The 144,179-nt window shown below is 39.3% G+C and overlaps 1 pseudogene; it reads left to right on the top strand.

The window, feature by feature from the left end:
• Positions 1 to 45,918: 45,918 nt before the first annotated feature.
• LOC101100403 lies at positions 45,919 to 48,520 on the top strand (annotated as a pseudogene).
• Positions 48,521 to 144,179: the final 95,659 nt, after the last annotated feature.

Here is a 144,179-nt window from a genome sequence, read left to right as displayed (position 1 = left end):
CACAATTTATTTATCCATTCACCTACTGAAGCCCATCTTGATTGCTTCCCAGTTTTGGCAATTATGAGGAAAGCTACTATAAACATCTGTGTATGAGTTTTTATGTGGACATAAGTTTCAAACTCCTTTGGGTAAATACCAAGAAGTGTGATTTCTGGACTATATGTTAAGAGTGTGTTTTGTTTTGTATAATACTGCCTAACTGTTTTCAAGGAGGTGGTGCAATTTTTCATTCCCACCAACAATTTATTATGGTAACTGTTGTTCACCATCCTCAGAACTGGTGCTGTTGGTATTTTGGATTTGGGCCATTCTAATAGTGTGCAGTGTTATCTAATTGTTTTAATTTGCATTTCCCTGATGACATACGATGTGGAGTGTCTTGTGATAATTTTAAAACTGTATATTACATATGTCATTTTCTACTATTGCAATCAAATTAACTTACACCTTAAGAAAAGCTTTTTTTTTTTTTAACTTTTGAAGTCAAAAATATCTGAAGACTACCGGCAACAAAACAATCCATCAGTATGCTCTGTACTCCTCCTTTCCCCCAGCGGCAACCTAGAGATCATCTGTGATTTAAAAAAAAATGTTTATTTTGAGAGAGAGAGAGAGAGAGAGAGAGAGAGAAAGGAAGAAGGAGGGGCTGAAAGACAGGGAGAGAGAATCCCAAACAGGTTCTGAGCTGTCAACATGGAGTTCTACACGGGGCTCAATCCCACAGACCATGAAATAACCTGAGCCAAAATCCAGTTGGACGCTTAATCAACTGAGCCACCCTGGTGCCCAGAGATCATCTGTGAGTTTTAATTAGTTTTTATATTTTATATTATATTTCAACAGGTATTTTGATTTATTAACTATTATTTAGTGATACTGTTTTCACAGTTCTTTCTGTATTTTACAACTTCCTCTTTCTTAAATATATTACATTATATATTATATTATATTATATTATATTATATTATATAATTATGTTTAGAAAGGGCAATGTTTCTGAATCTGTGTATGCCTTAAAATATATTTTTGTCCTTTTTAGCTGGTCATAATTTCAATAAATTAAAATACTCCTCTGAAATGAATGCTAAGTATTTAGTGCTAGTAATCAATAGATACCAATCTTATTCTAGTTTATCTTATTTACTGAGTTTTTTTTAAAGTTTATTGATTTATTTTTCAGAGAGAGAGAGAGAACATGAGTGAAAGGAGGAGGGGAAGAGAGAGAGAAAGAGAGAGAGAATCCCAAGCAGTCTCTGAGATGTCAGCATGGAGCCTGATGCAAGGCTCAAACTCATGAACTGCAAGATCATGACCTGAGCCAAAATGAAGAGTCAGACACTTAAACCACTGAGCCACCCAGGTGCCCCTCTAGTTTATTTTAAATAACGCTTTTACTATCCATCTTTTTTTCTCTAATTTTAAAATAATTTTTCTTTACTTTTTCAGTTGTAAAATTTTGTCACATTATATTGAGGTTTTTTTTTTCTTTTCATTGAATTTTGTTAGTATCACTATTCTGCTCTGAGAATTTTCTGTCATTATTTCTTTGAGTACTTCTCCTCCTTTATTCTCTCTTTTCTCTTGGTCTAGAAATGAGTCTACTTTAGAACTTTTGCGTTTATTCTTCATAGTTCTTGACCTCCAGGGACCATTTTCTAAGAAGAGAGAAGCTGTCTGCTCAATCAGTAACACACTAATTCAGTTGTGTTAATTCAGTGACACAGTATAAAGTAATTATTTCAAAAATTTAATTTCACAATTTAAATTTCTGAATTCTTTATTTTTTTTATGGTGTAAAAGTCAATTTTTGGTTGTTTTTAGTTTTGGATATCATGGTCATTGTACTCTTTCTGTGAATGTTCATTACAATTACTTTAGAATAAGTTTTTCTTCTTTTCTCTTTGAACCATGTTTTCCCCCCTCCACCCACTTTTAAAAGTAGTGTTTGTTCCCCTTGGGTAATTTATGAAGAAAACTAAATTCTGCGCTTTGATTTATTTATTTTACCTCTCCTTAGGGGCAGTTCTAATTATAAAAGATTGCTACAGATTACTAGAACCGATTTCAATACACATTTTTTAAAGCAGTGGGTTTTCTAGGGAGCCTGTTCTTCCTCTGAATAGTCAGTGTGTTTCTCATTCTGCAGTCTTTCTCTCTGGTATCTCCCATCAATTATTTTTCCTGATAGTTTCCCTTATCGATTAATTATCTTTCCTGAATCCCACAAATTATTTAATTGTGTGTGTGTGTGTGTGTGTGTGTGTGCATTTGCACTCCTGCCAAGGTTGTTATGGATTAAATATTTAAAATATCATAATATCTGGGGCACCTGGGTGGCTCAGTCAGTTAAGCGTCCAACTTCAGCTCAGGTCATGATCTCACAGTCTGTGAGTTCGAGCCCCGCATCAGGCTCTGTGATGACAGCTCAGAGCTTGGAGTCTGCTTTGGATTCTGTGTGTGTGTCGCTTTCTCACTCTGCCCACCCCCCACACTTGCACTCTGTCTCTCTCTCTCAAAAATAAATAAACATTAAAAAACTTTTAAAAAATTATATTTATTTTAGGGCTTTGTGGTGGGAGGTGATATATGCATATTTATTCTCCTATCTTTATTCACCTTTTCTTATCAAAGATAAGAAATATTTAAATAGAAAATAGGAAATATTGGCCTATCAATATCTGAGAAGGTGATACTTGCAGTGAGTCTTGAAAAACAGATATAATTTTATAGAGCAAAACGTTTATTGTCACAATAAACTGAAATCCTGAGGGAATCCAGCCTATCTGGACATTGGCAGAGGTGGGTTGCATCAGTCTAGAAATCCACCGAGGTATTTAAGACAGAGGAATCTTAATACAGAGACTTTGACACAAAGCATATAAAAGTTTATGCTGCTATCCAAAAATCAGTAGTTACACAAAGCTGCTATCATCTTTAGGGGTGGAGAAGAGGAAGGAAAAATGAAATGTACAGACCAAGAGTTTGGGATCAGAAGTGGCCCCTGAAAATCTTCTCCTACTGGGGCATGAGACTTTTTTTTCCCCTCAGAATAAGCAGATATGCAGTCAGTTATTGACAACTACACTAAAGCTAATGTACTTTTATCCTATACTTTGCTTATAACAATTTTCATTGCATTCTTCGTAGATCTAATTTCCACTTCCATTTATCTGCATATTTTATTAGAACTGTTGGAATTCCAAATGTTGAGCTAGATGAATATGTTCCATTGATTATACAATATAACTCAATATGCAGCCCCTTTGCACAGCAAGGAGTTTGATGGTGTTTATTTGGAGTCAACACGGAAGACAATATTAGGAAATCTCATTGCAAATAGTTCAGGCAATGTGTAAAAGGTGAATAAATGGATGAATCAATGTTGCTGGAAAACACATTGAACTCTTAGGTCTCCGCTACACATCGATTAAAGTACAGGAAACTAAAAAAGAACTAGTTGAAGCTAATATTGCCAATTTCTGTAAATTTTGTAGCTCTTCAGTCATTATTGCTATTTTAGGGTGAATGGGGAACACTGTGGCTTTCAAATTAAGCCCTCACTATATAAAAATAACTAACTACACAAGGAGTCAGAATTGAAAACATATTTTACACCTTAATATATAAAGAGAAAATTATATAGGGAAATGTGTTTTCCTTGAGAAAAACATCAGGCACAGCTGTATCCCGGCATGTGTGGGCAGCATAGAGATAAAAATTCTCTAGGAGAATAGGACTCTAGAAAACTTCCTGAATTTGCTTTTTGAGCCCTTCTTTTTTTTTTTTATGATTTTTTAAATGTTTATTTGTCTTCGAGAGAGAGAGAGAGAGAGAAACAGAGAGAGACAGAACAAGGCAGGGGAGGGGCAGAGAGAGAGGGAGACACAGAATCCAAAATCCAAAGCAGGATCCAGGTTCCCAGCCGTCAGCACAGAGCCCACCGTGGGTCTCCAACCCACTAACCATGAGATCATGACCTGAGCTGAAGTCGGATGAACTTACTGACCCATGCAGGCGCCCTTTTTGACGCCTTCTGTCAGGAGATCAACACTTAGCACGCGTGCATTTTTTGCCTGGGGCAGCTTTCATATAGTCTAACTTTCATCATAGGCTGCAGGATCATGTCAGAGCAGGGTCAAGCCTGGAAGGTCATGGGAGTGACTCCCAATAGGCTCCATCTGCTGTCCTACCTCAGTAATGCCACCTCCTGCAGCCCTGGGGATTAAGTCCAATCAAGAGAAGTACCTCTTGGAAAAGTGCATCCCTTCTGGTGAAGGTACTAGAAGATACCCTCAGGGGTGTGAATTACGGACAACACAATAATATAAAACGCACAAAATAAATGTCTTAAAAACTAAGGGAAGATGTCCACATTCATCATGAACACACTAACCAATGGTGCATACTGTATGAATTTGTCAGCTATTGCCTAATAATGCTATTACAATCAGATTCCTCACTCAGTGGCGAACAGACTCACTGGAACTGGCCCCTGGCCTTGGATGCCTTCAGGTCTCCTTTACATTTCTCCACATTCTATTTGGAACTGTAGCTTCCCTGGGCGTGGTGTTAAGAAGCATTGAAGTTCAAGGGACAATCCAAATGTGCGCCTACATATAACACTTTGATGTCACATCCACTAACATTCCACCGTGAAAGCAACTCAAGTGATGGGGAAGAAAAACCTGTTCACCATGAAGCCATGCCAAAGGCCTGAATATAATTCTTTTAAAGGAAAAAGTAAAGAACGGAGGGACTGATTCAATTTACCATTGTCTACCCACTTAATCAAAGTTATGTATTATCCTCACTCCTTCCATAAAGCACCCCAAAGTCTCACTTGTTCATGGATCAGGCCTGAAGCCCAAGAGTTTAGGATCTACCTCACATCTTGATATAGTTCCTCTAGATTTGGAGACCCAGGAAAGTAAAGACTAGTTCACCCCCTCTAACCTGGCCTCGCACTAAAACTACAGCACATAGAGTGTAATAGAAAGTGGGTAATTGTACCATTAGGTATGGAAATATGGAGGCTGAGATAATGAGTTCAGTGGGTAGATAGAAGAACCCTGTGGATAAATCCAAGGAGTGGTTAGTGAGCTTGAACACAACATTGTAGAACTCTCTTGAAGGGACCAGAAATGGATAAAAAGATGGGAAGAAAGGCAGGAACACTGAGGTACGGAGTACAGAATCGGAAGTGTTAACATCCATAAAATAGGATTTTCAAGTACTCAGAAAGAAAAATAAACGAGGAGAGGAAGTATTTTAAAAATAAAATCATGGAGAATTTTAAAATTGTTTAAAAATAGAGAACCTCATTTGACAGAGATTTTAAGAGACAAAGAGGTAAGTAAGAACTAATACTCATACCTGACACATTATATTTAAATTTTGAAAGATTAAATAGTAAGTAACAATTTTGATATGTCCTATGAATGGAAGCAGATTATTTATAAGAAATACAATTCAGACTGAGTTAACCTTAGAGTTCTCAAAAGAATTACTGAATGCAAAAAGACAATAAGTACTTTCAGAATCATGGGATGAGGACTTCAAGTGAAAGTTATTAAGGTTATAGACAGTTGAGAAAGTTTATTACAAAATAATTTACTTTGAAAGCTCTCATAGAAGAAGCAGTCCAGGAACAAGAGAGAAAAAGAAAAATCTAGGAGAAAATAAAATTGAGGTGGTAAATAATTTATTAAATTTATTGTATATATTTTAAAAATCAATTTTGTTTCAAGGGATATATCTATCTATCTATCTATATCTATCTATACATATAGATAGATATAGATAGATATAGATATAGATAGATATCTATAGATATCTATATATAGATATATCTCTATATCTCTCTCTATATATATCTATATATAGATATCTATAGATATCTATCTATATAGATATATATAGAGAGATAGAGATATATCTATATATAGATATATCTATATATAGATATATATATATATATAGAGAGATATATAGAGATATATCTATATCTCTATAGATATATAAATTTCTCTCTATATATATCTTGAAACAAGGGATTGTGTATATATATATATACACACACACATATATCTCCAATATCAAATGATACAATTTAAATATGTGCAGTTTGTAATATGCCATTTGCAACTTAGTAAAGCTATAAAAAGGAGCACAATAATGTAAGAGTAAATTGTGGCTGAAGATCACATGACAGTGACATTGGTGAAGAAGTCAAGAAAGAGGTAACATAGGGAAGACCTAAATAACATAGAAATTAATAAAATCATGAAGGGAAAAAATAAGGTATTGATTTAATTAATTTGTAACAGCAGCAGAAAAATTAAAATAAGACAAAATTTTCAAGACAGAAATAAATTTGATATGCATGCTAGGATATAGGAAGAGAGGGAATAAAAGAAAGATACTGGAGTAAAATAAAGAGTTAAGATACTGAAGTGGCAGATTTATTTATTTATTTTTAATTTTTTTAACGTTTATTTATGTTTGAGAGACAGAGGGAGACAGAGTGTGAGTCAGGGAGTAGATAGGAAAATACAGAATCTGAAGCAGGCTCCAGGCTCTGAGCTGTCAGCACAGAGCCCAACGTGGGGCTCGAGCTCACGGACCGTGAGATCGTGACCTGAGCTAATATCAGACCTGAGCTGATGTTGGACTCTTAACAATAAATACAAATCACAGAGATTAAACAGGATCCAGCAGAAGGGCTACAGATTGAGACTGGTCTCCTACAGAGCTCCATGAATATTGGAGCCACTGAGCATTTAAGGCAAGGGGTCCTGGTAGAGTGTTCCAGTGGGAGAGCTGGCCGTCTGTCTATCACACAGCTGTGTCCAGGAGGCGGGCTTCTCCATCTCTGATCACACTTGGGGAGATGTTGGTGCACACACAGAGCACAGGACAGGCCGAGGCTGGGTAGCTGGCATGTCACATTACGCTCCAGCAATCCTAGCCATCCCCTAGATCCTGGTGCTGTGTTCTGCTGGGTGTCTGCACCACCCCACAGGCAGGTCAAAAGGACGATCCACAAGGACTGCTGTTTCTGTCTGTGAAATTCCAAGGAATGGATTTCAAGATGTGGTCATTGCACATTACTGGTCTCAAAGGCGTTTCCAATAAAAAGGAGATTTACCCTTCAGAAATTTACCATTCAGGGATGCTGAATGGTCTTCTGTTCACTGAAAAACCTATATATGCTGGACAAATGCTGGAAGAACCTATATATGCTGGTCTTAAGTACGTTGTTAGCCTCTAGAGAAGGTATGAAGCATCTCTAAAGGTTAGAGGGAAAATAATGAGGAGTAAACTGATGTTTAACAGGTAGGTGCAGATGAATCAGAGGAAAATGCTGCGCTAGGGAACTACTCTGGCAGCTGAACCCGATTGTTTGTAAGAGGAATTAAGGCCATAAACACCTATAGGAAATAATCCAAGAACAAGAGAAAAAAATCTAGAAGAAAATAAAATTCAAGTGATAAGCAATTTAGCATTTTTATTATTATTATCCCACCCACACTGGACAGATACACTTACACTCTCTTTTCACCTCTGTCATCTGCATGCTGAGGACATGGCTCAGCTAGCACACATTCCAAAGAAGATGAGGGATACATGGAACAACCCGGATTTGACCTGCAATTTGGAGCGAAGCTCAGCAGACCCAGCCTAGATCAGCTTCTCTCTTGGCTCAATCTTGCCTCCTTTGGTCTTCCTAGGAGACAGGGAAATCATGGTCCCAATAAATTGTCTGTATCTAATTCTCTGACAGTCTAGATCAGCCAACTTGAAGACGCCCGATTGTCGTTTTAAGCCACTGAGTTTTGGAGTGGTTTGTTACATAGCATTATCGTAGCACTTGCTAACCAATACATGATTTTAACAGATCTTGTAGTTGCAGTTTCCTTGGTAGGAAACGAGGACCCAGGATTGGATTTAAGAATGATCACCATGGTTTCTCAAAATTCAGGGTTTAATTTCACCAAGACTGTGAGTTGTAGGGACACAGAGATGCTCTCGGTTTGGGCGGAAGAAAGAAAGAAACTGTCATCTGGTGTGAGAAAAGCAGGACATGCAGCAAGCAGGGTTGCTTTAAGAAGGAAGCTAAGCTTTTCAGTGTGCAGTGCAAATATGAGTCCTATGGGCTGAATGTTGTGTCCCTCGAAATTCACATGTTGGAGCCCTAACCCCCCAGTGTGGCTGCGTAGGGAGATGAGGCCTCTGAGGAAGAAATCAAGGTTGAGTGAGATCATAAGGGCGGGGTGCTGATCTGAGAGGATTAGGGTGCTTACAAGAGGAGATATCAGGGAGCTTGCTTTTTCTGTCATCTGGTCCGAGAACCAAGGAAAGACCATTTGAACATACAATGAGAAGAAGGCAAGGATGGGAGCTCTCACCAGAAACTGAATGGCTAGAATGTTGATCTTAAACTTCTTGTCTCCAGACCTTGGAGAAAATACATTCTATTGGTTTTTCCAGCTGGTGTGTGGTATTTTGTTAGAGCATCCCCAAAAGATTAATATAATGGGGCCCCACCCAGGTTTTCCCTTAAGCTCTAACACACCCATCCCCACAATCCCTGGAAATAGTACACAGACACTCACTGGATATGACCTTCTGCCACAGGCAATTGCCTCATGCAGGAATGTGCCTTCTCCTAGGGTGTGGCTCACAGCCAAAGACCAGCTGATGTGGAGAATCCAGGCCTCAGTACCTTACCTCAATTTGGGACAACTCTGAAAGATCCTCCCAGCTCTAGAGCTCACTGCAGGATCAGTAGAGCATTGGAAGTATGTCTCTAGTTCAGTTTTTTCTCTCTGCCCAATTTTGTCCTCCTCACTTTCTTAGAAGTTTATCTCACAAGAACATTTCTCCATTAATTTCTGCACCCAGTTCTCTGTCTGAGAGTTAGTCCACAGATAGCCCCATTAAAGGTGGTGTTTATAGGCTATTTTTCTGTATTGTATTTTCATTCTAATATTCCCGTTGTACCTTTTCATTAAGTATTATAGGATGCTGGCTACTGAGCTATCCAAAGGCGAGGGCTCCTCCCATGTTCAAGCTACACTTGTATAAAAGAAAATACTTGGGTTTGCAAGACTGGTGCCTCAGAAAAAAATGAGTGAGATACGTAAGACAGTGATAGCCGGGATGGTTTTGTGAGACATGGAATAATTTATCAGGGCAACCCAGTTGCCTGGGGGAAATTAACATGGTAAAATACAAGAACTCTTTCAGTGACAGTAGATGAGCATTTAGACAATTGTAATTTGGGTGAATTTGCTGTAAATGAAATCATGATCTGGAAGGCCAGTGAATTATGCCACATCTAGGATATCTTTACTTACATGCATACATTAAAAATTGGGATTATTCTATATACAAAATTTTATGTACCGTTTTACTTCAGTTTTAAAAATTTTTAGGTCATACAATAATTTTCAATGGCATAGCATTTGATGATTGCATAATTTTATATACTAGCTCCACACCGTAATTTATTTATCCACTTCTATATTTTTGGACATTTATATTATTTTCTCATTTTTTGCTATTATAAATAATATGAAATGACTATCATTGTACATAAATCTTAATGTGTATTTCTGATTATTTTCTGGGGATAAATCTGTGGAAGTGGGATTACGGAGTCAAAAGGAAGACTTTTTTTTGAAAGCTCTTGATATGTTGTAGACCTGTGACCCATAAGTGTAAAATATGCACTCCTTCCAGCCTTTCAGTCGGTGTATGTTTATTGAGTTGGATAATACAGTGGGAACTCTTTCTAGATTTGGGGGAAAAAAAGACAGGCGGGGTATTATTCTCAGGTTTCTTATATTCCAGTTGGAAAACAGTAATACCATGTAGCAAAAATAAGATGATGCTAGACACTAGCGAGTCAGTTATATGAGGAAAAAATAAAGCAGGGGGTGGAGGATAATGAAAACATTTGTGACATGCTCAGAGAGCTCTTGGAGGAAGGAAGCGACTTCGAAAGACCCGAATGACAGCTGGAAGCTACCCAGGGAAAGAAATAATTGTCCACTCATGGCAGTGTCAAAAAAGGACCCATTTTAAAAAAATCTGATGTTATAGGTGGTAGCGGGATCCCGTTATTATGTTTAATTTTTTCCTTTTTCTTTTGTAGAACTTTCCTTTTTAGTGCTTATTGAGCACTTGCATTGCTTTCCTTGTGACTGTGCCATCATGTTATTTGTCGATTTATGTGTCTACATGAGTGTTAGTGGCTTCCCTGCTAATCTTTAAGCATTCTTCATATATTAAACATAACAACTTCTCAAAAGCCAATGTTTGCTGAGGATATTTATTCCCAAATTTCATTTGCCCTCTACTTTCATTTGAAATATTTCTATGGAACTTTTCTTTCTCTTCAAATTTTTACATCGTCAGATCTGTTCATCTTTTCCTTTGTGATTTTCCATTTGCAACATGGCTTTCAAAATGACTTTCAAACGATCATTTTGTAATTCAGAAGCAAAAGCTCTCTTAGCCTGATAGAAGTTGAATTTGACCCTCTATCTCTGGTCCCCAAAGCCTCTTTTCTTTCCATTGTACCACACTAGTTTAAACATGAGCTGACATATATAAATAAAGTTTGTGAGTTTAGTTTTTTAACTCGTCCTTTATAGCCAGCCAGCTAGCTAAAGTATCGTTACTATCTAGAACAAATGAAATGCAAAGAAAAATAAACTCCAGTGTCTGGATTGTGAGATCTGAGGCAGGGTGCTGTTTAATTAGTATACCCCAAAAAGTCAGGAGAACTCCAGTAGAAGGACAAGAGATATGGGTAGTCCTCAGAGCTCCCAAAGGGTATCAAATTCCAAGTTCTAGGGTCAGGAGAGAAATAGAGTCAAAGACATATCAAGTGGAAGGGCTGGAGCTGAAAACACACACAAAAATATGGTTTGGTGTTTGAGTTCCATTGAACCATAAGCTTTTGATGTTGGCTAGGACCAGGGACTTGGTGATATCTGTCTGTGTCAGGGCAGAAACAGCCCCTAGAGTGTCCTGCTGAGTCATTTTATTCAGAGGAATTAAAGAATATGTAGGTGGCAATACAAAACAGCATAATATAAACACACACACATATCCACATACAATTTTATATATGAGTCCTCATTAGATTATCAATTGTCACGGACATTATTTCAACTGTCTTCATTTCCTCTCCTCTGGTATGCCCCACAGAAAGCAAGTGCATCAGAGAAAATGTATCCTTTCCTTGGACAGTAAGGACAGTTTGTTTGGTTTAAACTTTTGTCCTGCTCTGATGGGAACGTGGAAGGTGTGAGGCTATTGACCTTTCTTCCCTGTACTTTTTACTTTGTATTTCATATTCTGCAGCCACACTTCAGCATCAGTTTATATCCAACTACGTCTCAAACTTCCAATCCTTACGCTTCCTCCAGAATCTTCTCACAAATCCCTTTCCTGTGCTTGTAATTTATATGTACCCTCCAGGTTTTCACCTCGTGGAAGGTTAAAGAAAAGAGAGACGCTTTTGTTTCTTCGGTATAAGGAGTTGAGCTCCCGACCGTTCTTTTGCCAGCGTGACAGTTGATGAGCGCTGGGGAGCCTGTATAAAACAACTCCCATAGAATCAAGACTCTCCCTCGAATGTTGTATCTGATTCCTCTAATAATTTTTATCCAGGAAAAGGGACCATTGTCCCGGTCATTTGCACCAGCGACACTACCATTATCATCAACATTAGCATCCCCCCATCACTCCCTTTGTGAATAATGACCTATAGCATGATCTGTTTTTTCTATAAAGTCTGGAATAACATACCCGGAGCTTACACCTTAGGAGCAGTTTGAGTAACTGGGGGAAGTGAGTTTACCAGAAATATATTTCAAATATGTATAATTGAGAGGAAAAACTTTGGCTAGGTAATGTATATATTATTACTTTATATCAAAGAAGTTTATATGATTTGGTTCCATGAAGCCAGAGAAAACAATATTATATATGGAAAGGGGTCCAGCATTTGTGTGTGTCAGACCCAAGTTTGAATCTAAGTTATGCTCTACTTTGGATAAACTGCTCTCATCCTCGATTTCCTTATCTGAAAAATGGATCTAATAACGTCACTTCGTAGGGTTTTGGAAATATGTGAAACACCAGAACACGGAGTTTTTGCAACAAATACAGCCTAATGTATAAAGATTAGTATTATTATCTTCTCTATTCTCTGTTCTCAGCTTGCTGAGTAGAAGCACATTTTCCCATCTGAGGATAATATTATAAAATTCCATAACTTTCTATTTATGATTATTAAACTCAGTCCAGGTGGATAGTTTATAAATCCAACCTCATACTGAACTTAAAGCTTTTGTCGCCTTCATCATTGGCTACAACTGAGGGCGAAAAGGCTTTCCTTGGAGATGGGGTATGACTTGTTTTTTCACTTCTCCTTACTATCCCTCTTCTGGACTTCTAGTGAAGGGCTATAATAAGACAGCAATGGCCATAGGCAGCTGTGGGGGTGCTGACCTGATGCGGAAGTGCCCATGGCCCTCCCCTGAGGTGTGGGGCATCTGCAGATATGGTAGCACGTATATGGAGTATATGGTTTTCCTGGAGAAGTATGTAAGGTGTCCCTGACCTGTCTCTCACCGAAGACTGCTTTTTTTCCCCTGAGGTATAATTGACATAGAACATTATGTTGGTTTCAGGTTGGTTTCAGTCACAACATTGTGACTTCCTATTTATGTATTGCAAAATGATCACCACAATAAGTCTACTTACATCTTTTACCATATGTGATCATTGAATTTTCTCTCTGTGATGAGAACTTTACAGATTTACTCTCAGCAACTTTCAAATATGCAATACAGTTTTATCAGTTGTACTCCTCAATCTGTGGATTGCATCCTGTGATTTATTTTGTCACTGGAAGCTTGTATCTCTTGATTCCCTTCACGCATTTTGCCCACCCCACAACCCTGACTCTAACAACTACCAACCCATTCTCTATAAGTTCTTTTTGGTTTTTTTTTAGATTCCACATATAAGTGAGATCATATGACATTTGTCTTTCTCTGACTTATTTCACTTAGCATAATGCCTTCAAGGGTCATCCATGTTGTCACCAAAAGCAAGATTCCAATCTTCTTTATGACTGAATAGCATTCCATTGTGTGTGTGTGTGTGTGTGTGTGTGTGTGTGTGTGTATTCGTATACCACTTTTTCATTATCCATTCATGCATGAATGGACACTTAGATTGTTTCCCTATCTTGGCTACGGCTATTATAAATAATGCTACAGTGAACATAGGGGTTCAGACACCTTTTTAAGGTGGTGTTTTCCTTTTCTTTAGATAAATATCCAAAAGTAGAATTGCTGGATCATATGGTGATTCTATTTTTTAAGCTTATTTATTTATTTTGAGAGAGACAGAGACTGCATGAGTGGGGGAGAGGAAGAGAGAGAGGAAGAGAGAGAATCCCAAGCACGCTCCACCCTGTCAGTGCAGAGCTCGACGTGGGGCTCAAACTCATGAAACCATGAGATCATGACCTGAGCCAAAACCAAGAGTCAGATGCTTAACCCACTGAGCTACCCAGGCGCCCCTGGTAATTCTATTTTTAATTCCTGGAGGAATCTCCATACTATTTTCCAAAGTGACTGCGCCAATTTCCATGCCCACCAACAGTCCATGACGGCTTTCTTCATCCACGTCCTTGCCAACACTTTTAGTTCTCTTTTTGATAACATCCATTCTAACATCGATCAGGTGACCTCATCATAGTTTGCATTTGAATTTCCCTGGTATTAATGATGTCGAGCATATTTTCACATATCTGTTGACCATCTGTATGTCTTCTTTGGAAAAATGTCTACTCAGACCTTCTGCCAATTTTTAAGTGGATTTTTTTTTTTTTTTTGGCTATTGAGTTGTATGAGTTCTTTCTATATTTTGTAAGTTGTCCCCTTATCTTATATAGGATTTGCAAAATTTTCTCCCACTCAGTTGGGTTTCCATTTTACTGATGATGTCTTTTGTTATGCAGAAGCTTTTCAGTTTGACGTAGTCCCACTAGAAGACTCCATTTAGAGAGGCATGTGTGGCTTTTCATTGGCTGCCCTCACCAATAATCCACACGTTGGGGGCGCCTGGGTGGCGCAGTCGGTTAAGCAGCCAACTTCAGCCAGGTCATGATCTCGCGCTCCATGAGTTCGAGCCCCGCGTCGGGCTCTGGGCTGATGGCTCAGAGCCTGGAGCCTGTTTCCGATTCTGTGTCTCCCTCTCTCTCTGCCCCTCCCCCGTTCATGCTCTGTCTCTCTCTGTCCCAAAAATAAATAAACGTTGAAAAAAAAATTAAAAAAAAATAATCCACACGTTCAACATTTTCTCTTCAGAAGGAGCCACTGGGACTACTGAGGTCCTCTTCCTTCTATGTCTTGTGGGGGCCTTAGGGATCTGGGTCAGGAGCAGCAAACTTTTGCCTATTGGTTGGGGCCACTCTTGTAAATCTCTCATGTTGTTCAGATATCATCTTGCCTGGCAAAAATCAGATAGTCTTCTTTGTTTGCATTTCTGAGGGCATGCACTTCAAGTTTTTCGAGAACTCTCTCACAATGCAGTGTTCTCAAAAAGCCTTAGAACAGCCCTGCTGTGAACATTATGTGGTGAGTGAAATGCCAATCTCTCTTTCTTGAAGACACACAAAATCTCTGGGGATGATTTGCTTAGGGCTTCACTGCCCACCATCTCTTGGTTTTGGGGTGTGGTGGTGAGGGGGATCCCAGGGCAAGGAGAGAGTAATATCAGAGACATTACTTTATTTATTTATGAGTGCTTTATTCCTGAAGACTGAAAATGTTTTTGTTTTTGTTTTTTTAATGACTCTCTCTGTTTCTCCTCTGCCCCTCCTCAGTCATCCATTCCATATCCTGGGTTGACAAACTATCCAGTGGTGATCATTCCAGAAATATTTCCATCTTGTCTTTGTATCTGGCTCCATTTCTTGATAGCTGTTTTCTGAATGCAGAATTATGGAACAACTAGAAAGATTTCACTCTGCGTTCTATTACCGTAGCTATTATTATCAGCAGCCAGAACAGTAGCTCATTTGTTCACATCAAACTGGTAGCCCTCTGTTTTTCTCCTTTATGACCATCGTGTAATATATAGTTTCTGAATGGTGGCATATTGGAGCATAAATACTGTAACTTTCTCCTACATAGATTTCCAATAGGGACTCCTCTACAGTCATTTTATGGTTTTAAAAATAGCTCCATACTTACTTCAGGATCTTGTTTCCTGCTTCAGAGAGAATTGTTCGTCTTCCTCAGGCTGAGAAAAATAACATTCAGGAAACAGAACTACAACACATTCCCCAGGGCTTGCTTTCTATAGGGTGACCACTGGGGAGGCCAACTAAAGGCATTTCATGAGGGTTGTGTCATTTTTCTGCAAATCCTGGCCACATCTTCCTTTAGACTCCACCTTTCAGTATATGCTGTCCAATTCCCAGTTCAACTAATTATCTTACATTAAAACTAAGAACCAACAAAAACCTCTGGAAGCCAGAAGAATTCCATTCTCATGAGTTACAATATCATGCTGTACTGCCCTGGGGGTGCTGTTTTAATCATGGCCCATGCTATTTGGGCTTAAACACAACTGTAGGTATCTCTTAATTAGTACCTGGCAAGAGCTAGCAGTGAAATCTTTTGACTAGGCCTGTGGTAAGTAAACTAAATTGTATCTACCTGAGGCCAAACAGAACATGAGGCTGCCCTTGGCGGGGTCAGAATCACCCCTGTCCTTCAACTCAACATTCTATTAAACTGGGAACAAAAAAACTAGAGTTTCAAATTAATCTAAATTGAATGCCTCTTCACTTATATATAAGATGTCCTCTCTTCAACCTTCCCATGGCTAACTCCAAAGCAAAACCGGACTTGTCCAGAAGAATTAAGGAGAAATATAGAGCTTACTGAAGATTCTATAAGGGAGATACATATGATGAGCTCCTAGGGCCCAGCCCTGAGCTTGTAGCAAAATCAGTCTCCAAATCCCATTTTCTTAGTCTCCGTTTTTTCTCTCTCCTTTCTTGTGTTCAGATTTCTTGGCTCTTTACCACTTATCTGACGTCTCTTTCTCTTCACTTTGTCCCACAGGCTTCTCAGTTTCTCTGCTGGAGCCATTTCATCCTGCCCCAGCTTCTTTATTTTGTGTTCTGCATCTGTTTCTTAAAACTGTTTTCAAGGGCTTCAAATGCTTTGTTTTTTGATGATTTTTGTTTGTTCTCACTAAAGGAAAAGACGGTTTGGTTGCTAGGAGTCTCCTTTTTATGAAGGCAACAGGTTATGACAAATGACAGATAATGTCTTCCTTTTCCATGCTAATATTCAAAGGAAGGAATTTATTATGTCTCCGCAATGCAAGATAACACAATCTGTAATTTACCATTTATTTGAGTTATGTGGCAAAAACCAATATTAAATGGCACCCTATTTCCTATTAATTCCATTGATATTTTAGTCCTTTGTGGACTGATACCTCCAGCAGATGCCCAGATGCCCAGTCCACTCATATGTGGCTGGGTGACCCCGACCCTGAACTCTACCAAGCCTACTCATCCACACAAATAATACCAAGAGCGGATAAACTGATCTTTAAGCAATACAGAATTAAAAAATATTTTAATAAAATATACATAACAACATTTACAATTTTAAACATTTCTTAGTATAGTTCAATGGTGTTAGACACATCACAGTGTTGTGAAACTGTCACTGCCACCCATGTCTACAGATCTTTTCACCTTGCAAAACAGAAGCTCTATACACATGAAACAATAACCTCTCATCTCCCCCTCTTCCTGCCCTGACAAAGATCATTCCACTTTCTGTCTCCATGAGCCTGACTCGTCTTAAGTACCTCGGAAGTGTGGAATCATACAGGATTCGTTCTTTTGTGACTGACTTATTTCACTAAGCATAATGTGCTCGAGGTTCATGCATGTTATAGCATGCGACAGAATTTCCTTCCTTTCTAATCCTGGATACTCTTCCACTGCATGTACACACCATATTGTGCTTATCCATTCACCCACCCATGGGTCACTTGGGTTGCCTCCATGTTTTAACTCATGGATAAAGCTGCTATAAATGTGGGTGCATGAATAACTTTTCGAGGCCTTGCTGTCATTTCTTTGGGAGATATCCCGGAAGTGGAATTGCTGGGCAAGATGGTAAATCTAGTTTTAACTTTTTGAGGAACTACCATACCATTTTCTATAATGGATGGACCATTGTGCATTCCCACCAAGAATGAGCAAAGGTTCTAATTCTTCCAAATTCTCTTTTTTGTTTTCTTTTCTTCTATAGTAGCTATCCTAATGAGTATGAGGTGGCATCTTGTAGCTTTGATTTGCATTTTACTTAGGATTCGTGGTATTGAGCATTTTTTCATCTTCTTATTGGACATTTGTGTATGTTCTTTGGAGAAATATCTATTCAAGTCCTTTAACCATTTTTAAATCATATTGTATGTTTTCTGTTGTCTAGTTTTAGGACTTCTCTATATACTCTGGATATATATTAGATATATAATTTTATTTTATTTTATTTTTAATTTTTTTAACATCTATTTATTTTTGAGACAGAGAGAGACAGAGCATGAACAGGGGAGGAGCAGAGAGAGAGGGAGACACAGAATCTGAAACAGGCTCCAGGCTCTGAGCTGTCAGCACAGAGCCCGACGCAGGGCTTGAACTCATGGACCGTGAGATCATGGCCTGAGCCGAAGTCAGACACTTAACCGACCAAGCCACCCAGGCGCCCCATATAATTTTAAACTATTTTCTCCCATTCTGCAGGTTACCTTTTATTCTATTATTAATATTTGTGGTGCACAAAATTTTTAAATTTTTCATGAAGTCCACTTTGTCTATTTTTTTGTTGTTGTTGTTTTGTTTTGTTACCTGTGCTTTTGGTGTCAGATGTAAATATTCATTGCCAGATGTAAATACTCATTGCCAAATCCCAATGTCATGAAGTTTTTATCTATGCTTAAAAAAATGTTTTATGGTTTTAGATCTTACGTCCATTTTGAATTAAGTTTTTCTGGTATGGTGTTAGGTAAGAAAACAATTTCATGTATTTTTGTTTTGTTTTTGTTTGTTTGTTTGTTTGTTTTTTTTTTTTTCATGTGGATATCCAGTTTTCCTTGAACCATTTGTTGAAAACACTTCTCTTTCCTCATTGGCTCATGTTGGAATCCTTGTCAAAAGTCATTTGACCATACATGTGAAGGTTTATTTCTGGGCTCTCTATTCTATTCTTTAGTTTATATGTCCATCTTTTGTCAGTATTACATTGTTTTGATTACTGTAGCTTTATAGAAAATATTGAAATTAGAAAGTCCTACAGGTTTGTTATTTTGCAAGATTGTTCCAGCTATTTGGGGTCCCTTGAGATTCCAGATGAGTTTCAGAATGGGTTTTACTATTTATGCAAACAACGTCATTGACATTTTAATAGGGATTGCATTGAATCTGTAGACTGCTTTGGGTTGTATGAGCATCTCAACAATGTTAAATCTTCCGATTCATTAATCTGGGATGCTTTTCCCTTTACTTGTGTATTTTTTTCATTTCCTTCAGCAAAATTTTAAGTTTTCATTACACTATCCTTTTATCTAACTTGGGTAATTTAATTACTAAGCATTTTATTCTTTTTGATGCTATTCAAAAGGGTATATTTTTGTAATTTCCTTTTAATGTTGTTCAATTTTTGTATATACAAGTGCAACTGATTTTTGCGTGTTGAGTGTCTATCCTGCTACTTTGCTGAATTTGAGAAGGAATGTTATTAGTTCTTCTTTAAATATTTGGTTACATTCATCAGTGAAGTCATTGGGTTCAGAGCTTTTCTTTATTAGAATAATTTTGATTACTGATTGAGACTTACGAGTAACTATAGGACTACTCAGGTTTTCTATTTCTTCATGATTTAATCTTGGTAGGTTTTGTGTTTTATGACCTTATCCATTGTATATGTTATCCAGTTTGTTGGTGTATAATTACTATGGTACTATTTACAATTTTTTTTTATTTCTATAGAATTGGTAGTAAGGTCCCCATTGTCATTTTTGATTTTAGTAATTTAAGTCTTCTTTTTTTCCAAATCCATTTATCTAAAGGTTTATCATTAAAATTTTTTATTTTATGAAACAACTTTTGGTTTCATATGTTTTCTCTGTTGCTTTTCTAGTCTCTATTTTATTTATGTCTGCTCTGATTTTTATTACTTCCTTGCCACTTTTGGGTTTAGTTCGTTCTTCTTTCTTCCAGTTCCTTAAATTGTAAAGTTAGATTATAATCTGAAATCTTTTTTGTTTTTTAATGTCAGCCTTTATATCTGTAAGTATGTGCCTTAGCACCATTTTTGCTGGGTCTCATAAATTTTGGTATGCTGTATTTTCATTTTCATTTATCAATAAGTGTTTTCTAATTTCCCTTATGTTTTTTTTGATTCACTAGCTTTTTAAGAGTGTGTTGTTTAATTTCCATAAGTATGTGTATTTTCCAGTTTTCCCTGTTATTGATTTCTAACTTCATACCATTGTGATCAGAGAAAACACTTTGTATGGTATCTATCTTTTAAAATATACTGAGACTTAATTTATAGTCTTACATATGGTCTGTTCTGGTAAATGTCTCATTTGCCCTTCAGAAATATGTGTGTGTGTGTGCTTTTGGGTGTTCTATGTGTCTATTATATCTAGTTGGTTTATCATGTTGTTTAGTCCTCTGTTTACTTAGCAACCTTCTGTCTGGTTGTTCTATATCCATTATGGAGTATGGAGTAGGGGAGTCTCCAACTATTATCTCTCCTTGCTTCATATATTTGGATGTTATGTCATTAGGTGCATATTTATAATTGTTGTATCTTCTTGCTGTATTGAACTTTTGTTAATATATAATTCCTTTTTATCTCTTGTAACTTTTTTTGATTTAAAGTCTATTTTGTTTAATATTAACATAGCCATCCTTGCTTTCTATTGTTTATTGCTTGCATGGGATATGTTTTTCTGTCCTTTAAATTTCAAGCTATGTGTGTCATTCAATCTGAAATTATTCTCTTATAGATACTATATAGTTCAGTCATGTGGTTTTACCCATTCTGCCAGTCTCTGTCTTTTAACTGGAGATTTTAGTCTGTAAACTATTTACTGTAATACTGATGAGGAGTTATTTGCTTTTGTTGTTTTTTAAATTTTTTTCTATATGCTTTATAGCTTTTTGTATCTCATTTCTTGTCTTCTTTGTAGTTAGTTGATTATTTTGTAGTGAACTATTTGATTTCCTTTCTCATTTCCTTTTGTGTATATTCTATAGCCATTTTCTTTTTGGTAACCATGGGAATTACATTTAACATCCTAATGTTATAACACTGTAATTTGATTTTATTCAATAGTGTACAAAAATTCCGCCATTTGGAGTTTCATCCTCATTCATTTTGGTTGCTGATGTCACAAATGTATATCTCTATACATTCTATGCCCCCAAATGTAAGCTAATAATTCTTTTAAATGCATTAGTCCTTACATTATGCAGGGCACAAGACTTAGACTTAAAGCTAAAGTTATAATAATACTATCTTTCAGATTAATGATTTTTTAAAAAATATAGTCTTCTCTTATTTCATGTAGAAACCAAAAAGTGTGTGTTTATAAACTGTTACAGTAATACTAGCTTTTATAATTGTCCATATATATACCTTTACTTTTTTCTTCCATATGGCTTCAATTTAATATTTAGTAGTGTTTCATTTCAATTTTGAGGACTCACTTGACCATCTCTTGGAGGGAAGATCCAGTGGTAACTAATTCATTCAGCTTTTGTTTTTCTGGGAACATCCTGATTTCTCCCTCATTTTGAAGGACAGTTATGCTGGATATAGGATTTGTTGCTGAATGCTTTTTTTTTCCTTTTAGCTTTGAATACCTGTTTTTAATGTTCATTTTATTTCTGAGAGAGAGAGAGACAGACAGACAGACACGAGTGGGGAAGGGGCAGAGAGAGAGGGTGAGAGAGAATCCCAAGCAGGCTCTGAGCTGTCAGCCCAGGGACCCATGTGGGACCTGAACTCATGAACTGTGAGATCATGACCTGAACCAAAGTCAGATGCTTAGCCAACTAAGCCACGCAGGCGCCCCTAGCTTTGAATATCTTAATTCACTGCCTTATGGTCTCCAACATTTATGAGGAGAAACGTGAAGACAAAAATCTGCTTTTTTCTTTTTAAGAATCCCTTGTGTGTGATGATTCACTTCTCCTTTGTTGCTTTCCAGACCCTCTCTTTGTCTTTGTCTTTTGAAAGGTTAATTATAACGTGTCTTTGTATGGGTCTTTTAGAGTTTATCCTACTTGGAATTTGCTGGCCTTCTTGGATATTTATACGCATGTCTTTCATCACATTTAGGATGTTTCCAGCCATTATTTCTTAAAATATTCTTTCTTCCCCTTTCTCTCTCTCTTCTCCCTCTGGGACTCTCACAGTGCAAATGTGCCATTTGATTGTGTTCCATAGGTTCCTTAGGCTTTGTTCATTTTTCTCAATCTTTTTTTCCCCTTTCTGTTTCTACTTGAAAATTTCCATTGACCTGTCCTCAAGCTTGCTGATTCTTCTCCCTGCTCCAATCTGCCTTTGAATTCTTCTAGTAAATTTTTCATTTGTGTTGTTTCAGTTTTCAGTTCCAAAATTCCTTTATGGTTTCTTTTTAGGTTTCCACGTCTTTACCAACACTTCCATTTTATTCATATGTTATTTTCTCAACTTTATCAACTTTTTCCTTTAGTTCTTTGAGCATCTTTAACTTGCTTTTGTCTTTGTCTAGTATATCTCTCTTATGGTCTTTCTTGGGGAAAGTTTCTTTTGATTATACTTTTCTTCTTAGCATGGGTTGTACTTTCTTGTTTCTTCATATGCCTCATGTTTGTTGTTGTTGTTGAAAAGTAGATACTTAATTTAATAATGTGGTGACTCTGGAAGTCATATTTCCCCTCTTCCCCAGAGTTTGTTGCTCTTTGCTATTGTTTTGATTAATTAATTAATTAATTGTCTTAGGCTGTCTCTGTGCCAAGAGTCAGCCTGATGCGTAAACTTAAGGTCATCTCAGATCATTACTGGGCCTTTCTTGGGTATGCACAGCCGCTTTCTATTTCCCCCATCTATGTGGTTATTTTTTAATGCACATTTTTAAGTCTAAGTCTTTTTCCGCAAGAAGGGAAAAAAAGAGAATAATAAAAACAGGTAAAAAGTGTGCCAACCCATTAAATCCATGTCTGCACCTCTGTGATCAGAAGCAGCAATCAGCAATGAGAACATAGATGCCCAATATTTGGAGGACACAGTCGTTTTCACCCACGCTTACTTCTGTTTCAGGAAAACATGCATGGCTGCCTGCTGTATGGCTGGGGTGGGCAATGGGTGGTTGCTAATGTGCTAAGAGCTGAAATTGTTAACCAGAGTTTGTTGTCTCAGCCTTTCCCTTACAACTGCAAGCCTCCAAAACACCAGAGTTCCAAAATGGCTACATCAGAAAGATTGTGCCATTGCAGTTGTTATCTGGGTGGGGAGACAGATTCCTGATGTTTCCTACTCTGCTGTCTTTCCAGAACTCCGAACACTACAGAATTTTTAGAACAATTTGCAAAATGATCTTCATTTGGGCCTTGTTCTTTTCCACATTTATTTGATTCTTAGTCTTGGTTTTATACCATTTAAGTCTTAAAGTTCTACTCAGATTTTATGAAATAATTTGGACTTCTTGTTTGGCCCCCAACAATCCCTTAAGACATTCATTATAGAACAGTAGTGAAGTCCACAAGGCCAGGAATCCTGGATTGGAATCATAGGTCAGCCATTTGCTGGCTTTGAGATCTTGACAGATTAATCTGATATCTCAGAGTTTTATTCTTCTCATCAATGAAATTGGTTTGGCTTAGAGAGATTTGTTGTGAAGATTAAATTGTAAAATCAGTTAAATTGCCTTAGCACAGTGTAAGAAACATGGTAAACTTTAATGCCTGCTGGTCTTAATTATTATTTTATCAGTTCTATTATTTTAATTACAATATCTGACTATTTTCATTTTCAGCCAGCACCTTAACCTTTTCCCACACTGTCAGGCCCTTACATCAGCCCTGCTGGAAACCTGTGCAAGGGCTCACCTCCTTCCCTGGTGATGTGCACATTCAGCAGTTACCTCCTCACATATGATCAAATGGCAACTATCCGTTAGGGTCCCATGCTCAGAAAGTTCTCTTCAAGTGCCATTTTACATTAAATATTGAAGACCTTATCATTTTTAAACCACTTCTGCATGTGTACATATGTTTTATGGTTTCTCATTTAATATATGCAAACTATTTAAGGTAAGATTTTTAAAATTATATAGATGAACTAAATTTCAATAGCACTAAATAACCTATGTGGACTAAGCATTTGAACCAATTCTTGGTAGCTCTGTGGACTAGTGCTTTATAGTATGTCATAAAGTATAATGAGTGAGACCCGAGGCCCAGGGAGGGGAGGCAGAGGCTGTGATATGCTCCTTTGAAAAGCCCTGAGAAGGAGCTGTGGACAACTGAACACCTTGGCTGAAGGCCAGGTCTTCTTGTAGAAAATGGAGGATTTCTTAGGGAGATGGGCATTTCATAAAATCTCAGACAGTAACAATATATGCAAATAATACAAAGCAGTTCTTAAGGGTATAGGCTAAATGGAAGGGAGTTCTAGATTTATCTATTATGTATTATTTGGTTTGATCTTTAAACACCATTTAGACTCTCAAAAACTCAGTGCCATGCCTGTATAACTAGGTTATTAGTAGAACCTATCACATAAGAATATTTTGAGAGTCAAGTGAGTTAATGCATATAAATCATTTAGTACAGAATCTGATACACAGTAAACACCAAAGCTATTATCACTTAGCTCCTGTTAATTCAACAAATACTAAATGTATAATAATATGTTGAGAGTTCTGATATTTGACTGTCACTGTTATTTTGAAATTAACAGTTTTAAGAGTAAATATTTTATATTTTTATTTTATTAAATATTAATGATTTTGTCTTAAGGGTATTCTAGAAATCCTTTTTCTCTTTCTGATTGGAAAGTATTTGCTTATCTCATGATGTAAATCTATTAATTTGAGCCTTATTTCCAGAAAATGAGCATCTTTGGGTAATATTTCCAGAAAATGAGCATCTTTGGTAATTTGAAATTCCTGTTCCATCTATGTGTATACACGTGTAATTTCTAAATAAATAGCTTTTGCTTATTCTCATTGGTGTGTGTGAGGTTGCTAGGGCTGCTGTAACAAAGTGCTGTAAACTGAGTGGCTTAAACAATGGGAGTTGTTGCCTCATAGTTCTGGAGTCTACAAGTTGGAGATCAAGGTATTGACATTGCCATGTTCTTCTTTGTGGGCCTAAGGAAGGATCTGTTCTTGACTTCCTTCCATGCTCTCTGGTGGTTTGCTGGAAATCTTTGGTCTTCCTCAACTTGTAGGCATATCACTGTGATCTTTCTCTTCATGCTCACATGGCATTCTCTCATGTGCACGGCTATGTCTACAATTCTCCTTTTTATAGAGACACTGGTCATATTGAAGTAGGGATCCATCCTGCACTGGTATGATTTCATCTTAACTAATTATATCTAAAATAACCCTATTTCCAAATAACTCCATACTCTGTAGTAATTGGCATTTAGAACTTCAATATATGGATTTGGGAGATAAAATCCAACCCATACAGGTGGTTTTTCTTTATTTCATATATTGCCATGCGTGCATGCACACACATACACACACACACATTCATATCCTTACCATCACATTGCAGTCTACCAGACTAAATTCCCTAAAAGTGATGCTCTGCCTTATTCAGGAATGACTACAATTCCAGCCCACCGGTACCTAGTGGTTTATCTAGCAGATAGTTCCAATGCAGTGAATGTTATTGTGAATACACAAAAATCTAGAGAAGATAGGAGGTATGAAGAACAGATATGAATAGGTCCAAGCATGATAGCGAAATATGTGGAGAATAAATAATTGTACCTGTGTAGTTTGGGCAATTGTAGCTACGGGTGACAGTGTTGCTGCACTTATTTGTGACCAGTAGGGTGGGTCCTAAACACACACACATAGAACATAAGAAAGTTGTCAGGGAGGATCCCTATGCCCCACACCCCCTGTCTCTTCTGTTCTGTGTTAAGTCCATACTGGATGGAAGGATACAAAGCAGCCTTATGACTATTACCCAGTTAGATTTAATCCAGTTTGGAACCAACTGATGATCAGGTCAGCTACTTGGTGGTGTACCTGGAGAAGCCTGTCTCTCTGAACTGCTCATTCAACATATGGGTGTCATTTCATCCTCCCTGACAAACATAACTGCCGCTGTGGGCTTGGTCTAGGCTTTCACTCTCATTTTGTATTTGGGAACTGTGTTCTATCAGGAATTCTTAACCCTCTCTTTATAAAGTCAAAGATTTATTTACCAAAGATTTTCAAGGAACTCCTTTCTCAAGTATGTCATAGTTGCAATGTTGTAGCACACCTACTTGGGCCAGTTATATTTAACAGTTTGTGCCTTTGTTTTCTGAGATTTAAAATGTCAGGAGTTGGCTGTACAAACTTGGCATTATTCTGATTCAACACTTCCATGAGCTTAGGGCAATCACTACAACAAATGCACCTTGCAACTCAAGCCAAGAATTTACCACATTTTTCATTGACAAACTTTACACTTACATCACTATTTTAAATGATCAAGTATTTTCAATACTTACTGTTTTAAAGTTTTTAAATGTTTATTCATTTTTTTAATGTTTATTTATTTTTAAGAGAGAGAGAGAGAGAGAGAGAGCAGAAGAGGGGCAGATAGAGAGGGAGACACAGAATCCGAAGCAGGCTCCAGGCTCCAAGCTATCAGCACAGAGCCTGACACGGGGCTCGAACTCACGAACTGCGAGATCATGACCTGAGCTGAAGCCAGATGCTTAACCGACTGAGCCACCCAAGCGCCCCTCTTTATTCATTTTTTGAGAGAGAGAAAGCGAGAGAGAGGGAGAGAGAACATGAGTGGGGGAGGGGCAGAAAGAGAGAATCGGAAGGAGACTCTAGGCTCTAAGCTGTCAGCACAGAGCCTGACGTGGGGCTCAAACCCAAGAACTGTGAGATCATGACCTGAGCTGAAGTCGGATGCTTAACTGACAGAGCCACCCAAGCGCCCCGGTACTTAGTGTTTTAATCAACTCTCATGCAGGTCTATAAAGAACCATGAAAAGGAAGAGAAATGCAATAACAACTGAATATCCTCACTGTATTCTGGTCATTTGGTATGTCTTTTGGTATATATTATCTTATTTATCCATTAAACCAACCGGGCAAAATAAGTGTTGTTTGACCTCAGTTACTAGAGCAAGAAACTGAGTGTCAGGACAAACTAATGACCCATGGCAGATATGGGATTAAAATCTACAACTAAAAGCCGTTTAAGCTTCTTGTGTTATATTATGCTTGGGAGTCTTTTTGTTCTGAGTTTGGATCCAGCATATGGTGGATGTTGTTAAACCCAGGTCAAATGTAAGTGAACTGATATAATTTTAGAGTACATTTGAATAAAGTACCGCAGCCAAGATTTGTATTCTTCTCCTAATTAATATAAGAACAATTCAATGTCTTTTCCTAACAGCACTAAATGTAGCATAGCTTTTACTGTATCAAGGTAAAATGATGTTGGAAAGGATTGTCTTCAAAATCTTCAAATAAAGAAAATGATTTGTTTTCCTCCTCATGGCCAGTGCTGAAATCAGACCTATTAACAACAGGAACAAAAAAGCTAACAGCCTAGTTTTAGGAAACACTATACTCCTTAGACTGTGTTTATGAGAACAGACGTGTTTGGAGAGGATAAAGTAACCCAGTTTCATTTCTGACTTGACACAAATATGTCACTCTCAACTTGGGCGCTAGGACCCATTGTTTGAGAAGCAGTTAGTTCTTGTTGTTGTTGTTGTTGTTGGGTTGTATAAAAGCAAAGGGCCTTGATTTATGGCCTGGTGCAAACAAAGAGAAATGGAGGAGGCAGATTGTCAAGAGGGAAAGTTGTTGGAGAAGATGGCACCTGACAGCAAGAGGCTGGCCAGGACAGGCAGGTGCTATATCTACATGAGGCCACCATGGAGAGGTAACTGTAAACTCGGTTCTAAGTGGCTCATTTTCCATTTGTATATAAAAAAAAAAAAGGACAAAAACTTGTCATGTTGTCAGGGGCTGTCTAGACCCTGAACATGGGGAATAAGTGAGGCTCGGAAGGAACCCACTGAGTGCCCTGGAGGTCTTTGCTGACCAGGGTGCTTCCGGGACGCACTCTGCCTCCTGGCTGAGAGCACTGGTCTTTCAGCTGAGTCATCTGCCTCCTCCCCCACTGAGCTCTGACTCTTGTGATTTTGACCTTTCTCTGCGGTTGTCAAAATAATGAGGTCAGAACCATATGAAGCACAATCTTGGCTCCGCCCCTTCCAAGTTATACGAGCTTGGGTAAGTCACATAATGCCGCTAACTTTAGTTTCCATGTCAGTGAAACAGGTATAATAACGGCAACCAAGTCTTATTATTAATTGACTCAGTACATTAAAATACTTACAAGCTTCATTGATTGCAATCCTCGAACCCAAGGTATTTCTGATGACAACGTAATGCCTGCCAGAGTCCGAATGCAGAGTGAAACCCTCTGCTGGATGACGAGCTACTGGGGAAAATCACATACCCATCCTCAACAGCTTCACTTCAAACCTGTAGTAAAGTCAAAATGGGCATTCGATATATGGCATTGTCTGTGTTTTTCTGGAAAGATCGTCTTTTATTAGCAGGAAATAAATATTGTATAACATCCGTCTTTGTAAGAATGACATACCATATTCCTTCCACCCCCACTCTTAAGTATGACGCTGTTCACATGACACTGAGAGGGAAAAAATCTGACAAAAACAAACTACCCTGGGGCACCTGGGTGGCTCAGTCAGTCAGGTGTCTGAATCTTGATATTTGCTCAGGTTATGATCTCACCATCCTGGGATTAAGCCCTGGTTGGCCTCTTTACTGACAGCAAGGACCCTGCTTGGGATTCTCTTTCTCTTTCTCTCTCTGCCCTTCCTCCTCTCGTGTTTTCTCCCCCTCTCTCAAAATAAAGAAAGAAAGAAAGTTAAAAAAAATACCTCATTTTCCCATTACCAATCAGTAGTCTCACATCTACTGAGCTTTACCTTTTTAGCCCCTAGACAAAAAAGGAAGGATCTCTTTCCCTCTCAGAGGTCAGTGCCCGCAACACCTAGGGCTCGAGTCTCATCCCTTCTTGCTGTGCTTGTTTATCCTGTTTCTCCTGAAACATAAGCAACCGTCTTTATGCTGAATCATTTCCATTAGCACATAGATATGTTCTGGCACATTCTCAGTCTAAAATAAAACAAACAAACATACAAACAGTTCTCTTTTCCCCCTCTCTTTTTCATTTGTTATTCCTGCCTTTTCTGCTTCAGATCCACAGAAATAGTCTCAAGCATGGTTTATCTTCATACTTTCCACGTCCTGCCGAACCCTCTCTAGCACACTTCCTCCCCCGCTACCTCATCATTTCTCTAAGCAGTAAATATAGAGGCCAAATCCAGGCTGGGCTTTGGTGCTGCAGCAGTGAGTAAGAGACACGTCAATTTTCTTTTCGTGGTACTTACATTGTCTAGTTTTTAAAAAGACGAAAACCAGTGATCGCATAAATTACAGAAGATAACAAAAGAGAGAAACTGGTAATTGACATGAATAATAATTGAGGTTCATCTGGGCAAACCTGAAGGGCCTGTGGGAATAGCTCAGGATCCTCATGGCAAGGAACAGTAAGACTCGTGAGTTAGGTTCCAGGTCTTTGTGGAAGGTTAGGGCAGACCCTGTCGATAGTGTGGGTCTTTTGAAAAGCAGGACATATTAATTTCACAGTTTAACGATACACATTTCCGTTATGTTTTAAAATGATTTTTTGCATCCAATGTGCATGCAAATTTTGAGATGCTTCTGAGATATCTAAGAAGAAATGTGTCATAGAAGCACATATGATTCCAGAGCTCCATGTTATTTCATTATGATACAACAATGAAAGTCTTTCATTTGTGGATTATATTTCATGGAATGTTTTTGATTATCTAGGAAAAGTGTTTGGAGAGACTAGTAAAAGAAAAAGAAAACCGAACAGGATTGAATTCTGAGGAACACAGTCTGTAGATATCCTGCAAAGAAGGAGCTTCTAGGGAAGGAGAGCTGGTGAGGTAGGACAAAACACATACGTGTGTGGTTGTGAATACAAGACAGGAGAAAAGGCTTCACAAAGGGAGCACATGCTAACAGCCTTGACATCTGGCATGAGGTTACAACAGGTCTCAAAAAATAACCACTGGTTATCACCATCTGAGTCTTGGGGGCTCTATAAAGAATGGTTTGGGGTGGGGGAGGGACCCTCCCTTTTCCTGGGTTAAAGCCTAGAGCATTCTTTCTTTACTGCTTCAAACGTCTACTGATGAATTTTTGTGAACATAGCAATTCTTCCACAGTGAAATAAGATCCACACCACTGGCTTATGGTATCAGGGCCCCAACTTGAGTATAAATTGCAGGGAACTTGAAACCTGAGGTTCATCTGGATAAGCCTGAGGAGTCTGTGGGACTCCTTGCCCCCGTGGCAAGAAGACATCTGACCTCTGGGTTAGGTTCCAGATCTTTCTTGCAGATAAGGACAATTCTGAGTTTAGTAAAGAAAATCGAACAGACTGTCTAAAAAATGTAATCTTAGCACAGAAACTTGCACAGTGCCTGGCTCATAGTAGATGTGCAAGAAACAATAGATAGTAATTAATCCTCCCTTGTAATTATGCTCAGTCCTAGCCAGTTGGACACCCTAGGGAATCCTCACCCAAAAGGGCTATTTTGGTGACCGATATCCAACATTTTCTGATAGGAGAAACTAAAATCTAACTCTACTATACCATTATTATTGACTTTTGTAGAACTCAGGAGTGGTTGGCCCTATGAGACTGTGAGCTTTGGTATAATTTATTGAGTCCCAAAATACTTAATTATGGTACTAGGTATTCTTAGTTATAGTTTAACAATTGAAACAACTACAACTTTATCAAGCATTTATGTCTTGATTTTTGGACATGGAAATGGAGGCCCTGAAAATTTAATGACTTATCTATTACTGTATATTCACTAACAGATTCTGTATTCTAACTGAGTTCTTCCCACATTCCAGGTAGTAAGGAAGTGGCGAATTAGCCTTAAAATAATGATGTTACCTGAGTATCACATGATAAATGTAATAGTGTTTTTCTCATTCAAATTTGTTTTTCTATTCATCTTCAAATGTCTGCTTCTTTTGAATTCTGTTAAAGGACTCACCTGTGGAAACCCAAGGCATCTCACTGGCCTTTATATTTCTTATTCTACTGGAAGAAGAAAGAGAGGTAGAGTTAAAGAATAAGATAATTTAGTAACCTGGGGACAATGCTGGGAAATTGAAACATAGGGTCTGTGATGAGAACAAAATACAATATACGGACAATGATTAAAAATATATCATAACAATTCCATAGAAAGACATCTGAAAACTCAGATTGTACCAAACGATACCTTTCTTTCATAGTATTAAATGGTCTCACCTTAAATTTTTACTTGCAGTCCTTGCATTGCCTGAAATGGAGGAAATCATTCTAAGGAAAGTTCAAATGCTTTTAAATTAGTAAGCCTTTACATGTCTAGCAAGATCTTCCTCAGCGGCAGGAACAGGAATGCCTTCTCTGAGTGAGTCTGTGCAAACAGGTCCTGTCCATTTGACGTTTCTGAAAGGAGCGGTTGGAGGTTGTAATGTTATCAGCACATGTGCTGCTGTTATAAAGTGGGATCCGCAAGCAAAGAAATATGGCTGGCTGGCTGATAAACGTGGTGGTAGTTTTATGATGCCGTGAGAACAAGAATCATAAGACCAACTCATTGCATCATTCATCATAAAAGTGAAACTGTAGAAGGAGATGGGCTGGGAAGGTCTGACATAAACTGTTCCTAAAACTAAGAATACTTGTATTAGAATCAGCTTTATTTGGACTGCATCTTAAGCTCATCATTAATTGATGTCTACCCCATTCTCTGCATGTGCTGAAGGACCCCTGCTGTCCTTCTCCGATAACTTGGGAAGCTTTGCACAAGGTGTGGTGTCTGCCCTGGGAACTCAACCCCCCTTCACACACCAGCAGGGAAACTAAGTCTCAGAGAAGTGAACTGACAGGCTCAGAGCATCGTCATCCATTGTATTAGTTCCTAGGGTTGCCATAAAAATAATGCCACACACTTGGTGACTTAAAATAAGAGGAATTTATGGGGCACCAGGGGCCTCAGTTGGTTAGGTGTCTGACTTCAGCTCAGGTCACGATATCACGGTCTGTGAGTTCGAGCTCCATTGTAGGGCTCTGTGCTGACAGCTCAGAGCCTGGAGCCTGCTTTGGATTCTGTGTCTCCTTCTCTCTCTGCCCCTTCCCCACTCATACTCTGTCTCTCTCTGTCTCAAAAATAAATAAATTAAAAAATAATAAGAGGAATTTATTCTGTCATAGTTTTGGAGGATAGAAATCCAAAGTCAAGATGTGGGCACGGCCACACTCCTTCCAAAAGTTCTCATGGATAATCCTTCCTTGCCCCTTCTACCTTTTTGTGGATCCTGACATTCTGTGGTTTGTAGCAGTGTATGTCCAATCTCTGCCTTCATGTTCACGTGACCTTGTTTCCTGTATTTCTGTGTCCACCCTACTTCTTATAAGGTGCTATTCATCCAATACCATTCATCGGATTTAGGAATCTCTCTAAATCTAAGATGATTTCATATCAAGATACTTAAGTAATTACATCTGCAAAGACCCTATTTCGAGGGGTGCCTGGGTGGCTCAGTCAGTTGAACATCTGACTCTTGGTTTCTGCTCAGGTCATGATCTTGTGGTTTCTGGGTTCAAGCCCCGTGTCGGGCTCTGTGCAAACAAGGATTCTCTCTTGGGATTCTCTCCCTCCCTCCCTCCTTCACGCTCTCTCTCTTTCTCTCTCTCTCTCTATGCCCCTCTCCTGTTCGTGATCTTTCTCTTTCAAAATAAATATATATATTTTTTTAATTTTTGAAAAGACCCTATTTCAAAGTAAGGTCATGGTTTGAGATCCCGAGTGAACATGTATTTGGAGGAAACTATTCAGCCCACTATCTCCATAAATGAAGCTGGCAATTTCTAAATATGCAGGGTTTTCACCATGACTGAATAGCTTCCATGTAAAATGTTGGAAAAGTGATCACTAAATTCTTTGTTTTCAGTGATACCACTATAGTTCACTTCATTCATGACCAATATTGGTCATTTTCTTAAATATACGTTCAATGCCTACTCTATTGTAGGTACTGAGTATGTAAGGGAGTTGCAATATACAAATAGAAATGACGATTATCCTATCTAGAAGGCTGTTTGTGTGCATCCACTTATATGTGGATTTTTTTGATACGTAGCAGTATTAGAAACATATTTTCCCTATCATTTTCTTAATGCCATTTTCTCTAGCTTCCTTTGTTGTAAGAATACAGTATATAATACATATAACATACAAAATATATGTTAATCAGTGACTGTTTTATGTTATCAGTAAGTCTTCTGGTCAACGGTTGGCTATTAATAATTGACTTTGGGGAGTGAAAAATTATACACAGATATTTTTGGCTGTGTGGGGGTTTGGTGCCCCAACCCCTCCATTGTTCAAGAGTGACCTGTATATAGGTCAATGGACTATACATATTTAACAAAATGGTAAATGATACTATCCTCACACGGTGAGGATAATAGGGATTTTGCTTCTTTTTCCCCTTTTTCTGATTAACTTACAGATCATGTGTTTGTTTATGAAAAAAAAATATTAAAGCTGATGAGGAGAGGTGAAAATAATCCTTGAAGACTTGAAAACCATGAATCCTGATTCTGTAGCTGAGAAACAAAGTGGTGAGACTTTGTCAATTGCCAGGAGACAAAGACAGACAAGAGAAATATCAAGCTCTCTGGGTGCTGTGTTCTTTGAGGGCACCTGCCTTTATAAGCAAGATTGATTCTGGCTCACAGGCGGTCATTATCACACTGTCCAACATCGAAAAGCCTTTCCTCCCTGCTCTGCCCTCAGCACCACATCGATTCTGGGCATCCCCAGGTAGTCTTGGACTCTTCCCAGTCTCCACTCAGCCTCTGCGACCCTCCAAACCCTACTTTTCTTCCACAGGTCACATTAAGTCCAAATTAAGGAATTCCTTTAGGCAGAACTTTTTCAAAGCGTCGAAACCAAAATAAAAAAGTTAATGAATTCCAACAAAGGCAAAAGACCTCCGGATAGATGTTTTGCCCTTTTTATTCATTGAGCTCATGCAGTTTGTATTTTCCCTTTGTAAGACTCCCTGTTCCACCAATGTTTCCAAAATTAATTTTGACCTTCTGGCAACATTTTAATTTCACATGCCCCAGTAGATTCTCTTTGTTCAACAACTATTCTATAGATTCATTATTCTTTATAGAAAATGGCATTATCCTGCTCAACATAAGTATTCATTACATGCCTAATTACACTGAGAACTGTGCGTGGGGACAGGAGCCTGGTGCAGAGGAAGCAGGGCTGGTCCATGGAGGGCAGACCTGGGTTCAGGACTGACCCTGCTCTTCTCCGCTGTGTCACCCAAGCATAGGGCTGGCCCAAGCTGGAGTTCTGTTTTCACCAGAAGCTCAGCCAGTCACCCACCTGCCTGAACCATGTTTTCACCTATCCAGAAGATGAGGTGATAGTGACTTTTAGGGTTTTGTGAGGATTTCGGGGTGGTATCGCTAGAAGAGATGGAAAATGCTTACCCAGAATATATAATGAGTGGTTGCTATTATTAACGGTAACATCTCCTGATGCTTGCTAGGAATAAAGTACTCCTGGGCGTTTGGCATCATTCATATGCCCTGTCTTCGAGAAGTTTTGAGATTGGAAGAGGAGGTGGTTTTTCTCCACCTCGAGGAACAAAATCCAAACAAACGCCTTCCCATACTTAGGAAGCAATCTGGACCCATGCCAGCGTTCTGACCTCGTTCCTTGTCCTCATGGATTACACTCCTGCCTAACTGTCCTGCATGCTGTTGTGGACACATGGCAAACCTTCCCACAGGTCACAGATTCCGCATTTGCTTTTCACTCTGCTTGGACAGCGCCCGCATCTACATTACCCCAGCCTTGCATGACTGACACCTTCCCAACACTCCCGTCTCAGTTCCATTCTCACTTCCTTAAAAAGCCTTCTTCGGACTGTATTAGTCAGTTTCATTCCCAGGCCCTGTGTTTTGCAATGCCACACTCTCTTTACTCTTTGGTACTTCTCTCCACTGGAACTTTTCTTTTCAGTTATTTCTTGACTTTCTTCTCTTTCCTCCAGCTAGAATGAAAGTTCCACAAAAGTGGCGATCTTGATGTTCTTCTTTAAAAAGTGTGTGCAGCCAAGTGACATTCAATTGTTATTGAGTGGATGTGAATTGAGTTAGAATGAATGAATGAATGAATGAATCAATGAAAATTACTCTGGTTAAAAAAATATATATATATATATACACACATACTTTTTTTTTCTATAGAAAAAATCATGGGTATAAAAGATTGGCTCAAGAATTTTCTTTTTGAGCTGGGCTTTGATGGATAGATGATTAGGGAAACATAAATGCGGAAGACAAGGGATTCTAGTTGGAGAGGGGAGTGTGAGCGCCAGGGACAGGGGACCCCCTTACATGGATGTCTTCTGAACATCAAAATCGGAAGGTGTCCAAAACTTGTCCCTCCATCAGCCTCTCATGTCTCAGCAGCTGTGTGTTCTAATTCTCAGGCCAAAGACCTTAGTCTCACCCTTGGCTTTTCTTCTTTTTCTTACAGCTCATGTCCAATCAAAATACCTTCAGATACTGGCCATTCCGAACCACCTTCGTGCACTGCTATCACCCCAGTAACCAATGACTCTCAGATTACTGCAGTAGCCTTTTTACAGTCCCCCTGCTTCTACAGTCTATCCTCAACAAGGGAAACCAGACTGAGCCTTCATAGCCAGAGTCGTCTCGCCTGTACCACCCCTTCTCTGGCTCTCCATTCACTCAGTGTAGACGCGGAGTCCACCAGCCCGTTCTTGGTCTGGCTGGAATTACCTCTCGGGCTTCCTTTCCCATCCTCTCGCTTTGTCTCACTCTTCCCGTCCTCATTGGCCTCGCTGTACCTTGCACACATCAGGCACACATCAACCTTCAGCTTAGATCTTTCCTTGACCTAGAAATGTCTTCCCTCAAGATCTTGGTGACTGACCCCCTTACCTCTGTAGCCTTTACTCCCATCACACCTACTCAATGAAGTGACACTATGCTATTCTGTCACCTGCTCCCTGCCAGTCCTGAGACCCCTGGCTCTGCTCCTCTTTTTTCTTTTTCTTTTTGCCTAGCAGACGTAGAACTTTTTAGAGCACCATATATTTTATTTACTTACGAAGTTTATTGTTTATATTCCGTCAGTAGAACATCAGCTCCATGAGAGCAGAGAAGACTGTTACCTGACTCATAGCAGGTCCTCAATCATATTTTCAGGATGAATAAATGAGTAAGAGGTGACAGTTCTATTTGGCCCATGTACAAGAGGAACAGGTAGAGAAAGTGAGAGAGTCAGCCTTTGAACTGCAAATGAGTGGCTTTGCGCTTTATTCTATGCACACTGGGGAGTGATAGCAATTATTTATAAAGACGTTTGGATTACTGATAGCCTTTAAAAATATGGTAGAAATTTTGTCCTGGACTTTTAACTTCCTTCCTCACAGCTTTCATTGACTTAATACTTGGCTTCATCTAGAGAAGGATCTTTTTGATCAGGAGTCAATGGTGATTGTATTTGGAGATGGCAGCACAGGTGGTCCATGAAAGGCCTCGGCTTTGTTACTTCTTTTCCTCTCCATTTCCTTACCAGAGGCAAATATTCTAACAAGCCGACATATTCTCAAGTAAAATGAGTCATGCTGGATGCTTGTTAAGTTACAGTAAAACCTTGGTTTGTGAGCATCATTCTTTCCAGAAACATGATTATAATATAAAGCCCTTGTATATCAAAGCAAAGTTCAAGGACCATTGGCTCAGTGGTGATCATGTGACATTTAGCCTCACGTACTACCTGTATTGCAAGACATCACTCGTTTATCAAGTGAAAATTTATTAGAAACGTTTGCTCAGCTTGCGGAACACTCGCAGAACAAGCTAGTCATAATCCAAGGTCTTACTGTACATAAGTAGCATTGGATTATAAACCTTATTTGGCTGGTTTTGCACAGCTCCCTATTTATGTGTTTCCTTGGCGATGAACACCTAGGTTGATTCCCTATTGCCCCAGTAATGCTATAACAAACTCGAATGGAGAGACTCCCTGTCTCAGGCAATTCTAATATCCTTATGGAGGGGCCTTGCTTTCCTCACTACTTCTCCTGGAATTAGCCCAGTTCCAAACTTCAATCTCTTTTTATAAAATTTTCTTTTAACATTTGTTTCCTTTTGAGAGACAGAGTGAGACAGCATGAGGTGGGGGGCATGCAAAGAGAGGGGGTTACACAGAATTCAAAGCCGGCTGCAGGCTCTGAGCTGTCACCACAGAGCCGGATGCAGGGCTTGAACTCACAGACCGCGAGCTCATGCCCTGAGCTGAAGCTGGACACTTAACCGACTGAGCCACCCAGGTGCCCCTAAACTTCAATCTCTTGAGCATCACTGTTGCTTAAGGATGTTGTGTCCGCGTGCTTAGAAAAAGGCAAGCCCTACTTACCTTCATTCGCTAAAAAATAAAATAAAAATAACAACAAAAACAATAACAACAACAATTTGGTAGAAATTCCTTGTGGCTTTTAGGGACAAGAAAGAAAGAAAGAAAGAAAGAAAGAAAGAAAGAAAGAAAGAAAGAAAGAAAGGGAAAGGAAAGAAAAACAAAACCTCTCCTCATTTGAACCTGGCCTGAGATAAATAATTGCAAAGAGATCCATTTTCATTTATGCTCATTACCTAGCACTTGCGGACCCTGGGAAGAAAATGTGAATACTGAGAATTCAGTGACAGATATATTGCAAGTAATCAAGTAGTTACTTTTAATTCATTACATGAATAAATCAATCTCAGGGTTGTAATAATGTTCCAGCAATATAGCTGTATCTGCACATAATCAGATTTAAGTATGTATGGGGTGCATTTTGTGCTTCTATGCTAGGTGTGACGGGCCTACAGTGAACATGGCAAATATCTTCACTTTAGCTCTTGGTGACTTTAATCTTCACTTGAGCTCTTGGCGACTCCCCGGAAGTGGGAGGGCGTGGGTGTTGCTCTCCCTGTTCCAACGGAGGCTGGAAAGCTGTTTTAAGTAACAAAGTGGACTTTGATAAATGGTGATGGGCTCTTCTGGTCTCTATTTTGGAGCTTCCCCCACTCCTTGCCAACTCTTCCCTCCTGGAGGACCTGTGTCGCATTGTAACGGCTGAAATTGCCAGCCACCTGGCCCTGGAGCCTGGCCTGTAATCCATTTCTCTCCACTGAGTCCTAAAAACTAGTCTGCCTGTTGAACTTACAGGGAAAAGGGTTCCGTCTGTCAATGTTGAACTTCACTCGGCCCTGTGACCCTGGCAAGCAGTGATGGTTAAAGAAATTGCCCACCTGTATAATCCAAAAATCAGTTGGCTGAAAACTCCACCCTTCCCCATATGGCAGGTGACTTATCAGGCCAGACACAAGCTCTCCAAATTCCCAATCTTTGCCTCAAACACGATTAGCTGAACTGTTTGTACCCATGGACGAGTCTGGACAAGGTATTTAACCTCCTTGACTGTACTGAAGCTTCTCTCCCCCCGCAGGTCCTGGAACTTCGGCCCACCCTCACTCTGACCTGCACACAGCCCTTCTTTAGACCCACCCCCCCCACCCAGCCCCCCACCCCCCACAGCAGGGTGGGCACAGGTCATACATTGCCTGACCTACAGTCCTATCCCACCACCCTGGCACATCCCACCGGCCCACATCTAGTTCGTCAGTTCTGGCCACCTTGTTTACTGCTCCAAATGAAAGAAATGCCCTTTCCTGCCTGGTCTTTAGGACGCTTGCACATCTCACGGTGTTGAGTGTTTCCACTGTGACAATGGTGCCCCCCTCCTCAGTGCTATAATACTTTCAGACACAGTCTCCCCTTACCGAGGTCTGGATTTTTTTTTTTTTTTATCTTCTTAAGAAAAACAGATGAATTAAAGAAAATCCTTCTCTCCTTCGTAACTGGATGTGGTATTTCTATGGGGGAGGCCTGGAAACTGCTTCGGTCATCTTGACCCATGAATAAACCCTGCAACCCTATTTGCTCTGGGCTCCTTGTTACTGCTTAAGCCAATTGGAGCCTGGTGCTCTGTTCATAGCAGAGAAACTCATCCTCTCTGGTTCCCGTAACTGAGGGGCCGAATGGGGGTTTCAATACTCCAGCTGAGGGGAAATTTGAATGTCCGGGTTTGTTGCTGGCGTTGCCATAGAGACAAGATGGGGATGGGCGTAGATAATGGATGTTAATGATGTACTGAGTGTCTACGGTAAAAGACACAGAGAGAAGCAAAACCAGTTTCTGTGATTACCATTATCCTAATAATTTAGGAGGGAGGGTTCTCATTCCACCTCTTCTCTTCTCCAGGCTTGAGACCTTCACCAGGTAAGTGCACCACCTATCAGAGAGCATTTGCTAACAGCCCTCCAGGTCTTCTGGCTGGATTCTGGGTTCTGGGCTTGCAGAGGCAACAAACACATGGTCTTTATCTTCAAGGAGTTTGTGGTCTATTAAGGGAGTTAGGATTTAAGTGAGTAATTAGTATGAAGTGAGTAATAGTCAATTGATAGGAAAAGCGCATTAATACGTGTGCACAATTGATTGAGGGACACGTTAACTCTGCGGGGTTTCATAGCAGAGCCTTGCCACAGCCAGACGGCAGTTCGCCAGGTGGATGAGGATGAGACATCCATTCCAAAAACGAACAAAAAAGGAGATGACACCTACACATGCATGTATACATGGGTAGAAGAAGACTGATCTGGCCAGATCATATAGTCTCACTCATGGCCTGTACCTCAGCCTACAGATGGGTGGTTGTTAAACTCAATCCCTGAGAACTCCAGTGGTTCTGTGGATTTCTCAGGCGTCGCCCTGTGAGGCCTAGGATGTACCAGACCAGTGGAATGAGGTGACGAGCAGACAAAATCAAGTTCGCCCGTGTTATTAGCTGTGTGACATTGGATAAGTTTCCTAACCTCTCTGTGCTTTCGTTTCTGCATGTCTATAATGGGGAAAGAATAGTGACCCTATCATTGGTTTGTCTTGAAGATACACTGTGTAAATCTGTGCAAAGTTCTGAGAACAGAGCCTGGCATATAGTGCCATGCATACACCATCGGCTAATAAGATGGCTATCACACTTCAGCCACAAAAATCACACTTCTTCCCAGTTTCTTCCCTGTTTATACCTTCAGCTTTCATGAAAGAGATATTTTGAAGAAATGTTTGCACATGCTTTTTTTTTTTTTTTTTTAATTTGAAGATAACTCCTATAGGTCCATTCTTCCAACAAATACATAGCGAGTGTCTATTTTGTCCCAGGAATTGTGTTCGAGATTGACCAGCCACAAAATCAGCGAACCCCTCTGCCCTCAGGGACATTTCCTTTGAATAGAGAAACTCAAAAAATTAAAGCATATATGTAGTTATCTATCTATCTATCTATCTATCTAACTATACACACACACACACACACACACACACGAGAAATATGTTAATTTGTGTTAAATACTCCAATGAAAGTAATAAGGCGGAACCTTAGAAAAGGCATTCTTTGAATGAGTTTAGATTCAAAAAGTATTGATAGGAAGGGTGGGAGGAGTGGGTGATGTCCCACGGGGCGGGGGTGGTAGTTGGTAAGCAGGGGAGAAAGCAAGTCAACAGACTGCTGGGAGAGCAGACCCTGGGTGTGTGGGGAGCTGAGAGGGAATCAAGGAAGGAGGAGAGGAGTAAGCGGAGGGTCTTGTGGCCCAAGGGGCGAGGCTGGGCTGACCAGGTATTGTTGGCAGCTTGAAGGACTCAGGCTTCTGCACTGCATCACGAAATCATGGGGCATTTGGAGTAGCCTGACATGGTCTGACTTCCATTTATCTATCTACATGCCGGTCTAAGTGTGGACGGTTGGAGCCACAAAGGCCAGAACAAGAAGTACTCAGTAGGGGCGCCTGGGTGGCGCAGTCGGTTAAGCGTCCGACTTCAGTCAGGTCACGATCTCGCGGTCCGTGAGTTCGAGCCCCGCGTCAGGCTCTGGGCTGATGGCTCGGAGCCTGGAGCCTGTTTCCGATTCTGTGTCTCCCTCTCTCTCTGCCCCTCCCCCGTTCATGCTCTGTCTCTGTCCCAAAAATAAATAAACGTTGAAAAAAAAAATTAAAAAAAAAAAAAAGAAGTACTCAGCAGTCCAGGGTAGAGATTGTGGTGTGGCTTCCCTTGGGGTGGTAGCAGGAGAGGTCGTGAGAAAAGGTAGCATTCTAGACAAACATGCACAGAGCTATACAGACAGCAAGGTTGTAACAGAATGCATCCATTGAAATCATTTGAAGTTGATGTCTTTGGAGCTCCTGGCGCCGAGAAGTCGTTTGTGGGTTCCTGAGTATCTGCGCAAGAAAGGGTTACAGGGGCAGAGGCAGGACCTGGCGCTCGTTCCGGGCACAGGTGCAGCCAATGGTTTTTCTGTCTTCAGACAAAAATACTTGGTAATCCCCTGGCTTAAATTGTTCCCCTGTCTCTGTCATAGAATAGAATATGACCCTGAGTAATGTGACTTAATGAGGGCAGGTTAACAGAGCTTACAGAGAACCACTAAATATATATTTATTTTACGTTTGGTCTCAGCCATTCTGTGTAATTATGTTTGAAAGGGCACCGGATGGATAAGTCATAAGCCACAACAGGTGTGACTGGAGAAACACACAGAAGGCACATAAAACTCAGGCGACAGCGGAGATGATATAAACTTCCCAAGAGGGCAGGGAGATACGAGGCAAGTTTGAACTTTGAAGACAGTGTGCAACCAAATAATTACCAGCAGCCTCCACCAGGGTGGGAGCCACCGGGAGCATAAGCCAAGGGGGGGCCCATAACTCCCTCCTGTTCAAGGTGCCCTTGGCCACCTCATCTACCCAAAAAGAGGAAACTGTAGAGTAGCAGTCATGGGCACTCCACAAGTATATCAACAGCTGAGAGGCCATGGAAAGAATGAACCATATTCCCCATGATTAAAGCTGAGGGTTTAGCTCCTCTCCATTCAGCTCCTGTTAAAGCTGAGAGCTTCTATAGGTAGTATCTTACCCATAAACACACACCACTGATGGCAACCCATTTCATTAAGAGGTGATGGCAGAGGGTGGAAGGGACTAAAATTCCTACACGTTCAGCAGAACGTACCTCAACAATTCCTCATGGCAGCAATTTGTGCGCGGTATTTCATTCATTTCTCAAATCAACCCTGTTCTTTGTCCGTAAAGGACGAGAAACTGAAGAAGCCTCAGTGATTGCCTCGGAAGTGGTGGCATTTTTCTAGAATCCAAATGAACTCTGTACACGTCAGGCCCCAGGTTTCTACCATCTCCCTTGTCCTTCGAGGAGTGAGCTGTCTTGTCCGGCATCATGTAGTGTTCGGGTAGCAGACAAACTTGGGTGACAAGCAGACAACCTGGGCTTGTGTGTTGGTCACTGTAGCCTCACTCCTGCTCCTGTGTCACTGGCCCACGGAACTGGGCCTGAAGAGTTCCAGTGAGGGTCTAGATTACCAGATTTAAACATATGTCCATCGCTTGGGTGAATGGCGAGAGAGGGGTGGAGGCCACACAGCTGATTCCTCTGTTTCCGTTTTTTATTTATTGTTTCGTAGTACAAGCCTCAAACACTGGACGTGGCTGGGTATTTCTGAGTGTAAAGAAAGCTTGTCTTTTTTTCCAGGTCGTCTTGCGCTTTCCCGTTAAGTTACTACTTTGGTCTCTCCCATCAGATACGCTTTAGGGACGGCCTTAGGCGAAGGTGCGAAATCGATCCTCTGTTCCCAGAACTTCCCCCTGCTGGCCCTCTCCCCCACTCTGTGGAACGCTCATCCTCTTCTGGTGCTGGTGAAATTTCCCTTCTGCAAGCTCAAGAGGGGATACAAATTATTATATGCATGAAAACATGTCTCCACTCTGCAATTCAAAGGGCAGGCCAACTTTGCCTTTCCCTCTTATGTATTGGGAATCCGGATGAAAAGGGTCCAAACTGAGGCATAACCAGGTTCTAAGATCCATGAAGAATGCTCTGTGGGAAGTTAAAAGTGTACCACCCCCTGCCATTGCCTCCTGTAATGTTATCCAGTTAAGTCTCAATTCTCAAGCCGCCATATATATATTAAGACGTATTCCAAAAAGAAGCCCCAGAAGCTTTTAATCCCATGGCTGAAACAAGTTTAAAAGACATTTAGTTGAGTGTTGTTTAATGGACCCAATCGAAGGGGTGTTAATCAGCTGCTAATCTAGTGAGAATTCCCTCAGGAAGACCCATTGGGAGAGAGAAAGCAAACAAAACCCGAGATTCAGAGTCAAGGTATCTGCTAAATAACGGTCCCTCTAAAGATGTCTACGTCTGGATATTTGGAACCTGGGAATATAACACCTTATATGTCAAAAGAGACTTTGCGGACGGGATTGTTAGGAAGGTTGGGATGGAGAGAAAAACCCTGCCCCGCTGTAATCACAAGTGTTATTATAATAGGGAGGCAGAGAGTCTAGGTCCAAGACGTGGTGACAGAAGCAGATGAAAGAGTCAGACAGATCTGAGGGTGCCAGGCAGCTGGCTTTGAAGGAGAAGGGTCCAGAGCTAAGACCTTGTGGGCAACCCCTCGACGCTGGAAAAGATGGAAAACAGGTTGTCCTCACAATCTCCAGAGGCAATGCAGCACCTTGATGTTAGAATTGCCGACTTCCAGAAATATGAGAGAATAGATGTGTGTTGTGTTAAGCCACCAAACGTGCAGTCCTTGGCTGCAGCAGTGGTAAGAAAGTAATGCCCAGGGGCGCCTGGGTGGCGCAGTCAGTTAAGTGTCCGACTTCAACCAGGTCACGATCTCACGGTCCGTGAGTTCGAGCCCCGCGTCGGGCTCTGGGCTGATGGCTCAGAGCCTGGAGCCTATTTCCGATTCTGTGTCTCCCTCTCTCTCTCTGCCTCTCCCCCGTTCATGCTCTGTCTCTCTCTGTCCCAAAAATAAATAAACGTTGAAAAAAAATTAAAAAAAAAAAAAAAAGAAAGTAATGCCCAAACTGCATGATAGGGTAGCAGCTACTCTTTGATACGGTAGGTTTTTGTAGGGCTGCAGCTGTGGTAGTGGGATCTTGGATGATTGTGCTAGAAAATAGTACAGGAGAACGAGGTGAAAAAGGCCCGTGGCACGTACCAGGAGGCCCCCAAGCCTTTGCAAAGAGAAATGGTGGCAGGGCGCCAACCGGGTTTCTTGGAGTGAATATCGGTGTTCTCTGAAGTGCCCCAAGTTAAGAGTATAAATTGCTCTATGCCACCGTCGGTACGTTTCCCTCTCTCCTTTTGAAGGTTTGTCCAATAGAACATAAAACCGCGGAGCTTAAAGCCCAACATTATCTCGACCAGCCTTAAGGTGAGCCGTGATTTCTCTCAGGTGTCAATCCTCGCCAAGCCCCAGGGAATCACCAAGCTGGGGCAAATGAGCACTGATGCGGAAGAAGAGAAGCAGCATTTTCTGGAGAATCTAACAGTCTTTTTTTCCACATGTGGACTTCTATCAGGCTGTGATGAGCAAAAACTAGGATGGATATAGATTAGAAATAGCACAACCGTTGTTTACCGGAGTCCGACTTACGTCCTTGGTTGGCGTGTGCCCTGAATGTAACTCCTTTGTTTCCCTCCGACTGCCAACAAAAATTGAGACAGTCCATTGCAGCCCCTTCTCTCTGTAGACCGAGGTCCTTTTAGGATGTCTTTTTGTAGTACTGTGGATGCAACTCAGATTTAAATCCTGTGAGGACAAGGCTATCTGAAGACACAAAATCGTGTGTTCTGTAGAGCAACATAATGTGTTTTACAAGTCACGAGAGATATTCCTACTTCCAAGAGGGCCATGGCCACATAATTTCAGGACATAAATATATCCCTTCTCTTGGGTACGGTTGAACAGACACTGCCACCGGCTGCAGGTGCAGCGGTCCCAGCTTCCCCAGATCACACCCTTTGTATCCACTCCCCTGATTTGCCCCCCCATGCGCATGCTTCTTTGGAAGTCCCAGCCTCCCAGCCTCCAGATGCTATCCGGGAAGTGGCATGGGTGTCTGGACTCCTAGGACACATTTTGTTGTATGGTATGCTCCCTTTACTATCACCATCCCATTAAATGTGGCTACTCTATGGGACAACAGACGATATACGGTACAGTATAGCAGAATAAGGAGGGAAAGTAGGACTTTTATAACCACTACTATTAGGATCACTATCATGTATTTTATATATGTGTGTATATATATATGTATATATATATACACACATAACATATAAATATATATATATACATACACACAATTATATATAATTAAACATATAATTTATATTAATATATTATGATGCATATACATATATATGTATATATATACACACACATATATATGTGTATCATATATATGTATATGTATATATATACACAAATATGTGCGATTAGTTTTCTTTGGTTGTTCACTGGTTTGGAGAGGCACAGGAGGGCCTCCTATCTCTGTGGATTGATAGGCTTTTAAGAAAGGGTAACAGGTAGAGGAGGAGGAGGGGCCGTCAGCTTTCCATTCTTTCTTTCCTACGGCAGTGATAGCAAGATAGAAATTTACAGTTTCATAGAGAATTCAGCATGAATCCAAATATTTCCGTGCTTTCATCGTGTGCCTGTTGGGGTGCACACTTTGCAGGCTCCATAAATGCAGAAGAGCAGAGGGCATCCCGGCTGTGCTTATTACCTGAGCTGTGGGGGAGGGCAGGGTATGAGCACCATTGCCTGTGAGAAACTTGCCTTACTACCTTCTTCCTACTGTTTTGGCTTCGCATTATCTATTGGTTGCCAATTAGACAGGTCTCGTAAGGGTAAAAATCATCAGGTCAAGCATCGTTAGGGCAAGAACCCTTACCTGGGGGCACTGTAATCTTAAAGACACATATAATGATAGACATAGCTGTGTCCCACCACCTCAATTTACAGTTGGGGAAGAAAGTGAAAAGAGAAATTACTTGTCCCGGGCCACACAAGATAACGATATCTGTATTCCAGAGTGTCCTGGAGTCAAGCAGGATAAATGTCGGATCTGAAAGCTCTTTCTTTCTCTCTCTCTCTCTCTCTCTCTCTCTCTCTCTCTCTCTCTCTCTGCAGGGTCATTTTCTCCAACAATTCTACAAGGCCATAGGGAATACTCTTAGTGAAATATGAAGCGTAAAATACTCTCCTCTGTTATCTTCAAAATAAACTTTTTGAGATGCCTTCTGCTGGTCCCACTGAATAAAGGCTACCCCTCTTCCAACCTACTGCCAAGTTAGGGAGAATAAGGAGGGAAATCAGAAATTATTGTGTCACAGTCACTCCTATTATGACTACTATCCTTTCCACTGTTGTTAAGCAAGAAGGTCTCTTTATAAATGATATCATTCAATTCTCTCAACAACACCACGAGATAGGCATTATTATCTCCAATAACCCCAATAAGGAAACAAAGATAAAGGAAGGTGAAGTAATTGATTCAAGTTCCCACAGCTGGTAAGTGGGATGTTGGGTTTCATCTCCAAGGCAACTATTTCCTAAATTCATTGTTTTCCCATAGTGTGTAGCATGTTTGAGCATCTGAAATACTCTCACTCCTGATCTTTTACTTCTCCTCCAAGCTCTTTCTAATTTTGTAGAGTGTTAGTCTATCTCCGGAAACATAGAAAACTAGTTCTTGTTAACATTTTAAATGATTGCAGCTGATATAATGTATTTCCAATTTCAAATGATGAATTGAAGATAATCCCTGTGGAAAGACTGCCTTGAAAAGGGCATCGGGGTGGCAATCAAGGGACCTGCATTCCATTTCTGGCTCTGTTCCTAACTCCCATCACGGGGCAGTTCTTATTGTACCATATCAGGGTTTGGCAGGATCTGTGGCCTCCACAGGGTATGGAAGCAGAATTAGGCTCAGAGTAATCATAATTACCTGGGGATGATTTTTTTCGGTATATTAGAGCTGCATTCTCCCATACTCTAACCCTCAAGTTATGGCTGAATAGCAAGGGTGGCGCTGTGGAAACTGACGAGCGCATTTCAAAACCACTCCCGAGAAGTCCCATCAGCCCTCGCGCGCCGCCTTCCCCTCTCTTCCTGGGCTCGAGGCGGCAGCCGTCTGTTACTCGGCATCATGGCCGCCCTCAGACTTCTGGTGGAGGCCAAGATCCTTAAAAAGAGGACCAAGAAGTTCATCTGGCACCATTCAGACCGATATGTCAAAATGAAGTGCAATTGCCGAAAACCCAGAGGCGCTGACAATAGAGTGCAAAGAAGATTCCAGGGCCAGATCTTGATGGCCCACGTTGGTTACGGGAACAACAAGAAAATAAAACGCATGCTTCCCAGTGGCTTCCGGAGGTTCCTAGTCCACAAGGTCAAGGAGCTTGAAGTGCTGCTGATGTGCAGCAAATCGTCCTGTGCAGATTGCTCACAGTGTCTCCTCCAAGAACCCCAAAGCCAGTGTGGAAAGAGCAGCCCAGCTGGCCATCAGAGTCTGGAATCCCAGTGCCAGGCTGCGCAGTGAAGAAAACGAATGGACAGACAGCTTATGTGCACATAAATCTGTGTTAATAAAACCATAAAACTACAAAAAAATAAAAATAAGAATAAATAAAACCAGTCCCTGAGGGATTCTGATTTACGCCCTTACTCCCCGGAAAGAACTAAGGTTCTTAAGGTGTAGGTTAAGTAACTTGGTAGGCATTCAAGCTCTAAGGTAGAGAATAAAGACATATATAACAGGTGAGACTTTTACCAAGTTACTTTGCTGGTCCATTAGTATGATCCATCATACATTCGTATATTAACCCCTCTCTGACTAATTTGTGCCAGGTACCCAGCTATACCTCTCTGCACTCAGGTTATATTTGAAGACCAGGAAATACTAGATGAAATTCTGGAAGGTTCTCAAGGCACCTGTAAAACCTTTTCCTTTCCCCTCAAAGCAAAGATTATTGGAAAAGGTCACTTAACTGTTTTCTTGTAGAGGAGGCATGAATAAATCTACAGTGTTCCCAAGGAAATAAATGCCTTGCCTGTTATGATGGAAAGACATGAAATTGAAGTCCAAGGCATAGCTTGAATTCAGGTTTTATATTTAAAGTTAAAATCTGCATTCAAAAATAAAGACATCAGGCCAAAACGTGTGTATATGGGAGGATGTAAACATTGTATGGAGTGTAATAATAAAAATTAAAAGCAGTGTAGATTCTCATTCAAAATTTGTGACATAGTTTATAACAGTGAAAAACAGGATATAAGTTAAAAGCTAAGTGGAAGATAAGCAAATTATGATAAGTCCATATATAGAATATTATATATTCGTAAAATTATTGTTACTACTTCTATATAACAATATCCAAAGCAATCTCACAACTAATAATAAGCAACAAAAACAGGATATAAAATTTTACTTACCTTTTGAATGAAATTAGCTTAAAGACACATATGAACAATGATAGTTTAATTATGGCTAATTGTCACTTTATTAAATATGAACTATAGCCCAGAACTGTACCTTACATATTACCTCATTTAAATCTTAAAACAACACTTGCATCAGCATTATAACTTCCATGCTACATTAAGAAAACTCACTTGGTTAAAATTACCCAGCTATTTATTTTGAAGTTTACTTTATTTATTTTGATTTATTTTGATCAGATATTTGGTCAAACACTAGTCTAGATATTTTGGGGAAGGCTCTCTTAAGAGAGAGTAACATTTAAGTCAGTGGAATTTGAGTAAAGCAAACTGCCCTGCATAATGTAGATAGATCTCATCCGGTCAATTGAAGGTCTTAAAAAAAAAAAAGACTGACCTCCCCTGAAGAAGAGGGAAATCTGCCAACAGACTGTTTTTGAACTCAAACCGCAACTCTTCTTTAGTTTGCCCTCTGACCTGCAGATTTTGGATTTACCAACCTCCATAGCATGTGAGCCAATTCCTTACAAGAAACACTCTCTGTATTCATGTACATACTATTCTGATCTATATCTATATGTCTATATAGGTATATGTGTGTTAACACATGCATCCTATTTGTTGTTTCTCTGGGAAATTTTGACTACTACAGATTTTGGTACAAAGAGTGGTTCAAGGGAAATATCATCTGAAAGGTGAGCTTTCTATATTGAATCTGGTGTTTCTGGAATTGGTTTTCTATTTATTGATTAACTATTTATTTAGAGAGCAAGAGAGTGTGTGCATGGATGTGAGTGGGGGAGGGGCAGACAGAACCAGGGAGAGAGAGACAGAATCCTATGGGGAGCTTGATCCCACGACCATGAGATAATGCCCTGAGCCAAAATCAAGTGTTGGATCCTTAACTGACTGAGCCACCTACGCTTCCCTGGAATTGGTCTTCCAAAAGATGAAGTTTCAAGGCACTACCATTAGTATGGAGAGCAGTGGTGGCCCATGGTATGGTGTGGCAATAGTGATAAGCAAGATACCACCATTGGATATTCATAATCAAATAAAAGGCAAGGTTCTGTGACCACACATGTGACCACAGGTATGATATCTTTGAACATTTTTATCAAATTAACGAGTATAATGAGATTGTCTGGTTGCTCCCGTATCATCGGACAAGAAAAGGATAAGCTCAAGGATTCCAGCTTCCAGCTGAAGTGCCACGTAAATGAACTGAGATTGCCAAAAAACCAAAACCCGAAACTCATCCCGAGTGGCTGAATTGCAATACAAATTGAATTCTCAACCTTACTGCATTTCTACTGTTAAAGCAAGGGCATTGACGGGGTTGGGAGGGATGAGATCCTGGAAGTTGAAGTGGGGAAAAATGGAAAGACTCTGATGAAACTGGAGAATCTAACCCCTAAATTCTGATGACTCTTCTTTGCCCATAGAAGCAGCTGTTCCCTCCCTGTCTGAGGAGATTAACCTTATTTGCATGAGGAAACAGCTGCGGCCTCCCCTGAAACAGTTGTATACACTACTGATACTCCTCACCCCCACCGCCCTTCTTTGCTTCTAGACCTCTAACTTGACTCCAAAGGTGAGGTAGAAAATTGTGACCCACGTGGAGGTGTGCTGCACTCCGAAAGAGCTATTTGATTTTTTCAATTTATTGAGACACAAACCTAGTGAATATGGGTAGAAATGTACACTAAGGGCATGGGGTAATAATGAAAGGAACATAAAGTTATATCAGACTGAATTTATTGCTATGAGCTCACAAAGCAGAGATTCTGGATTTAATGTTGCCACATGCGGTGTTAGAAAGGGCTCTAAAAGTTTGCTATTTTGTGGAAATGGGGAACAAAGGTGGCCCCCAGTAAATGAACTTGAAATGCTAGCCTGCCTTGACATACTGGAGAGAAATGGCTTCAAAGGGTTAGGCAGATTTGACCGTTAGAGTGGATTTGTCGTGGAAGGCCTGCTCACCCACAGAGGAGGGTCCAGAGGACATGTCCATCATCAATACCGTGAGGGGAGCCCCAGCCTCCCTGCAGATCTCTGTAATCACTTTTTCCATAGGACTGAAATTACCATGGGAACTGCTGCCACTGAACGCAACAGAAAACCTAATACAAGAGGGTAAATTGGATCCTGGGTGGTGAGGGCCCAGTGGCCGCATCAACTTCCAAAGGCAAGATGGCCATAGTTACTGCAACGGATGACTGCGTCCAAGTGGCAATTAAAATAGTCTGACTCACAAAGACCCATGGTGTTGGCTAGTTGATCATAATGTTCCTAAAAGTGGAATAGATGTGGAGCCTACTAAATTCTTACTTGACGTCTCTGAGAAGAAGGGCTCCAGGTCAAGTGAACAAAAGTCGAATTTACATAATGAAAATAGAGACTCAGGACCCCTCACGTCAATTTCCAAACTTGATCCAGTTTACTGACCCAGAGCTCCTTGCACAAAGAAAACAAGGAGCTCCCTCGAGGGACGATCGTGTATCCTATAAAAAATGTATAGTCAGTCTTTCTCTCAGTCTTCCCCAAAAGGGATTATGGCCTTTCACCATGGTGACTCTGAACTGGGGATAAGGAACTAATCAGACCTTCCAGAGATTACTGAATATGACTTTGAACTGACAATAATTCCAGGAGATCCAAAATGTCACTCCAGCCCATCAGTCAGAGTAGAGGCTTTGGAAGTCAGGTGATCAATGGAGTTGTAGCTCAGGCTCATCTCACGGTGGGGTCTAGTGAGTCCCTGGAGTCTTTTGGTGTTTATTTCCCTCGTTCTGGAATGCTTGTTTGGAATAGCCATGCTCAGCAATTGGCAGAATCCTCAGTCTGGTCCCCTGACCTATGGGGTGAGGGCTACTATGGTGAGAAGGACCAAGTGAAGCCATTAGGACTGTCTCTACTCAGGAAAATAGAGAACGAAGACAATACATTATTCATGGAGGGGTTGCAGAGGTCACTGCCCCCAGCAAGGACTTGAAGGTGGTGATTCTCATGATATTTGACTTGCCTGTGTGGCCCATGCAGAAGACAGATTTCGGAGGATGAGAGCAGATTACCAAAACCTCAACGTGGTGATGATTGTAACTGCAGTTACTGTATCAGATGTGGTTTTATTGCTTGAGTGAATTAACACATCCCTTGGTATGTCGTAGGTATCCGTTGATCTGGCAAGTGCCTTTTTCTTCATGCATGTCAGAAACGACTCTCAGAAGCAGTGTGCCCAAAACACCAGCCGTAGTAACCAATGCAAAGCCCCTCATATGGCACCACTCCCCAGGGTAATCAATCAGATACTTGTTAGCAGGTTCATTACACTGGGCCACTTCTGTAACAGAAAGGACGATGTTTTGTTCTTACTGTGATAGACACTGACTCTGGATACAGATTTGCCTTTCCTTCATGCATTGCTTATTCAAAGTGACCTGGTAGTTGCTACTCTTGACTGTATTCTCCAGACAAGGAAAGTAAGGTGTGAATAGAATAACTGAAGTGCCAAAAACAGACACATAGACCAATGGAATAGAATAGAAACCCCAGAACTAGACCCACAAACGTATGGCCAACTAATCTTTGACAAAGCAGGAAAGAGTATCCAATGGAAAAAAGACAGTTTCTTTAATAAATGGTGCTGGGAGAACTGGACAGCACCATGCAGAAGATTGAAACTAGACCACTTTCTTACACCATTCACAAAAATAAACTCAAAATGGATAAAGGACCTAAATGTGAGACAGGAAACCATCAAAACCTTAGAGGAGAAAGCAGGAAAAGACCTCTCTGACCTCAGCCTTAGCAATTTCTTACTTGACACATCCCCAAAGGCAAGGGAATTAAAAGCAAAAATGAACTACTGGGACCTTATGAAGCTAAAAAGCTTCTGCACAGCAAAGGAAACAACCAACAAAACTAAAAGGCAACCAACGGAATGGGAAAAGATATTCGCAAATGACATATCGGACAAAGGGCTAGTATCCAAAATCTATAAAGAGCTCACCAAACTCCACACCCGAAAAACAAATAACCCAGTGAAGAAATGGGCAGAAAACATGAATAGACACTTCTCTAAAGAATACATCCGGATGGCCAACAGGCACATGAAAAGATGCTCAACGTTGCTCCTCATCAGGGAAATACAAATCAAAACCACACTCAGATATCACCTCACGCCAGTCAGAGTGGCCAAAATGAACAAATCAGGAGACTATAGATGCTGGTGAGGATGTGGAGAAACGGGAACCCTCTTGCAATGTTGGTGGGAATGCAAATTGGTGCAGCCACTCTGGAAAACAGTGTGGAGGTTCCTCAGAAAATTAAAAATAGACCTACCCTATGACCCAGCAATAGCACTGCTAGGAATTGACCCAAGGGATACAGGAGTACTGATGCATAGGGGCACTTGTACCCCAATGTTTATAGCAGCACTCTCAACAATAGCCAAATTATGGAAAGAGCCTAAATGTCCATCAACTGATGAATGGATAAAGAAATTGTGGTTTATATACACAATGGAGTACCACATGGCAATGAGAAAGAATGAAATATGGCCCTTTGTAGCAACATGGATGGAACTGGAGAGTGTGATGCTAAGTGAAATAAGCCATACAGAGAAAGACAGATACCATATGGTTTCACTCTTATGTGGATCCTGAGAAACTTAACAGAAACCCATGGGGGAGGGGAAGGAAAAAAAAAGAGGTTAGAGTGAGAGAGAGCCAAAGCATAAGAGACTGTTAAAAACTGAGAATAAACTGAGGGTTGATGGGGGGTGGGAGGGAGGGGAGGGTGGATGATGGGTATTGAGGAGGGCACCTTTTGTGATGAGCACTGGGTGTTGTATGGAAACCAATTTGACAATAAACTTCATATATTGAAAAAAAAAAGAATAACTGAAGTGCCCTTTTGACACCTAGATCATGATAGCGATATTTTATGTTCTTGTCAGCTTTCCAGTTGTCTGATTTACCTGTCTCTTCATGCAAGAATCACGCTCTCCCTTTTTTGGAGGTTTAGAATATGTTTAATATCAGCTAAGGCTAATCTTCCCTCATATTCTTTTTTTCTCAGAATTTTCAAGCCATTCTTCTTAAGATTTTCTAAGGATCTTGAGAACAAAGCTGTATTTCCAAAACATGGTATGTTTATTAAATCAGCATGAAGTTTATATGTCTACAGAGATAACGAAAATGGTTATCTTTTCCTTAAATATGGCAAGGCTACCTATTTGTTGAAGTCTTTGTGTGTTTATGACTTTCATTTTAATTTTCAATGCAGACCTTGCCTCAAGATAGACCTTCTAGGTATTTATGTCTAGTTCTCCACAATCTCTGCCTTACTGTTAATCCTGATATAAATGACATATTTTCTTCCATTATTTCTTCCAACATGGTAATAAGAAAGTATTTATTTCTACATATGAAATTCACAGCAAGTACCCTGAGGTTTTTTTTTTTCTCTTTTGATTGTTTGAACATTGAAATGAGTTTTCTCAATTGAATCTGGCAGGTGTTCCACAAATAAGGTTGTACCTTTGCAATGGATCTGGCCATTTGTTATCTTATTTTTATATGTATTTTTCTTTCCTGTGTAATCGTATCTATTTGCAGTTGCAAAGCCTAGTGAGATAATAATGGTGCTAATGAAAACCCGTATCTCCTTCTTGCCTCTAATGGGAAGATTTTCAATGCTTCCGTATTCACCCTGAAGGGGGCTTTTGAGTTGATATATCAAGTGTGCTTGTATACTCATGTTCATGTATGTATAAAGATGGGATAGTAACACCTATCTCATGGGGTATTATAAGGATTAAAGGAGATAATGTATGTAAAGTACTTAGAACAGTACCTGGCCTTGGAGCACCTGGGTGGCTCAGTCAGTTGGGTGTCTGGCTTCGGCTCAGGTCATGATCTCACAGATGGTGAGTTCAAGCCCCGCGTCTGGCTCTGTGCTAACAGCTTGGAGCCTGGAGCCTGCTTCAGATTCTGTGTCTCCCTCTCTCTCTGCCCCTCCCCCACTCATGCTCTGTCTCTCTCTGTCTCAAAAATAAAAGTAAACATAAAAAAAAAAAAAAGAACTGTGCCTGGCCTCATTGCTCGTGATGAATTTATAAGGCTGTATTCAGGATAAAATGGCTGTAAATGTGGCTGTAAATGATAAAATGAGTTAATACACAAAAAGCACTTAGAGTGCTGCCTGGAATACAGTAAGAGTTCAGTAGATGTATATCGCTGATACTGGAATAGAGTAAGTGTTCAATAAATGCATATCACTAATATATAGTATTTTTAAGGCATTTTGTCTAGAACTAATTCTGATTTTTTTTTTAACATTTCATTTTTAAGTATTTTCAACACCTGATGTGGGGCTTGAACTCACAACCTTGAGATCAAGAATTGTATGCTCTACTGACAGAGCCAGCTAGGTGCCCTGAACTGATACTGATCTTATCAAAAGCTTTTGCTGAGTTTTTGAAGACCATTTTCGCTTTTGATGTAGAAATCAAATGAATTTAACTGGTGTATTTTTTTAATAGGAACTCACCCACTTTTGTGGAATCAGTCCTCTTGGATGTGTTATGTTGTTTTTCAGGGAGCAGCCAGAGTTTGCAACTGCTTTGTTTAGGATTTTTTTTTTTAAATCAACATTTACGTAAGAAATTGATCTTAATTGAGTATTAATTGAGTTTTGGTATGATTTAGTGAAAATCCTCTGTGAAACGCACTGACCTGTTTTTATTTGCCTGTCTTGTTTCGTTCTTTGACAGAGGCGATTTTTCACAACGTGTTCAAGCGCTTAATTGTTTTTAACGGAGTTTGGTTTCCTATCTCTTTAGGTTCCCTGTCTTTTCTATAGTCACCAGTTTTGATAATTTATGTAGTCCATAGTGAGCACCCGTTCGATCTTTTTCAATTTACTTCCATAGCGTTGAATATCATTATTGCTTTCATGCTTTAAATTTGTATTGTTTTGTTGTGGTGTTGTGGTTGTGGTTGTTGGCTTGTATATGCTTTTTCCTTGAACTTTTATTAGAGTAAAAGATGGTTAATTTTTTCAAGGGTTTTACTTATTTATTTTTCCTTTTATTCTTCTCTTTTCTATTTCATTAATCTATTATTTATTGTTATTACCCACTTCATTATCATTTGTAAATTTTTATTTTCCTTATTCTGGTATTTTTGACTATGGAAGTGAGTTGATTATTTGGATTCTTTCCTAGTCACTAAATATTTAAGACTAAGTGTTCCTTTGAACACTTGTTATGTCCAGTTGATTTTGAGTCACAGTATTTCATACTCACTGATTTCTATCTTCTCTGTCATTTCAGTTTTGAGTTTTCTCTTTGAAAAAACTTGTTCACAAAAGAGGTGTTTTTTTTTTTCTTTCCTTTTTTGGTTGGTTGATTAGTTTAGTTGCAAATCATAAATAATTTTCCATTTTCTATTCACTTTTTAGATTACCCTCTTTAGCTTTATAAATTGTCTTTGTCTCATTTAATGCTGCTGTTTTGAAATCACTTCTTGATATTGAAATCATGGCTGGTCCTTGTTTCCTTCCTTTTGTTTGGTTTTGCATAAAAACTTTTCCCCATCATTTTGTTTTCAATCCTTCTTAGTCACTTTGTCTTGCCTTTTAAAACACATTTTATTTTATTTTTTAATTTGAGAGTGAGAGAGAGAGAGAGAGATAGAGAGAGAGAAAGAGGGAGATGGGGGAGGGGCAGACGGAGGGAAAGAGAGAGAATCTTAAGCAGTCTCCATGCTCAGTGAAGAGCCTGATGCAGGTCTTGATCCCACGACCCTGGGATCGTGACCTGAGCCAAAATCAATAGTCAGACAGTCAACTGGCTGAGCTGCCCAGGTGCCCTGCGTCTTGCTTTTTTTTTTTTAAAGACTATTTAAATTTTGTTTTTGTGATCCAGACTTTTTTTTCTTTTTTTTTTTTTTAGCTTTAATTGACATTAATTTTTTTTCTTTATTGATTGGCAGATCAATAAAGTTTTGACTTGGTACTATTATGTTCTTTGATGCCATTGTTTCTGATTTGATTTTAGAGCAATTAATTTGTTTCGTTGTTTCTTCTACTCTGCTGTCTGTGATTGCTTTGCTAGCATTGTATGTTTCTTATGCTTTTTAGCTAATTGCTACCTTCATAAAAATATGTATATATACATATATGTGTGCGTATGTATATATATACATACACATATATACATACATATATAAATACATATATGTATATATATACATATATACATATATAAATACATATATATGTATATATACATATATGTATATATATAAATATATACTATATATATAGTGTGTGTATATATATATATAAATATAAATATATATATATACATATATATATATATATATTGCATTTGTCTCCCTTCATTTAAACATTTTGTAGTATTGCCTTTCCATAGATGATAATAGGAGGGAAAAATCTTCCACTTTGTCTGTTTCCAGAGCTCACTCTCTTTACCTCCACATTCTACATGACTGTATTATGCGTCCTAATGTGTTTATGCCTTTAAAATATTCTGAATTATTGTATCTCCTTCAAATGCTTTCTTTTTTAACCCCTGTCCATGAAATATGAGGAAATTTCATCCTTCTACCATCTTATACCTTCTCTCCCTCATCTAACTCCTGCTGGTTACAGATTTTCTAAAACACCAAAATTTATAATCTTCAAAGTTTGTACTGAAGGCCGAGTGCCACATTTGTTGTGGTCTTCATTCTACAGGGAAATGGGGTCCGTGGTCAGCCCTAACCACTCACTGTAGTTTCTCCATTTACTTTTCACTTGGTTCAAGGTTATCCCATCATAGCTTCCTCAAGGAGGCCTCACCGGACATCTTTATTCTGTTTCTGGAAATTCCTAACAATGTGTGTGTACGGTCTTTGCTCTTAAACCCCTAAATGCTGATACACATTATTGGGACTTTTTGGTTCATTTAGAAACTGGAGCACTCCCTGTTAGTTTTTAGCACTGCTAGAAATCCTGGCTTGAAAGATTCCTGATTTAATTTACTCTTCAGTAACTTTATTAGGAGATGTTTCAGGGCTAATCGTTATGTGTCAATTCTTTCCCAGGACTCAATGCCCTCTTTAATATCTAAAATCAAGTTTTCTTTTATACCTGGGGAAAATATTAAATTATAGCTCCATTTTCCTTTTTTTTTTACTTTTGTCCTCTTCAGAAACAATATTTTTCTTTCCAAACAACTATTTTAAGAATGTGTCTTCTATAGCTCTTAATATCGTTTCGGGTCTGTATTATATTATTGGTTCAGTTCTCCATTAACTCATTGATCCCCGTGCTTGCTTTTCTCCATCCTGTGCTCCTTATAGCAGCCTCCGTTTTTCTGCAATATTCATTCTCCTATATACGACTTTTTGCATTGGTTTTATTTTTTCATTTCTTTTCCTTTAGTTTTTTTTTTCTGCTCCTCTTGCCCTTCTTTTGTTTCATGATTTTCTTAGATATTGTTTTTCAAATTTGAGTCTTTGTTTTTTTTCTAAGTTATTACTTCATTAAAGTTTTTATTTTCTTTTTATGGTAATGATGGCAGGCTTTGTCTACTGGATAGCAGTATTTTTTTTTTTTTTTGGCACATGTGTATATGTGTGTGTATAAATGGTAATATATTTTTATAGATCTAGAGCTTTTTTTTAAGTTTTATTTATTTATTTGAGAGAGTGAGCAAGTGGGGGGAGGGGCAGAGAGAGAGGGAGAGGGAGAAAGAATCCCAACCACGCTGATAGTGTGGAGACCAATGTGGGGCTTGAACTCATGAACCATGAGATCATGACCTGAGCTGAAATCAAGAGTCTTATTAAACTAAACTGACTGAGCCACCCAGATGCCCCCCAGGGGTTATTTTTGTCATAATTTTTCATCTTCAGTTGGGTGAGATATTCTGAGCCACATTTACAAGAGGTACATATGAAACTCCAAGGCCAAGGTCAGGCTAATAGATTTGGTTGTGTGCATGAGTGAGCCCTTAGTTAACTGTGCAGAGCAGCTGTAGGGCTCTCTTATTTGTGTTTCTCACTCCCCACCATTGCCCTCCCCTAAAGGCTGCCTCTTATGGGAGGTTATATACTGTGTCCTAGGTTCCCATCTCCTGTGCTTATTCCCAGTACCAAACAGTTTCCATGGAAGCTCTCACTCTCGCTCCCGTTTTCTTAAGTTGAGTGTATTCCTCACTGTCTCCGTTGACATTGTAAACATGTGTCCCCAGACTTTGCACCATCTGGGAAGCTATGACAACACTTTTCATCTTGTCCTTCAACATACTACATACCTTGTGGTTTCTAGTTTCGTGAAAAAGCGACTTTTTGGTCTTGCGTTTCTTTCTCCCTATTCTTTTGCTATTGTATCTGAGCAGAGAATTAGGGAGGGCTGATTTTACTGTTTTAAAATCAGTAGCCATGTTATTTTTGTTATCATTTTCATAACCATTCTCTAACAATATGGCATCCCGCAAATGTAGGTTTAGCAAACATATTTCCATAGATTGTTGAGTTTATAAATTCACAGAAACTTGAAGGCGGTGATAAAATACCTAACTTTGTTTCTTTTGAAAGAACTTGCATGGTACCGTGTCACCTGCAATGTGCCTATTTTTGTAAGTGCAGACGATAAACGAACAAATGAAGTCGCAAGAAAATATCAGGAAGTTACAAGTGCTGTGATGCAAATAGAGTCTGATCAAGCGACAGGGTGTGTATGTTGGGTGATTTGAGAAGGTGTCATCCAAGAGGGAGTATTTGAAATGGGTATCACCTGGTGAAAAAGAGGCAGTTATGTGTGGATCTGGGGAAGGAACATTCAAGAAAGTAGGGCGCAGCAAATGTAAAGCTCCTACATTGTGAAGTGTGGTAGAGTAGGATGGTGGGCAGAATCTTGAAGATAAGAACTTGGGGTTTCATTAAAGGGCACTATAAATGACTTTATTATTATTATATATTATTTATTATTATTATTGAGGTATAATTGACCTATAACATTATATTAGTTTCAGGTGTAAGACATGATTCAATATTTGTATATATTGTGAAATGATCACCATGATAAGTCTCGTTAACATCTATCACTGTCGTAGCTATAATTTTTCTTATTGTGATGAGAACTTTTAAGATCTACTCTTAGCAACTTTCAAATATGCAATATAGTCGTATTAACCATAGTCACCATGCTGTACATTACATCCCCATGACTTATTTATTTCGTAACTGCAAGTTTGTACCTTTTGACCCCCTTCACCCACTGATAAATATATATATATATATATATATATATATATTTCTTGTAATGAAATCAGATGCCCTTGACTCACATTCATCATTTAAATGGCATACTGTGCATGAAAGTACAAACGCTCTTAATTCACCAGGTACTAATAAAAGATTTCCCCACATACAGATTTGTAAAATTTGAGATACAATTGAAAATGGATGGATGCCCCTTGACCTCTTGTGTTCATCTGAAAGCATTTGAATTGTAAACAAGGAATCTAAAACCTGTATTGGTGTTGACCTAAGCAAATTATCACTCATGAAGACCTCGGTACCTCATCAAAGGAAGACAACCCTGGCCTGATAGAGTACTTCTCTGAGACAGGTTCTTAAAAGCACTGCCTGATTTAATTTTTACAAAAAGTCATTTGAAATAAGTACAAATTGCTTCGATTTTGCAGTTGAACAAATACACATTCAAGGTTTAAAGGGATTTGCCCAAGGTTATGCAGCTAGGAAATGGCAGAGACCAACCACAACCACCACGACCACAACAACAAGCATAACAAAACACACTTTTGCTCATCACTCAGCCGGAACTCTCCCCCTAAGCATGCCACCTGCTCAGCTAGAGGTGGAGAGGCCTGGGGGCAGGAAGCGCCTTCCTGATCTCTGCAAATCCCTCCCTTATTTGTAGTCCTGTCTGAAACTATGCAAGAGGCTCCTCTGGTGAAACCATTTATTTATCTCTATCAGAGAGCAGGCTCGCTTTTCCCATAGCTGTGAGCCTCTGAGCCTCCGAAATGACAGCAGCTTCTGGGCACCTGAGTGGTGTTATGACTTGTAGCGGCTTTGGAACCCTGATGAGTTCAAGGCCCAGCGTCGAGATTGCAAAAGTTAATTCCCAGATAATTCAAGGGGAAAAGGAAGCTAGACAAATTCCAGTTTCACTCTTTGAAATTGTGCTGTGAGAAATGCATTTAGAAGCCTGAGAAGGAAAATGGTCTCCTGTAGAGTGCTTCAAAGAATTTTTTTTATCTTCTTTTTCCTTTACTCTTTGGAAACTGAACACTCCCACCCAACGTGTTTTGGAAATTGGAATTTCTCTTCCATTTGGAGCAAGATCTAACTTAAGATACAATTTGATGATTCCTTCAAAGAGACCAAATGTGTTAGGCACAGGTCAGGGGATTGCTAGCGACTCACGCACCTTGGATTTCATTTTTCCTTTTCACGTTTTTTTTTTTTTTTTTTTTTTTTTGTAAATTGGTGGTGGAGGCGTAGTGATCTTAGATCATTCGGATGTGGTGCTTCCTTTCTTTCAAAATGCTGAACAGATTCAGCACTTCTTTCAGGGAGAGACAGATAGCACAGTTTATGCCTCCGTCAAGGGAGAACCCTTACTTTAAAGGAATTTAATTCAACATGAAGTTAGTATCTACCACGTGCCAAACTATCTGGTGGGTACAGACACTAGAGATGACTTGGATGCCAGTCCTGCCCTCACAAAGGTTTCCTTTACCTTGGACAGACAGATGTGCAATTGAGTAACAGCAGTGTGCAACGGCAGGCTCCACATATTTTCTGGAAAACTTATGAGTCTCCCTATATCGTTCATCATCCTTCCATTTCCTTAGGAAGGAGCCATAGGTGAACACCACGGCCGCATATCAGAGGAGAGTCTTGGAAGTAGATGTGTGGAGATTTGCGTGAAGTTATTAAGGGATTCTTTGTGGACCCATATTTGAGACTGACTTAGAGAGACAGAGAGTAAGCAGGGGAGGGACAGAGACAGAGGGAAGAGAAGAGAACAGAGGATCAGAGGCGGGCTCTGCGCTGACAGCAGCATGTGAATGTGTCCATTTGTGTCACTGCTGGGGAATACTGGTCTTATCTTTTTCCCGAGGATCCAGTTCTATAGATTTCTAAATGGTACCTTGGGAACCAATCTAGTCCCCCAGGACATCATGTCTGCAGCCTCCAAAACCTGCCTGGAACTCTGACAAGTCAAGGAAAGAAAATCAAATAATGTTAAAAATTACATTATTCTTTGGAGGAGACACTTGTAAGTTGTAGACAAATCAAGCGAAGGAGCAATAGTGATTATTTCCTCTGCAATAAACCAGAATGGTGCGATATCTTCCAAAGGATGAAAACGTGTACGTTCTTCCCTTGTCAACCAGTTTATCACTCAGACTAGAAAAACCCTTTCTCTTCTCACCAAGGCACGTTGCCTTCTTATTTGAAGAGGCAATTTATGCAGAAGACCTGACAAAGTTCTTGGGACATAGCTTGGGCCCGATCAATGATCATTACTTGCTCACCGTAAACACGGATACTATATTTCATTGTCTGGGAAGAGGCAAAGACTCATTTTATCCACAAATCTTGACAGACTTAAAATACTTTTCCCACATGTCACTCAACTCCTGTCTCTTTAATAAGACTGGGTCTCTTTAAAGAAGATAAAAGGAAAAAGCAGGTGGATAGTTAATCACTGGGAAAGGAGGAGACAGGAGGAAGAAAAGAAAGATATCTTGAAGCAAACCCTTTGCGGATTCCTTCTCTGCCTCCCGCAGGAATGCCATTATGTGGTTTTTCCTATGATCACCCTTCATTTATATTGTGTCACTAATCGCATGGCAATTCCTTCATTGAGCTTATTCAATCTTTTGTTGATGCACTTTGGTAGGTAGAAGGAATACAACAGGGACCAAGGTATAGTCATTTATTCAGGGTACTTACGGGATAAACAAATGAACAATTATAGTTTTCTTTGACAGGCTAAGCTTATGTAAAGATAAGCACATGGGAATAATTGCGACACAGCAGAGGACCACAAAGACCATACAATTTCCTAGAGAAATATACTTAGAAAGGAAGACCTGAAGGGTAAGTAGGAATGATCTGGAGACAAAGGAGGAAGAACTCACATGGACAGAAGACTGGCATAGACAAAATCCAGCAGTAAGAGCATAATGGAGACTTCTAGTATGTCTTTACGCAAATATAAACAGATATGTATACACTCTTCTTGCTTATTCAAAAGGTAGCATAACATGCACATTCTTTTTACCCTTTCTTGTCCCATGAAAGATATGATCTGGAGATCTGCCCATACAAGTTCATTAACTGCTTAGGATTCCACTGTGTAGGATACAGCTGGACGTAACCAGTCCTAATAGATCACTTGGGAGAGTTTGGATTTTTACAATTGCAAAAATGTCCCTCTGAATAAAATAAAGCTGCTTTCTCAGCTTGTCATCTGTCTTTACATGTGTTTTGAATCCCCTACACAAAGTCGTTTGTTTACATGCAGTCAAAAATATTCCCTGCCGGCTTGAGATCCCTTGTATGTTATATATGAAATTTCTATAAATATTTGGGTCTATTTCTGGATTTTCTATCCCATTTCTTTGTTGTGATTATTTTCCAGTACTACATTTTAAAATTCTCAAGGCTTTATAGAATGTTTAATATCTCTTAAGGCTGTATCTCTGTATCACCTTTTTACTTACAGTATTATTATGGCTATATTTACTTCATGTTTTATATAAGATTAGAATCAGCTGATCTAATTCTGGAAATGAATCTTGGTATTTTTACTGACTTAATTTATAAATAACTCAGAGACAATTGACATCTTCATGAGACTGAGTCATTCTGTTAAAAGCATGTTATATATTTCTATTTATCAAGTCTACTTTTGTGTCTTTAAGGATTTTTTTTTTAACTTCTGCAGGCAGTAGTTTTTTTGCACATTTCTTTTTAGTGGCTTGTTTTTTTCTATTATTAAAAGTGAAGGCTTTTCTTCCATTATATAGTATTAGTGTCTATGTATATGAGGGCTATTGACCTTTGAATATAAACTCTATATCCTGCTATCTCATTGAACGGATTTACCGTTTTTAATAGTTTGTTTTTTTCTTATACATTCTGGGGATTCCTGGTTATATGATCATACCAGCAACAAATAGTGTGTGTGTGTGTGTGTGTGTGTGTGTGTGTGTGTGTGTGTATGAACTGCCTTATCACCGCTTTTAATTCTCTAATGTCTTTTGTTTGCCTGATACATTGGCCAATACCCCAGTTAAAAATTGGATAATAATGATACAAGTTAAAAGAGAGCGAACATTTCCTGACTCTAAAAATCGATAATGTCACCAGGATCTGTCCCTCCATTAAGCTGGACCTGGTGTGTGAATGTGTGTGCACCTGTGTGTGTGTATGCACTTGTGTGTGTATGCACTTGTGTGTGTGCATATGTGTGTATACACATTATCATGTTTAAGTACATACTCATCAATTTCTATTGTGTTACAGTTGGTGTTTTATCAAGAGTATAGTTGAAAGTTGTCAAATGTATTTCCATTTCTATGGCGAGATTTATACAATTTCTCTAAATGAAATAATATAATCTATTTACATATTTCTTAATAATCATCCTTGAATCCCTAGAATGGAGGTTCATAAAGTAATTTATTCTATACTTTTCTTTTTGGGCAACCATTTTATATTTTGAGTCAATATTGAATTTTCCTCATTAAAATAATTTAGAAATGTCCCTTTGCCCCCGATCGTCTGGGACAATTTAAGTAGTATTAGACTTTGTATGTATTTTTGGTAGAATTCTGCTCTGAAATCATGTGTTTTTGATATCCTCTTAGCAGTATACTGTTGTTGAAGTTCTTCACTTGTATGTAAATCGATCTATTTAGTTGCTGCTTTTATAAAGTCAGTCTGAGTAAATAACATTGTATTAAAGTGTCTTCCATTTCATCCAGCTTCTATTCATTTGCTTGGAATTTACAAAACAAAAACAAAACAAAACAAAAACAAATCTCGAGTGTTTTTATTCTGTTCTCCCTGTTTCCACATTGATTTTCCCCTTGTCTTAACCACGTTTATTTCTTTTGCATTTTTTTAATCTTCTCTTTTTCTCAGGTAAGTTGTTGTTTTATTAATTTTCTATTTCCACATATAATTTATTTATTTATCAGTAGGTTTTTCTGTTAGTGTTTTCCCCTAGATGATTAATTTGTATTTTGTCTTTGATTCCTTTTTCTCTGCCTCAGCTAATTTGGCTGTTAGTTTTCAACTTTTTGTGCAAATCTTCCATGAGATACTTATTCCCTTTCATGATTTCCTTTCTGTCCATGTGAGTATTTAAAATTGCATTTCTTCTCAGCATTTTTCCCCCTGCATCTTGGTTCTGAAATGTAGTGTTTTCATTACCATTGCTTTCTAGAAATTCTACAATTTGGATTTGTATTTATCTTTTGACCTGAGACTTGCTTATGAGGGACTCAAGATTTTCATGAATATCAAACATTGTGTTTATCGAGTGTAACGTAAATATGCTTTTGAACACGTGAGAAGGTCTACTCTGCATAGTGAAGACGGAGTGGTGAAGAAGCAGACTGTAGAGATCTCTCTATATTGGAGATTGCTTCTGTTCAGAGATAAATTTTAGGTTGCTTGAAATAGAGCGATGTTGTAGTCCAAAGAAAATGGCTGTTATAATGGAACAAGCAGATAGATGTGAGGCCTAAAAAGGGATCATGATAAACTTTTCATGACGATTCATTGAAGGTTCTGCCCGTGCCTGAGAAAGGAGCCAAGGCTTTTGACTGAGGGTCTCACTTGGGTCACTGCATGGGTTTTCCTCCCCTAGACAGGAACTGACGCATGAAGAACAGGTTTGGTGAGAAAGACAACTAGAGGTGTGAACTCTTAGAGTTTAGGTGAAGGAAGAGACAGACACAGAAGGGTGTGTAGGGTTAGAAATAAATTTTAGAGTCATTAGCATTAGGGTGGTTATTCGATACATGGAACTGGTTGAGGGAAGAATTCTCAAGAAATAATAAGGGGGGGGGGGCGCCTGGGTGGCGCAGTCAGTTAAGCCTCTGTCTGACTTCAGCCAGGTCACGATCTCGCGGTCCGTGAGTTCGAGCCCCGCGTCGGGCTCTGGGCTGATGGCTCAGAGCCTGGAGCCTGTTTCCGATTCTGTGTCTCCCTCTCTCTCTGCCCCTCCCCCGTTCATGCTCTGTCTCTCTCTGTCCCAAAAATAAATAAAAAACGTTGAAAAAAATTAAAAAAAAAAAGAAATAATAAGGGGGGACCTGGGTGGCTCAGTTGATTAAGCATCCAACTCGATTTCAGCTGAAGTCATGATCTCACAGTTTGTGGGTTCAAGCCCCACACCAGGCTCTGCGCTCACAGTGTGGAACCTGCTTGGGTTAAGAGGCGCCAGGGTGGCTCAGTCGGTTGGGCATCTGACTTCGGCTCAGGTCATGATCTCACAGTTCATGAGTTCAAGCCCTGTGTCGGGCTCTGCGCTGACAGCTTGGAGCCTGGAGCCTGCTTCGGATTCTGTGTCCCCCTCTCTCTGCCCCTCCCTTGTTCACACTCTGTTTCTCTCTGTCAAAAATAAATAATTTTTTTAAAGAAGAGAAATAATAAGGAAAGACTGAAGAAGGGGACTAGAGAACTCCAAGCATTTATGGGATGAAGAGAGGATTCACAGCCTGTGATGGAGGCTAAGAAGAAGGAGCCAATCTTTTTTCCATGGAATGGGGAAGAATTTGAATCTGACACAGGCAGAGAATCTGAAATATGGAGGGTAGATGGGGAATGTCTTAATTAAATGAATAAATAAGTGAGTGTGTGGGCAAAGCAATTTTCCAAAACCAAAGAAAATTATAAAAACTGTGATGCTCACTTCATAAGAAAATTGAATCACGGGTGGCTCAGTTACTTAAGTGTCTGGCTCTTGGTTTGGGCTCAGGTCATGATCTCACGGTTTCATGAGTTCAAACCCCGCATCAGGCTCTGCACTGGCAGCATGGAGCCTGCTTGGGATTCTCTCTCTCCCTCTCTCTCTGCCCCTCCCCTATTCATGCTGTCTCTCTCTCTCTCTCTCTCTCTCTCTCTCTCTCTCTCTCTCAAAATAAATAAATAAACTTAAAAAAAAAGTCAAATCATGTAGTAAGTGGTGCTTAAGCTGGCACTCCTAGGGAAGGAGTAACCTCTACAGAACCCATGGTTCCATCCTTGAAGTCCTTATCCAGCAGTAAAATACAGCCTGTGTCAGTCACTCTTGCTGTGCTTTAACACCCAGCCAGCATGATCATGATTGTTTTGACAGCTAGTTATTTAACTAAGTTATCAGCAAGCAGGTAATAGCCCCTCAGTTCAGTCAAAACAGTCAAATTAGTTGTACATGTAGACATGGCCTTCCTTTGCCAAGATCTATGACATGGAAAAGGAGGAATTAGAAAATAGAACAATAGCACCCTGTGCATGAAAGATGCGGCATCTGTCGACAGTGAAAACACGTGGTGTTTCTTGAGTAGGAATTGTCGCTGAAGCTCGAAGGTCTTTGACAAGAAAACTAAAATATTCTAACTTCACTGCAGTAATGGAAAGGTACAATGTTTGAAGCTGTTGAGGAAAGAAAGGGGAAAATAAAATAAGTAGGGAAGTGCAAGTCCTTAGTAGATGTGTAAGTCAGCCCACATCCAAACACCTCGATTATATTTACCGTTACGCTCTGCTACTGTTTTGTTCGATCCAGGAAAAACCTCTTCGGTGACATCTAAAAGAAAAATCAAATGCTAGTTTTTTTTGTTTGTCTTTTGTTTTTGTTTTTGTTTGTTTTTTTGTTTTCAGAACAACGTGGCACGAAGCTATCTGGCCAAAATTTTACATAGTTCTGTCCTTAAATGTTGTAAAAATGTATTGTATGCATGATCCAGGGTTCTTAGTTAGGAATGCACTGCCCCTCTCTTCTGCCTGTCAAATAAACAGACAACCTACCCATTTGACAAAGCTGCCTGATTAATTCTTGCCAGAGAGACTGTTGCTCTTTTGAAAGAGCCGTTTAGTCTAATGGTCACTATCATGTATGTGACATTTTACCATATTTTGTCAAACGCGATTTATAGTATTGCACCACAGTTTTTCTCCCAAGCTTTAACTATCGTGTAGTTTGTTCTAGTTTTGCTCTAATACTTGATTTCCTGGTTTAAGTCTGCTGTCTGTGGGAACACGGGCTATTCCGCACATTGAAAGGGCCCAGTTATTTCTTGGATGAATAATCATTGCTTTCTTCCTCTCTTTCTTCTCTCTTTCTTCGCACCCTCCTCTCTCCAAGCTCTGTGCCTAGCACAGAGCTAGTTGACCAGACTAGCTGGTTCACCAGATTCTGCCCAGCCCTCTATATTAGTAACTTCTGAGGGGATTGGCTGTTCCAGATCTTGGTTCCCCAGCCCACCCTCCCACCCCCCGCTCCATGCAAGTTTTCCAATGAAGTCTGCTCCTTTCTCTCTCCTTCTGTGCCCCCGTGAGCTGTAGTCAGTTATGCAAAATTCAGAATGAGTGTGCATTGGCTGTTTAGTTTACTGACATGGGAAATTCAATCTCAATGTACAGTTCCAGTTTTAATTGCTAATATTAAGTGATTTTTGAATTTCTAATGAATACCTAATTAGAGCAAATGTTCTCCTCACTAACAAGTAATTATACCATTCCAAACACGTTTACTCTAATGAAACAAAACAGTTTGACTCATTACAATGGCAAGGCAGCACACCTTCTATCTCGAAGGTGCTCCCTGAGATACTCTCGCCACAGAAAGACATTTTTTTTCCTGGCACTGACTCCAGAGCACCCGAGGTAGTCGCCTGGAACAGCTGGTGGAATCTAAAGACTTTGTTTCATGTTAAATGTTTTAAGTTGTATCAATTTTGCATTACACACTCCAGCAAATCTGTTTTGACTTTAATCAAAGAAAGAATAGTGTCTTCCAAATCTTTAATGCTGCAAAAGATAACCCACACTTATCTGCGGCTCCCTGGGCCCCTGGCATGATGCAGTGGACTCTTGCATTGTGATTCAGGACGTGAACTATGGTTCAAGTCCCTCTTCTTGAAGCCTCTGCGCATGGTATGTGCCTAACGATACAGATCTCATTTGCATCAGCATTGCGGTTGGCTAACCTTCAGATCCTCTGATAGCCCTTATATATTGAGCTGCTACTGAAATTTGAAATTAGATCCTACCATGTTAACTATTAGCCTATCTCGGAGGTATCCAGCAGCATTACTAAGGGAACAGATAGTTTGATCATTTCGCATTTCTTTCTTTGAACCATGCTCTTCTGGCGTCTGGTATTTGTACTAGAAAGCCACTAGAAAAAAAAATCACACATAACCCTTTAATGAGGCCAATCAGAGGCCCACGGATCACAGGAGTCAAAGAAATGAGACATATGGATGAGTCTGTGCACACTCTCGTTGCAAGAAATTCACCCTGGAGAGATATGCCTGAGGGGAAGCAATCGTGACACGTAGTTAGGAGAGAGTACTTCTGGAGAAGATGGGGTTCATCCAAACGCTGAAGATAAGCTCATGATTTAGTAAGAAAGAGAAACCGCAGGCAAGAGTAGACTTGGGAGAAGACAAAGAAAGGAACTGGATGTGGGGTAGGAGAACCATCAGGGAGAATGAAGTTGCACAGAGGATTAAAATCGAAGGTGACTATGGCAGAAAAGTTGGACGCACAACTTAATAGAAGGTTCAGGCCTTAGACTGAGAGGTGGTAGAAAGTCACAATGATTGTTTGACTGTGCTAGTTGAAAACACCCATCCATGCACTGAACAAGTGTTTAACTACTTTCGTTCCATCAATTGGGGGCCATGACATGGCTACACACCGGTGTGATGTGAAGTGATCCGTCTCATAGAAAGAGAAGCAGATAAATGCAAGAAGGGTTCAGAGACGCCAGCCTGGTCTTGCTTCTCAGCTTCCCGCTCTGCTCAATTCTGTTGGGTTTTCAGGACGTTTTCGCCTAGATGGCCTTCCCTGCTCAATCTCTCCCTGTTGTCCGTAGCCTATGTTTCCATCTCAGACTGAATGCTTACTTCAGTGAAACAGAAAAATGCTACCACTGTTCTCAGGGCTTTTCAAGTATTAACTAATCTACCTTGCCCAAGGGTAAATGACTAGTAAGTTACAGCGCCAGTATCTGACCTACAGGAGATGATTCCAGAGCCTGGAATATTTTATATATATATATATATATATATATATATATATATACATATACATATATGTATATGTATATGTATATATATATATACACATATGTATATGTATATACATATATATATACACACATACACACACACACATATATATATATATACACACATATATATATACATATATATATATACACACATATGTATATGTATATACATATATATATACACACATACACACACACACACACACATATATATATATATATATATATCACATATATATAACACAGTGCCTTTCTGCTACTTTCTTTGTTGCTGTGAAGTATCCCTGATTTAACCACATAAAATGTCTGCCCCCTCTGAACTCAGAAAGCACTCTGATGGTTCTCATCAAATACTTGTCTCACTATTAGGGCGCTTGGGTGGCTCAGTGTGCTCAGCATCCGACTCTTGATTTCAGCTCAAGTCATGATCCCAGGGTCTTGGGATTAAGCCCCATGTCAGGCTCTGTGCCGAGTGTGGAGCCTGCTCAGGATTCTCTCTCTCTCTGCCCCTCCCCCACTTTGTCTTGCTGTCTTGCTTTCAGAGACTTATCTCTCTATCATTTCATATTAGGGGTTCTTGAGAGTAGGGCCCAGAATGTGACCTCTGTTTATATCTTAACAGAGACATTTTAGAGCAATGTGAGTCAGGGAATCAGAAAAATGAAATATTTGGGAAAAAGTGAGTGGTTCTATATCCAACAAAGATCCCAAAGAGTCCCAGGTTCCCATCTCGTTCCCCCCCCCATTTTCACCTCATTTTGTTCATATTCTTGCTTCTTGAAATAATAGAACTTAAGGATATCTTTCTTTGCCTAGCTTTGCTTTGAAGACACAACTGCAGAATGCAGACTTAAATGTTTGTGGTTAACTTTAGTATAACTTTCCTTATGTAGCCCGGGATTAGGTAAATATTTGAATTTTGGTTTTGCTTTATTTTGTTCTGGCCTTCCCATCTTCTTTTTTGTGGTTCTTTCCGATGTCTTGGCACTTCTTACCTACCTTGCAAGAGCCTCCACTCTGGTATCTGATCCCAACCTGCCTTTCCTAAAAGGTCTTGGGCTTAGTTCCCTGTAAAGAGACAACTTTTGAGATAATACTAACTAGTATGTTAACACAGCAGATAAAATTACACTCAAGAGTGATTGAACGCCCACTCATCTTTCCTATTATTCTTGCTATTGTTAACATTGTTATCTTAGAGAGATACCTACTAACCAAGTCCAGGCTTTTACAAATAGCAATATTCTTTAGCACCATGAATGTTTCTATTTGATGCTGGAAGTGTCTTACAAGATTAAAGGGAATCAAGCATCTGATGCCTTATGTTAATCAATGCAAACAGCATTCACTTAAAACACCCCCCGAATCCTTTTCACAGATCCTAACTCGGTGGGACCTGCTTAATGCTCATTAAAACTTTAGCCTCTGTGTAGGTGGCCACTTAGCTGTGTTGGCATATAATGACTTTTGTCCTCTGAGCTCTAAAGTTAGACCATTAACCTAAAGTAATCAAGATTTGAAAGACAGGCTAATAAAAAGTAAACACAAGGTCGTTATTCTCCTAAGGATTCCATTTGCCTCCTGATATGATACATTTGCTTATCAGAATTCAGTTCCCTGTATGATGGACTAAATTAGAACTTAACTGGACAAATGTTAAAGTAAATAAAAGATATTGATTGTAAGGTGTAGATTTCAAGTAGCACAAGACCCAGTGGTTAGGTAAGTTTTAACTACTACCTACATTCCCATCAGGGAGTCAGAAAAAAATGAAATTTACATTAGTACTCTTTTCTACGAGGACAAAATTTCAGCTCAACCAAACTCTGATGTCCTGAAACGTCTTAAACCATCTTGTATGAGCTAATTACTAGAATGATCTTAAGCAAGACACTTTTCTCTCTTCATGCCTCAGTTTTCACGCTGTAAAAGGATGATTTTGGTCTGTGAGGCTTTAAGATAGTTTCCAATTCTGCGCACTGGTAATTCCAAGTGAAATTTCCTTCAGCTAGCATGCCATTAAGTGCTACATTTTTATTTGCTTTCTGATTTCCCTTTATTCATTGAATAAAAAATAGTTTGTGAATCATCTTTTCTTATCTAGTTGATATTGGGGAACTATAGGCACTTGGAACTAGTTTTAAATTTAAATTATATTTACCTTTTTCTTTTACTCCACCAGGGACAGGTTCACACGAGACAGGTTTGCCTTCTTCCATCTATACTCCCCTGACTCATTAGGAAAAATCATAAGTGAGATGGTCCCTTTCCCCCGTTAATAGTAACACAGGGACCTAACACAAATAGAAAAAATTCCATGGAGATTTTCCCACCTAACATATGGTATTTGTTTTCACTATTGTATTATGCTGTATCACTACCCATTTTCCAAATAAGTATGTTATGGAATAGGAACTTGAGGGGCTCAGTTGAATAAACATCTGACTCTTGATCTCAGCTCAGGTCTTGATCTCAGGGTAGTGAATTCAAGCCCTGCTCTGTGTTGGGCACAAAGCCTATTTGAAGAAAAAGAGGATAGGTGCTTGAACTACTCTAGAAAACCCATGGACGTTATGAGCGCAAGCAGCCATGAAGGTCGCAGGCCTCTTCTACAATCACATCTCCTCATCCCACACACATGCCCACACACACCTTGCAAGGATGCAAAATAAACACCCAAGGAACGACCTCTCCATATTCATGTCAGTCACTGCCTCTAGAATAACTGCAAAATGTAAAACACTATGGAGATCAGGAATATAGTAAAATCTCAACAACTGTAATTACTTATTATTAATTTTGCCTACTTCCTCTTCTGTAAATGATGACAGATCCTACCCTGGTGTAGTTGTAAGAATTATAAACGTAAGGGTGACTGATGCTTCGTGCCCAGTCCATTCTCAGAGAATGATAAAACATTCTTCCTTTAAACGATTTCCAAGTCTCAGGCTGTGAGGAGTCCTGGATAATTCCTCCATCAAATAATGCGATCCCTGGCATCCCATTAATCATGTAGCTTAGACTACATTGTGCTTATAGGAAAAACAACCCACCGATCTCAAATGCTTAAAACAGCAGAGGTTTACTTGTTGCCCTCTGTACAAGTAAATGCCCTCTGATGTACTGTTCCAAATTCCTTCTACCCTAGAATCACACTGAAGATGAAGCCCTTATCTGGGACATACTCGTCTCAGGGCACAGGGGGAGAAGGCAGATGAGAGAACTAGTCAATTGTTTTTAACATTTCTGCTCATCTTACTGGCCAAAACAGGCCACTTGGCTTAGCTGATGTCAAGGGTCTTGGGGATGTATAATAGTCACACAAGCAGAGACCGTCAATATTTGACTCAGACTAGAAAAAATTTAATTGCCTCCACGTAAGTGGATGATTGCAAACTCGGGCCCATCATTTGTTCATTTGTTTACTTATATACACACTACTTATTAGGTCATCAGTGAAGACTTGCTATGTTCTAGATACGGTGTTACATCTTATAGACGGCAAAGAGGGAAGGGGAAAGTAATCTACATGTAGCTTTTTTATAGTAAAAGATTTATTGGATTAGGAGATGTCTGTGTGTGTGCACCTGTGTGTATGTGTTTGAAAAGTGGACATGATGTGAAACGTACACACACACACACACACACACACACTCATAAAAGTAGCGGTCTTCATGTCTCGCCTTTTGAAAACCAAAGCAGAAAAGAAGAAAACAGCATGAGCAAAGGCACATAGACCTAAAACGCACTCCGTGTTCAGGGAATGTAAACTTCCTAGAAGCAGAGGTCACATTTTGTTCTGCTCGCCTCTCTGTACTCAAACACTGTTCCTTGGAAAAGAGAAAAACAAGTGATCCAACACACGGATGTACACAGTGAAGTCAGAAGTGTGGACAGTAACTCACACTGAAGAGCTCTATAGCAAAACTCCTCTCTTCTATTGGTGACAGCGATGCCTGCTCTGGGTATCAGGGCGTCAGAGGCCATGGGTTCAGCATGAAAGTAGGGAGTCTTTGGAGAGAAGGAGAGACCAGTCTGAGGGTACTATATTTCTCCCTTCTGTGAAGACCAACTAGAGGGCCAGAGAGAGCTCCAGGTTGAGGTGGGAATGAATGATGCCTGGGTTTTGGTGTCTAGAAGACAAGGAGGCTCTAATCCAGGAACAGAAGGGGCAACATATGCTAGTCAGTGTTATGTGGGAGACATCGTATTTGTGAGGGAAGCCAAAGACTACTGAATGCTTGAGGCTTACGGGGGTTTGTTAGTAACCATATCCAGTCCACCTGCTTATATTTGGAGGTTAAGGTCATTGTTAACATGTTGTATGCATTAATTTAACTTCTTGGCATGACTTTGTACTAGATTGAATGCAAGAAATGAGGTGCCAAGGCAAACAACTACTCTGTAGAAAAAAAACCAAACATTATCTCTGCATGGATAACATACTGTAACATAACTGAAAACGTTCCACTAGGTTTGAAGAACTTTGAGGGAAGAGATGTCTCTGTACCGCCAGAAATGAGCTCAGTGTCCTGCAAAGAGTAGGTCTTTGGTAAATGCTCTGTGAATGGATGTGTGAGTAAATGCTAATGGTTCTTGTCGACAGAGTTTTTCCTTGCATTTTCTTATTCTATCCTTGGAGCCTGCAAGACATCTATTCACTGTTACACACCCACAGTCTTTGGCACACTGTTGTTGAGACCAATAAACAGAAAGTAAGGCATTTTCTAGGACATACTAAAAATGTTTTCTGCTTTTTAAGGTCAATTCAATTTTATTTCATTAAGTCCAACAAGCATGTGTTGAATCACCTCTAAGCACTTAGGAACCATGTGAGGGTTTTTGGTTTTAGTTATAATGAACACTTGATCCACACTTTCAAAGATCTCACTGTCAAAAAAGAAAAAAAAAAAGATCTCACTGTCAACTGAAGAAACACATCATTTTATTTAAAAGGAGAGTGTAATCGGTACTTGAAAACTTGTGCATTTACAGAGCCAAGAAGTATAACTCTTTATCAAAAGCTCAGATGAAACGTTCTCAGGGATGTGCTGGGTCAACAGTATCGACCCAGATGTAAAGTTAAATTAGCCAGAGAGTCAAAATTGAGGACATAATCTACTTTCAAGGTGTTAGCAAGAATTGAGTTTCTCTTGGGTGGAGGGGTTGGGAAAAATAGGTGAAGAGTATTAACAAGTTAAAACTTCAGTTATAAAATGAATAAATCACAGAGGTGAAACGACAGCATAGGGAATGCAGTCAATAACATTGTAGGAACTTTCTGTGGTGATAGGCAGTAACAACTTGTATAATGGCGAACATTGCATACTATCTGGACTTGTTGAATCACTATGTCATATACCCGAAGCTAATATAAACTAATAGTATGTCAACGGTACTTCAATAAAAATAAATACATACATGAATAACTTAAAAATAAAAAAAAATCATTGAGTCTGTGTCAGAAAAAGCAATGATCAAGGAACATATACGTGGGTAAAGTTGGAGAAAATACAGAGAATTGTATTGAATATACGTTTTCCCAGGGAGATGGTCTTTTCCTTAATTAATCCCTGATAAAAGGATTTGATTTTATAATTTTGTCCTATGCTGTAAAGAGAAAGGTATAAATTCTTGAACACTGTACCTACTGACACCAAATCACAAGTTCACGTAGCCACAATATGAATAGTTTCAAATGATAACTCTAGAAGATCAAGGAGGAAACACTATCAATTCTTCTGTTATTGGCTTGTTCTAAAGTTACAATGTAGACTTCATATATTTGTTGTACAGTTTTTATTATTTTATTTCTCAGGCAATCACATTTTTATTGCCAATTTGGAGAATTGACTCGATATAATCATCGAGTGCAAGCACAGTGCTAAGTATTTCAATGAGAATGTTATCACGAGTCTAATTTTTCTTGTCCTGTTGTAATCAGATTATTTCTCATATGTGAAATTCCTTAAAATGTATTTTCAATTATGCTGGAAAATTCAAATCAAGCAAGCCTTCCACACATAATCTTGCCTCCCAATATGGTTGACATTTGCAAGATGGTGAGTCACATTCCGTATGCTTATTTCTTACATACTTTTGATTTTGTCAATACAAGATAAATTAGCTAAATTCAGGCAACTATGTTTAGGTATTTGGATTAATCAGGTGCTCTATCTTGTCTGCAATATTGATAGAAATGTTTAGCAACTGTACCGAGTAGACTGAGTGGCAAAAATGAATACGGATTTCGTTATAAATTGCAAATAACTATAAAATTAATCTGGTTGACTTAATCAGGAATACAGAATAACATTAGCATTTCAAGTAATTTTATTTTGATTTGCAGAATTCATTGGCAATGTAAAATAGCAATTTTATAAAGCCTCACTTAGAAAAACTAGCAAAGAGAATTTATTTTGCAAATTAATAATGTTTATATTACATAGGCTCATTTCAGACATTGCCTACTTGGTGTTATTGTTTAGGGAAAAGCTGAATATTCTAATTAAAAATAATAGTTTGTCATCACAGGAGCGTTTAAGACATACATCTTGATGAAAGATCGACATAAATTCAAGCACTGAATAGTGAATTTTTATTTTGGATAGTGAAATCAAGAGGTATTGGTATGATCTCTTCTACGTGTGCAATTTGGCCAAATCCTTTTACTTGTATACAACCCATTACCCCACAAACCTCTTAGTATTTTGAGGTGAAATTCCCCACAAGCAGCATCAGTGGTTACAGAAAAGAACCTTGTGAAGAAGCATATTCAGTTGGTGTTTAACACTCACATTCCTTTTCACCTTTTAACCTACTTTGTAAATAAACATGTCCTGCATACATATTCAATTTTCATTTATTCCAACCTTCTCAATTATTTTTTCTAATTAGCTAGTAATTATTATTGAATTGATTTAGAATTAATCACTTTTTCTGAACACATTCATGAGAAGGGACGGATTTAATATTTTTCTCATTTTCATAGTCTAAATTTATCCAAAGAATTCATTCACTTTCCAGATAGAATCATATCTAGTTTCAGCACCAGTTACTTGAGACAGTGCAGGTGTAGGCACATCTATTTGAAGAAAATTAACCAAATATATAGTATGATACACAGACAGGGTATGGTTCCCTCTGTTCCTAGCCCAAACTCAGGAAAAGAAACCTGTGGTAACTCTGAGAGAAAGATCATTTTCTAAAATCTCTGTATCCCTAGTACCAAGTAAGGTGCTTAATATGTGGCAGACCCTTGACCTAATCATTTAACAGTATTTACTGATTGATTACTACGTGACCGCCCAGCCCCCAGGCAATGGGAATAGAGCAATAAACAAAGAAACAATTCCTTCCTTTTCTGGGGCTTATATTCTGTTACAGGGATGGTGATCTAAAAATGCATCAAGTACTTACGTAATATTTCAGATGGTGATAAGTGCCCTAGAAAGGATAAAGCATGGGGGCGGTAATATGTGTTTCATGTGATGGTTTGCTGTTTTATAAAGAGTAAAGAAGAAAGTTTTTTTTTTTTTTTTTTTTTTTTTTTTTTTGTAACATTGGAATGGATACCAGAGGGAAGCGATTCTGTCTAGAAGATTATCCAATACAGGAAAAAAAATAGCAAGTACCTAGTATTATCCTTGGCTCATTTTAGGAAGAACGGTGTTATTGCAGAGGAGCGAGCTAGAGGCAGACAGAGCAGGGAGGGCCTCATAGACCATGGCAGGGGATTTGGCTTTCCTCTTAGTAAGAAGGGAAGCCAAATGAGGGTTATAGGAAGAGGCATTGCACAGACGCACCTAAATCTTCCAAGTCTGATATTTGGAGAGTAGACAGTGGAGCATGAGAGTCGTATCTGGGAACCCACACACGAGCCTCTTGCAGGAACCCAGACAAGAGATAAAGGCAAAAGAAGGTTTCAATTTCTGGAAAACTTCTCAGAGTGAATGCTTGGGGGCCTTGGCTGTCAACTGGGAAAGAATGAGAAAGCGAAGATGCTTCAAAGGATTTATTGTCTCTGAAAACCGGAAATGATACGTTGGTCATTTCCTGAGAGAAGGAACAGCTTGAGAAGGGGGTAGGATTGAGAGTTGTGTTTTGGCCTTGCTGGATTTCAGCCCTCCTCTGACCTCCAAATGGAGACAGGGCCATTTGGTTAACTTCATCGTGAGCACAGAGCCAGGGAAGGGGGGGAAGCAGACGGGGAGAAGGCACAGGAAACAGAGGACGCACCCACAGAAGCGATAGCAGAAAGTCTGAAATTTAAATATAACGGCAAGAGTCAGGGCATCTTTTCTCAGTGAGTAGTTTTAGTTCTGTGTGGGCTAAGGCTAATTAGTAGTGTAAGAATTAAATGAGCGGGAGTGAAAAGTATTTCCCCAGCAGTGACATCTGGCTTCTTAAAGGCTACTTTGGCAGCCCCATGGTGCTCTCCAAATGTGGCATATGGCTGAAATTCTGTGTTTTGGCTGATGTGACTTGTGTTCTTGTATTTTTTCATTAGTGCATCCTATGCGTATTTGAAAAGGAATGATGCTAATCATCATCCATTTTTAAGGGCAAACAACCTCAAAGTGGTTATATATTGGCAAATATTAAATAATATGTAATAATTACATGGCATGTCTGACGATTAAAAGTACTTCCACATGGATGACTGATCAGTTGGTGGTTATTTATTGGGTATGAACGATGTACACGGCAGTTTTGTAAAGAGGTGGTAACCAAAATGTTGAACAGCCATTGCTTATGCACATTAATTAGGGAGGGCCCCAAGGCAGAGGAGGGGTGGGGACAAGCGCTAGGAAGGCCTGGAGCATGATTGTTTATCAGCCACTAGAGTGATAGTATCGTATTTGAATGGCCTTTGGTTTCCAGTATGTTCCAGGTAATAGCTACCCTGATTTAGGTATGGTATCTCATTCCATTGTGGGTCTGGAGGTATCTTGTGATTTCCCAAAGATCATCCTGCTTGCTGTTAACAGTTCTGAAATCATGTCCAGGTGAACTAAATTAGGAGAGGGGCTTCGTGTTTTTAGGATTTCTAAGAGTACTTAATCTTTAAATCTTCTTTGTCAACTTAGTCCTGTAATCCTTGATATCATCTCTTCAGTCTAGTAATACTTTCCATCCCCAAGGCCTCAATATCAAACCTTATCAGGGGTGTGCTTTCACATTTCAAAGACATAAAGTAAAACAACCTTACTCAAACACATTGCACGAGCAGTTTCCAACGGATTAACTTTCCTCACAATTGTCAAAATGGAACAGAGTTTAAATTTTGTCATAGGTTTCTTGCATTTCAGCTATTTGGACATGGACTGTGATGATATTTTTCAGTAAGAAGCAGAAAGATATGCAACTGTGCTGATATTACAATCTGGAGAAGTGAGAAATTAACTCTGTAGGAAATCAACACGATGCAGGATCAATGTGACCATTAAACAGATCAGAGCTGTCGGGGCAACTTTTCACATGCTCCAAGCAATGTGGTGGTTTGTTTTCTTGTTGGCGGATATGATACATGCTTTTGGCTAAAACCCAATTCAATTAAAGAAATATTTATTGCACTCTCGCTAGATATCCAGCATATTGTACCATTTTTCCCTGACACCATTCATGCACCTATTCAAAAACTTATATGAAATAAAGTCGCTTCGACTTTATCTACATGGGACCGGGAAATGGACTCTTTCTATAAAAATGTCCGGTTCCATCTGCCAGGATGTACACTAAGTTTTGGAGCCAAGGATTTGTTGGAAAATATTTTGACACTCGCCTTTACTTAATCTGTAGCAAAAGTGAGAGCGTCTAAATTATCCGCTGTCTTTTTGAGCTTCCGCACTGGTGTGCCCGGGTTGCTATCAGAGCCCTTCTAACCTCTAGTATACCAGAGGTAGGTAGGGAGGGAGCGAGGTAGAGAATTTAAGAGAATAACAAACTAAAAGTTGGTCTGCTTTTTGTTATCAACGAGCGTAGCTAATGCAATGCAGGCCACTAAGTTCCCAGTGTGTTAACTCCTGAAAAACTTTGTACGTGTAACTCCAACTTTCTAAATTATACAAGAGGCCACAATGATAATGTAAAAACTGAAGTCAGGGACATCACCAAAACGGAAGATTGGGGTGCGTTACCATCTTCCCCAGCTTTTCCGGGCACTGCAGATAGGTCCCACGTTGCTTTCACCTCACCTCACCCAGACTGGCAAAGCTGAGATGTACAGATATGTCTAGGATTAGGGGGGGGAAGTAGGGACTCCCAGTAGCGGCCTTGTAGCAGGGGTGATGGTGGCTCACGGTGAGCTGTTTTGCAGGCAAACCCAGTCAATTCTGACACGAATGAAACTAACGGGCAGCACAGTCACCATGCACCCCCTTGAAGATTTCACGAGCATTTGTCCCGCAGGTGTTTCGGTTTGCTGATACCGGCTGCTAGAGTGTCTCCCAACTTCCTCCCCAACCCCTCCACTCCCCGAGGTGGAGTCTGGGAACTGCAACTGGCAGCCAGCCCAGGCCTCTGCATCTGGGTAAGTATAAAATGTCAGTCTAGATGCTTGCAGCTGCATCCCTGTGCAAGGACTTGGGGCTAACCCCTCCGGAATGCCCGTGGGTGCTGCTGCTTTGATACCCATCACTGGCATCTACTGTGCTACACTAGCCTGGGAGGTACTGTGCAACCAGAACAGAATATGCCAGAACCCCTGCATGTGCACCTGCACGCCTCTGGCCTGATCCCGGTCATCAGCTCCACTGCAATGTGCATATGCAATGTAGTTTGTGCAGCCGCAGGAGAGCACATCAACAACCAGGGCCCTGAAGCTACCAGTGAGGCAAAAGCCAACAGCCTTTTCTGCCTGCCTTGGTCCCACCACTGTGTATGAGTGTGGACCCTGTCCCTACATAGGCATCTGGGGCAGACCCCACAACTGAGTGTGGGCACAACTCAAACTCCAGCCATCACCACTGCCTGTCCTGGTCCCCAGTCACTGGACCTGGAGGGACCACTAAGGTCAACAGCCCTTGAAGCCACTGTGGAGCGCCTCAGGGCATGCCAAAGAACAAGCAGCTGTTGGCATTGTAGACCCCAGCTGTCTAAGCCAAAGAGATATCCTGCCACAGCAAAACTGGTCTGCCACTGCCCCCCCCCAACATACTTGGTGCCCTGTGTCACTCACAGCATGCTTTACTGCGCTTCCACTCCCAAGTGAAAGTGGTCCCTTACCAAAGTCAGTCCATAAACTCTGAAATTGGTGACAGCTTCTTCAAATCCTCAAACAGCAATGCAAGGATATAGGGATCACAGAGAATCAGGAAAATGTGAGTCTTCCCCAAGATATACTAAGTGTCCTGTAACTGGCCCCAAAGAAACAGAGATCGAGGAATTTCCCAGCAAAAATTAATAATGACTGTTGTGAAGATACTCGGAGAGCTGTTAAAAGTATCAGGAAAACAATGCAAGAACCAAATGAGAAGTTCAACAAAGAGAAAACATAAAAAAGAACCAAACAAATTTTAGAGCTAAAAGAATATAACTAAAGTGAAAAACTTAATAGACAGCTTCAATCACAGACTTCACCAAGCAGAAGAAAGAAACAAAGAGCTAAACAACAGAGCAATTGAAATTAATTCAATCAGAAGAGAAGAAAAAATGAAAGAGAGAAAAAGGAAAAAAAAAAAAAAAGAAGGAAAGAGAATGGAAAATCATGAAGGAAGCCTAGGAGATAGGAGACTCAGGGGACATCATTAAAGGAAACAACATATGCATCATCAGAGTCCCAGAAAGAGAACAGGTAAGGAAAATGGTGGAAATAATGGATGTGAACTTCCCAAACCCTCAGAGAGATTTGGACTTCCGTGTTCATTAAACGAATAAGTCATCCCCAAATTTCAATCCACAGTGATTTTCTCCAAGATATGTTATAATGAAACTATTTAAAATCAAAGGTTGTGCTTGCTTCGGCAGCACATATACTAAAATCAAAGGTAGAGAGACAATTTTTAAAGCAACAGGGGGAAAAAAATCTCACACAAAAGAACTCACATAAGGCAATCGGTAGATTTCTCAGGAGTGGCTTGTCGGCTGGGAGAAATTGGATGATGTAGTCAAAGTGCTGAAAAAAAGAAACTGCCAGGCAGAGTACTTTACTCAGCAATGTTGTCCTTCAGAAATGAAGGGGAGATAAATTCTTTCCTAGCAAACAAAAGCTGAAAGAGTTCATTACCACTAGACCTGCCTTACAAGAAACACCAAGAGGATTCCTTCTAGCCAAAACAAAAGGGTGCTAGTTTGTAATATGAAAACATCTAAAAAAAATACAACACACTGTGAGGGTAAACATATAGTCAGATTCAGAATACTTTAATATTATAGCGTGGTGTGTTAATTACTTAACTCTATTATAAAGATTAAAGAAGGGGCGCCTGGGTGGCTCAGTCGGTTAAGCGTCCGACTTCAGCTCAGGTCACAATCTCGAGGTCCATGAGTTCGAGCCCCGCGTCGGGCTCTGGGCTGACGGCTCAGAGCCTGGAGCCTGCTTCCGATTCTGTGTCTCCCTCTCTCTCTGTCCCTCCCCCGTTCATGCTCTGTCTCTCTCTGTCTCAAAAATAAATAAACGTTAAAAAAAATAAAAAAAAATAAAGATTAAAGAATACAAGTGTAAACATAGCAGTAGCTACAATAACTAGTTAATGGATATACAATATAAAAGATGCAAATTTTGACATGAAAAACATAAAATAAGGAGAGTAAAAGGGTAGGGTTGTTGGATGTAAATGAAGTTAAAATGTTAGCAGTGTAAAATAGACTGTTACATTTATAGTAAGCTTTCTGTAAGCCATATTGTAAATAGAAGTTAAAAATCTACAGTAAAGTCACAAGAGATAAAAAGAGGGAAATCAAAGCATACCACTGTGGAAAATGATCAATTCACAAAGGAAGGCAGCAAAATAGGAACAAAAGCAAGGGAACTATGAAACTCCACAAAATAGTTAATAAGAGGGCATCAGTAAGTCCTTATATACCAATAACTATTGTAAATATAAATACACTGAATTCTCCAATGAAAAGACATAGAGTGGTTGAACAGATTAAAAAAAGAAAAAAAGACCTTACCATATGCCAGTGACAAGAGGCTCATTGGCTTTTGAAACATCAGGAGGCTCAAACTGAAGGGATAGAAAAAGATACTCCATGCAAGTGGAAACCAAAAGAACATAGAAGTAGTTATACTTATATCAAACAAAATAGAATTTAAGCCAAAAACTATAACAAGGAACAAAGAAAGTCATTATGTCATGATAAAGGGGTCAAGTTATCAGGAAGATATAACAATTGTAAATATATATACACTGAACATTGGAGCACCTAAATATATTAAGCAAACAATAAAAAGTCCAAAGGGAGAAATTGACAATTCTACGATAAGGCAAGAGAGTTCAATACCACATTTTCAACAATGAATAGGTCATCCAGACAGAAAATCAACTAGGAAACATTACACTTAAACTATACTTTTGACCAAATACACCTAACAGATATTTAGAGAACATTCCATCCAACAACATCAGAATACACATTTATCTCAAGCACACACAGACCATTTTCCAAGATAGACCATGGGATACATCACAGCACAAGTCTTAGGCAGTTTAAGAAGACTGGAATCACACCAAGTGATTTTTTGAAATTATTACAATAGTATGAAACTAGAAATCAATAACAGGAGGGAAACTGGAATATTCGCAAATATGTGGCTATTAACAGCACACTTCCAAATAACCCACAGGTCAAAGAAGAAATTAAAAGGGACATTTTAAAAAAATCTTCAAGCAAAAATAAGCACACAACATATCAGAACCTAGGCAATGATGCCAAAGCAACAACAAAAGTTAAGTTCATTATGATAAATGCCCACATTAAGAAGAAAATATGTTTCAAATAAACAACCTGATTTTACATCTGAAGAAACTAGAAAAAGAAAAGCAAACTAAGCCCAAAATCAATGAGAGAAGGAAACAATAAAGATCAGAGCAGAAATAAAGAAAAGACAGGCCAGAAAATCAAAAGCCTAATGACATTAAGAGCTATTTTTTTTTTTAAAGATAAACAGCGTTGGTAAACCTTCAGCTAAACTAAGAAAAAATAGAGGAGGCTTAAAAAGATAAAATCAGAAATGAAAGAGGAGAACTGATATTGCAGAAATACAAAGAATCATAACAGACTACTGTGAACAATCATACACCAACAAATTTGATAACCTGGAAACATACAACCTACCAACTTTGAATCATGAAGAAATAGAAAATGGGAAACAAATCCATTATGAGTAAGGGGACTGGATTAGTCATCAAAAACCTCCCTAAAGAGAAAAGCCCAGCACCAGATGGTTACAGTGGTGGCTTCTAGCAAACATCTGAAGAGAGACTCTTTCCACTGAGTTCTGGGAAGCCAACTTTAAACGACAGAGCTAGGTACTTATCCAAGTGTGTTCTTTATAATTTATCAGTTCATTAGGTGAGATATTCTTACTCTAATGAATCACAGCATTAACATCTCAGGCCACAGTGAGTTGGGGCCAGCTCTTCACCAGAAATCTCTCATCCTCTTTACAAATGGCCCTAGAGCTAGGTTCACATATAAAATCACTAATGATAAAGGCATTCTCTCTCGTTTATTTTATAAGAAATTTCAAATGTATTCAAAAAGGAAAAAGAATAATATAATAAACACATGTATCTTCTTCCCAGGTATGATGGTCTCCTATTTCTAACTACCTTCTACCACTCACTGGAATTATTTTTGAAGAATTACATGCACAGATGAAGGAGGAAGTCTGTCAAAGGCCAGAAAATGAAATAAAGCATGAATGAATAGTGCTAGGAATTGGTTAAATGTGAGGAATAGCATCCAGGTGTTTAGTATGGACACTAACATTGGAAATATTATTAAGAACAAAGCCTAATAGGGGTGCCTGGGTGGCTCAGTCAGTTGAGCGTCCAACATCGACTCAGGTCATGATTTCACAGTTCGTGAGTTTGAGCCCCGCGTCCGGCTCTGTGCTGACAGCTCAGAGCCTGGAGCCTGTTTCGGATTCTGTCTCCCTCTCTCTCTGCCCCTTCCCTGCTCACATTCTGTCTCTCTCAAAAATAAATAATCATTTAAAAAAAATTTTAAACAACAAAGCCTGATATTTATGCAGAACTTCCCTTGTACTGAGCACTGGGATGAGGGCTTTTCAAGTGTTTTTCCTTTTTCCTTTTTTTTTTTTTTTAATTTTCACAACTCAGCGCACCATTATTAATTTCATTTGCAAATAGGGAAATGGAGGTGATGAGCCTAAGTCATCTGTGGCGGGCAGCACAATGAATGGAGAATAGAGCCAGAATAGGAGCTCATGTTTGAACCAGAGTTATGCTCACCCTACCGCACCAGTGGAAGATGGGAGCAAAACTGAAATGCCTTAGATAATTGTTGCACGGTTTTGGGGAAGTGAGATCTTATTCAATTCCCTTTTTAAGATTAGACTCTGTCAGTTTGTCAGTGAGGTAGTTAGACTGTCGGTAAGATAATTTTAAAAACATCAGCTATGTTTTGATCACTCAGGAATAACATTTTTGAAGAGCTATAGATTTCACCTCCCAAAATAATGACTGTCACTGGATTGAAGTTTGAGCCCATTCCATACTCATGGTCATGCCTCTCAGGCTACTTTAAATGGCCCTCTCTTATTCTGTCAGGCTCATGAGACTTTTATCCAAAAAGCCTCATCTTCAGATTCTCTTCATATCACTTCCCATCGTGCTCTTTGTTACCATTTATTATTTTATTAAACCACTCTGTGTCCTTCGGGACATGATTTCGGGTGTCTCTTCCACCCTCCAGTATGGACAGTTATCACCACTACCAATGCCCTTCAGTAGCAAACCGTTTGTTAAGCACCTGTCACATTCTAGATGCTAGAGTCAATGGCTTTACACATGTCATGGCATCTCACCCTTGCTGACACAGACTCCTCATTCTGCAGACATTACATAGTTTCTATAAGATTATTCTCTTATTTCTGAAGCCGGTCCTTATTGAGCACCTTCTATGTTCTCAGTGGATTAGGACTACTCTCTGAAATTAGGGAGATGAGAATTCTGTCCTAATGGCACTCACTTTCAGCTGAGGGAGGCAGACCACAGACAGAAACAAATCACCGATCAAGACAAGTTGAGGCCATGGAGGAGGGAATGAATGAAAGAGCCAGGATGGAATGCCTCCCTCCCCTTGCTTCTGTGTTGGACACAGAGCTTTACAAAGAGAAACCCGGGCTTGAACCCCAGCCTGGTTCCTTCAGTCTCTCCGTGGACAGCAGTTTGATGAAGGAGAATCACACAAATACTGAATCAAGGTAAGAAGTGGAATCTGAGCCCACCAAAATCTGAGGACATAGTGTGAAATGACAGAAAACTTCCCAGTTAGACATCCTTTGAGCTAGATTTTGTACAACTTTTCTTAATGGAACATGTACATGACTGAGCTTCAACACACTTGGATTCTCACCTCTAGTTTATTTAAATGACCTAACCAATCACTTATATTTCTGGGCCTTAGATATCTTAGCTATAAAAATGGTTTTGGAGTTATAAACAGATTATTTCCAATTTACCTTCAACTCAGAAGTTTTAAAGCCATATTCTGTGTGTGTGTGTGTGTGTGTGTGTGTGCATGCGTGTGTGTTTTGTTTGTTCGTTTTGGTGTGTGTGGGGGGATGTATTTAACCTCAAAAGTTTACAAATTAAAGCTGTAACAAGGTATCACTTTGCATTTGGAAAGGTCAGATATTTTTTCTTAAAGGAGATTATTTTCTATTACTAATGGAAACTATTTTCAGAACATTTCCAGGGTCTTTTTAAACATTTTTTTTAGTAAAATGCTGCATGTAGGAGATGTTCTTGAGACCTTTCTCAATTTTGAAAATGATCTCTGTTCAAAAAGGGCCTTTTCTTCTTATTACTCTCTGTGTTATAAGCAATTGTATCTACTCTTTAAGGGACTATATGTATTATTTGCCTTCATTATGTCCTCGCTTAAAAACACCTGCAATCACTTCACTCCTGACACTTAGAAGGAAGTTAATTATATTTAAACCAAAGGATACTTAACTAGAAATGCTCAACGTGTTGGCTACAGGGAAGGCCCAGCTGCCTAGTTGGCCATTTAGACATCCCCAATCTGATGTCATTTGAGGCCTTGCAGGTAACCCCCAATGTACTTGCACTTGGGGGGGGGTGACATGAGCAGGTGCTCAGCTGGTGAGGTGACACATGGCCTTATGCCTCCATGTGACAACTTCTCCAGTCTCTTTTTTGTTTGCTGCTGGCTGCTCCTTAGCAGAATTCAGCACCGACATTCAGCATAGCATCACTGCTTATTCCCTGCCCCCTCAACCTCCAGCCCTTGGCCAATTGGCTGGATTAGAAAAGTTTTGCAGTGGTTTGAGTAATTGCTGATAAAGCAAAAGAAGGTCTGACAATGGGCTGGCTTTCAGACAGTGCTAAAGTTTGGAATTCGCTGTCATTGCTATTGTTGCAACTTTTATTAGCATCGTAAATAAACACATACATGTAAAGAACAAAAATGTCAAGGACCCACACAGAGACTCCTGTACAGAGACAGCCCTCTCCATAAAGCTTACCATATGGTGTATTGCAGATACTTAGAAAAGTAAAGCTTTTACTTATTTCTCTGTGTGTGTGTGTGTGTGTGTGTGTGTGCGTGTGTGTGTGTGTGTGTGAGAGAGAGAGAGAGACAGAGAGACAGAGAGATAGAGAGAGAGAGACAGAGACAGAGAAACAGAGAAACAAAAAGACTCAAATCACTACAAAAACTATTTGGTATGACAAAATTTAGAAATAAGCTAAGAGTTCAATATCAGGGAAATATTAATAATGATCCTTCAATATATGAAGCCATTTAGTTGATATTCTAAAGATTTTATAACACTGTTAAAATAATTGTCATTTAATGTCAAAAGAAAATGGAAAATACAAAATATCTGTACTGGGACAGTGTATGTATGTGGACAAAGTATGGAAAGGAACACATTACATTTTTGATATGGTGGTAGGATTTTTGTTTTTATCTGAAAGCTTAATTTCACTTAATATGCTATGTACAAGGTATATATTGAAATATATATTCATAAGGTTTTAATAAATAGGGAAATGAAACAAGATGCACCGACTGTTTACCTTGTCCAAGTCTTCCGTGCATTTGATGCTCACATCCATGTTGTGCGGCAGACATTATGTCCATCTCATAAATTAACAGAGCAAGGCCAATAGACCAAGGCTAACTTAATTGTCCAAGTTTACCATAGCAATAAGTGCAAAGGCAAGTTCAGTGCTCTTTCAATTCTACCAAACTCTTATAGGAAAACTACTGAGATGATGGGCATAGATTAGAATGAATGTGTGTATCCGGAGGGAAAGAGGACAAAAGTCTTGGGATGGAAAAACAATTATTCTTTTTTAAAAATAGTTTACTTTTAGACAACTGAGATGCCTAATTTTATTTTGCATCTTAAATAGATGAAGTTATTGCTATTAAGGTTAGTGTTGCCAACAAGAAAAATCCTAAGATGATACACATCTTCCAATGACAAACAGAATGTTTTGCCCCTTCAGGAGTAAATTCTATTGGCCTTTAAGGAAAGCATGTGGCAAAGGTGATGACATCCAGGCATCAAAGAGGGGATAACCATCTGGGCAGAGGGAGGCAGGCAAAAGAAGAAATACAGAGACTCAGCACCTTTGATATATAGTGAGCAAGAAGTTTGGAGGTATTTCTGCAGATAAGGGCAACTGGCTATGGCTAAGCCAAGACAAAGTGTCCTGAATGTTTTAGGCACAATGTCAGCAGCAGATGTTAGCAGAATGCAAGGAATAGGAACAGGCCTATTATTACCAATGAATACCAGGAAAGGGATGTCACCAGGATGGTCATGTAGGTTATTCCTGACTTTGTTCCCTGTCATGAGAGGAACAAATAACAACTATCCAAGAACTGGACATTCCTGAGAGAATCCTGGAACCTGAGAGCGAGGCTGAAACATACCCTTGTACCACATTAGAAGGGTAAGAGGAATGGCTACACACTGAATGCATTGTCCCTCTCCTAGGCTGGTGAAGCAGCAGGTGAAGAGAATTCTCCTGAGCCTCCAGTTCTTCCAATGGGAAAAGAGAAAGAACCCTTGGGGCACAACCAGTACCCACCCCCAGAATTGTGGGTCACTTTGTGCAAGCCTCTGTCCTCATATTGACCCACCAGGAGTACAGGGGAATTTATGGGACTCAACCACTGGAATCTGACTGTGATAGAGAACAGGAAAGGGGTTTGTAATAACCAGCACATAGATATTGGGAGACCAAGTTTATACCTGCAGTGCTCAAGCAGAAACCAAACCAGTGGCTTTCTTTATCTGCAGAACCATATCAGTGGCACACTCTGACCAGTGAACCCAGTGGGGTGTAGATCCGCTTGATTTGGATTCTCAAATGAGGAGTGTTGCTAACCCTAGAACTTGGTTTTCTTGTTCCCAGGTAAGGTGCTGAGTCACAGCCCCACCTGCTGTGGAGAGTGTCTCCTGGCCTCACATGAACAGAGGGAAAGAAGTTGTGTAGTCCAGCAACAATCAAATAGATATGGTTGCCTCCAAAGAAAAGACAGTACTGGGTGTGGAGAATTCACCTTATATACACAGCAAGGAGGATTAATTCATAGTCAAGGCTGAGAGTAGCTCCCTATTCCTCCACACAGGAGAGCCTGTATGGAAAATTGAGACCTGCCCAGAGAAACTCTTCCCTTCCTGTGCACTCAAGACACAAACCCACTCACTGTGGTTCCCAGCTCCTCTGATTGGAAGGGCTGATGAGAACACCTGGAGGTTGTGTGGCCCAGTGGTACTTGAGCTTAGAGAAAGGCAGTCAGATAAGATAGTTTACAGGAAAAAAAAATGGACCTATTTGGCCAAGGAACTTGGAGTGAAGGTTGGCTTCAGTTAAAACAACAAGGAGCATAACCAGCTTTAGAGTTACTTCTCCCACTGAACCCAACCAAGGAAACTAATTTATTGCTGAGAACAGCCTCCAGGTGACCAGGTAACCTAAGCACAAGGGAAGCTGTGTAGCCCATCCAGCAACCATGCTTACAGTGGCAGACAACAGAGAGCACAGCCCATGGTTTTCCCTGTCTACAGAGGGACTTCACTTGACCTCACTTGACCAGAAAATTCAGTGCACATTCATGCCTGATATAGGTCCTGAAACAATAAACCATACAGGCCCTGAGTCTGTCCTTCTGTGCTGCCAGGGAAGAGAAGATAATTCTTAGCCCTATCCATTAGTGAATATAGTCCCCAGACCCAATCATCTAGTAAGCCTGACCAGAGAATCCAGACAACCATGAAGGTCATCCTATGGTCTCACTTGGGTAGGGAACCAAGCCAGCAGTCCTGTCCTACTGTTCTCAGCCAATGGCACAACCTCCATTCCCCAAACTTAGATCTCAAACATTCGTCTTGGCCAAAAATAGACCATAATAGCAGGCTCCACCTGCCCAAGGACATTATCAACAGACATGCCCAGACATACTTTAGCCTTAAAGGCATACACAGACTGAGAATGAAGGGATACAGAAAGGCACTAAAAAAATGGTAACCAAAAAAAGAAGATAGCTATACTTATATCAGACAAAATAGACTTGAAAGTAAAAATGTTACATAGGACAAAGAAGGTCATTACCTAATGAAAGAAGAGTCAATACATCAAGAAGATGTAACATTGTAAATATTTATGCATCTAACATTGGAGCACCTAAATATATAAAGCAAAAACTAACAGAGTTAAAAGGATAAATAAACAATAACACAATGATAGTTGGAGACTTTAATACCTCACTCTTAACAAAGAATACATCATCAGACAGAAAATCAATGACAATACAGGCCAAACACTATACACCAAATGACTATACATCCTGTAGTGAACAACACTACAGACCAATGGACCTAAGAGACATATACAGAACATCATATCCAAACAACAACAAAATATTCATTCATCTCAAACACACATTTTTCTAGGACAAATCATATGCTAGGCCACATAACAATTCATACAAATCGAAGAAGACTGAAATCATATCAAGTGTCTTCTGTCACCATAATGGCATAGACTACAAATCAATAACATGAGGAAATCTGGAAAACTCACAAATATTTGGGAATTAAACAACATTCTCTTAAACAACCCAAGTAGAAAAGAAAAAAAATTAAAGGGGAAATTAAAAACGTTCTTGAGCAAATGAAAATGGAAACAACATACAAGAACTTGTGAATTCAGAAAAAGTAGTTCTAAGAGGGAAGTTCATAGCAATAAATGCCTATTAAGAAGCAAAAGACCTCAGATGGATAACTTAACCCTATGCCTTCAGAAAATTAAAAAGAAAGAAGAATAAACTGAGCCTAAAGTTAACAGAAGAAAGGAAATAATAAAGATTAGACAAGAATTAAAGGGATGGAGAACAGAAAAACAATAAGAAATATGACCTTTGAAAGGATAAACAAAAGTGACACTCCCTTAGCTAGACTAACAAAGGAATAAAGATACAGGACCCAACTGAACAAAATGTTAAATGAAAGAGGAGACGTTACAACTGATACCATAGAAATGCAAGATAATAAGAGGCTACTATGAACAACTATGCACCAACAAACTGGATAACCTAGAAAAATGGGAAAAAAAATTAAGAAACATATAACTTACCAAAATCAAATACAGAAGAAATAGAAAATCTGGCTAGATCAATTACTAGTAAAAAGATTGAATCAGTAATCAAAAATCTCTCAGTGAAGAAATGCCAGGCTCGGATGGCTTCACTGGTGAATTTTGCCAAGCATTTTGAGAATTAACACGAATACTCCTCAAACTATTTCAAAAAAAGTAAGAGGAGAGAACACTACCAAACTAATATTACAAAGCTAGCATTATTTATGATATTAAAACCAGAAAAGAAAATTACACTGACTGATATAGGTGTAAACATTTTCAACAAAATATTAGCAAATTGAATTCAGCAGCACATTAAAAGTATCATTCACCATGATCCAGCGAGATTCATCACTGGTATGCAAGGATGGTTCAAATCTACCAATGTGATGCATTACACTTATAGAATGAAAAAAGAATTATATGATTATTTCAATGGTTTCAGAAAAACATTTGAAAAAATTCAACATCCACTCATGTAAAAAAGAAATTAGGCATCGAAGGAACATATCTCAACATAATAAGGGCCACATATGACAAGCCCACAGTTGACAGCACAATTAATTATGAAAGGATGAAATTAATTTTACTTCTAAGCTTAGGAACAAGATAAGGGTGCCCACTTATGGACACTCACCACTCCTATGCCACACATACCAGAAGATCATATACTCGCTAGAGCAATCAGGCAAGGAAAAAAAAAAAGGTATCATAGTTAGATAGGAAAAAGTAGAATTGTTTCTATTTTCAGATGTCGAGATTTTATACATAGAATATTAAAAGACTCAACCAAAAAACTGTTAGATCTAATTGATGGGTTCCATGAAGTTTCAGGATACAAAATTAACATGCAAAAATCAGTAGCATTTCTATACACTAACAACAAAATTTCTACACAAAATAAAGAAAGAATTCATTCTCATATATAATGGCATTGAAACCCATAAAATACTTAGGAATAATTTCAACTAAGGAGATGAAATATCTTTATGCTGAAAACTACAAGACACTTATGAAAGAAACCAAAGATGTCATAAAAGATGGAAAGGTATCCCATGTTCATGGATTAGAAGAGTTAGTATTGTTAAAATGTCAATACTACCAATAGCTATCTAGAGATTCAATAAAATCCCTATTAAGATTTCAATAGCATATTTTACAGAAGAAGAAAAAAAAATTCCTCAAATTTATATGGAATCACACAAGACCCCAAATTACCAAAGAAATCTCAAGAAAGAAAACTAATATTTGACAAGGGAGCCAAGAAAATCTGAATGGAGACAAGACTGTATCTTCAACGAATGTGGTTGGGATAATTGGACATTCACATGCAAAAGAAATGAAAATGGATTCATATCTTACACCACTCATAAACATTAACTCAAAATGGATTAAAGATTTAAATGTAAGACCTTAAATCATGAAACTCTTGGAAGAAAACATTGGAACAAACGTCCTTGATATGGGTTTTGTTAGTGATTTGGGGGGTATGACAACTAAAGCACAAGCTACAAAATAAAAAAAAAGTGGGGCTGAATCAAATTAAAAAAAACAACTTCTGTAAACAAAAGAAACCATAAACCAATTGAAAGATAACTCATGGAATTAGAAAAATATAGTTTCAAACCATATATCTGATAAGGGGTTAATAGCTAAAACAATAAAGAAGTCATAATTTCAGTAGCAAAATATCAAATAACCCAATTTTAAAATGGAGCAAGGACCTAAAGTGACATTTCTCCAAAATAGACATATGCAAGGCCAACTGGTACATAAAACATTTCATTATCAGCAGTTATTGGGGAAATTCAAATTAAAACCATAAGACCTAACATCTCATAAGGTATGAGATGTCACCTCATACCTGTTAGAATAGTCATCATCAGAAGAACAAGAGATAACAAACACTAGAGAGAATGTGGAGAAAAGGGAACCCTTGTTCCCACTGGTAGGATTGCAAATTGGTATAGCCACTGTGGAAAATGGTATAGAGGATCCTCAAAAAGTTAAAAATAGAATTACCATATGACCCAGCAATTTACTTCTGGGAATGTATCTATATGTATATCTGCATCACCATGTTTTCATAGCAGCATTATGTACAATAGCCAAGACACGGAAACAACCTGTGTCTATCAGTGGATGGATGGATGAAGGAGTTGAAGTATAGGAATTCCTACTATCTGTCACAACATGGATACACCTTGAAGTCAATATGATAAGTGAAATAAGTAAGATAGAGAAAGACAAATACTGTATGATAGCGCTTATATGAGGAATCGAAACAATTAAACCCATGCAAAAAGCAATCAGACTTGTGGTTAAAAAAGGCAGTGGGTAGGGGAAGGACACTTGGAGGAAGGTGGTCAAAGGTACCAATTTCCACTTATAAGGTAAATAAATACTAGAGATGTAACGTGCAACATGGTGACTATGGCTAACTCTGCTGTACGGTATACAGGGAAATTGTTAAGAGACTAAATCCTAAGGTTCTTATCACAATATTTTTTTTATTGTATTTTTAGTGCATCTGAATGATATAGTGGATGTTAGCTGAACTATTGTGGTAATCATCTCACAGTATATATAAGCCCAACTATCATGCTGCATTTCTTAAGCTTATACTGTGATCTATATCCAAGGATTTCTCAATAAAACTGGGGGGAGAAAGAAGGCCTAATGAGCCCAGGACTAGTAAGTGCCCCCAAAACACAGAAAGAATTCCAGGTCTCTGTTTATTCCATACCACAGGGACACAGAAGCCCTCCTTCCTCCCAAAAGTCAGATGCCACAGTGAGTGCAAAAAGGGGAGAGGTGACATAATCTACGAGAGTGAGCAAGTATCTGCAAAAAGACATTTCCTAAGGGAATATAAATCTGACTAGACTGAATAAATGTTCCTTTCTGTCAAGCAGATAGAGGATCATGAAGAAACGGAACTCCATCAGTTTCAGGCAAAATGCATTTTGTGCACTGAGTGGCCATGCGGTGAAATTACCATCTGTACTTACGAACACAAATTCCCTCCTACACAATATTTGTGTGTGTATTCACTGACGTTCATATGTAATGTATGTGCAAATATATTCACATGTCTTGTTGACAATATGGCTATCACTCACTGGGTTTCTCCAATTAAAAAGCAGATAGATTATTTGATCAGGAATCTATTGATCAATACCTAGATTTCCATTACACTTGGATTTTGTTGCTTCATATCACCCACAATTTACATTGTGTTGCTAAATGTCATTTAAGTATGACTGAAATACTAATTCCAGCATATTATCAATTAGTTTTTCACATCCCCCAATCTTAATCTTTACCCAGAATTTTATTAACACTTTTGCTATTGTATTAGCCATCTCTTCTCTCATTTTTTTTTCAACTGTGCAGAAATTAAGACCGGCATTGTAAATGCTTTATAATTATAGTTGTGTTTATAGAAAGGGTTCTCTATGTCTGTCTGAGGAAAATAGGTCATCTATCGTCTATTATCTGAAATATTTCCCCCATTATTCAAAAGCTTATACTCTTACTTTTTTAATTGAATGATTACATGAATAGCTGTTTGGTTAAAACAGAATCAGGAGACTATAGATGCTGGCGAGGATGTGGAGAAATGGGAACACTCTTGCACTGTTTGTGGGAATGCAAACTGGTGCAGCCACTCTGGAAAACAGGGTGGAGGTCCCTCAAAAATTAAAAATAGACCTACCCTATGACCCAGGAAGAACACTGCTAGGAATTTTCCCAAGGGATACAGGAGTGCTGATGCATAGGGGCACCTGTACCCCAATGTTTATAGCAGCACTTTCAACACTAGCCAAATTATGGAAAGAGCCTAAATGTCCATCAACTGATGAATGGATAAAGAAATTGTGGTTTATATACACAATGGGATACTACGTGGCAATGAGAAAGAATGAAATCTGGCCTTTTGTAGCAACGTGGATGGAACTGGAGAGTGTTATGCTAAGTGAAATAAGTCATACAGAGAAAGACAGATACCATACATTTTCACTGTTAAGTGGATCCTAAGAAACTTAACAGAAGACCATGGGGGAAGGGAAGAAAAAAAAAGAGGTTAGAGAGGGAGACAGCCAAAGCATAAGAGACTCTTAAAAACTGAGAATAAACTGAGGGTTGATGGGGGGTGGGAGGGAGGGTAGGGTGGGTGATGGACATTGAGGACGGCACCTGTTGGGATGAGCATTGGGTGTTGTATGGAAACCAATTTGACAATAAATTTCATATTTAAAAACAAACAAAAAAACACAAAAACAGACCAGTTATCATTTAGGGTATATGTGTATATGTGAGTGTATGTATATGTGTACAAACATATGTTTACATACCGATATGTAGATATGAAATACAAAATATATGTAACAATATTATATGTTATATAATATGTAATATATAATATATACATAATGTACATACATTATATCTAGGCATATGTATTTTATATCTATATCTTGTGTGCACACACATCAATTTTTAATTAAATGTTTTAAGTTCAGCCATATACAATTTTGTGACTGACAATGGCAAGACCTATTTATCTAAAAGTATTTTTCTCGCAAAAAAATCTCCCTGTAAACTTCTTGAATGCCACTCCATCCATTTGTAAAAAGGGTTCTGATGAATATCAAACATAATCATAAAGGGGTCAAGAAGTCCCCAGAAAATTAGAATGGCAGTGTAATTTTTTACCAAGTGAATACTTGGGGATTGAGGAAGGAAGTACTTAAAAAGATTCTGCAATGGTGACAAGCATAAAATAGAACTGTTAGGGCCAATGTAATGAGAATGGTCAGCCTAGCCTACTAAATGTAGCTTCTATGAGCACAAGCATGGAAGAAGGAGCTGATCTAGCCCAACTCTTTCTTTTGGTGCTTGTGCTGATTGAGGTTTGGACGGTGTCTTGTGGGTTTAGGTTCTATCAGCACTAGCAGACATAAAGCCCATCGTTCTCTCCAGGTGACTTGTCCCTCAGGCGCTGAGTCCCTTCTCAGCAAACAGCTAGGTAATAGCTGTTTACCTAGTCCTGTTACCAACATTTCTTTCTTTTTTTTTTTTTTTTAACATTTATTCTATTCATTTTTGAAAGACAGTGAGACAGAGCACAAATGGGGGGAGGACTAGAGAGAGAGGGAGACAGAATCCGAAGCAGGCTCCAGGTTCGGAGTGGTCAGCACAGAGACTGATGCGGGGCTTGAACTCAAGAACCGTGAGATCATAACCTGAGCTGAAGGCGGCCGCCCAACCAACTGAACCACCCAGGCGCCCCCTGGTACCAACATTTCTAAGTCCATTATCCCCGCCTCTCAACCCCAGCACTATTGAGTTAGGTTTGAACCATGCAGGCTCTGGTCCCCAAGGTACATTCAACGAAAAAGGGAAAACAAATTATTTCACCTGAGTTTAATATGTGACTTAAACCAGTTTTTCTTTTTTTTTTTTTTTTAATTTTTTTTAACATTTATTTATTTTTGAGACAGAGAGAGACACAGCACGAACGGGGGAGGGGCAGAGAGAGAGGGAGACACAGAATCGGAAGCAGGCTCCAGGCTCTGAGCCATCAGCCCAGAGCCCGACGCGGGGCTCGAACCCGCGGACTGCGAGATCGTGACCTGAGCTGAAGTCGGACACTCAACCGACTGAGCCACCCAGGCGCCCCTAAACCAGTTTTTCATGTTTGGTCAACATTGGTATTCACAAACGTAACAGGATACTTTCTAAGAAAAGAAGATTAATCCAGATGTCTTCTCATCTGTACGGCAGATAAAGATCTGCTATCTTTAGGTGCATTTTCCTTTGTCATTTTCATTCTGAAACCAACTTTATACAGTATCTCTCATCTTGAAGCTTTTCTCTGAGAAAGATGTCTTTTCTGATCATATTTTCATTTCTTAGGAAGAATCTTGTTTTAATACGTCAATCTCAGCACTATTTTTGTATACACTTATTCGCTTGGGAAACATACATGTGAGCAAACGTTGATGCTTTCTTTTCCATGGGCAAAAATGAAAAGTTAATTTTAATATTGAAATTTATTTTAGCCTAGTATACTCAGGAGAATGCACAGAGTAAAATTTCTAGTCTCTCCCAAAATCTTTCCAAAATGAAATGATCCTGGATGGTTCAAACCTAACTCAATAGCTGTTAGATTACTTTTATCTCTTGTCACAAGTTCCGGAGTCTACATTTCATACCTCATATTAGTAGAACACTTTGTTCCAGCTACCCAATAGCTATGCCAAGACAGTGCTCATGACCTCCAAATTCCTGCCTTTCAATTACATCATCTAATGGACTAAAAGAAAAGTGACATGAACCACAAATAAAATCAATAAACCGTCAAAAATCGGGTCCCAAGACAGGTCCTCATCAAATTTCATTTGCTCCATTTCTCTCAAAGGAGCTGTGTATCGAAGTTGCCCATCTGCTAATGAACTCCTAAGCCTTATCTACAAGTACTACCTCTGATTAGCAATGCAGATAATCGACATTTCCAGAATGGCACTCAGTTTCACAGATGCAAAGGTTGGGATATAAAATCCATCATTCGTTCCCAAGGGAAGAAGTCATCTTATTGATGTAGCCTAATTAGGGCCATCCGTCCAAACTGCATGGTGGCTAAGGATTGACCCAGCCAATGTAGGATGGATCCAGGAATGCCCTGAGTTTTCAGTTAGTTACCTGGATGGTTCGACCTCATCTCCTATCTTCCTATCTTTCTCCTCATTTCCTTCATCATCTTCTGGGATTGGTGAGATGGCTGCACGTATCCCCTCCCTCACACCTCCATATACTACTTGACCTTGTCTAAATCTCCCATCTTGATTATCCTCCTTGTTCAAACTACTTGTGAACAACTCTCAGAGTAACATCTTTGTTTCTGGTGAGCCTTTGAAGCTTTTTTTCTGTATTCGAAAGATCAAGAACAGATAAGCTTTGGCATGATCCAACCCATCATCACATATTTTACAGTCATACAATGTTTGAAGCAGATTTTCAGTTTGAGTTATTTGGAATCTGGTACATATACAGTTCAGTTTTTATCCCTTGCTTCACCGCGTGTTTCTTTTCCACTGTATAATCTTAGATCTTCAAATTATAGAATTTCAAATATCAACAAAAGTAGAATAAAATGCTAAAATTAAACTTCATTTATTCAAAACTCTTAATATATGGCCATATATATTTTTTTATATCCCAATCCAGTGGACTTTTGATTCTAATTCCAGACAACATACAATTTTATCTGCAAGTAGCTCATATTTATAAACAGGTAAAAGCCTTTTACTTTAAAAATTATACCTGCAGAATGATTATCACAAAATATGCAGTAGAAATAAATTATTTAATAGAATCAGACATCAAGTGAGTGTTCAAATTTCCACAATTCTTTCTCACTCCTATGTCCTCCACACCCCATGACACAATTAATTGTTCTTAATTCCACTATTTTAATTTAGAACCTAAATGAAGTTGGCATCGGTTGATATCAAAGTCCCTCGTAACCTATCATTTACCCTTCTTTGTCTTGTAATTTGTTTTTGAAGACTTTAATCTTATCAAACTTTCCCTTTCCCTCCATACACAGAACCCCACAACTTTTTCTTATTCCCCTGGCATCTTCTTTTTATTTTTTTAATTTTTTAAATTTCTATTTATTTTTGAGAGAGAGAGAGAGAGTGAAAGAGAGAGCATGAGCAGAGGAGGGGCAGAGAGAGAGAGGGAAACACAGAGTCCGAAGCAGGCTCCAGGCTCTGAGCTGTCAGCCCAGAACGCAAGTTGGGACTTGAACCCACGGACTGTGAGATCAGGACCTGAGCAGAAGTCTGGCGCTTAACTGACTAAGCCAACCAGGTGCCGCCAGCATCTTTCTATACTGAAGCCACTGACAGGACTTAAGTGCATCTTATACATGGACATGGTACTCACTGTCTTAGCGAGGAGACCAGAGTTTTACTGTGATGATTTTCCAGCCTATTTCCTAATATCTGCAAGGATCTTAACGGGAGACCTTCATTCTTTCTGATCCCAAAGGATCCCAGACAAAGCAAATTTGGGTGTGAGGATGAACTTAAGTATAAACAAGAGTGGGCTTTAGTTACTTATTATTAGGAAGGTGAAAAAATTTACAAAGCTCTTCCCATCTTGTTTTCAGATGACCTAACTTTCTGTAATAGCATTATAATTTCATAACAAGATTTTGACCTTAGTGCAAGTTCAAAACTCCCCTCTGAGCAAACACACTTTCAAATGACATTTTTCATGCCTAGCTTATCATGAAGAAAAACATCCAACCACTGAAAATCCAGATTTATATTTATTTCTCTAACTAGTCCTTAATGACAATCACCAGAGAGGTGGTGAGGGCCAAATCTCACGAGGCTTTGTTCTGGTCACTGGGGATTTAGGTTTCCTGTAAAGAGAGATAATAAACTTTTGGGGAATTCTTAGTTGTGGTGTGACATGACCTGATTTATATTTTAAAGGCATAATTCTGGCTGCTCTGAAGAGAATAAATGTAGGGAGACCATAGTGAAAGCAGGGAGATCTATGGGATCCTATTCCAGAAATTGAGATGAGGCAGTTTGAAGAGGACTTAGAGTCCCCAGTTACAACTTTATCACTTTTGGAAAGAAAGGAAGACCAACTGCAAAAAAAGTGGCTTGGATAAAGTGTCTAAGTTTTTAAGAGCCCAAGTAAAACTTGGTTTTAAAAATCTCAGTCCTTGTGGGTGATGGACAGGGAGGAGGGCACTTGTTGGGGTGAACACCGGGTGTTGTATGGAAACCAATTTGACAATAAATTAAAAAATCTCAGTCCTCAAACATATGAACTAACAAATATTTTTGAATGCATTAAAAAAGAAAACGCTGCAATCAATTTTCTGTCTGAAATGCCTAATGAAGCTGTTTTAGTTCTGAGATTTCAAATCTCCTGATCCACACATGATGTAGAAGCTCCTTCTTAAGAAATTGATGACTAGTGGTAAATGCCAATAATATTTACCATTGAAGATGATATTAATGTTGAGAATGGAAAAGCAAATGGGACACTCCTCATTGTGCTCCTCTTTAATCAAATTCTTTCCAAATCATTTCCTACTATGAAATCATCTACACAGACCCAGAGGATTTATGCTCTATTTAAACTCCTATAAAACTTATTTCATATGCCACCGTGTGGATTTTGCGTTAAAATTTGTTTTTCTCGGTTTTTCCTATTCCTGTGAAATGTAAAACTCCTGGTGAAAAAAAAATAAGATATCGTTGTTTTCCCTTAAAGATAATAAAATTGAAACACGTAGAAATGAAGGCATTGCAAGTAAATAATGAAAAACAATTCACAGGACAATCTTTTTTATAAATATTAAGACGAACCAAATCAAACTGTCAACATCTGAAAGTTTTTAACCCCATCACCCTGTTGCTCTTAATTTGACTAGTACAAATCAGAACCCAACTGGAGGTGACAAGTTGCATTTGGTTGATATGTCACCAGGGTCTTTTATAATCTATCATCTTCCCTTTCCTCATCTTGTAATTTGTTCTTGAAGGCTTTTAGTTCATCCTCTTTGCTATTTACTTCTACATGCAGCTTTAAATTACAAATCTCATTCTCCTTGCATTCCACTCTGGTAACTTTCCAAAGTTTCTTTGGCAACTTTGGCAGACAGGTGACATCTTAAATGTCTTCAAAACATAAGTCCATTTATTTAAACTAAAACAAAACAAAACAAAACAAAACAAAACAAAACAAAACAACAACTCACCCGTTCCTCCCACTTCCCAGGTCCTGCCTCAGGCAACCATCAATCTGTTCTCTGTATTTTGTTTATTTGTTTATTTATTAGGTTTATTTATTATTTATTAGATTTCACATACAAGAGAAATCATATGGTATTTGTTGTTTTCTGTCTGACTTATTTCACTTCACGTAATGCCCTCTAAGTCCATCCATGTTGTCACAATGGCAAGATTTTATTATTTTATGTGGCTGAATAATGATTCCATTCTGTATTTTATACTCAGATGTCTTTTCCCATTCATTCATACAGACGTTTAATCTGTTTCCATACCTTGGCTAATAACGCTGCCGTGAACATGGAATTGCATACATCTTTTGATTTCGTGTTTTAATTTCCTTCAGATAAATACCTAGAAGTGGAATACTGGGATCATATAGTAGCTCTATTTTTAATTTTTGGAGGAACTTCCATATTACTTTCCAGAGTGACTGCGCTGATGCACATCCCCACCAACAGTGCAGAAGGGTCTCCTTTGCTCTGTATCCTCACCAAAGGAGGCACCCTCATTTGTTACTCCTTTCTGATAATAGCTATTTTAACAGGTGTGAGGTGATATCTCACTGCTTTTTGTTTGTATTTCTCTGATGATTAGTGACATAGAACATCTTTTCCCAAACCTGTTGGCATTTGTACGTCTTCTTTGGTAAAAATGTTTGTGCACGTCTTCTGCCCATTTTTAAATCGGATTGCTTGTTTGTTTTCTGCTTTTGAGTTGTATGAATTTTTTTTTACATATTTTAGATATTGACCTTTCATCAGATATATGATTTGCCATTACTTTCTCTCATTTAGTAGATTGATCTTTTGTTGTTTGTCTCCCTCTCTCTCTCTGTCTCTCTCCCTCTTTCTGTGCAGAACCTCTTTAGTTTGGAGTAGTTCCACTTATTTTTGCTTTTATTGCTTTTGCTTTTGGTATCAGACTCAAAAAATCATTGCCAAGATCTGTGTCAAGAAGCTTGCCACATATGCTTCCTTCTAGAAGTTTTATGGTTTCATGTCTTTTTTTTTTATTTTTTTAAATGTTTATTTATTTCTGAGACAGAGAGAGACAGAGCATGAGTGGGGGAGGGGCAGAGAGAGAGGGAGACACAGAATCAGAAGCAGGCTCCAGGCTCTGAGCTGTCAGCACACAGCCCGACGCTGGGCTCAAACTCACAAACCGTGAGATCATGACCTGAGCCGAAGTCGGTGGCTCAACCAACTGAGCCACCCAGGTGCCCTATGGTTTCATATCTTATATTTAAATCTTTAATCCATTCTGAGACAATTGTTGTGTATAGTGTAAGAAAATGGTCCAGTTTCATTCTTTTGCAGGTGGCTGTCCAGTCTTTCCAACACCATGTGAAGAGAATGTGTTTTCTCCATTTTATATTCTTGGCCCCTTTTTCATAATTGACCACATATGCACATGAGTTTATTTCTGGGCTCTCTTTTCTGTTCCACTGATCTTTGTCTGTTTTTATGCCAGTATCATACAGTTTTAATTACTATAGGAATCTTTGTTCTCTTTCTCTGAAAAATGTCTTTGGAATTCTGATAGGAACTGCATTGAATCCGTAGATTTATTCGGGGCAGTAGAGACATTTTAACAACATGAATTCTTTCAATTCTTGAGCATGGAGTCTTTTCATGTTTATCTGTTTCCTCTTCAATTCCTTTCAACAAGGTTTTATACTTTTCAACATACAAGGTTTTCACCCTCTTTGGTTAAATTTATTTCTAGACACTATATTCTTTGTGATGCCATTTTAAGTGGGATTGTTTTATTAATTTCTCCTTCTGAGAGTGTACCATTAGTGTATAGAAACACACTTTATAGACACATATTTCTGTTTATTGGTTTTGATTCCTGCATTGTTACTAAATTTATGTATTAGTTTTAACAGTTTTTTGATGGAGTCTTTAGGGTTTTCTATAGATAATATCATGTCTTCTGCAACTAGTAAGTTTTAATTCTTCCTTTTCACTTTGGATGCCTTTCATTTATTTTTACTGTCTAGTTGCTGTGGCTAGGACTTCCAATACCACGAGGAACATATTTTAGCTTTTCACCATTGAGTATGATGATAGCTGTGAGCTTATCCTATGGGGACTTTATTATGTTGAGGTATGTTCCTTCTGTATATTCACTTTATTGAGTATATATATTGAGTGTATAAAGTTGAGTATTAAGTTTTCTTACCATAAATCGATGTTGAATTTTGTCAAATGCTTCTTCTGCATCTATTAAGATGATCATTTGATTTTCATCCTGCATTTTGTTAACGTGGTGTATCGCATTGACTGATTTGCATTCCTGGAATAAATCCCACTTGATCGTGGTGAATGATCCTTTTAATGTAATGTTGAATCTGGCTTGCTAATATTTTGAGGATTTTTACATCTATGTCCATCAGGGATATCAGGTTGTTTTTCTTATTTGTCTAGTTTTAGTATCAGGTTACTGCTGGGCTTATAAAATGAGTTTGGAAAAGTCGAGGCCACTCTAGTTTTTCAGAGTTTAAGAAGGATTTGTATCAATTCTTCTGTAAATGTTTGATGGAATTCACCAATGAAGCCATCTGGTCTTGGTCTTTTATTTGTTGGGAGGTCTTGGATCACTGAGTCAATCACCTTACTAGTTATTGGTCTGCTCAAATTTTCTATTTCAAAGTTTTTTTTTATTTATTTATTTTTAGGACAGAGAGAGACAGAGCATGAACGGGGGAGGGGCAGAGAGAGAGGGAGACACAGAATCGGAAACAGGCTCCAGGCTCCGAGCCATCAGCCCAGAGCCTGACGCGGGGCTCGAACTCACGGACCGCGAGATCGTGACCTGGCTGAAGTCGGACGCTTAACCGACTGCGCCACCCAGGCGCCCCACAAATTTTCTATTTCGACATGACTCTGTCTTGGTAGATTTTATGTTTTTAGGAATTTATTTTTTTCTAGGATGCCCAATTTGGTGGCTGATAATTGTTCATCGCCGTCTCTTCTAGCCATTTGTATTTCTGTGGAATCCATTGTAACTTCTCTTCCACTTATGATTTTATTTATCTGAGTACTCTCTCTTTTTTCCTCAGTGAGTCTAGCTAAGGGTTTGTCAATTCTGCTACCTTTTTAAAAAAACAGTTCCTTATTTCATTCATCTTTTATTTTGTCTTTTTAGCCTATATTTCATTTATTTCTGCTCTAATCTTTGTTATTTCCTCCTTTCTACTAACTGGGCTTTGTTCATTCTTTTTCTTGTTTCATGAGGTGCAAAGTTAGGTGAGGTTTTTTCTGTGGCTTGTCTTGTTTCTTTTTTCTTTTTTTAAATTTTTTAACGTTGATTTATTATTGAGAGACAGAGAGACACAAAACATGAGCAGGGGAGGGGCAGAGAGAGAGAGAGGGAGACAGAGAATCCAACACAGGCTCCAGGCTCAGAGCTGTCAGCACAGAGCCTGACGTGGGGCTCGAACCCACGAACCGTGAGATCATGACCTGAGCTGAAGTCGGTTGCCCAACCGACTGAGCCACCCAGGGGCCCCTGTCTTATTTCTTGAGGTAGGCATTTATCACTAGGAACTTCCCTGTTGGAAATACTCTCGTTGCACCCCTTAAATGTCTTTCTGTTCTGTCATGACATTTATTATGTCGTGATCATGGAGTTAGTCATCACTAACCTCTGTGTAGTCATCACTATCCTCTGTGTAGGATTTTGAGACCTATCATCACCTTTAATGTAATGCAAATGTCTGTTAATATATACATTATTAGTTTATATATTTATATGTATATAAATGTATATTCTTGTATATATATGTATGTATATATGTGTGTGTGCATGTGTGTGCATATGTTTACACACACCGCTTATACTGTGGACATCTTAAAGGCAAAGAGTCTCTTGTTTTACTTAAATCTTTAGCAACCATCAGGGTGACTGGCCAAATGGATGTTCCATGTATCTTTGCTTCAGAGTAATATGAACGTGGGAATTAATGCAATAGATTGTCTTAATATCACACAAGAAGCAAGAATAAGAGCAATTTTGAGAACAGGTTCTGAAGTTAGATTCTCTGAGTTTAAAGCTAGATCCAGTCCTTCCTGCCCGTGGAGGTTAGAGATGTTCTCTGTATTCGATGTTATTTTTAATAATTATTTACCAAATTGAGGTCCTGTGGGTGAGTGTGTAGGTCTAATGGGGGTGGTAGTGGCAATGATGGGAGGAGGCTCTCATTTGTACTACTTTCAGAATTTGTCTGCATCAACGTGCAAGCCGATTTCTTGGAAAGTATGACTTCTTGTTGAATAAAGGAGCCATCGTTTGTCTGACTTGTTTTTGCTGCCCTCTCCACCTTTTAAAACATGCACAGTCTTCTCAAGTTTAGAAACGAGCACTAGTTGCAAACTAACCGAAATATTCAGTCCTGAGGACTTAGATGAACAGGAGCCCAAGTCCTTTGATTCTCATGTGATGCCTGGGCATTTTGTTGCTGCTGAGAGAGGCTCTGAGGCCTGGGAGGACTGAGACAAGGAGTCGAGTCGAGGCCTTGTGTGTCAGTTTTCTGTCTGTACAGATGCTACCCAAGCTGAGAACCAAGTCAGTCCTTGAAGAGTGACACGAGACCAAAGATACAGGTATAGGGGCAATGGTTGTCAAGAAGACAAGAGGTTGTAACCAGAAAAGCCCAGAACAGGTAGGAAATGTAGTGAAGGGAACAAGGTACAGGAGAGACCGCGAGCCCAGCCAGATGTCTAAGACCATAACTGTCTTGTTTACTACGGTAGCCTCAGTGCCTGGCATAGACATAATAAACACTTTTAAATATTAAATGAAAGTATGAATGAATTATTTAAGGGAGATGGAACTGCCCAACCAATTAAAAGTATAAATATTGCCAGATTGGTAGAATATTACAGACATATCAATTAAGATGGGGAAACTAGAGGATTCAAGGAGATGTCATGTTCTATTTTTATTTTATGTTTTTATTTGTTTTGAGAGAGAGAGAGAAGGAGAGAGTGAGTGCATGCCTGCACGCAAGCATGTGCAAGAGCAGGGGAAGGGCAGAGAGAGAGAGAGAGAGGGAGACAGAGAATCCCAAGCAGGATCCTTGTTCTCAGCATGGAACCCGACATGAGACTCGATCTCTTGACCCATGAGATCATGACCTGAGCCAAGATCGAGAGTCAGACACTTAACCGATTGACTCACCCAGGCATCACTGTTCTGTTTTTAAAATAATCTCCAGCAAGATTTTTAAGATAAATTACTTTTTGTGATTATCGTATTATCCAAAGGTTTAGGGATAGAATATCTAGCTCCTTGGCCCTAAAATGTCAAGTAGTCTATGACATTAGGAATGGAACAACATCATACGGAAAGGACGTGATGTAGCTAATGGGTATCTTGGGCAAAAGGACTGTTGGTAAAATCAGGTAGGAGAGGTGAAGCTAAGATTTTGAAGGAAAAGCACAAACATGTACATCAGATTTAATTTGTGTCAACCAGCAGGAATGTGGTGTCTACCTGAATCCCAGGGTAAAAGACATATAACACTCAAATATATCCAATCAAGTCAAAATATCTTACTGTAAATAAATTCTTAGAGTCTTAGTCAGTTTGAGCTGCTTTAACAAAGTGCCATAGATGAAATGGATTATAAACAACATAAATTTATTTCTTATGGTTCTGGAAGCTAAGAAGTCTATGATCAAGGTGCCAGAATGGTTGGGTTCTGGTGAGAGCTTTGTTCTACTTTGCAGCTTGTCCTTTTCTGTTTCTTGGCAGAAACAGAGCAAGGGAACTCTCAAGGGTGTCTATTATAAGAGCACTAATCCAAAAGTCCCACCTCCTAATTTCATCACATTGGGGGTTAGAATTTCAACACATGAATCTTGGGAAGACAAACATTCAGTCCATGGCATTTAACTTTGATAACAAGGTTAGTAAAATAGGAGCATAATTGTGAGGTCATAGAATCACTGCCTGATCCCTTCCTTGGGAAGCCAGCATTGTTTCTATTCAGGATAAAACTCTCTGGTTTGAGTTAATATATACCTTGTGAACCTCAGATTTATCATTATGAAAACAAAGTGCCGCAACCTATTTCAAATAACAGAAAGGAGACATGGCTTTCCTTCACCACTTCTTCCAGTCTTGAGGATTCTCTGCAAAGACAACTGTTAAGTACTGACTGGTACAGCCACAGGTTTGGCATGGTATAGCATCACCTTTGCCTTAAGGGAAGCTGGAAAGTTGAACGGACCACTATCACTTTGCTTTAGAATCTTCCTCACCACTTCCCTCTAGAAGTTTGCAGAAATCTCTTTTTCGGGTAATTAATATGTTTCTGCTTTCAGAAATGACAGGCTAAAGTTCTACTTATCCAGATGGAAGCAAACTGTGATTTTGGCTTCTCTCCTTGAGCAGCAGCCAAAGTAACCCTGGGTTTCTGGTTGAAATTCCAATGCAGAGATTCCCAAGCCACCAGCTGGAAGGCAAAACACTCAGCATCTATCCTATTTGTGCCAATCAGGGAGAAGGATTAAGAAATACAAAAATATGTATCCACACATTCAATATTTCCAGACAAGTGCAGAGAGGTTATTTGATAAGGGTTGCAATTATTTACAAAATTGTACAATGTCACTCTAGTTAATAAACCTCCCTTCTCTCTCCCTCACACGCGCAATGTATGTATGTGCGTATCAGATCAAGGGGAGCGTCACTGAATAATAAGACCAAGTGAATCTGAGTGGTGAGAAAAAAAAACTCTCAATAATTAGTCATAGTTGAGAAGAATATGTAGACTCTCTTTTGCATAAAACTTTATATTTGTCTTAAGTTGTATAGAGGGAAGAAATGTGATTTAAGAGATATATGGAACATATTCTTTCACACCTAGAAAATATGATTCTTGTAAACCGAATGCCCTCGACAGAGACTTTAGGAGGTAGAAATCACCTCAACATTGTGTTCTGTAGTGAGGACAGCAAGATTATTCTTATTTCAGGGCAATCGTTTGCAGAAGGTACAATGAATACAAGAAGGAAAGAACGGGGGCTATCTCTTAGTAGTGGAGACCACTCTGTGGTTCACTACAACATATAAGTCATCTTGAAATAGAAATTTCTGAATAGTTTAAATAGCAAATAGAAACCAGAGAGGGTATATCTGAGAAGACCTAGAGAGGAGCTTAGGTATTAAGACTTGCACTGAAAGGATGATGGAATAATAAACTGTTTCAGGGGAAAGGCAGAAGAAAGGCAGTGATTTTGACCCAGTCTACTTCACAGTGTGCTTAACAAACATTCACTCACTTTAGCCCACACTATAGCCTTTTGCAGTATTATCATTCACATTTTACACGTGTGGAAATGAAATGAGTTCAGATCATTTGTCCATGGCTGCACAAGCAGTAAAGACTAGGACAAGAATTCAAACCTAGGCTGCCATTCCAAGCCAGTGATTTCTCAAAGTTTGGAGAAGGGCTCCGTATTTCACCTAAATATATATTGATACTCTGAAAGGAAAGTTAAATAATGTGCTGCCCAGAGAAAATTTAATTTTGTCTGAACAATCCCTTTCAATCCATTTAGATTGTTTGTAAAGGCAAAGGTGGTCTGTTTTTTCTCCGCATATTAAACGAAAATGTATCTACCAAACTTTACAGTCTTCTAAATCAGTAGTCCTTGAAGAAATTAATTATTACATCTTAGAATGTCTTAGGGGTTTAGATTACACAATTTGCCTTTTATAAACAGATTTTTAAATACCACTGGTCTTTGTATATTGGTGCATACACGACGTACAGAATATTTTCACCAAATGTAGGCATGGTAGAGATGGCAATTCATTGACTTTTCCTCCAATACTTCTCAATACTTCTTTGGTTTTTTTTTTAATTTTTTTTTCAACGTTTTTTATTTATTTTTGGGACAGAGAGAGACAGAGCATGAACGGGGGAGGGGCAGAGAGAGAGGGAGACACAGAATCGGAAACAGGCTCCAGGCTCCGAGCCATCAGCCCAGAGCCTGACGCGGGGCTGGAACTCACGGACCGCGAGATCGTGACCTGGCTGAAGTTGGACGCTTAACCGACTGCGCCACCCAGGCGCCCCAATACTTCTTTGTTTTGATGATATTAAAATTTTAGGAAATTGTTATTTTGGAGAAAACTTCAAGTATTTTCTCAAACAAGCTTTCTGGAAAGTCCTTATGTGAAGAAGAAGAAGAAGAAGAAGAAGAAGAAGAAGAAGAAGAAGAAAAAGGAGGAGGATGGGGAGGAGGAGGGGAATAAGGGGAGGAGGAAAACTGGAAGGGGGAAGATGGGAGAGGAGGGGAAGCGGAAGGGGAAGGAGAAGAAAAGGGAGGAGGAGGAGAAGAAGAATGAGGAGCAGGAGAAGGAGGAAAGGGGAAGAAGAAGGAGGAGGACAGGAAGGGGGAGGGGTGGGGGAGGGGTTGAAGATAAAAGAAAACAACAGAAGCCCAGGATGACTTGAAAAAATGGTGCATTCTCAGGCCTCCATGAATGCAGACTATCACTAACTGTCCCCATTATTTGTTCAGATATTTCTAAGGAGATAGGACTATGTCTCCTGGGAATTTTCTTACAAGTCCAACCCCAAACAAGGAAACCCTGTGCAGAACTTTAAGCAAAAAGGGGTGGCTCCCACTAAAGACCTAGATTAAGAAACAGAGACGTTAGAGTTAGAAGTTGGGAACTGTGAGTAAACCACAGGCACCAAAACAAGAAGCATTAAAATATCTGGAACAAACAGACAGAGATCAAGACAAGGAACTGGGAGAATGCAACTGTGTACAAATAGGATTCCATGGTTCCAAAGGAACGCACTTGCCAAGCTAAGTGTAAAGTCTTAAGACTGAAGATGTTGGAGTCACCGTGAAGGTTGACCCTGAGTGATGTTTTATCATTGTTATTCCCATATACGGATCTTTTAAAAAGACTCTCTACTAAAGACCTGTTTCTATTTCAACACTTAGCAACATATTGTCTGGCTATGACTCTCCTCCCAATTCCTGTCCTTCTAAATCATTTTTGAGAGCTAATTAGGTTGAGTGCCATTTTCAACTGCTACTTTGGAAGATAAGGTACATGGGCTGCGTATTGTGCACTTACTGCTGTGCACATCTGTGCTCCATATCAATCTGCAGGGATTTTGAAAATTAACATCCCTTTAAAGGCAAAAAAGGGTTATAATCAAAGCCATGTATTGCTAATTGGTCTTTGGTCTTGCAGATAGAGCCTGGACTGCAATTAAAAATGTATAGTCACAGAATCAGGGCATATCTCCTTTTATTTTCAGAAACACTCCCCTTCTGTACAAACATGCACAGATAGAAAACCATAATTAGAAACATCTCTATCTTAAAAAGAAAATGTGTTTAAAAAAAGTTGAGTAAATTCGGTTTTTGGAAGACGCACCATGTCAATATAAAATGAAACTCCTTTCATATTGCCAAGAAAATGATTTTGAAGGTTCCACCAATTTTGAGATGCTTGGCATGGGGAGAAACAAACAAGCAAAAAGTCCACCAAATCTAGATTGGATTTATGATCTCTGAAGGTTGTAAGGTAGAAAAAACTAAGCCAACTTTTTTCTCTCTTCCCATCAGAAGCATGGGTTGATTGGTTTGTTTTTTTCCATATTTTATATTCTATATTCTATTTTCTATTCTAGGTCTTAATCTGAGAGCATTTGTGCCTGGGGGAAGAGAATGCCTTGAAGAAATTTGTGTTTGTGACTGAGTCTTATCAGAGTATATATGATACAACCTCTCCCCAAGAAGAAAGAATCAGATAACATATTGTCAATGTTAGCCTCGAGGGGCGAGGGAATTGACAAGTTTTATTGTTTGTTGAAATGGATCTTTAATGCTTTCAAGATAGAAAGAAAAGGAGCAAGGTTGGTGGCTAGAAACACCTAGAGAATCAAGCCCACAGTGTATTTAGAACTCTCCAATGTTGTAGTAGACACATGGAAAAGAGAAAGAAAATTATGTGAAAACAGGAATTGATACATGTTGAGTGTCCTCTGTCCCATGCTTTACCTGTTTCATTTCATTTCATGTTTATAGATGTAACAAATATGATATAGACAGAAATCAAGACTCTAGGATACACGAGTGAGTGAAAAGGTAGGCAATATAAAAGAATAAGAAAGTCAAAGAGGAATTAGCCTGAGGTCCCCCTAGGTTTCTAACCTTAGCATAGATTTTAGCAAACACTTTCTGTAGTAAATATCATAACTTTAGCAACTACTCAACTTTGCCAGTGTAGCGGGAAAACTGCCGTAGATAATAAATATGTCAACAAATGAGCCTGGTTGTATCCCAATAACACTTTATTTATGGAGACTTAAATTTGAAATTTACATAATTTTCTTATGTCACCAAATAGTCTTCTTCCTTCCCCCCACCACCCCAACTATTAAAACATATGAAAACTATTTTGGACTTGCAGATCATACAAAAGTAAGCACTGGGCTGGATTTGGCCCACTGGGTGTGGTTTGCTGATCCTCGACTTAGAGCTTTGTGCTTAGAATGTGGCTTCGTATCTCAACATAGATATGAAAGGGGATGCAATGCAACACTCTCCAGTTTTTTCTGACAGCTGTGACCTTAAAACACATTCCCTTTGAATGATTATGTCTTTTCTCGAAAATATACCCTCCAAATTTAGATACACAGACGTTAGAAGATCTGGCAAATGAAAGAGAATTGTGGATTACTCTTTGAATGTTTTAAAAATAAATAAAAACAATTTTGATTGGCATTATTGAACATATCAAAGTTTATTTCTGGCAGATTAAAAACCCAAGTGCTATTTCCTTCAAAATGAATAGACTGACACATACGTTGGACTCATTTGGCATTTCCGATGTGGGAAAAAATGAAAAAAAAAAAAACAAACCAAAAACAAACAAACAAACAAAAAACACACAAAGCCTTAAATATGACCAATTAATTTATTTCTCTTTAGCTTTATGGGAAGTCACCTAGCTCATCTGTCTGTGTGCAGGCAAATATGTTTTCCATTTTTCCACGCTAGGATGCTGTTAAACCTTGCTACTTCTTTAGTTATCCTTTATTACGCTGACAGGAAAACAAAGCACATGAAGACTAAATAAAAGTCATTTTCCCAAGGCAAATTTACAGTGGTGGTACATTTACAGTTTAGTCTTGAACAAAAAGGAGTATTTTGTATTTTCCATCTAGCTTGTTAGGGACACTTTTGTTCAGTATTAGTTACAAACATCACAGACATATCTATTATAAGAATGGTTGTAGGTCACGGAATGTCTACTCAGCCACTTGCACAATGAAAAACGTCCTTGTTGCCTATAATAGCCTTCACATAAAAAGATGAATAATAAATAATTCCACCTTGAGAGCGCACTGCTTTAGAACATTGAGTTGTTAGGTCTACAACGGGATTGGTCCAGAAATCACAAGATCTACATCTCTACCTATGGATAATGGGGAAGCTACCTTCTCTCCCTACCCCATTATTGACCTGCCTGATTCAGCTGCTACTTTATTTTCCAGAAAGGATTTATTGGAGGCTCAGGGAGTTTTCTCAAGGCCTCCCACAAGCAGAGAAGAGCAGGCAAAAATCCACAGAGTGTCTCACCCCTGCTTCAAGAAAAGGCAGTTCTGTTTTGAACTGTTTCCTATGTATTAAACCTCTGCATAACATTTCATCTGAAAGAATATTTCTGTAGTTTATGAAGTGTGCAAGTCAGAGATAGACATTGAAGAAGTTTGGGGAGGTGATTTCCAAACCACATGCAAATTAATAATTGCATCGATTTCCTATTGTGTTTTCTCTTGAATGTGTGTATGTGGGAATCCTTCTGGATTTGGAATACCCCTATTTGAATTATGGCTAATGATAAAAGTACTAAAAGAGATCAGTGGGAATGTGGGGTAAAGACTTCTAAACCTCCATTCTTCCTTAAAAGCAAAGAACGCACTAGCAAAAATGGTCAAAATCAATCCATTTAAGAACTTTTTCAGTTGGCCAAAGGCTTGAAGAAGAATAGAAGGAACATTTATTCAAAAAAAAAAATAGCTGACTCTCAATCAAAGCAGAAAGCTTTGTGGCATTTTCCTTGCCTTTTTCTGATCATCCTTCCCTCACCTCCGTGGTAGCCTTGAAAAATAGCACTCCCACAATCATACTGAAAGCCAGCAACGTAGCTTGCACTTGAAGAGCCAGAATGGGTTTGGAGCTCCCTAACAGCACCATTCCTTAAAAAAAGAAAAAATGTCATTATCTGACTATTTACATCTGTAAATGGCTGCATTAAAAAAAAAGTCTCAAATTACTAACTGAACTCCTCTGCTTTAACAAACTCAACAAAAGAGAAAAGCAAAGTAAACCCAAGGAAAACAGGAGGGTAACAATAAAGAATAAAGTGACAATAAAAGAAAGAGAGAATAGAAAAACAATGGAAATAGTGATAAAACCACAGTTGGTTCTTGGGAAGGATCAACAAAATTGACAAACGTTTAACTAGAATTTCCAGGAGAGAAAGAAAGAAGACGCAGTTTACCAAGATCAGGAATTGAAGGCAGTTATTACTACTAACATTGCAGAAATAAGAGGGGGAAAAGGGATTGTGAAGGAATACTATAAACAACTGTATGCCAACAAACTAGATAATCTGGATAAAGAGGACAAATTCCTAGAAAGGCACAAACTACTGAAACCGAGTCAAGAATAAAAAAATCTGAATAGACTTATAAAAAGTAGGGGCGCCTGGGTGGCTCAGTCGGTTAAGCGTCCGACTTCAGCTCAGGTCATGATCTCACGGTCCGTGAGTTCGAGCCCCACGTCGGGCTCTGTGCTGACAGCTCAGAGCCTGGAGCCTGCTTCGGATTCTGTGTCTCCCTCTCTCTCTGACCCTCCCCTGTTCATGCTCTGTCTCTCTCTGTCTCAAAAATAAATAAACATTTAAAAAAAATTTAAAAAAAAAGTAAAGAGATGGAATTAGTAATCATGGAAGTCCCAACAAAAATTGTAGTCAGTTGCTTCTATGGCCAATCCTAACAAAAATTTAAAGAAGAATTAACACTCATCTGTCTCACAGATCTTTTCTCAGAAGAGAGGAGAAAGGAACATTTTCCAACTGATTCTGTAAAGCCAGTGAGTTCCCTGCAACCAAAAACCAAAACAAAACACTCCGAGAAAATTAACATCTCATGAATATAAAAACCAAAAAAAAAAAAAAAAAAGAAAAATTCTCCACTAACAAAGTGAATCTAGCAACACATAAAAAGGATGATATTGCAAATCACATGCCTGAGAAAGGATTGATATCCAAGGTGGGCAAGCAAGTCACACAACTCAGTAACAAAACACAAATAACCCAATATAAAAATGATCTTGTCTATACTCTATTTCTTGACAGTTATCAGTAAAATATTAGGCTCCACAGTCTCATCATCTTCCACTTCTTTCTCTGGCTGTTCATCCTCTTTGCCTTTTGTTTCTTCTTCCTCATCTCTTAGACATGTCAAGTTAGGATGGCCAAGAGCTCAGACTTTAGACCTGCTTGCTCCCCCATGTTCTCTTCTTTGACTTGGACGTCACTTAAATGTTTTTCTCTCTACCGGAGCACTCCTCTTATGTTTGTGCTTGTATTTCCAACAGTATCCTTAACATCTTCACTTGTATTACCAACAAAACCAACCATTTCCAGTGTCTACTATCTAATTAATGATGAGTTGACCCACTCTAGTCAAGAACCCTGGGGCCATTTTTGTCTCAAATCTAACATCAAATCTAATAACAAGTTATGTGGGAGCTTGCTTCAAAATATATCCAGGTGTGCCTGGTTGGCTCAATCAGAAGAGAATGCGATTCTTGATTTCAGGGTCATGAGTTCAAGCCCCATGTTGGGTATAGAGATTACTTAATTACTTACCTACTTAATTCATTTTTTAAAATGTCCAGAATATTACTACTCCTCATCACTTATACTACCACTCATGCTCAAGCCATCATCCTGTCTTCTCTGACTTATTCTTAAAACCTCCTGACTCGTCTTCCTGTTTTTGTCCTCGCCCTCTTCCATTCAATGTATAATTTTCCACAGTTGCCAGTTTTCCTATTAAAAGATAAATTACAGGGGCGCCTGGGTGGCTCAGTCGGTTGAGCGTCCGACTTCAGCTCAGGTCATGATCTCACACTTCGTGAGTTTGAGCCCCACGTCCGGCTCTGTGCTGACAGCTCAGAGCCTGGAGCCCGCTTCAGATTCTGTGTCTCCCCCTCTCTCTGCCCCTCCCCTGCTCATGCTCGGTCTCTCTCTGTCTCAAAAATAAATAAAAACATTAAAAAAAAAAAGATAAATTACATCAGTTGTTTACTGATCAAAAGCCTATAATGTTCCGAATCTTACTCAAAATAACATCCAAAATTTTATAGTGGTCTACAAGGCCATATAAAATCTACACCCATTATCTCTCTGACCTCACCTCCTAATGCTCTCCCTTTTTTTTCATTTTGCTTCAGTCCTTCACTCCATACTGGTTTCCTTCTCTTCCCTGTCTGTTTCCCACTACTTTACTAGTGTTTCTTGTGGTAACCTTTCAAATAAACTAACTGTACTAGAATCCTTATCCTGAAGACTCTTTTATTTCTAAGAAGGTAACCTTAGACATTCCTTGTGATTTGTAGATCACCTGCTACTCAACTGGCTACAATGAACTTACTGTTGGTCCTAGGATAAATGTTGACAACCTCAGCCATGCTACATAGTCAAAATTTCTGGCATTTGATGATGGCAGATTGGGGTGTGGTGGAGATAGAACTGGATACACTGGCCCATGCAAAAGCTCCAGCGCTTGAGAGGCAGAAAGTCAATGGTAGTTATAAGAAGGTGGGTTTAGTTAACTCTTGTTAGATGTCATTGAAACTCTGGAAGAAGAAAACTACAGACATAGGTGGGTCAACTCTCAGTTTAATTATACTATTAAAGCCAGAATTTAAAATTACTCATTTACCGAAACTGATGGTAGATTTTCCTAAAATCCAATTCCAGGATGGGACAGTTTGCAAAGTTAGAAACATAGCTGAATGCACAGTCCCAATAAGTCTCTTATGTTGGTGTTTGTTTGGACCCAAACAGGGAAGGAACTTAAATCTTGAGGAAAGGGATGGGACTTTCTGGTGGATTGAGAACCAGAAGCAGCCAGGTTCCTCTGAGTCTTCTGAGGAGGCAGGAATGACCACCTTCTCCTTGCTAGAGATTAGCAGTCTTCTCTTACCTAGAGATCATGCTAAATCCTTCCTTGTGGCAGATGCCTCACAACATTATGTTTGCTCTCATCAAGAATCTTCCCCTAGTACTGTTTTTTGCTCAATAATTAAGGTCAAGTCTCAGTATGTCTCGTTGTGGAGCTCTTGTCCCTGCTACAGGAGGAAAGATCTTATTTACTAAAGTGCTAAAGGCACTCGCTAGCATGGATGGGTAGAACTAAGAGAACACCTTAGCAATTGCTCTGGAGTTTGCTCAACCCTGGTGGTAGATTGATCATAAGGATTGATAGTGGAGATTTGATTAATATGAGGGCACTCTTCTGTAATTTGGGGCGTAATGTCCCGGCAACGATTGCTAAAGCACAAACCAGTATACTGCTGGCATGGAATGGATCATTGGAGCTTAACAAAAATTATGGCATATTGAAAATAAAGTGAAGATGACAGAACTGCCATGAAAAAATATATATGGATAAAAAGGCTCAAAGAAGTGAGCATGTTAAAATTGATATATTGTATAAAAAAAAAGAGAATCTACCAGCTGACCGTGTTCCCTGGGGAAGCCCCTAGAATCTTCCTTCACTGTGCTAGTTAGGGTCCCAGCATTGCCAAAGGTTTCATTGAAGACCTCTGTAGACCTATATGGACAGTGACAGATTCTGCTATGGAACTGGCTTCCTTTGTGCCATTGGTGGAATTGTTTTACTTACATGACCAACAGACCAGGAGCAGAAGAGGAGACTACTCTATCATCCATTATAAAGGAAAAATATGGCTGCTACTGAGTTTCCACATCGGAGCTCATTCTCCGAGCCAGAGCCCATGAATGGAAGTCCACAGGAAGCAACTCACATAGAAACTCCCCCGTGTTTCACTGAAGGAACCTACAGCAATGTGCCAGAAGAACTAATGTACACCGGAGAAAGGGAATGCCCATATCTACAGCCAAGATGGTAAACCGAAAGCACGGGTAAGATGGCTGACTAGTGTCATCCTCAAAGGCTAAGTGGTGCAAGGGCCATTGTTCCTGTCATATCCACATTTAAGCTTCTAGCTTAGTGTCTGCACAGCAAAGTAGGGCCATCATGGATGATAGCGAGGACTATTAACTGAGCAAAGTGGTAGCCCTACCTACAGAGGCTGTACTGGATGTGGTGTCTTTCCTCGGAAAGGTCAACACACTTTCTACAACTTGGTATGCGACTATTTACCTAGCTTTATTCGGTGAAAATGTTCTTTAAGATATCAATCCAGCAGAAGGATCAGAAGCAGTTAGTCTTCACCCAGGATAGAGAGCAGTACAAGATAACGTGCTTGGCCCAAGTGTATGTGCCTTTGTCATAGTACAGTCTGAAGGGACTCTGACTATCTGGAAATTCCGCAGAATATCACACTGGCCTACCATTTTGATGACATTATGCTAATTGGGCATGGTGAGATAAAAGTGGCCAGTATTCTAGGAAGATCTACATGCACCAAAGACTGGGAGATAAGGCTTGCAAAGTTTTAAGGGCTGTCCCATCAATGGACATTTTAGGGCTATAGTGAATTCCATGCCCAGACAACCTGCTCAAGGTAAAGGATGAGATTTTGCGCACTGCGCTCTGTGATACTAAGAAAGAGAGGCTTGGTACTTGCTAGACCCCTTTGAATTCTGAACACAGCACACATTAAACACAGGAATAGAACTTTGATCTATTTATTGGGAACCTGAGAAGTTTGGGTGGGAATAGTAGTAAATCCATCATGAGTTGGAGACCGAACATTCAGGAATGAACTTGAGCAGATCCAGAGGGCGTTTTATTTGGGCCCATGGGATTTTAATTTATGAAGGTGACTGAATGATAACATGGAGAGGCCAACACCAGTGAAGGAAGATTGATTACTTACATTTCTCAAGAGAGCATAGGGGGAAGGCATCAGATTTTGATCAAGAAGTAGAAACGGGAGCAATGGGAAAGCCTAGGTGAGAGCCTTTATTTGGGTTTCTATGGAAACGGCAAAGTAGGGCAAAGGAAACAGTTTAGGACTGGCCAGTTTGAATAATTCTGGCAGGCAGGGGGCTATAGGGATGGGATATAGTTGCCTGGTACCTGGCTTTGGTGATTTAGGGAAGGGGAAATATTGGCTTGGTGTGTAAGAGTTAGATAAGGAGGTGGTTGGGACCTATGGGTTTGAGATTATTGGTTGACTATGAAAAGCATACTTGTAGGCAAGCTGTTATTATCTTTGGGAATTAGCTAGCCCTAGGAAGGAAGTGTCTCTCAAGGTCATCCCTCAAATGTCAAAGCATAAGATACAGCAAATTAAGAACACGATTAATACAGAGGGTACAAATAAGTTGCATAAGCAAAGAGCTCAGACCCTGTGTCACCTACCTCAGATGCACTGACACAACTCCCTCAGCTCACACAGGTGGATTCACCGAGGCTGCCAAAACTAACCAACAGAGTAAGATAAAACTGATGCCTGGGTCGTGCATGATGAGTTGGCTAGATATGTTGATGCGGCCAAAAGTACACTGTTGAAGATTACAGTTTCAGTCAGGGTTGGCCGTGAGAAACAGTAGTGAGGAGTTGTTCCCCCCACATAAAGAGATTCCAGCAATATACGAGGTCCAAGGCTAGCAAACTTTCTCTTGAAGAGCCAGATAGGACATTTGGGGGACTTGTGGACCACTGGGTCTTTTTCGTAACTACTCAACCGTGTCCTTGTATTGTGGAAGCAGCTATCGATGATACTTAAACAAATGGGTTCAGCTGTGTTCTAATGAAATTTTATTTACATAAACCAGGTGGCAGGACCATTGGCCACAGTGTGCTGATGCTTGCACAAGGTTATCAATGTGGTATGGAGAAAAAATTGGCTGAAAAAAGGATATACATAGATTCTAGCACAATGGCAAATGTCTTGGCTTGTTGAGGGGAACACAGAAGCAGGAAACTTGGAATTTCAGAGATAGGAAGTTCTATGGACCCGTGAGCATAAAGTGTGTGTGGATCTCTGAAAGTAATATCAATGCCTACTAAGGCATATCTGTCAAGAGGATGCACAAAACAACAAGGGAATACAATAACTTGATGAGGGGAGCTACACCCTCTTCTGTCTTTGCTCACTCTGAGGATGGAAGCAAGACCAGTGATTCGCAATGGCTCCATGAATAAAGTAGCTACTGTGGCCAGAGTGGAGAATATGAGTCAGTGCAAGCACATGAGTTCCCTTTCACCAAAGGAATTATAGCTCCTACCGGAGCTTAGTGTCCAACCTATTAACAGCAAAGACTAGTGCTGAGCTCTCCTTATGATTCAGACTCTTAAAAAGGCCAGCAAACTACTCGGTGGTAAGTAAGTTAGATCTGTCTCCTTTTACTACCTAAAGCAATGGCTTCTGCTTGGTCAGTTGGGGCTTTTCATGCTGTGTGGGACTAGTGGGCAAAGGAAGGAGTGACCAGGCTGGACAAGATGGGACCCTCATTACCACAAAGAGATAGAGTTTGATAGAGTTTGGATAAATACTCAGGAACAAAGATCTGGATAGACCCCAGTGCCCAGGCAACCTTGGCCAGAAGGAATAATAGTCCAGGGTGATGGGAATATAGAATAAGTGGTAAGGGATAGAGAGGATGAAAATCAGTTATAACTTTGGGAATGAGTGGGCCAGCAGGGACTGTAACTCTTCCCCTTAAAACTCCTATCATAGAACTTTTTTTGTTAAGTGTTTGTGACTGGCTACCCCTTGAAAAATAAGTAACCTGACAGAATGAAGTTGCAAGTGGTGAAATATAGCAGATGCTTCAGTGCCTTGCCCTTGTCCCCTGAGCATGTAGCTCTACATGCTGAAGGCTTCTTTGGTGGGAATATGGGAGTCTCTTCCATGGAGCACCTAGTCCAGCTGTTGGGCCATGCTGCCTTTGTGCTGGGCAAACAGACATGCCATAGCATTAAGTACTCCAGTCACAGCCCTCAACCAATAAGGAGAAGGGAGTTGATGTATAAATAAACACCAGAGATTTCTCAGGTCATTCCCAGGGGGACTGAGCTCCAATGCCCACGGTGGTAACTGACTAGATTAGACACTATACTTTCCTCGGCTCGGTTCACCTCTATTCTATGTCTCAAGACCCTACTTCTTTACTGGTATTTCCTGAGATTACTTCCCAAATAAGCTACCCCAAGCTAAATCATTTTTCTGGAGAAACTCACACTAAGTGATCCATCCAGACTGGTGAAGCATTTTGAGGGAACCACTGCAATTAGAGGCACAGAATTCCAGAAGACTCTAGAACTCTTTAAATCTGCAATTCTGAAAAATGTAAACAATATAATCAGTCTCCTCACATTTTATTGGTGAAGCAAGCCACAGTTCACATTAGCTAGCTGAGTCTAAACTACTCTCCTAATTTCTAGTTAACTGCCTTAGCCTGCCCACCTAACTCTCATTTTTAATTCACTGCGGCCTCTAAGAGCATCTATGGAAAATCTAAAGAAGCTACAATTATTCCCAATAAGATAGAAAAGGATGAAGTTCCCATAATTTTGATGAATTGTATATTATCAGGGATTATTCAGAGATTGTTGGAACATGAATTTTTTCCCATTAGTGTGTATAAATACATTCATTAGAGCAGTCTATGATGTATTTACTAGAGAGTAATAACACAAACAAAAATCTGACTTCTCTAAGAAATTATGTCTCCCACTCTCAGAGATTTTAAAGTCATCTCCCTTCAACTAACTATTTCATTTGTTTGCTTTTAAGACCCTTGGTTCCCCCCCCCCCCCCACAAAGTAATACATAGTCTTTACAAAGAATATGGAAATACAGACATAAAACCATCAGGTGCATACCCTTTTTGGCCCTCTTCCCAGTCTTTTTCTCCATTTTTTTAAAGTGGCCTCTTTTTCCCACTCCTTGAATGTTTTTCCCGATATTTGTGTACTGGTGTATACACACACACACACACAACTTGAATCACCTGAACAAACACACCTTCAGACCAGGAGCTCAGGCATGCACACGTTTACATATTTACATAAATGAGGTTATACTACCACTACCCTATGTCTAGCAGCTTGCATTATTGACTTAATGGATCCCAGAGATGATTTATGTCAATGTGTCAAGAGCTACCTGTGTTGTATTTATTGTTTCCATTGTATTATATCATATAGCTGTACTCTAACTTTTAACTCTGTATATATTGATGGATTTTAAATTCCTTTCTGATTTATTTCCTATTATCAACAATAACACTGTAATCAACATTCTTATATGCTTACCTGGTGAATATTTCAAAGGACAGATTATTAGAAGTGGGATTTTGGAGTGTGATGGGGCAGCCATTTTAAACTTAGTGAGAAAATGAGAAATTCTGCTCCTCAAGTTTACTGTAACATTTACTAAATGCCATTATTATTACTTATTCTTAAAGTTCTTTTTTAGAGTTTAGAAACATTGAGATTTTAGATTTTAGAAAGAGACAGAGTGAGCAGGGGAGAGGGACAGAAGGAGAGAGAGAGAGAGAGAGAATCTTAAGCATCAGACTCAGCACAGAGTGTGATATGGGGCTTGATCCCACAGTCCTGTGATCATGACCTGAGCCAAAATCAAGAGGTGATGCTCAACTGACTGATGCATCGAGGCACCCCCCATTTCTGTTACTTTTGGAGATGTCCTGTTTACCTGTAGTTACATAATACTATTACAAATATTTTCTTTGTTTTATCAAATTAGACAAAATTGTATGACTGCTAATATTTATTATTATTTAATACACCTGTTGATTATTTGCATTTCTTCTATCATGAATTGTAGAATCGCCTTTTTTCTACTGTATTATTTAGGTTGAAATCTGTGACTCATACGAGCATTTGTATGTTAGGGACATTAATTCTGGTTGCAACATTGCACATATTTGCCAAGTCTTTTTTTAAAACAATTTGTTAATATATTTTTTTTCTGATAGAGTGTCATATTTTCATATATGGAAATCACTCACAATCAAAATCAAATTACAAATATTTGGAGCATTTATTTAATAATTGAATTTAAGATTGTCAGGCTCCTTTCAAGAATCTCTCTGATGACAATTATATAAATTTTGGTGAGCAAATGAGATTTCTATTTCTATTTGCATTTTTAAATTATTTAAAAACTGTCACTCAGTCCGTTCACACATACCATATTTTAGGCAAAATTTTAGGCATTGGCAATAGAGCCATGAACAAGTAATTTACACTTTGCTTTTTTTTTTTTCTCCCTCCCTCCAGGTAATATCTTAAGACTTACAGGCTAATACATATATAAAAAGGAATCTCACCATCAGAAATTAGTCATTTTTCTTATATCTCTGGTTCTTATTAGCAGCACTTCTAATCCTCTCAATTATTTAGATTGACGTTTATGGCTGCACCTTTTCTAATTTCCTTTTCCTTTCCCCTATCATTGCATAAATAATTAGTCAATTCTTGCTTGGACTGCACGTGCAAGTGTTCCCTTTTTCTTCCCTCCCCTCCATTTTTATACCCTCATAAGTCGGGCTGCCTTGACTCCCACTCACTGCTCCATTCTGAATATGCCCTGCTGTCCAGTGGAAAATGTTAGACTATAGCTCTGATCATACCACAGCCCAGATCAAATCCGTCAAGTCTTTTCCCCCACCCAAACTTTCAAGAATAAAATCTAGGCCTAGGATTCAAGGGCGACACTGAAAAATACATGGCAAAATGTCATTTATCTCTGAAAAACAATTCAATCCTTATTTTAAAAAATACAAGAAGTACGTATTAAAAAGGAGCATGGATCAGCAGATGACCGACAGAAGGAGGGGTGGTAGAACAGAGGAAAGATTACTAGAATAAAAGTTGTATGAACGCAAGTTGTGTTTTCCCATCACTCCATATCCACAGTGCCTAGAATAGTACATCGTGCACAGCATGCCCTCAGTAAATATATTTTTTTAATGAATGTCAAAGGCAGAGACACAGACAGTGATATGGATTATTTGTTTGGGGGTTGGCAACCAAAAGTATGGACTCAGGTCTTCCTGTGTGAGCAGTGGTACTATTGATCAAAACGGCTCAGGGATAAAACCTTTTATAACAATAACTGATAATAATTTTTCAATGTTTATCAAGTACTAGGCATTTCTAAGTGGTATGCATTCATTATATTCCTTAATTCCCAAACAGACGTAGGTTATAAATGTATCATTTCTTCTCATTTTAAAGGTAAAGAAACTGAGGCTTAAAAGGACTAATTAATAGGTCAGATGCCAAAGCTGAATGTCTGGTAGAACCAGAATTTGAACATAGAGAGACTTATAGACTTTATCAGGAACTACAGGCTGCGGAGACCTAAGAATATATTTGGGCTACAAGATAAGTAGAGAAAAGTTATCATAAGAAGTACAAAACATGAATACATAAATACTATGTACTATAAGTTTCAAAAATGCCAAAGTATTAAAATTTTAAAAAATACATAAATTATTGATTATTCTACGGTGAGTCCTTTTAGGTTTTTAGTGATGACACATTCTAATGCTATGAAAGTTTTTCTAGGGCAGAGAAAATTATGGAAAGTTTTATCATTTATTTTGAAAAATTAATTCTTTTTCCAAGAGAAAACTACAGAATGAGCATATGCAAGAATAGACATAATAATCTTACACAAATTGCCATGCATACAATCCAATAGTATATTAAGCTTATAATTTACTTTGTCAAAACAGAGTTTCCAGGTTAATTTAATATTAGGAAATCTCTTTCCATAATTAGATCATTATGCAGAAGGAAAAAAAATGTATGCTCATATTTTTTGACTCTGAGCAAGCCCATGGAAAAATGGACCGATTATTTCTGGTAAAAGCTAAAAACTAGTATCATAAGGATGGGTTCTTGATATAATAACAATTATCTCTCCTGAACCAATGTTTGACCTCACAGTGGAAAGCAAAAAAGCAGAGGGGTTCTTGGGGTGCCTGGGTGGCTTAGTCGGTTAAGGGTCCAACTTCGGTTCAGGTCATGATCTCATGCTACATGAGTTTAAGCCCCCCATCAGGCTCTGTGCTGACAGCTCAGAGCCTGGAGCCTGTTTCAGATTCTGTGTCTCCCTTTCTCTCTTCCCCTCCTTAACTTGTGCTCTGTCTCTCTCACTGTCTCTCAAAAATAAAGAAATGTTAGGGGTGCCTTGGTGGCTCAGTCAGTTGAGCGTCCGACTTCAGCTCAGGTTGTGATCTCACACTCCATGAGTTCGAGCCCCGCCTTGGGCTCTGTGCTGACAGCTCAGAGCCTGTTGCCGACTTCAGATTCTGCGTCTCTCCCTCTCTCCGCCCCTCCCCTGCTCATGCTCTGTCTCTCTCTGAAATAAATAAAAATATTAAAAATAAATAAATAAATGTTAAAAATTTTTAAATAAAGCAGGGGAGTTCCTATTACATTTGGACATTTCAGGATATGGCAAGAAGTGTGATTACTCCAGTATCATTCAATATTATTCCCAGTAGAGAAAAAAAAAATCTATCTACATATATATATATATATATATATATATATATATATATATATAAAGAGAGAGAGAGACTAATAAAAATAGTTTTATTTTCACGTGATATATATATTGTGCTAGTGTTTGGAGTGGAGATGGCTACTTAAAGAGATGAGCCATATGCAAAACTGATTTTACATCTGGTGTTTCAATTTATTTTGAAGAAATCAGTGGTCACACAAATGGTGTCATGGAAGGATGAAAAAACTCTTTCTGGTTCAGTGACAGCAGCATCTTGCTGCAGGATCAATAGAACTTTCATGAAGACCTAGAAGTCCCACCTCAAGGTGTAGGCTCAACATCCCATACGCGTGTTGGATGGAGTGCTACGGATGTATGGATGGAGTCTTTTGTGGAGATCTTCTCTAGCTTTGACCTTTTCTAATGGCCTCTGGGTAAAAGTGAGACCCAGGTTGTGACATAGCAACACAGTGAACCTATTAATGAATTGAAGTAAAGCACCTAATAGGAATTTGGAACACATTTTACCCATCCCACTTCAGACTTATACGAAACCTGTACTCCTTTCTACTTCCCTCATTGCTATAAAGGCAAAGTAGAAAATAGGAAGGAGGTACTTGGTAATCCTGGTGGTTTATTTTATTTTATTTTATCTTATTTTATTTTATATTATTTTATTTTATTTATTTTATTTTTTTTGACATTCCATGGTTTTTAGGCCCTCAGATAGAGATTCAGGCATCTCTGCAAATCTCACACTTTTCTACAACAGTATGGTATCCTAAATTTTTGAATACTTCCACTTTTCCCACTCTAGGCATCAAAAATCCTAAAATAGTGAGCTTTAAGTACTCAAGTACAAACCACAGGGGAAGTGATTCTAAAAGTAAAATATATGCTAAAGTATTATGCTAAGGAAAAAAAAATGGCAAATTTAGAACATTTTAGGCCCTTTGAGTTCAGGTTTCCAAAAAACCATACCTTGAGTTTGAATGAACATTTTGTTTCTGATAGAGGCGTCTCATGAAACAGTCCTGCATTGCTGCTACCCACATCTATCTAGAAACTGAATGCTCAAATCATAACTCAATTAAGTGCACTAGAATTAAGTGTGCTAATGTAGAAAATTAAAAACAAAACGATTTCTATCGGATCATTGTCATGAAATTAGTATACAGCTAGGTATAAAAATACACAGGTAGACTTCAGGTTCTAAGACAAATTGGCTTGCAGGATAACAATTTCCTGCTGAGAGCAGTTGTGAAAGCTGGACACAATACCCCTAACCCCCACCCCCCAAATTTTTTATTTAAGGGTACAAAGAGAGCCAGAACTTGAGCAGTCAAGCTTCCATAAAGAAAGAATGAAAGACATTTCTATATTGGAATGAGCACGGTGTTTTATACTGCTTCAGAAGTAGCATATGGCAAGAGTTGGAGAGCCCACGCAGAAAGCCAAATCTAGGAGACTAAAGATATTAGAAGGGCTGTTGGCAGCTTCAATGGTGGCAGGGAGAGGAAAATTGGAGGTCACAGCCAGCCAGGAAAGAAAGCTCCTGGAATAAATCCGAAGAGTAAGGAGGGATAAGAAAAAAATGAGCCCATATAAAGACTGATAAGTTAGTTTATTATTAATTCAAGGCCTAATTAGAGTAATATGATGTACCTCTATTCAAACTACTTGCCAGAAGCTAAGAAGGTTTTGGAACCCCTACACTTTTTTGGTCTAAATGTCCAGCATTTACTATACAAGCAAACAAATGAAACAGCGACATCAATAACAGAAACCTCCCCAGCCAAAAACAAACAAACAAAAAAAAACAAAACAAAAACAAATGAACAAAACAAAACAGACAATAGAAATAAATTCACAGGTGATCAAGATATTGGAATTATCATGCAAAACTTTACAATAGCCATAATTAACAAGATAACAGATAGAGTGATTGACATTTTAATTTTTATTTGTATTTAAATGTTTATTCATTTATTTTGAGATAGAGAAAGAGAGTATGTGCAGGAGGGGCAGAGAGAGTCAAAGAGAATCCCAAACAGGTTCCGTGCTGTTCGTGCAGAGCCCAACATAGGGCTCGATCCCAATAACCTTGAGATCATGACCAGAGCAGAAATCGAGAGTCTGAAGCTTAACTGACGGAGCCACCCAGGTGCCCCGGGGTGGGTAACATTTTAAACAGGGAGTTGCAATCTATACAAAGGGAACAGATACAAATCCTGGGAACTAATGAGTCAGACTTTTGATTAGGACTACACTAGATGGGTGTAAGGGCAGATTGGACACTAGGGAGTAAAGGATTGTAAATAAAATGGATTTGCGGGAAAATAATCCAGACCAAAGAAAGAGAAAAATAGAAAATATATATGGAAGAGGCCTTGGGGGAAAAAAAAACAAAAACAAAAACATGTAATTGTTTTCCCAAAAGAGAGTAGAGAGAAAGAGAGATTAAGGCACAAACAATATTTGAAGTGATAATGGCCAAGTATTTTCAAAAGTTGAGGAAAGATATCAACAAGAGGTACCACACCAAACAGGATAAACACAGAATGAATGAATACATAGGCACAATGTAAGAGAGTGGAAGAAAGCCAATGAGAAAGTGAAAATCATAAAAGCACCCACAGGAGAAAACACCGCATCTTTTATTTTTTATCTATTTAAAAAAATTTTTTACATGTTTCTTTATTTTTGAGAGAGAGAGAGAGAGAGAGAGAGAGAGAGGGAGCGCAAGCAGGGGGAGGGGCAGGGAAGGAAGGAGACACAGAATCTGAAGCAGGCTCCAAGCTCTGAGCTGTCAGCACAGAGACCAACGCGGGGCTTGATCTCACAAACTGTGAGATCATGACTTGAGCTGAAGTCAGACCCTTAACTGACTGAGCCTTCCAGGCGCCCCCAAACCCCACATGTTTTAAAAAGCAGCAATGAAATGACAACTAACTTCTCAGAAAAAAATCGAACCTTGAAGATGATGGGATGGCATTTAAAATACGTAGTTTTTCCACCTTCTGAAAGTTTTCTTAAAGATAGTCCCCCAAAAGTTAGATAATGATTAGATAATGATTATACGTAGAGAAGAGTGCCTTGCATTGATAGAATTCATCAGACCAATCCTTCAAAGTTAATACATTTTTTAGAAAAAAGCCAGAGAGCAGACAATGCCAGATTTAGGCAGTGACTAGGAGGGAGAGAAATGTCTGAAGCTGAAGACTGGATCCAGAGAAAACATTTGATGTGTAACAATCCCCAGCAGAATGAACACCTTAACCTACCTTTTAAAGATGCAGCATGTACACTCTGTCAGTTTACATATCCATTTCCTCGATCTTAGCCCTTGTTATTTATAACCAAAAGGTCTTAGTTTTTTTTCCCTCAGTCAAAACAATGAGTCTTAACTGTTTTTTTTTTTTTACTGCATACTTGTTTTCTCACATATACTTTGCATAATGTTAACTTCCTCTTTTTTTTTAACTTCCTGTTTGTTTGTTTCTTAATGGCAGTAACCCTATGGGACTGAGGCTCCATGCCTCTGTCTTGCTTCCAACTATGTCTGTGCTCCTTATGAGCTGCAGTTCTCAGCGGATCAATAAACTCTGTGACATGTGGTGAGCAGAAGGCACTTTAAGCCCCTTTTAGCTGAAGGAGTCTCCTGGGTGTTCAATTCTGAACCAAAAATAGATCCCCCCACTTCTCTTGCTGGCTGCTTCCTGGGGAGAACATCAAATACTGCCCCAGCAGCGATACTAAAGATCAGCATCATCCAACAGCTAGACGCTTTATACCAGCCTTCACGAGTGAGAAAGGTGTAGTAAAGAAAGGAAGACAAGAAAAGGAGAGGGGTCACAATAAAAAGTGAAGAGAAGGTGATGGGAATCCTAGTTTATGGAGGCCAATCCATTGCGAATTTTATTGACCAACTATTGTGCACAAGGTACTGTTCTAATAGTCACAAGAAGTCTGCAAAGAAGGTATTTACATTTAATTCCTGGCCTATCCAATGAGCACATAGATTTGTTGGAGTCTGCGTACAAAATTACTTGAACTTAAAACATTTTGCTCTAATACCAAAATGACTATAACATAGAGTTGCTTTTTTTTTTTTCTTTCTTTCTCTCCAGTTTACCAAATCTGTGTCTGGATCCTACTTCTAATAGGAACATATATATCATCAAAACACTTAGAGACTCTGTCTCTTAAATAAATTATTAAAAGAAAAATTTTACTATTATTTAACAGCACATTCGCCTTCACAAAGGTAAATGTGGTCTGTTGTTGAATGAATGGTAGATGTTTATCTTTAGTTTTATTTAAGTCATCCATGATCACAGCATGGGTAGGTCATGGTTTTCATTCTCTCCTCCTAATTCCAGAAAAGTTTCTTTTCAAGACAGCACTATGTATCAAAGCTGGACTATTATGATTGTGTTTGTCCTGCTAGCCATGTGTCCCACTACATTTTGTATAGACTGTCCACACCTCCTGTTGTTTTGAGCCTGTACACACACTTCTCAACCCAGCACTTAAAACGTGCTCACATAACTGAACAGAGGGCTCTGTGGGGGTAAATCCTGTCCCTTTAAGACCAGCATATTGTCTGGTACATGGAAAGCACCAGAAAATAGCACTGTTACTTTTATTAGGCTTTCTTTACTTACTGATCCCCACATACTTCAAGTTTGAAGGGCTGGCCAAAATCCTGGCCAAGTTTAATTTGATTCTTTTTAAACGAGAAATGAAGATGAATTTTATGACACAGGAGACTTCAGCCGGAGGTTAGGTACATCTCTATTGCCCTTTGTCCTTTACCAAATGATATTAATCAACAATCGGATAATACTTACACTAAATCCAGCCCTCCATTGACATGCTTTAGCCCTTTGTTTTGTGAGAGTTTTTGTTTTGTTTCCCCAAAGTCTGAGCAGTCCTTGACTCACGGTTTGGGAGAAAAACAAAGACGAAAGTTGTTTCTTTCTTACTATAGATGATTTTTCAAAGGGAAGACCTATTTTGTAAGCTATCTCATAACTACATTAGGCCATTTGAGGTTAGTTGACAGGATAGGTTCCGGTCCATTCTTGTAGCTGCCGTAACAGTGAGCAGATAACACATCGAAGGAAGTTTTTGTTCATTTATTTTTTTCCTTCCTGCCTTCCTTCCTTCCTTCCTCCCTCCCTCCCTCCCTCCTTCACTCCCTCTCTTCTTTCTTTCTTTCTTTCTTTCTTTCTTTCTTTCTTTCTTTCTTTCTTCTTTCCACAGGAGCTCTGCAAGTGTTGTTTTCTGTAGTGCAGCATATGAGAAATTCACATTCCAAAGAAGCGAAAAGATACATCTTAGTACAACTTTCTTAACAGACATTGTTTGCCTTTTGCTTCTTTTATTTATTTGTTTGTTTATTTACTTTTGAGTAAAGAAAGTCTCATTAATTATAGAGTGGGTATCAGGAGACCTGTACAGGAAAAATTACCGAGGGTCTTCTAAAACAGTCCATCAGTTAATTGACTTTGAACTTATTGAATTTGTCTTCATTACTGCAGATAAAATGGCGAACAGAACAGTTGTCACTGCCAACATGGAATTTGTAGTTCAGTGGAGAGACGGCTGAAAATTAACATGTTTGTTTTACAGATAACTGCAAAGGCACCATGCACTGATAGAGACTATTAGCAGCTTTTGCCTGGGGTGCTAGGGAAATATGGATATGAAGGTACTTTTATGAAAGTTCACGCATGATTCAGAACCTCATCTAGATTCTCACTCCCCGATGAACTACCATTCATCCTTCACAACACAGCTCATGTGAAGTCTTGTCGGCATAACCACGGCCATACCCTCCTCTACAGTATGCTGCTTACCGTGTATGCTCATTATGAGGATTTACCACATTGAGCTGTCATGAGATATCCTTCTTCCATGTGCATTTATACTAGATTGTGAGCTCCCTGAGGGCGGGCGCGTGCCTGTGGTGCCCAGCACAGAGCCAGCCACGGAAAACACCCTCCAGACATAATCACTGAATTGAATGGTAATATGGTCATATGTGTCCAGAACGGGGAGTACGACCTGTTGGCTTCCTGTGTCGTTTTGTTTTGTTTTTTCAAACTTCAGGGCTGTTGTATATCAATATGTGCACAGAAACCATATTTGGTGAGTGTCCGAGGACAGATCAAGGTGTTAGCTGGAAGCCGAGAGGAAATAGTAAACATTAGGAGGTGTATTCCCCTAACAGAAGTACAAATAAGTTGTTTGGATGGGAAACACTTTTATACAGAATATTCTCATGTGCTTGTTTTCATTAGCTGAGGTCTCAGGTGTTTTCTTCCAACTCATCATTTTTTTCTCTTGACTGTCTTTTCCCTGTGCTGTTGAAATATTAGCCAGCTCTTCTGATGGGCATCGGCGTTACCAGCTTTATCAAGCATGACATCTCCTCCTAGTTTCTAATATCCCTCACAGATGGTGTTTCTCAACATGAACTACTTTGTCAAACATGACATTTACTTACAAGGTTTCTGAGGGGTGGATTAGAGACTTCCTCATAATTTTTACTGGTACAGGTCTTTTTTTTTTTCATAATTCCCATTGATAATTTGTCATGCTACCTTGCTTCTTTGGAAGTCCACGGTGAAGAAGTTTAAAATTTATGCTTCGTAGATTAGCTTAAATAAACCACTCCTGCTTTGATTCCATTTTCATTACCATCTAGAAAAAAATCTTTCTGACAGTTCCTAAAACTCAAGCAAAAGAACCAATTTTTTCTCAGCAGCTTGTGTGTGTGCGTGTGTGTGTGTATACACACGCATATGCTTGCCTACATGTCTAATCGTATACTTGAAACATTTTGCTGTCATGTGTGATTGGTATTTTGGGCACGGAAGTGTGTGGTTATGGGAACTAAAAATTAGAAAAACATAGGGGCGCCTGGGTGGCTCAGTTGGTTAAGTGTCCGACTTCGGCCCAGGTCACGATCTCGCTGTTTGTGAGTTCAAGCCCCGCATCAGGCTCTGTGCTGACAGCTCGGAGCCTGGAGCCGGCTTCGGAGCTCTCCGGCTCTCTCTGCCCCTCCCCCACTTGTGCTCTGTCTCTCTATCAAAAATGAATAAAATGTAAAATAACTTTTTTTAAAGAAGAATATAAAACACAAAAAGCTGTGTATGTGCTTATGTGTGTGTGCATTTGCCTTAACAAAATTGAGAAAAATAGAAAAAAAAATTAAAGAACATTTTGTCTGCATTTTGTTAACTATAAATTTATTTGGAAATATCCACTTAAAAGATTAATTTTTAAACAGATATTTAGTGTCATGTGGAGAGAGCTTCTGGCAATGTTAAAGATTTTTCAGTTGCACTCTGTGGGGGTAGCACTAATCCCCAAATCCTTTCTTTTCTGCACTAAGTCCTGACACGAGTACCATATGGGAGAGGCCCTTCTCGGTTCTGGTTTTAGTTTTGTCTATTTTCTTTTCATTTCTCACTGGGAAGCAATAGATCCTGGCCCATGGCCTGTTTGTTGCTTCTCTTCACAGCCCTGGCCCTATAAACTTCCTCTCATTGTCCCCTGAAAGAACACTAAACACTGCCTTCTTTCTACACCTTTCCAGAGTCACTGAGAAGCGGACTGCGACATTGTTCTTGAGGCATTAAGACTCCATTGGGTCACACATGGCTAAATTAGCATTTAGGAAATATTATTTGGGGACAAAAAGTAATTGTAAGGATAGAAAAGAGATCAAAGGCTTCCTGGACAACCGATGATCCTTCACACGTTGGATGATAAGATTCAATATATACTTTGCCTTTGCAAATCTACAGAGAAAAAGACAATGTGCTTAGAAAAATAGGATGTGGGATATGGAGAGTTCAAAATATTATTAAAGAAACTCATAACACATCTGAGACTCAAAGTTCACTAGCCCTTACAAAAACCAGAGCTCATTTGTTCACAAAAAGAAAAGTATGAAAAATAAATTGCATGTATATTAATAATTTAAACTCAGCCACACCAAAAGAAAATGTAATGGCAATTTTAGAAATTAAATTAGTCACTTAATTGCAGTTTTAAAGACTAACACCAACTATAGTGTAAGAAGTTAGACATTAACTAGAAATCATTACAAATTAGTTTTACATGAATAGTTAGGACCAATTTCAGGGCTGGATGTGAACTGTTTTAATCATTGGAATTTACTATTTTTTCCTTGTGTCCTTAATTTTCATCTTGACTCTTCTCAGGATTAAAAATCTAGAGTGTGTTTCTCCAAAAGTATCTGAAAGATTATTCCTTTCCCTTTTTCTGGTTCTTGTGTATTTGTTCTGGTAGCATGCTGAGGTAGAAATCACTTTGCATTTCAAGTAAAGTTTAATTGTCTGAACTCCATAGTGTTGTCAGAGACAGAATAGAAAATTGCTTCTTTCCTTGGGCCCCAGTGTCATTTTTTTTTCCCAGTGAGGGCAAAGAGATGAGAAAATCACATCCATTGAAGGGTCTTTGTCTCAGTCACCATTCATGAGAATCATCATACACTCCTTGGTTCTCTTTTGTCATCCATAATCAGTGAACTTTACTTCTTCCAGGAAATAAAATGAAGGAAAGGTAGTTAGTGCTTGACTGAATAAATTAGTATTTCTTTAGTCTGGAAGTACTTTTTATTTCTCTCTATATATGTATATGTTATATATTTATGTACAATATATTTATATATATGTTTATATATTATATATTTATATATATATTTTAATGTTTATTTATTTTAAAGGAGAGAGAGACAGAGCATGAATAGGGGAGGGGCAGAGAGAGGGAGACACAGAATCTGAAGCAGGCTTCAGGCTCTGAGCTGTCAGCACAGAGAGCCAGACATGGGGCTTGAACTCATGACTTTAAGATGCTCTACCAATGAAGCTAGCCAGGTGCCCTGTCCTGATATTTTTTATATTCATTTTTTTTGTTTGAATGATGATTGATAGTATCTTTATTTCATAGGCTTCATACCCAGCATGGAACCCAATGCAGGGCTCGAAACCATGACCCTGAGATCAAGACCTGAAGTGAGATCAGGAGTCAGATGCTCAACTGATTGAACCACCCAGGTGCCCCAATAGTATCTTATTTTAAATAACATTTTTTTACTTATGAAATAGTCTGTTAACTTTAAATTTTCCCTGAATATAGCCTCTTGTATATAACAACCAAAACTACACACTTTCATAAAATAAACCTTCTTATGCATTCATTATGATTATGCATTCAAAAATTAAAGACACAAAATTTCTAAGAGTTCTTTATTATTGTATAATAAATAAATTTGGGGTTATTAGCTTGACATTGAATGCTAAGACTGGGCCCCAGCTTGCAGTTTTGGTCTTGTTTCCAAATAGTCTTTCTTGACAATATATTTCCCAAAATAGGTTAGTACATGTCCTAGCTACAAAATAACATTTGAGGTTACACGGGCACCTAAAGATGATCTATATAGAGGAAACAAACAGAAAGAGTGAACCCTGTCTCCTAAGGGAAAGTCCAATATCTAAAGACCAAATCCTCAGGAAAAACAAAATCCTATATATGTTGGATAGAGTTGAAGGAAAATGTAACCAGAGATGGATATTAGAAATTCAGCTTCTCAATTCTTGTTATCATGGGATGCAAGAACAATATTTGAGTTTAGTCGTATCCATAGGAAGCTGTAGGCCAAGATGAGATCAGTTCAAATCCTAGAAGTTTGGGAGCTGAGAGGCAACTGCCTTACAGTCTGACATGCCACTCTTGTATCACTCAGTTTGTAGTATGTAGTGCTTACTAAATACAGGTTAAATGAATAAATGAATAATTTAATATATTATGATGTGCATATTCTTGTCAATTGCCTAGGATATCAGATTGGATCTTTCATGGTAATCCAAGATATCCAGAAGCTACAAATGGAGACTACGTATTTGGGACAAAGGTGGGTCTGGTGGCGGTCTGGTACCTCTGGGCAGGAGAGTCAAGGATTGCTACTGCCTAAGGCAGTGCCCGAAAGTTGTATAATTCTATGACTTTAATGGAATCTAAAGGTAAATATAAGTCCCCAGAAAGGGGAGGGGTTACCAATAACATGTAAATGTCACAAAGGAGCTTAAGAAGCAGTCTTTGATCATTCAGAGAAACTATGAAAACAAGATGATTCAGTAAGTCAGAAATCACAGCCTTGTTATTATATCTTTCAAGACTATTTTCCTTCCCTGCTCAGATGTTGGCCTCCACAAGTGCATTTTTTCTCATGACTGAAATACTGTTGAGACAATAGCCAAATTGTGGAAAAAGCCTAAATGTCCATCAACTGATGGATGGATAAAGAAATTGTGGTTTATATACACCATGGAATACTACATGGCAATGAGAAAGGATGAAATATGGCCCTTTGTAGCAACATGGATGGAACTGGAGAGTGTGATGCTAAGTGAAATAAGCCATACAGAGAAAGACAAATACCATATGGTTTCACTCTTATGTGGATCCTGAGAAACTTAACAGAAACCCATGGGGGAGGGGAAGGAAAAAAAAGAAAAAAAAAGAGGTTAGAGTGGGAGAGAGCCAAAGCATAAGAGACTCTTAAAAACTGAGAACAAACTGGGGGGTGGGAGGGAAGGGAGAGTAGGTGATGGGCATTGAAGAGGGCATCTTTTGGGATGAGCACTGGGTGTTGTATGGAAACTAATTTGACAATAAATTTCATATGATAAAAAAATAAATAAAATTGAAAAAAAGAAAAAGAAACACTGTTGAGCAAATCACTACCCAAGGGGATGCCCTGCAGAAAGGGTGCACACACAAATTATTTTGGTTGGAAAAGCAACATATCTACCATTACAAATAGATTACATTTAGTGTATTAGGAGCATTCACCTGGCTCTACTAACACAAGATTTTTTTCTGTATTTACTTCTGGATCTGCAAGTTTCATTTAAAAACACAGTAGTGGAGCACCTGGGTGGTTAAGTCCATTGAGCATCTTGGTCTTGATTTCAGCTCAGGTTCATCCCACGGTCATGGGATCCAGCCCCATGTCAGGCTCTGTGCAAAGCGTGGAGCCTGCATACGATTTTCTGCCTAACTCTCTCTGTCTCCCTCTGCCCCTCTCCCCAGCTTGTGCATGATCTCTCTCTGTCTAAAGTAAATAAATACATGAATTAGTTAAAAAAAAAACAAAAACAAAAAACAAAAAAACAAAAAACAAAAAACACAGGGCCCATCATGGCAAGTTACAGGGTCCTGTGATTTCCTTCCCACAGCCTCCGTGCCAACATTTTCCCAGGGCCTACCTCCATCTAACCACTCATACTCCAGGATAAATACCTCTATTTTCCACCATCTCTTCCTTGTTTCATACAATATTAAAGACAATGACTGTTCCTTAAGTCAAATTTGAAGAGGCTTCTTTTAAGGTGAGTAGTGAGCACTGAGAAGAAAGCAAATCTTTGGGACACCTCACCTCAGGAGCATCGGAAAGGAAAAATATAGCCATTTCAGGAAGAAATATTGGATGGGGCTCAGGGCCACAGCTGCAGCAATGCACAATTGACCAATTTAATTTTCTGTGTGTGTAGGGCCCTGTTCACAAAGTGACCTGAGAGGCCTGGATTAAAAATAACAGAGACATTAATTTTCTGTTATAATTGTCTCGGTTTGCATTTCATGGTTTGTTTTACTAAAGGTAGTTTCTTGAATTGTTCCCTTCTAGGGAGCTTGGTGCATCTTAATGCTGGGCTGAGAACACGTCCCCACTGCCTTTAGATGTTTTTAATCTCATCAGAGATAGGGATCAGGTAATCGGGGAGCCAACGAGAAGAGCCAGGTTACTTCAGAGCACTGGAAAAATCTGACTGTCAAAGCTACAATCATCTGGGGTAAGGTCCTGCTGTTGCAGACAGCTGTCAATCACTGAATGCATCAGGCTGAGCCTTAAGCAGATCTACTTGCTGAATTTTGTAACTGGGGGAAATTGCTACTGAGTATGTGTTCGGGTCAGAGAAGGTTTCCATAGATTTAGGCCGGGGCGTATGAGAGCGCATTTTGGCTGCACTGGTAATGAGCTGTTTAGAAAGATTACTAGCACTAACGTCATTTAACTTTTGTGCCCTTTATAGTGTTTTTCTCCTGAACCATGGGTGGAGCCCGATGAATCGTTTGCTTACTGCATTCCAATTATAACCAATGCTGCAAGATTCAAATGAAAGACAGGGTGGGGAGGGGATCGAGAGAGAGGGTCTATTGCTTGCTGGTGGCTGTGGAACCCACAACAATGAAAGGATACCATCACACGTGAATGGCCAGGGCCACGGATGGTACAGCTCCGTAAAAACGTGTCATGATTCAGTATAGAATGATTCGGAAATCTGCTAAGTCAGTACAATCCCCATCAAAATCCTGCCAAGACTTTTTGTAGCTATTAACAATGTGATTTTCAAATTTGTGTGGGAAGGGGAAAATTATATGAAAAAATAGCAAAGTTGGAGGATTCACACTACCTCATGTTAAGTCTTGTTATAAAACTGTATCAAAATTGATCAAGATGGTATGGAATTGGTCAAAGAATGGACACAAAAATCAAAGGAGAATAATGGAGAGTCCAGAAATAGGTCCACATTAATATAGTCTGCTTATTTTTGACGAAGATATAAAACAATTCCATGAAAAAAAAAAGCAACAACAAACAACTAGAGTCTTTCCAACAAATGGTGCTGGAAAAATTAGACATCTATTTGGAAAAAAAAAAAAAGGACATCAGCCTATTCCTCACATTTTGTACAAAATTAACTCAAAATGGATCATACACATCCAAATAAACTATAAAGCAATGAAACTCCTAGAAAAAAAAGGGATAAAATGCTTGTGACTCGGCTTAGGCAAAAAGTTCTTCTACATAACCCCAAAGCATGATCCATAACTCTTTTTTAAAAATAACAAATTAGGGGCACCTGGGTGGCTCAGTCGGTTAAGCGTCCAACTTTGGCTCAGGTCATGATCTCGCGGTTTGTGAGTTCGAGTCCCGCGTTGGTCTCTGTGCTGACAGCTCGCAGCCTGGAGCCTGCTTCGGATTCTGTGTCTCCCTCTCTCTCTCTCTGCCCTTCCCCTGCTCACGCTCTGTCTGTCTCTGGCTGTCAATAATAAAGAAATGTTAAAAAAATTAAAAATAACAAGTTAGACTTTTCCAAATTTTTGAATCTTTTGCTGTGCAAACAACTGTGTCCAGAGACTAAAAAGAGTGGGAGAAAATATTTGCAAATCCTAAATGGCAGAAGACCTGTGTGCAGACTATGCAGGAAACTTAAAAAAAAAATTCAACCACAAAAACAAATCCAATTAGAAAATGGGTAAAAAAAAAATACTTCGATACTTTACCAAAATAAATATACATGTGTGGCAAGTGAGCACATGAAAAGATGCTCAACATTATTAATCAAATGGGAATTAAAACTGCAGTAAGATTGCACTGGACACCTTCTAGAATGGTTAAAATCACACACACACACACACACACACACACACACACAAATGTAGATCTGACATTCCACAGGACGGATGAGCATACAGAATACCCGGAAGGCTCATACATTGCAAAATGGGAAACATACATTAACCACATGACCCAGCAGCCACCTTCTAAGTATCTAAGATCAATGAAAACTTATGCTCTTACAACATTTATATGACACTCTGAAAAAGACAAAATTAGAGGAACAGAGAACAGGTGACTGGCTGCCAGGATGTGGGGCTGGAGAGGATTTGACCACAGGGGCTGCATGAGGACATCATTTGGGGTGAGAAACTCTTCTGTATCACGTTTGTGGCGGTGGATACAGGACTCCATACATTCATCAAAACCCATAGAGCTGTCTACCGTGAAGAGTGAATTTTAACCCACCCAAATTAAAAAGAATGAAACAAGTATGAAACATACAAGGGCTTGATTTGGCAAATGATAATGTCTATTTTAGTTTGGTTTAACTATGCCTATAATTATGATGTCTGGATCCAAGGATAATCCTGCAGATATGAGTGTTATTAAGGGTTTATAGGGCCCGTGGAATTGATGGGAGCAAAGGAGAGGGTGAGCAAATATTGATATGTATTTAGCCCTAGTATGACCAGGGCTCATTCCTATGCTCTTAACAGGTATGATTTATCTTCATATTGGGAAGTATTACTACTCTCTTTTGATGGAAAATGAAATTGAGGCTTGTTCCGAGGGGAATAAAAACCACTTTTCTGAATACACTGCTTCTACGTACGGAATACGTAACATGAATCCAGGGAGTCATGAAAAATTCAGGGGGCATGAAAATTAAGAAAGACCTAAGAAGGCATTAAACAAAATTTTGCATACAGTTTAACAACTTCTCTTGATTTCCGACGATAATGCTAAACCGTGTTGGGGACGTGGTGGAAAAACTTTGGCTACTTGGTCATGCAAAGACATGGAATTATGGCAAAACAGCCACACACAAGGAGCATTTTACTTTCTCAAGGGAAAGCATGTCTTGATGATACGCCACAGGGCTGTGCTGATCTATCATCTCAAACACAACTCTAGTGAAGGCGTACCATGCTTGTCTATCACAGTCCACAATACAGAGGCAGATACATGCTTTATATATTAGATGAATATATGTATATATATGAACATATTATATTTCAAAATATCATGCCAGGCGAAAACTATGGGAAAAAATAAACCCTTGATATTCAGCAGGAATCAACAAAAAGAAGTGCACTTTAGTTAAGAAAAAAATCATTGTAAATATAGCACGTGGCTAACATTTTGTGAGAATGAGGCAAATGCATAAATATGTTTTTCTGGGTGCTTATCTCTACTGGTTAAACTTAACGAAATTTAAAAGAAAACACACAGACGATGATAAATATTGATTTCATAGCAAGTCCCGGGAATACAAATCTTAGTATTTTGTTGGTCACATTGTAATATTACACCGGCTGTGAATATATGCTTCATCTCAGGCTGTCTTAAGCGAGGTGTGGAATAAAATTGACATCCGTGGAGACGTTGGGTCAGTTCTCTGCTCTGATCTGTTTTTGAAGCTGGCTTTTGATTTTACCGTGTGTGCGTGTGTTCACTGTGTGTGTGCACTCGCATATCAGCAGCTGTTGAGGTCTCCTGGGCAAAGAGCAAATAAGAGTAGCAGCCAGGTAGTGAACCTCAGTTTTCTTATCTGTTTAATTAAATAATTAATTTTATTATTTACTGCGGGGGGCACCATGTCTTCCTGACACTGTTCCCGGGGCGAGAGTTACAACAGTGAATTTCCAACAACAGCCAGAAATGAAGATAAGATCTGCTGTTTTTCACTACTGTCAGGATTCAAGACACCTGCTTATGATATGTGTTCGGCCATTGCCAAGTGCGATGGGTCCTGGCAGAGTGACCAAGTTAGGAGAAGTGTACATTTGATATCCCGATGGCTTTGGGAAACTTCTTGCAAAGGTGTTGATTTGCCGAGGCAGAATTAAACAATTTGCCTGGTCCAGGCTGTTACTTCAAAAATCACTTGGGGCATTTTTAGTGAAAACCCCATTAAAATGTCTCCTTCTGATCACTGATTCATTCTAACTGAGCTGCATGCCTGGAAAATTTGATTTTTTGAAACTGTTTGAAACTCACAGGGGGAAAAAAAACCAGCATAGAGAAGAGCCTGTTGGAATTCTCAGGCCTCTGTAGAAGGCTGTATTGTACGGCATGGGAAGCACCAGAGCAGGGAACCCCCTGGAAAGCTGACAACCTGAGCAGTGGAGAGCAGAGGCAAACTTGGCCAGCACAGAAGCCTCGCGGGGGTAATGAGAATCTCTTCTGCCTTACTCAGAGGTCATAAAATGTAAGGGCCCCGATGGGCCATGCTCAAACACTGGCTGGGACAGAGTAGCTTAACAAAGGTAAAAAAAAAAAAAAAAGGATGACTTTAGTCCCTCTGGAAGGAATAAGAAGGCCTTATATTAATTACCTCCAACTACAAAGGGAGAGAAAGAAGCACCTTTTAAGGAAGACAAGGCAAACTGAAATTCTATTCGTGTGACTTTCTCACATGGAAAGTCATTACTTTCACCATGTAATGGCCCTATTGCTTCTAGGCCGTGTCAGGTTGTCTCTGGGCTGGTCTGCCAGCTGGGGGCCCACCAAGGGCCGTTTCTGGATGTTTGACTCTCATTCAGGTTTAGTTTCGATGTGTCTGGGAATATGTTAGCATGTGTACCCTGGAGTTCTAAAAATTGCTAGAATTCTAGCTGAAGTACGATAAGAACGAGGGGATTGAGACAGATATTCTATAATAAATAATTGCCTCACTGCTGCTCGTTTGGCACCTAGGCACTGTTTTTACAAATGTAGGCGCATCGCTTAAGCATACGGGACATGCCTGGCAGCCTCTGGGTCGCCATGCCTGGCTCTGAATGTTTAGACATGCTTTTCCATGCATCAGTGATTTACTGAGAATCTACCATTTGGCAAGCGCTGCAAAATCTTACATGTTGACATGATGCCACGGCTTCCTTCAAACTGTTGACTCATCAATGGAAGACAGAGAGGAATCCAATGTATGATTGTAAATTGCAAATTTTATGGTCAGTTTTACCTCAAACTGAGTCCTTGCGGTGGAGAGTCATTGGAAGGCCTTCTCAGAGATTGCGTTCAGAACTGCACCTCCAAGAACAGGTGTATCTTACCCAGGCGAACGTGGATGGAGGTGAGGGGGGATAGGGAAATAGATGAGGGAAGCACGATGAGGATTGCTGATGCTTCGGAGGACGGCACCTCAAAGATTTGGGAAGTAGGGCTGCAGTCAGGCAGCCGCAAAAAGGACACCGTAGGAATCACAGAATGGGGGGTTTTGCTGAGGAGCTTTATCCTGAAGGCAAAACAGATTCCAGTGAACCACAGTGTTCCCCGTTCTTTAGAGTGAGGTTGTGTCAAGATAATTTAGGGATTACGGAGAGTCCTCTAGTCCAGAGATGTGTGCTCAACAACCGAGAACACTCAGCAGGATGTTTGTTGGTGGGAGAGGGACAAAGAGGTGACTTCTGACATCAGGAGGGGGACAACAGCCCCTTAAGAACCGTGTTTGGGGACTATGCAAAACGATGCACCCTGGATTGACTATGGAAAAGTGGTCTTCCCTTAATTTGCCCTTTGAAAAAAATTTCATTTTTTTTCATCCTTAAAGTTATTTATTTTGAGAGAGAGAGAGAGAGAGAGAGAGAGAGAATGTGAGCAGGTCAGGGGCAGAGAGAGAGAGAGAGAGAGGGAGAGAGAGAGTCCCAAGCAGGCTTCGTGCTGATAGTGAGGAGCCTGATTTGGGGCTCAAGTCCACAAAACATGAGATCACGACCTGAGCCAAAACCAAGAGTTGGACGCTCAACCGACTGAGCCACCCAGGCGCCCCTTAATTGCCACTTTTACACCAGGCTTCAAGAGCTGAATATGTTAAATACTAGGATGTTCTTTGGAATTGCTCATAAAGAAAACATAGGATAATTATGACATAAGTGATGGAATCACACCAATTCTTGTGATACTAATAATTCTGTAGAGTAGATTTAGCTCTTAAATCAGAAGCCTTACAATTATGGAGCAAGTAATCCTGGTGGCGAATGTTTCCTGTATGGGCCTCATCAGGATCTCATCAGGCCGGTGGGGAAGGCTCTGGGATGTGGGCTTGAAGGAGTGGAAAACAATTCTCTGGAAGCTTTTTTGGAATGATTTTTATTTTTGTAACTAAAAGTCGACAGTCCCCGAAATCCTCAAAGCCATGACAGGAGAGTTATGAGGCTGGTGGACCATGCCCGTCCCTTTTGTGGGCACAAATCATCATCCTGCTTGCCTATGGCTCTCCTTGTCCATAACTGCCTGCCCCATAATGTTTCCCCTCTGGAGGTCTATTGTGCACGCTCTACTGGGCATCCACAGGGGAGGTCATGGCCCATTGTACTTGAACCCATTCCTGTGGGATTTCTCCAGCACACCAGGTGTTGTGCCCTTATTTGGTTGGATGGTCACAACAGAGGTGGCTTCAGTGCCCACGAAGCAAAAGGCCTGCATTTGGAAGCTTCGTTAGCCTCAGGTTCACCTCCTCCCTTCCTCCCAAAGGCTTTCGTGGTTTTGAGTGACTCCCATACTTTAGTTTTTCTTCATGAGAAAATGAAGGCTTTCATCACTCAAATTTTGATCTAAGATGTTACATGTCCTCCAACCATAATGGCCTTCTCTGACTGGAAAGAAAGGGAACAGTGGCAACGTGGCCGACGTACTTCATCTGGGATCTCCTAAACCTTGCTTCCACAGGAGGTCTAGAATAGATGCAATCAGCCATGTGCTGATTCATGACTCCTATCACCGAGTGACCATGCCTTGTGTCAGTGCTGTAATTTGCACTTCTAGCAGAAGAGACCTGAGCTCAAATCTAATTTGAAATTTTGTTTTGTTGCCATCCTCCAGGTATCTGCGCTCCTCTTTTCTGGAAGCAGGCTGTTTCTGAGCAAAGCAGATCTCCTGATACAGGATGTGATAAGCTCTAAAGGGACTCTTTGCTCTCTCGCGGACCCTACTGGAATTTCTGCAGTAGAAAGCTTAATATTAATCACTTTATACATTTATTAAAAAAGGAAATTTCTCACCATTACTAAATAAAAAGTAAGCAGTATAATGAGACATGGGTGAAGGATATTTTTCCCAATATATATAAGGAAAACATAGCAATTAAATAAATCATATCCATTCATGTAAAACTCTAAATCATTTCACAAACACTGAGCTCAAACAGAGATAGTAGTATTTATTTTTATTTTTTAATATTTTATTTATTTACTTTGAGAGAGAGACAACGTGTGCAAGTGGGGAAGGGGCAGAAGGAGAGAGCAGAAGAGCGAGAGGATCCCAAGCAGGCTTAGTGCTGTCAGGGCAGAGCCCAATGCAGGGTTTGGTCCCACAAACAGCGAGATCATGTCCTGAGCTGAAATCAAGAGTTGGACACTTAACCGACTGAGCCACCTGGGTGCCCCTGGAGCTAGTACTATTTAATCCCAGACAGGGGTCAGGGGTACAACAACAAATAGATACAATTTCTGTTGTCAAGGAATTCAGAATATAATAAGGAGTAGAGACACATAGATAACCATTTTACCTTGGTGCCAGCAATTCTGTGATGAAGATAAGCCCAGAGTATCTTATAGGCACAACAGGAGAGTGTTCAACCCTACAAGCTTGTGTCAGAGATGAACTTGCTAGGGTAGATGATGTCAGATCCAAGGGTTCAGCAACGGGTTTGCAGGGGGCAATGGCTAGATGATAAAGTCAGGGCTCCTAAGAAAGACATTATGAATCGTCCAGATTCCACGAAGGGGATGGGAGGAGCGAGAAGTCAGGCAGCATTTCCATT

This window comes from Felis catus, chromosome C1 (genome assembly GCF_018350175.1).
Source record: "Felis catus isolate Fca126 chromosome C1, F.catus_Fca126_mat1.0, whole genome shotgun sequence".
Classification (NCBI taxonomy): Eukaryota; Metazoa; Chordata; class Mammalia; order Carnivora; family Felidae; genus Felis; species Felis catus.
Note: the sequence above shows the minus strand (reverse complement) of the source record. Positions and strands in the feature narration are given on the sequence as shown.